At 40.5% G+C, this 144,179-nt stretch overlaps 1 protein-coding gene and 1 long non-coding RNA gene across 7 annotated transcripts; both read right to left on the bottom strand.

The window, feature by feature from the left end:
- Positions 1 to 24,115: 24,115 nt before the first annotated feature.
- On the bottom strand, positions 24,116 to 130,349 carry LOC109632128 (uncharacterized). Of its 6 annotated transcripts, XR_011245925.1 has the most exons (9): positions 130,223 to 130,349; positions 128,422 to 128,797; positions 127,314 to 127,446; positions 115,996 to 116,172; positions 76,029 to 76,165; positions 75,702 to 75,785; positions 53,978 to 54,190; positions 34,305 to 34,351; positions 24,116 to 28,128 (listed from the first exon to the last, which is right to left on the bottom strand). It is a non-coding gene; the product is annotated as an uncharacterized lncRNA (long non-coding RNA). The 6 variants fall into 6 exon arrangements; XR_011245926.1 differs by lacking the exon at positions 127,314 to 127,446 and having other exon boundaries at positions 27,755 to 28,128; positions 128,418 to 128,797; XR_011245928.1 differs by lacking the exon at positions 115,996 to 116,172 and having other exon boundaries at positions 27,755 to 28,128.
- Positions 130,350 to 135,368: 5,019 nt separating this feature from the next.
- On the bottom strand, positions 135,369 to 140,001 carry sox4b (SRY-box transcription factor 4b). Its single transcript, XM_020091346.2, has one exon. The coding sequence runs from the start codon at positions 139,298 to 139,300 to the stop codon at positions 138,044 to 138,046; it is 1,257 nt and encodes a 418-aa protein (XP_019946905.1). The 5' UTR covers positions 139,301 to 140,001; the 3' UTR covers positions 135,369 to 138,043.
- Positions 140,002 to 144,179: the final 4,178 nt, after the last annotated feature.

The following is a 144,179-nucleotide window of genomic DNA, read 5'->3' as shown; positions in this document are numbered from 1 at the left end:
ATGTATACCCAGCTCAAGTGAAACCTTGTTAAAGTAATTTGGCCCCTTAAATCATATTTTTGATTTGTGAGGATTTTAAGGGTTTAAGGATTAATATGTGTTGCTGTTCTTTCCATCTCAATGCTTCACTTGTGTTAATTTCAACCTTGAATTCCAAAACTTAATTTCACAGCTTTGCTTGTTGCAACACTACCAGCCCATGTCGTTAGTGATTTACAGTAAATCAACTCAACAAAGCACGCAGACCCAAATGATCATCTAATGCAAATTCTACATCACATGTATATGTTAATTTAGCTTTCATATATATTTTTGTGTTTTAAGGCGACACGTATGGACCTGAAAGGGTGTCTGCAGGTAACAGCAGGGATGTGCTCATGTGCTTGAGCCCCCATGCGAGACAAATACTTTAAACCTGAGTTTCAGGATGAGAGAACACATTTCTTGGCTGAGTCAGTGTAGAGTAAAGCGTTCAGAGTGAGGTGACCGGGCTTAGTGGGCCTGATTTAGAACTCAAATAAGTGCTGCACAGAGGTACTTCAGTGTGTGAACACACAGCCTTTTCCCATAACTACCACCTTTTACAGGGAACAAATACTGTCAGATGCTGAGCTGTATACAGACTCTCACTTTTCATTTCTAATACGTGTCACTGTTATTTGATTTGCTTTAAACTTGTTTTCTTATGTCTGCTTTGTATTGATTTATATGCATACAAACCTTTGCAGACTGATATATGGATAAATTGATCCTACAAAGAGGAGCATTTAAAACAACCCTTTGATTGACAGACAGGGCTTTAAGGAAAATGATGATGATTTTTTAAAACTTGTGTTTTATTTTCATGTTCATGGATCATAAATCAGTTTACCCACATCACTAAGTGCTAAGATCTTGCATGACAGAAACACTTCTTGGTATAGGCCCAATGGGGCAAGAAACACAGGCAGTCAAACCATCATACAGGCTGTAAACATGCTGACGGTTGAACCAGACCCACTACTTTTAAGGTCAAAGTTGAACCAGGTCTGTTGGTCTGTGAACAATGATGGATGTGCACAACTGACAGTTTGGGTTACTCTTGGGTAACCTTTTGGGTAAATTTACTATTTCCTTCCTGTGATCATTTGACTGCTCATTTTTCTTGGACTATTATTTATTTTTAGCCATTGCCAGGCTCCTGGATCCAATGGTATCTTTGGTAAGTACAGAGTTATAATTACTAAAAAATCTAAATACTGATAAAAATAAAGATACATAGAATATGAATCCATTTGTCGGTAAAATCAATCTTCTAACTATATTAGAAATGACTTGACATAATCATATTATTAAATACATATATATATATATATATATATATATATATATACTTATATATATGTACTTATACAGGTACAAGAAATCCATACTTGCCCGCTCCTCTTATTGTGGAAAAATAGAACATCCCATCTGAGACAGTACCTAGTCACTCAGTGTATAGGGGCTTAAAGTTAGCTGGAATATCAAACCACTTAATTACTAACCGCTGTTTGCAGGATGCATAGTGCATGTGGTAGTGGTAATGTATCGTAATTCTCATTCTGATCTCATCCATCTTGTTTAAGAGAGTTGGCGAGGAACAGACTGGTCTGTACGGGTTAGACTTTAGCCCTAGTACGTAGCCCGGCTAGCTGCCCCTCGCTTCTGTTTCCTCTCCCTCTGCCTAAAGATAGGTTTTTCCAGCTTGATCGTCATAAATCATTGCTCTGAAGTCGCGGGTAATCCATCCTGACCACAGAAATTGAGAATAGTTAATAAAAAAAGTCTCATTGTCTCATTTGCTGATATAGGTCATGAAGAGGTAGCAAAATTGTTTCATAACCAGTGTAAAAACTCAATGGCCAGAGCCACACAAATATAAACCAACTTATACATTTGTCCTTTTTCCTTCCTATACTGGACAAGCTAGCCCTCACTTTTGCAAGGTATGTAACAATTGTGCAATAACAAAGACAAAGAGCTGTTTTATGGTGTATTTATTATCTGAGGTAGTGAGCAATGGGAACCCCAAGCAGGGCCGAGCATGAGCAGGTGACTTTCATCATTCCGTGCACTGCTTTTGTGTTGTTGATGACAAGTGCATTGGTGTTACTACAGACAGACTAAAGACTCATTTATGCTGCCTTCACGTACGAGAAGAGATTTGTCAATGTCAAATGATACTTCCATGTGTTCTTTATGTTGGCATGGTTGTTAAGCAATTCCACAAGACGGCAGAGGAATGTTGAGTTTCTGACAACAAAAAACATGGCACGTGACGATGGTGGAGGAGGTTGTTATAATAAAGTTTGCCTCTTAAGACACGTTTTAAACTGGTGTTGTGACTAGCCGAAGCAGCATCCTATAGATGTACTTTCTTTGAAACTTCGCAAACTCTCTTCTCCAAAAGTTCTACCATTGTTGAATTTTATTCCCTGTGCCCTATGGTTGTCTTTCTGGACTATTGGCTATACTGCCTCCCACAATTTCTGGTGATACTGCTCTGTTTCATCTGTTTCCTCTGTATCCATAGTCTTTCAGGAGAAGTGCACAAAAATGGATGAAATGAATGCAGAGTACAAACAGATGGCTTCGTCCACTTCCATTGTAGGATGGGCAAGAATGGCATGAAGTCTGACTTAGTGATAGATGATTATGTTGCTGTTTGTGGCACAGCTGCAGTCTCTTAAAAGCAATCTCTCTTTTGTCGAATAGTCTTATCCTGATGCATAGTCCAAAGGCAGAGTTGATTTCTCTGTGTTAGTGTGGAGGGCAAAGTCTGTATAAAATCAAGTAAGTTAAAAATGTCTACTTTGTCAAAACTGTCAGTCCACATTGCCTCAAAATATGACACAACATTGGCTCAAAACAATTCACAGTGATATACTGTACATTGAGTGAGTTCCGTGCCTCCAGCGCTCAGACCGACACAGAGAAACTATCACTTGGCTGGTAACTCAATCACTGTCTGTCTTTCTGGTTTGTTTTCCCTCAAACTCATCCTCCGGAGATTCCAGCAGGAAGGAATAGAAAAGAAAAGATATCAGACAGAAAAGATAGATTCACCTGTACTTGCTATTTTCTTTCTCTTTTGCTTTCTCACTTCTCACCTTGGGCTAGTAGCCTGTAGCTACTTAAATGGTGAAGGTGTCGTCAAAAGAGATGTGTCTTTAGTCTGTGGCGGAAGATGTGAAGACTTTCTGCTGTCCTGGTGTCAATGGGGAGCTCGTTCCACCATTTAGGAGCCAGGACAGCAAACAGACGTAATTTTGTTTGGTGGTTTACTCGCAGTGAGGGAGCAGCAAGCTGATTGGCAGATGCAGAGCAGAGTTGATGGGGTGGAGTGTAAGGTTTGACCATTTCCTGGATGTAGACTGGACCCAATCCGTTCACAGCACGGTACAGAAGTACTAGTGTTTTGAAACGGATGCATTCTGGATGAGCTGCATGGATGTGACTTTGTGCAAACTGTGCCGGACTGAATCAAAGTGCAAACCAGGTTACTTGACCTGAGCAAAAAGGGCACCACCTCACTTTTCATAAATGGCTGGATATCCCTCTAAATGACAAATTGTGGCACTCCGCTGTATAATCCTCCAATAAAATGTGAAAAGACATTTAGATGAGGGAAAAGTCTGAAAGACTGTGACAGCTAGAAGAAAGTTAAACATTTTTTAATGAAGACACAAAGACAAACTGTTTTTGGTTTGACATTGATGAAGGCTGGGTAGCCGAGGAGGCTTTATCTTCTTGAAACACAGAGAATTGTGATTACCCTTAACAGCAAATAAGCCAATATTTGCTTTTTCAATCTCTTGCATGCTCAGTTTAGAAAAAAAACAGTTATCACCAAAATTTCGAATACTAAACAACCAATATCTAATATAATTTATGATTTCATTATGTTTTTTTTTTAATGCTTTTTAAGCCTTTCATCCCGTATTCGGTATAGTGCTCTTGAAAACAAAATCTGGATTTAAAGTGCCACTGAAGCAGCTTGATGTGGCAGGCTAATGACATCAAAATGCAGATTGGGAGCTTTGGCTTTGGCACAAAAACACCTCTCACTTCTCTGACAACTATATGCTGTACAATACACAAGCACACACATAAGTACACACACATGCATGAAAGCTCACTCATACAGTGACACAAGCACAACTGTGTTAGCAGCCACTCCTTCCAAATGCAACAGACACACACACACACACACCCACACACAGTCAGTCCTCCACTCACACAGTTTGCACAGTTAAATCAAACTGATTTGCTACCATTGTGAGAGGAAATTAGCATAACAAGGATGGGATCAAATGAGGTAGTTACAGCTTGAATCATAAATTGCAGACTGAGCAAACGTGCGGCTGCAAATGGATTCTAGTTCACATCAGTATTCATGAAAAGAAAAGTAAGCTTCAGAATGGGTTGTGGTATTTTTCTCTTATTTTTCCATGGCCAGTTTTAATCAGAAAACCTTATATCTCAGTTGTAATGTTTTTGTCCAATGTTTAGTTTGATTAAGTTCTATGAGTCAAGAACAAAACAAAATCTTTAGACAGCATTGTAAAATAGTAAGGGTGGTTGATGGATGAATGAATTAACCCTTTTGTCCATTCATTTTTTTATTGAATATCTGAGGTTTTACAGACCAGTACTTGTAAATCTATATACTTACTTCATCTTGACACATAAGTTCATGTAAAATGAAGGCTTAAAGGGTTCCAATACCCATAACCATTAAGGCTACGATCACCTAAACCTCTCCCCTCCCTCAGTCAAGTCAGTAATGGTGTATTATACCAATATTATACCAATAGTAAAAGTTTTACCTATACATGGAGTGCTTGTGCTTACAGTCATACATACATGAATATATATATGTATATATATTAGCACACAGGCTTATTGTCCTATGCATAACATGGAGATCGTTAACCAGGATGATGTTCATTTTTAATACACTTCTGTCTTTGACTTCTTGTCAATAAAATATTTACGATGAAGCAAAAGAAATTGTGGAACATGAACCACTTACACGTCACCTGTTTGGCATTCGAGTTGCATTAGTAAGATATAGATGACAGCCAGAGAACCAACATTACAACGAACCTCTGTAGACCAATTACTAATTGATTATAACTCTGATTTAATTATCCACAGTCAAAGTTTGAATTTTAAAGTCTCTCCCCCTGGGTCTACATCAAGTTCAACATTTCAACTGTCACACCTTCCGTTCTTTCTCATTTGGCAAATTTTCTTCTTCTTCCTCACTCTCTCTCCATTATACAGTGAATGTTTTCTTGCACTTAGCCAGCTGTTGACATAATGATAGCTAACAGAGTGTTAATATGGACCAGACATGTCTGTAGATGATCTGCATATGTGATACCCGCACTGTACCTGCAATATCAGTAATCTAAACCAGATTTTAACTAGATTTACCATGAACTAATTTATCCTTTATCTTTACATTAGGTGCTGTTATGTGAGTGTGTTTTTGCTTCAATTCATATGCTTCAATTACCTCACATCCTAAAGAAGTAGTTTCAAAGATATTAACTCAATTTAAGCACACATCTGAAACTCAAAGTGGAACGGCAAGAAAGCCTAGAATGAATTCTTAGTGAATGATGATAAATTCACAGCACATGGCCAAGTTACACTTTTCTTCTATTTCTAAAAATCTGCCTGTTGTTTGAAATGTGGTTGTAAAAGGTTTGTAGTTTGCTCCTTCACAATTGACAACAGTCTTGCTTGGAATCAGAGGAGGAGCCATAGTCCTGGCAAAGAAAAACATGTCTGTAGAAAGTAACATCTCAAAAGACTGCTGAATACTCAGTTGATCATATATAATCTTTCTTTATTCGATTTTCTTGGACTGGGATAAATCTGCATTAGCTAACATCAATGCAAGAAAACTTTATGAAAGCTATTAATTCTAAGTCAGTTGCCCATGTCTCTGCCTGATGCCCAACAAATAGACCCTCAGCAGCCTTGTGTCCACATCCCCACACCTGTACCAATGAACCAACCCCACACTCAACACTGAACAAGGAGGTGAGCAGCATTGTGTTGAATGACGTGTCCCTTGGCATAATTTCAGGGTGTCCATTGGCATTTCTTATGATAAAAATTGAATAAAATGACATAGAGAAGAATACAATAATTGTTTCCACATAATTATATATTGTTTCTCTTGTTCTATCAGTAATCCTTTTCATTTCTATTTTGTTTTTCCACTTTTACAGCTGTTTATAGTTGGTATGTATACCTATTTCAAAAATCAGCTTCTGACTTTGTTAATCACAAATAATGAACTCCTCTCTATGCAGAATGATGCACGTAGTCTCGTATTCTCAGTGTAGACGTGGCCTGTGGTGGTGAAGTGGTGCACGCCCAGTGTGACATCTTTTAATGTGGCCTGAAATCTGCAGGGCACCAAATGGCAGATAAATAAAGTAAGCAACTAGCTGGTGGATATAGCAGAGCACTTAACAGCTTAGGCACTATGAATTTTCCCTGATGATTTGGAGGAGACCAAAACAAAGCTAAAAATAGAGTAAATATTAGAATCTCACTGCTCGATGATGCTCTGTGTGAGCTGGATGTGTGAAAGGTTGTGGGCATAAAAATAAATAATGGAAGTTTAGGAGCCAAACCTAAAATAAGACGGGCAAAGGAAAGCTGGACCAAAGTACACCAAGAACTAGAACTCAATTTGGTGACATGGTGTGAAGCTTTTGAATTATGCATCTCCAAGTAAACAGCCTGCTGTGTTCTGAAACTGTGTCTAAAGTACCCTGACAGAAATGATAGATATTTGCATTCATTCTCTATAAGCATCTTTTAACTGTAGATGGGAGGTTGGCTGGTATTTATTACCTCTTATGTAGAACTGATGATTGCTTACCTGTCCCCTGTCACCATAAACCCGACTTAAAATGACTGCTCAAACCTCTACTTGCATCTCTATATTTGTATCTTGATTAATTAAACAGATGGCTCCTGTAACGACCACAGCTACATGACATATAATTGAGCAGGAAGGTGCATTCTTTATGTCTTTTATTTGGGAGTAGAGCTTCAATTTATCATGTCAGAGCTGATTTGTGTTGTTTCTATTGTTTTGTTGCTCACGTGTTGAGAAATGATGAAGGTGATGATTACACACACACACACACACACACACACATACATACATACAGAGTGGAGAGGAAAAAAAGTTGTGGTATGGAACTTGCATAATGAGTACTTCAATATCAATAGGTTAATGCCATATTCCTATGTGACATTTTGCTTGCCAAATATTCACCATCCTGGATTTGGAGAGCTTAACCTTCCATATGAATATGAGGTTATTAAGAAATAAATTTCAGCTTGCAGACATGAAGGATCTCACAGGGAATCCAGATATTAGCTAATAAAAAATGGAACCCAAAACAGAAACTTTGGTCTTAATCAAAAAAAGCCGTCTTTACTTATTCTGCTCCATGGCTGATGGTGACGTCGCCCTGAATGTAATTAAGCCTGAGCCTGTAAGGATAAAAAGTAAGCTTGTTAATACGTTCTGGGAGTAATGAAAAAAAATAAAGACAAAGAATAAAATACACACAAGTACTGTCTCCCGTTTATTACTTCAGAAATGATATTGGATCTAATAACCCAGAGCTGTGAGAGCATAGCAGGCTGTCGCTACACCAAGGAAACACCTGGCAACTGAGGGATAGCTCAAGGGAGAAGGCTGTGGCAGAAGGAGGCAGGAATAATCAAGGGTGGAGAGAAGAATCTCTAGCTACATAAAGAGGAAGCAGAAATAGTTGGAGATTAGCAGAGACACTAGAAAGAACAGACGGGACAATGAAATCAATAAAGATCTGCTGTCTTTGTTTTTCCCTGAGAAATCTCAATTAAACCAATGAGGGGAATAGAGACTGACCACCACAGGTTTATAACCCTTTAATTGAGTGTTTAGTTTAAAGTTCATTGGCTTATAAGTTAAGTTGTGTTTGACATGACTACTCAGTACTGGATATAGCTGAAACAGCATTAGAGCAAATGGGATGGAAATGGAATTTAGGTCTAAAACAGAGATTAATATAACTATCTTTCAAAGTACAGATTTTTAGAACCTATTTCTTCATATACATATGAAATGTTGTGTTTGGTAAATGGTGATGTCACAGCTTTTTTTGATGAGCATGCACCAGAAGCAACAACATTGGTGCTTATTTACCGGTTTCTCTGTGGTTGATTAGCACTGCTATGGCTAATTACAATTGTGCTGCTAAATTTAGCATCACTGCACAATATTACTGGTGTTCACAGGTGTTTGCCGCACCCAATATTACTTGGACCACAATATTCTTCTCTGGTATTTGATTGTTGATGTAGACTTTCATTACCACCTACTGTCGAAAACCAAAATTCTTAGCAATGCATGCTAATTTGACATGTTTTCCATACTTGCTTTCCCCCACTAATTATTATATTTCATTACACCTCATTTGAATGAAATATTTTAATAAAGAAATGTATAGTTTCTGTATGCAGAATTTGTCATCCCAATTTGAATGGATTTAGATAACCCACTTCATGTTTTACTTTGCAGTGAGCAGAGAAGAAAAACGACCAAGGCAATCTACTAGTTCATGACCTCCTTGTTTCTAAAACTGCTTCGTTTTAACTCTGGGTTCAGGCAGTTCATTCAGATGATAATCCTCACTTCAAACAAACAAGCCACGGCTGCTTGAAAACATTCCATCACCAGCCTCTTGCTTCTCGTCATAACCATCTTCTCTCTCATGTATTCATTCAGACACGCATATTTACAATATCCCTTCCACTCAGAAACTTAAATTAATGCACATAGATGCAAGTGCAAATCTCCATATGAGTGCCGCACAATAGCAGATCTCAGCACGCAGACTGACAAACACATTTATGCATCTTAACAAACAGCCACAGTGCCAAACACACACTGTGACACATACGCACACAGGCGCAGGCACTGCTTTTTTTCCTTTTTTTGAAACGCCATGCAACAAGAAAGGGAAAAGGCAAAAGTGTTTGGTGTGTGTCTGGTGGGGTGGGCATGGAAGCAATCTCTCCAGCAGCCCAGAGTCTTTACAGTGAGTCACAGTGAAGCCGACTGGTGAGAGATGGAATATCCTACCGAGCATGGATCGTGGTAATTGCCTCTATGGCTGTGTATGGGATAGAAAGAAAGAAAGAAAAAGAAAAAGAAAAACTATGTATCTGTGTGTGTGTGTGTGTGTGTGTGTGTGTGTGTGTGTGTGTGTGTATGTGTGTGTGAGTGAGTGTTGCCAACACCACCTCCAGTTTGAACTGATGAGCTCATTATTTTTGCTCGCAGAACCCCCTCTAGTCTCTAGAAAAAGTAACACACAGCGGAGCTCCCTGTAAGGATGTGTGATTCTGTGTGTGTGCGGGACTATGGCCTTTCCCTTGGAGCTCTGTCTCTGAACAAATACATGTAAAAGTGATAGGGATAAAGAGTATAAAGGAAGTGAAAAGAGACGAGTGGTAAGGGAAAGTCGATGAGAGCAGACCACCGCCAGTGAGGTGAAAGATATTAAGCAATAATGTGCAAGCAATGATTACAAATTATAATAGGCACAAACTAATCAACATGCCATATTCCAGACACATACATTTTGGCTTTTACCCAGATAGTGACAAAGAGGATCATAAGCTTTGAAGATTAAAATGTAGCTGAAGACAATAGGTCATATGAGGATGCATCTTCATCTCTAATTCCTGCTCTGTTTCTACTCCTTAAAGAATATATACAAGTTTGACATGATCAACACACCAATAGCAAAAAGCCAAGCTCACTGCAAAATAATTTGACTTTTATATTAACGAATATGTTGGTTTTCTTTGGGGTAGATCATACAACGTTGTAAGCAGTGGCGGCTGGTGAAAAATATTCTTGGTGGGGCTGTGTCGTGCCATACTCAATTTTCAGTAACCATCCCACTACGATTTAACACAAACTGCAGGACACCAGTTCTTTGTGAAATAGTAGGTAATCAATAAACAATGATAAACATGTCAGTCATTTTAAAATTTTTTAAATCAAAACACTATGTACAAAAATAATAATCAGCCGATTGATAAATAATGTGCATTTTTAATAGTTGTTGCTCTTGTGCTCAGATAGTAAGTAGAGTATGCATCATTAGACTACAGGCTGAGTCTGGTTACTAAGCACACATTCCTGAAACATATACAGTGCTATTCAGAAACACTATTTAGACAAAATAAAAGGAAGTGCCATATACTACTGGATATCTTATGACTCATACTTTATACATCCTGCTAGCCAAGCCTTTCTGCTGTCATGGGAAAATCCTCGGGTGTACTTTTTACCTTTTTTGCTGCCTTGGTATATATCAGGTTAATCTGGTCCAATTTCTTTAATTCGCAGTTTTTCAACCAAAGTTCTCCTCTCGAATGGAGGTTGGAGAAGAGATTGTACCAAATTTGGCAGCTGCAATTCTGTTTTGTGCGGACCTGTGGCCATCGTTTCCAGCGGCCCTGAACCATAGACTGTGTGCCCCGAACACTTGTTTCCCAAACATTTCCACTGAACACATTTATTTATATTTTATACAACACACTTTATTGAGAAATTTAAATACATAAATGCTTATACTTATATATTAATTATATAATATATAATAATTTATCACAGTTAATGTTATAATTTGCAAAGATTTTAACATATTTGTCATGACTATAATTTGCATATTTCCTCATTCATATGGAAACCAAAAACATGTAGACACATGCATAGATCCCCAAACTGTGAAAGCAAGAAGTTTCCTGCCAGAGGATCTTACTCGTCACCCAGGCTGATGTATGAAGCTAATCCCACGATAGCTGTAGAGTCACTGTATAATTAGCATTTCTAACTTCTTAGTAAGCAAGATTAGGGAGGCACACACACACACACACACACACAGATCCCTATCATTTTGATAATTAATGTCAATATAATAAAAGACAGGACGTCTAAATTTAAGACTTTGGGCAAGACAGACATCATGTGGCAAAATTAAGCCGCGCGATACAAAACAGACACACACACCCAACTACCCTTTCATGTGGTTTGGAAGAGGCAATGAGTGTGTATGTATGTAGCTGTGTGTGTGTGTGTTTAGCTGAAATGACACCCATGTAAGTTTTATTCCATCTTTTGGAATGTTGTAGATTGAATGGTATTTATTTTTCCCCACTTGCTGTTTATACATATATATTTTATATTTAACCTTAAAGGGATAGTTCACCAAAAAATTAAAAGTCACTCATGATCTCCTCACCACTTATGCAGTTCTGGAATCTCAGGGGTAAACTTTGTTGCGGCAGAATCCAATAAAATTGAAGTCAATTGTGACCTAGACTTCAGACGTAATAAAACAACAGAAAAAACATATCCTCCATACTGGTCTTCGGGTGTCATCCAAGTGTCTGCAAGCCCCAACATTCATATTCGACTTGAAACAAGGTCATTTACATCGTGTTTTATACCTAAAAGTCCACCTGAAGTGTGCTAAGCTAGTGGACGTAGCTACAGATGGTGTGTCCGAGGGCCCGTGAATGCACCTCATAGGAAGATATCAGAGGACATTTAGGCTTAAAACTTGGTGTAAATGTCCTTGTGCAGTGAGTAGACAATGAGTGAATTTTCATTTTTTGGTGAACTCTCCCTTTAACAAGTTCCGGTTAGGTCAGACCAGGTCAGCTGTCTTCTTTAGTTGTGCGTGTGTGTGTGTGACAAAACCCCAGACAGCATGTGAATAATTAACAGCATGATAAACCCTGCTGTGTTAAAATGCAATTAACACCACCAGTCATCTCTCATATCAGAAAATCACACAGAGGCATGAGCAGGGTGGACGTGTGCTTCATCTTATAAACCGAATATTCTCTGTAATCATATTAAGAAAGATCCTATTTGCATCAGAGCATCTGTCCTCTCATTCAAAATCTCATCTATCAATCTCCTTTGCCATGGCTTTCTTTTTCCCCCTCTCGTCCTCTCTATCTCCCTGTAAGAAGACAAATGTGCCTCTTCAGAGGTCAGCGGGGGAACAGAAGCTTTGGTACATTTACTGGCCATTAGCAACACTCACCATCCATTGTAACATCTACAGCGAGACGAGCAAACTACTTTCAATACCTGTTTAAGTTAAACAACTACAAATGTTGCATCTCGAAACCTTTCTGCACTGAGTCCTGTTTACAGGTATGTTATAAGTATTTTGAGGTGTTCTGTTACAGAGGTTGTTTATCGAAGAGAGGAAAGTGCTAACGTCAGATTATGAATGTTATCATTCATCGTCTAGAGGCAAAGACCTCTGTGGGTTTGAGATTGCATCAGATGTGGCCGTGAGAGGCTGTGGAGTTGCAGTGCAGTTCTATGTCGATGACGCATGCGGTTAGATGGGATAGAAAAGGAATTAGAAATATGTGAATATTCCTGATGGTCATTTGGCTGATCTACTCAAGTGGTTTATCATTTTGTCAGCGATATGGGCATCACTGTTCAATCATGAGTAGCAGCTTAACTATACTTAAGTCCACATGTGCTTCAGAGAATCATTTTAAAAGTTAAGAAAATCGTAAGCAAGACATTGTCCCAGAACCTCAGTAAAATACATCTCTCCATTTAAATAATTTGTCTTGTACAAACAACCAGCTAATCTTCAGTTTCAGGAAACAATCTTAAAAACCGATATAATGCACTCACCACACCATCCACGTTTTCATCAGCTGCTAACATCTAATAATCCGGAGGAATCATTTATCATTTAGGACGGGGTAATTCATTTCACAGAATATGTATCAGAATAAGTATCACAGTCTTAGATCTGTGCTTTAGTGATGTGGCGACAATGTCCAGTCCTTGTTTTCCTGGAGCTACAACCTCTCTCTACGTGTCTGGCCTCGTCAGCAGCTGGAGCTGCAAGCCTCATTTACCAGATTCAGATCAGTTATGTTGCGCCACAGTTTAACTGCTGAAAAGTACAGGAAAATAAAGAAAGATAGCATCTGACCTAAAAACAAACCCATAAAAGAGTCCTCCAGCAGACGCTATTACTGTTCTGTATAAGGCTTTGAAATTATGCCAGAGGTATTAAGAATTAAGTATTATTGCCAGGTCAAAAAGTTGCTTGCATAGCAGTTTCTGGTGAGATGAAAGCTGCCTTTTCATTAATGTCTCACGTAAAGTAAGAATAGATAATAAGGAGCTGATGTGCAGTGAGGATGAAGATGAGGACAGTCAGAGCAGAGGCTGCTATGTCAAAGAGTCTGTTATGTCAGAGCTACATTTGAAGACATCCAGAAGGATAATTTTGTTTTCATCTAGAATGGTGAAGTGGAAAATGGACACTTATAAAACTGATTAAACAGACCATTATGAATGAAAATGGATTGCAGTTAGGGTGTATTACTGTGTTACACAGCAGAAAACATAACAGCAACTGGACCAAGACCCTCCCACTGGAGGCCAGGACAGGGGCAGGATGAGAGAGAGGGGATGGAGCTGCCAGGTTTACTGCAGCTGTGGACATGACAGCATGGGAAAACAGCAGGAGGTGGAGGAGAAGAAGGTAGAGTGGAGAAAGAAAGAAAGAAAAATATATTTTCAGCACTGTGGGAAAGCAGAGCTGAGCTGGTTGTGTGGCAGTCATTGCTGAAATGTGTTGGAGCAGTGAGTACAGATCTGCTTCACATGAAACAGCGGGTTCGCACTCCTGTACTGCAATGTTTCCAGTCTTGATGCTAAACTAAGCTAGCTGGATGCTGGCAGTAGCGTTAACAATATATATTCCACAGACACACATATGTATATATATGAAGTATATAAAGATGAACAACATGTCTCCTCCCACTCCTCAGAGGTGAAGCTAAAATATCCCGGATATACTGATCTTGTGCGTTTGCAGCCAGTTTCTGCACATTAGCAGTCGGGGGATGGAGCTGCAGTAGCAAGGTCCAACAAATACAAACAATCAATCATAACATTTCACTTTGTTTTTACAACATAACATAATGAATTAAAACCACTTACTGTTAAAATCAACATCTGTGTGATAAGACCAACCTAAAATGACAGACCTCTGAGAATGATTTATTGAGTTAGATCCATGTCCCATTTGTTAACACGGAGGAGGTAGGAGTTATGACCAAAACTGCAGCCAGCCTGAAGGTGGCGATCAAGGCACTTTGGCTTACCTTCCGGGTATCTATCATTTATCATTATATAAAGTCGACGATCATACCATAAATCTAATAATCTTTATGTTTCATATCTTTTGGAAGCTACAGCAATTCTTCGAAGTAAGCTTTAGATGTTTTATTTTATATCCAGAAGAATTTGAAATTCAAATAATGAACAGATATACATTTAACAGATTATTTTATCATATTAGTTTTCCTTGCAGAAAATGTTTTGCATGGTGTGAGTCTACATTACCTTTATATTGATTACTGTGGGAATAAATGAGGTTGTCAAGAAATTATTGACAGTATTTCTTTTCCGTACTTCCCCTTTGACCTTAGTACTTTCTTTCCTCCTTTGTACCTCATTCGACTGCATCTTCTCTTTCCTCTCATTTTTTCCTCTCCTATTTTTGAATCTTCTTCTAGTTGTGCCCTTTCTATCTTCCACTGTTCCATGTTTGCTGTTATTTTAGTCAGCCAGCAGCAAGCATAACACACCTGTCACCTTACTGTCAGCGTTTGAGCTTTCAGGGATACACTAAAAAGAACCCAGTAACGTCTGGAGAGTAAGCAATTTTTTATTTTATTTATTATTTTAGAGGAATAAACGTGCACAGTAGTAATTTGAGATGTGCATTAACCAAGATCCCCTATTTATTTATTTATTTTTTCATTATTCTTAACATTTACAATATACTGTATGGGTAGTGGGGGAGAGACCAACAGCAGATGAATCAGAGAGATTCATGCAGAGGAAAGGGAGAAAAATCACATGGAGAGAGATCAAGAGTAAAATATAAAGAGAGCGGGAGATGCTGAGAAATACAAACAGGGGAAATAATAATAGGTTGAGGCAGCTCAGAGATAAGAATGAAATGTGAAACAGAGGCTTGATTGGGATAAAAATGAGATGACACAAATGAGACAGAGAGGAAGAGAATTGATATGCTGTTCACTGACAGCACAAAAGGATGCCACACACATTCCTTCATAAACAATTTAACTGTATCTCCCATATAACATGCTCTTCAGTTATTCCGCACCATATGCTTGTCCCATTTACTTACGGTGGCACATGCAAGCAGTGCTGTGACTATAATTTAAGAATAATTTGTTCTTGCCGTTTCATATGCCGGTGTCTTATTGGTACCCATATGGCCGAGCACTGTGGCATTCAGTTTACATCCAGCGCTTCTATTTCCAACATCTCCATCAGATAACATTCAGCACTCGATATTGGACTGGCTATTCTCTCTCTCATTGCGTGATGTTTTTCTGATTACCATCATAGGCGATATGGGGCACAGCAATTCACTTGCAAATGCAGCATGTATAAGGCCGCATTATGCTTTCATTGGCGACTGAAAACATTTCTAATATAAGGACAGACACAGGGGGAGGAATAAGGAGGCACTGTGCTGGGTGCAGCCTTCAGTAATACAATTTCAGCAATAGAAGACTCCCTCCTGTGTCACACATACACTGCACTGGCCTGTCAAGCAGGTTTTTATTATAGGAGACAGAGAAGGAGAGAGTATCTGAGACAGCAACAAAAAATTACAGTATTATTCGGGGTTCGGTTATATCCTGGCACCCTGTGTGTGTTTATGGGAACATGAAAGCAAGTGTGCGTGTGTGTGGTGGCGTTTGTCCTGTGTCTTTTTCCACATATTCTTCTTGGTTCCCTCAGAATAACAAACAGGAAATGCTTGTTTTTCCGAATGCTATGATACAGAGGCGACATCTGGAATATTAGATGGAAGCATTTCTTCATAATTGTTTTTTTTTTTTTTTAATCTATTGGATATTTGGCCTGTATTCTACCAAAGGTGATCTACACTAACTTTGACCCTATTTATCTCTGTATCACATTCATGTGATGTGAAGTCTGAGCCAATGGTGGTGACTATACTCTGTGCTTCAATAATCGAATCTTTGCTAATTGGGTTGGCCTTAATTTTATCTTCATAGGCCTCATTTTAAAAGGGCTTATACCCACTTAACATACTTTAACAACACTTTTTTGAGTATAATATATGCCAATATGGCATCAACACAAATATAAACTCTATTATTAATCTCCTCTTGTTTTGGCTTTCAAATAAGAAATATGACCCTCAGTCCCTCAAGAAGACCTTAGACATAGAAAAACTGACCTCTTATCTGTGCTTGATTTCAGATAATTGATTATAATGACAAATATTGAAGTGAAGCCCAGAATTTTACAACAGGAGCAAATGCACTGAAATAAATAAATACTGTATATATATATTTTTCCTATTCTGAATTGGCCTTTAAATTAAGGAGGAATCCCCTGGCTAAGTGCCTGTTGGCTGTGGATCAGGTCAAGCTAGGCTGCTCAGTGGATTCTTTTTTTAAATAGCTGCCATCAGGGACGTGATGGCAGCAACAATATTCCAAATGTGAGGGGGTTCAGAACATTATTCAAAAAAGCTATTCTGGATATCTCAGTACTGCTTGTAGGAATAAGGCCACAAGTTTTGGAACAACTGCTGAGCTCTGATTGTCATGATCAGTGAGTGATTCTACAGAAATGTTGAAAAACATTCTATCTTGCAATGTTAAAGAAAGTGAAAAAGAAAAAATCCTAGACCCCCCCCTGATATGTAACTGCACCCAAATTGAATGGGTTCTACCTTGGGTTATGGCCCACCACTCCACAAAATGCAATGGGAACTGGTTGAGTGGGATAGATTTTGCGCAAAAATGCTCATTTACAAACAAACAAACAAACATGGATGAAACTGTAACCTCCTTAGCAGAGGTAATAACAGCCTCAACATAGAGACCCCACTGTCAGAAAGATTTAAGACGTGACCACGGCCTAAGACCACCTCCAGGATCTAACTGTGCCCTGCAACCTTTAAAAAAAGACGTGTTAATAGCTACACGTGGAATGCAGTTGTACACAAAATTAGCTTCCTTAATTTGGAACGCTCCCTCAGTGTATCACCATGTTGACAAGGTATTAACAGGGCGGCCTATACTTTGACAGCGGTGTTAGATGTTATAAGCAGCACAGTTGTTGACACAGAGCTGTGGCTGCTGGTAGAAGACAGCAGCAAGGGACTGGAAAGGTGCATGGGGCTAATAAGAAATAATGAGCTGCTTCTGATGCCTGTGTGGGAGCTATAAGCTATTTATATCATTGGATCTTTTCAGGTTAAGATGACCCTTCTTCATATCAATGAAGTTTACCTGGACTTAAACGAATTGGATAATAAACAGCAAGGAAACATTGAAGCATGATTGACTGTCTGTGTTACTGTGTCACAATCTAACTTTATGCTGACAAAATGGTTTAAATGGCAAACATGCAACACTGCTGTCAAACATGCCAGAGTTGATATATTATCATTACTCCATATATAAAAATCTCACATACTGGATATCTCCATTTTTGAGCATTTCCATTCATCAAGGCTGTAATAAATAAATAAATGAGCCATTAATGTGGGTTGGTAATCCTGGAAAAGCAAGATGAGGCTACACTTTGAAAAAACTGCAACTGATACATACCACCCATTTCCATCGGCCCTCTCATCAGAGCTACGCCTCCAAAACACATAAACGTGCACTGAGTGACAACTGCTAGAAGCCGACTCATCTGCAACTCACTCTCTAACAACAAATAAGATAAAAAGTGTTTCAGACACCACTCACAGCCCTACCTTTAATGTCATCTTCATGTATCAGTGCTTAAAAGTGTTTACATGAAGGCTACATACATATTTTTTATCATTCCCTTCAGCAGTCGTTATATTCTGTCATTCTCTCATTTGACTTTTTTACAACTGCTTTCCTATTTCTAATACTCCCCCCCAAACAGCTCTCTAACCTTTATAACAATCCAATGATCACCCTGGGTAAAACTGTCAAGCTTATTAATGGCACTGAAGAGTTTACTATCACAGGTGTAAGTCAATGGGAAGTAATTTACAGAGCTCTAGACAGTTTTCAGGCCCTGACATGTTGTTGGATATTTTGACACCCTGCTGTTATTGCTTTACTGAATATGAAATGACTTGGTAATTATGAGGTAAGAGACCGGCAGCTTTAATTAAAGGTTATATTCAGTCATATGGAGTGCACAATTAAATAACTACTGTCATTTCATATCCAGGGTAATTAAAACATTGAACAATGTGTCACTGTTCAAATACTCAGAATTCAGCGAATACACCAAAGAATGAACTTCAATAGTAAATGGCTTATTTTCCCTGTGAAATTCAGAGTGCCATTAATATTCTGAAGTGGTGACATGTTGACTGAGGCTGTGATGCATTACGGCACAAAGTGTAAGTAGCGGTCAAGTCATTATTACATCATTTCAAAGGCCTTATAAGAAAACCCAGCACAGTCACCACTTCCAGTGATCTTGCATAACATGATATGATGTGACATGTATTATATGACACGTCATGTTGATCTGAAGGAAGGCAGCTTACCTTGACAAGAATCAGTGGAACATTGATAAGCTAGTTGGCACATCAAAGGATGAAATTAGGTGTGTGAATTGAAGACAATGAAAGAAAGAATGAAGTACAGCCCTGCAAAATCCTGACATATAGGGTGATCTTAAGAACGCCTAGATCCTTGTGAATTTGGCACAAATGTCCACATAGACTGATTAGATTTGGATGGTCGAATGTTAAGGTCACAGTGACCTCTTGAACATGATATCACTAGTCTTCCTTTTGGGAATACATTTGTTTTTCAAATTCTGTTGTTACTTGGACTCAAAAAACTTCTGGATCAAAAATGACTTTGTGCCTTGGTGGTGTCCACCTTTTATGGAAATATGAACAAAGGCAATGTTTCACTTGCTGTTAAACATTGTGTCTTTTACTTTTAGAAATGTAATAAAAATATTTAAATATCACATTTAGGTTTAACTATAATATTTGAATTCAACATTAAACTTAAACTTCCTTTATTGATCCCACAAGGGGAAATTCTTTTTACACTCATTTTTAATTTTATACATGCATTAACCCACAATCCCACACACACACAGAGGGCACAAAGACATGCAAATTTTGGAGAGAGATGGTAGAGTGATGGGCAGCCCCAGGAAAAGCGCCCTGTGAGCAATTGGGGGGTACAGTGCCTTGCTCAAGGGCACCTCAGCAGTGCCCAGGGGGTGAACTGACACCTCTCCAGCTACCAGTCCACCTTCCATGCTTATGGTCCATGCTGGACTTGAACTGGCCACCCTCCCGTTCCCAAGCAAAATCTTTATGGACTGAGCTGCTGCTGCCCCCTAAATGGAATATAAGTGATAATTAACGACAAAAATTGCTCTCTCTAACTTAACGGCAATACTGTCTCTAAGCAGCAGCTGGTTGTTCAACAGATTAAATACACAGTGCAATCTTCAATCTTGGCCTCCAGCTTCTTCTCCACTCTTTGCAAGAGCTGTCCTGTCATTACTCACTTCTCACTGGTATATTTATAACACCACGTTCTAGCAGATTGGAAGCACACGTATGAAGAGGGCCAAGCTGAGCTGGAGGCATCCCAGACGGGACTGGATCTGTGAGCTCTTCAATATGAAGAACTCTTATGAGATGACTGTAGGTCAATTAGAAGCATTGAAAGGGGAGTAGAAGAAGGGTACACCAAGCATGTTCTTCTTGAGGTTAACACACAACTGCAACATACTTGAATTCAATTCTTGCATCACACTCTAACTAAACTAACTCAATATAAGTGGTCAAATCAGCTACATTTATTCTCTGTTGGTTACTATGTAATATCAATATATCGAGAAATAATTCTCTAGTCATTCAGCAGTACGATTATGAATTACTATTGGGGGTTTGTCATGTTTTGGATAAAATGTTTGTATTAATTTGAGTCTGTCTGCTGTGAAATATTAATAAGATGTATGTGCTTTATTAAAGCATGACTGCATTAAAAATGTTATTTTACCCTCCACCAGTAACCCACAAATTATAGTTTCCTTTCTATTATTTGGATAGCAACCATGCATGACAGAAAGAGAATAAAAAAGCTACCCTTGAGAAATTAATTTTATAGTCTTGTCGTTCAATTCATGTGTTTTGAGCAAAACATTATGTCGGAGTATCATAACATCGGAACTTCCAGGAGGACTTGTGTCTTATGGGAGAAATGGGATTATAGTGGCTTTACCGTAACTTACTATTACAAAAATACATTTAATTAGTACAGTAATAATATCCTGTCTAACTTTATCTTTATTTTTTGTGAAATTAATAATAGCACATAGTGACATAGCTAAATTCAGTTTCAATCAAATGTCATTGATAATTTCAGAAATGCTAATGCACTGGACAACATACTTGTGCATTGATATAGAGCACAAAGCAAATGTGAACATATATCACTGTGTTTACACCAAACTAAAGGCCTGTGAGTTTCCTGTGTTTTCTTCTGAGGTAAAAACTCAGACTTGATTCAAGCAATTCTTAAAAACGCAGAGCCAAGCAATGAACTCCAGAAGGCTGAAAAGGCAAAGTGTACTGAGTTCCAAGAAGCCGAACCAGCCACCTCGGAGGTTGCCCTGCAATTTATAACCAAAAATAACTTTGTTTCTTTGTATTTAGAGAACGTATAAAAATGTCGAGAATAATAACATTTGAACTGCATGTAGGCTGTGATATCACCTCCCTAATGCATTTCATCCGATCAATTTATTGAATTGGTTAGTGATATTTAAAGTTCCTTGATCAGGAGCCACAAATCCTTGGTGTTGCGCTTATGCCGAGCATGGAGGTCAAGAGTGAGTCTGACAGGAAGTTGGCAGAGAACGATAAGGAGGATGGAGGATGGAACAAATCAAGAAGAATAGCCAAAGGGTGATTGACTCCATGCAGAGCATCCTGAACTCTGTGGAGAGGAGAGGGAATGATGCTGTTTGGATCAAGAAGAAGACAGCGGGAGAAATGAATGAGACGGAGCTTCAACATAAGCAGAGCCAATCGCCAGGCTGCGAAGGGCCAGAAACAGCTCAGAGATGTCCAGGAACAGCTCGGAGTGGTTCAAAAGAGCCAGAGCCAAAAAAGCAACAAGCATCAGTTCAAGATATAATACATATTAATGCACTTTCTAATAGAGAAAAGTGATTTATCTTATTTCTTTCTTTTCTGAAGCTAACTCTATTGAACCAAATGAATAGTCATTATTTAGTCTTATAAAGTCACTTTGACCTTAACCTCAGTTAGTCTTTTAGTCCAAGTAACAACTGGTCAAATTTGAAGGATTTCTTTAAAAGCAGACTTGCAATATCATGTACAACATGTTTTGTGAGACCACGTGACCTTGATCGTTAAGATAAATGGTTCACAAGGCAAAAAAAGAGTTTGGTGAGGTCAAGTGACCTTGACCGATGACTTTCAACAACCAAAATCCTAGCAGTTTTATTGCGAAATCAAGATTTGTACCAAATTAGAAGACATTCGCTTAAAGGCATTTTTGAGATGTTCACAAAGTGAAACATTTACTTTGAGAGGTCCCTGTAGCCTTGACCTTTTATAACCAAAGTTAATCCTTTAGTCCAACTGAGGATTTTCACCAAAGTTGTAGAAATTTCCTCAAGGGGTTCTTGAGATATTGTGTTCACAAGAATAAGATGCATAAACAACCTAAAAACGACTCTGGCCACTGACTTGGCAGCGCAGAGTGATATCAAATGACTGATTGTAATTGTGAATGTCATTAGCAATATTTCTCTGAATAATGAGCTTTGAATCTGACTGATCGGATTGGCTATTGACTGCCAAATGAACTCAGATGCCAGATGAACTCTAGGGATTTTAAAGCTACACAACAAACACAACTCCAGAACACCTTAGAGGTGTCATTATTTCAGGAGGAGCCAGCACACATTTATGTGTGCAGGTTCAGGGTGGTGCTGGAGGAGGTTCAGAAGTTAACAAAAATTACGGGGTCAAAGTTCAACAAGTGGACAAGTACCTTTTAAAATGTTGTGTTTTGTCTTCAGGCTCTAAATTTGCACCAAACAGAGACATGCTCATTTGATGTCATAATAACATTTACACCCTTTTTCAATCATTTGGCAGACGGTTTGTCCAAAGCAACTTGTTAGTACATCTAGACATATGGTTTAACCAGGTGTGGATTGTGTACCAGTGTTTTGCCTTGTACCTGCCTTACATAGACATCTCATTCTTCAGTTTTTAGTTATGTTACATTTAGAAGTGAGGCAGATGGTTACCGAGAGAACACCCAGATGGGCATTTCAACTGTGCTGATAAAATTGCCATTTTATACAGTGGTCTCGTTACTGTGCACTGTGGACAAAGTACTCCCCTGGAGGCAGAGAGGTGATTTTGATTTCAATCTTCTTGTCACACACTGGGTGACCAATGGGCCAAAATCCCCTAAAAAGCAGTGCAATCATCTAATGGCAGTAGAGCTTTTCATTGTTAACAGTGAAATCCGAGCCACAGCGGTGGCACTAAACTACATAGGCCCGATTTTAGGCTTGACTTTGAATTTCACAACTTCAGCTAAGTGGAGCGATTTACAGGATCTTGACTCTCCAAGCCAAAATTTCTGCATTATGGCAGGAACGAGGCACAATGGACATGTGCAACAACACAGTGGTAATGATGAAAATTGCCTTCGGGCTGCGCTGTTGGAGTGAACAACAGAGGAAGAATCTATTTTGTACGTACATCAGTGGCAGGTACACAGACACCCACACATGTACAGTGCACTAAAATACTGACATTGATTTATACACATGCGCAGAGACTCGTGCACACACAGCTCGATAGGTGGTCTGACAGAAGTGGTTTATTGTGCATGAATGCTCCTCAAATTTCACTGTGTTGCATCAGCCAGCCAACTGTGTTTTTGCTAAATTAGCTGCCCTTGTTTCCTAGAACAAATGCAATACCAGAGTGTGCAGTGTAAATGGAACTTAGATCACACATTTAAAAAGGAACATTCACACTCACTTTTTTTGTCTGTTATTTTTGACATAACGAGCACACCATATAAGACCTGCATATATAAAACATGAATAATACATTGTTAAGGTAGAATTAGAGCACATTTATCACAGTGTGCTTATAAGGACAAACAGTATCTTTTTTGAATAGTAGTTTAGTTGATATGTTGCTCACCACATTTACAGCTTTTTATAAAAACTGCTGCTATATGACCATAACGGAACATTTTGGACTAATTACTTCACGATTACATTTGAACTTTACGTTCAGGTTAATCAAGTCACTTGGGGATTTGCATTTTTTAAAATGATTTATCCAGTTACAGGTTCATTTATTACATTTGTTGTATTAGTATTTTTTTCAATTGCAATATTTACATCAAATCAAAATGTCAAAACCATCAGCGGACATTGTATCAAGAATACACATTAAGGCATACTTACATCTAGATACCTCAAAACGTATCTTCCATCTGAAAATATAAATTTTGTAATAATTCAGTAACGATTTGCGATTGTGTCATGAAGTATGGAAAACTTATTTCTGATGAAAATACACCCATGGATTGTTTTAAAGTGAGGTCTAACCTGTCATAAAAAACTATGTGAAAAAGTCTGATTATACAGATATGGAGATGAGGCTTCGGAGCACTGTCAGCTTCTGACATTCACTTTGTTTGACTAATTAAATGATTAATCATTTCATTACTTATTCATTTATTTGTTCATTTATTTACTCATTTCATCAGTCATTCACTGAATCACATAATGTGATACAAACACATTAACACCTTCATACATTAATTACATCATTCAGGCATAATAACTCAACAGTTTATGTTGTGACATTTTTTGTTGTTGTTGTATTTTCATTCTTCATATGTCACCACAGATTTGTTTGTCCACCAATAGCACAAGGGATATTGTCTGTCTGTCTCTTTTCCTCATGACAAAAGGTCAGATCTGCACACAGAGAGAAACATTAATACATTTGACAATTTTAATGGTGCTGAAGCAAAAGAAATGTGTTTACAGTTGGAAACATGAGTAAACACAAGGGAGGTCCGTGCATACTGGCCGTCGACATCTTTTATTCAGGTGTGTAAAGGCATCACAGAGCCTGCGACAGAGTAACAGATGTGTTATTGTTTCCCTAACGTGTCAAGCAGCCACATAATGAGTGAGCAGTTCAAGTGACCCAGCAGCAGAGTCAGGACAGCAGAGTAAATGAAAGTTGTGATTGACAACTGCAATATTCATGATATATTAACTCTCTGGAGCAGTGTCAGAGGACTGCAGCATTCTGTGTATATTTATCTGCATACATCCTGATGTGTAAAAAATATATAGTAACATTTATGCAACATAAAACAGTTAAAGCAAATAAAAGTCAAATATTTATTTTGTCTTCTGTTGTTTTAGTATCTGTTTATTTCATCGAAACGTTCTCATTCTTGGGCGTAGGTGACAATGTGAATGTTTCATCATTCTTCCTGCCTCTTTTTCAAATAATGAAAAAATATTGTTCTTTTTTAAAAATTCAGGAAGCAACAAATGCTTCTTTCATGCATGCTTTGACACGTGCAACATGCACACACATCCAGATGTGCACACACTGCTGTCAGGTCTGGTTTCTGCAGTGAACCTACTAACTTTGCCTTTAATCACAGTACAGAGAATGAGTGCAGGGCATAGTGACAGTTTCCCAAACACTGAATAAACTCACAGACTGATGATATTTTTAGCTATTGCATAAGATTTTTTTTTTACATAATTTGTCTGATAGTTTGGGTGGTGCTGTTTTTTCGTATTGTCTTCAATTTTGTGTCACATATTGTTCTGAGCGATTTGTCAAAGTCTGGTCTTGTTTGCAATGTTTTGATCTAGATTCTATTCTATTCTATTCTACAGTAGCACAAAGGAAAGTGTGTACCTCATTTCGTTATCGTTACATATCCAGTGCCAGAATTCAACCTCCAGCCCTTTGTGGATATTTTTAATTCTTTGACAGTTTTCCAACAGAAACTGTCTCAGACAGAGTGCTGGTAACAGTTGTGGCTGTACATTGTGTTGTGTTCTGTTGTTGTGTATTATATCTCTGCATTGTTTATTTTAAGATGGTCGTTTTTAGTTTGTATTCCATTCCACCCTGATTTCCTATGCCATGTTCTTCTTTTTTGTGCTCCCCGTTGCACCGCATTTGTCTGTTTCTATCTGACTCCATCCTGACCTTCATGCTATCTGCTGCATTTTTAGTATCAGGTGCAGTGAGTGACAGTTATTGGTCTGGTGTCAGTGGCTAAGGCTCAGGCGTTACCTCTCTTTAAGGCTGATCTCATTTCCTGCACACTTCCTCTGTGGGGTTAACGGCTGGCAGGCTCATGCACACTCTGGCTGAGGTGCACATAGCAGGGGAAACAAAAAAGCAACCATCGCTGTCATGGGAGTTAACAAGTAGAATATAATATATATTGTATTATATATATATATATATTTCCCTCAAAATATGTTACATCTATTTATTTTGCTGAGCAAAAGAACTGCAAATAACATTTTCCTTTGAAAGTTTGTATTTAATGTTGCATTCAAGCATTTTGCACATCTCATGAAGTAAACTTGTGGAGCAGAGTATTTGAAACTTTACCAAATATAATTTTGAGGTATGTAGAGTGCCAAAATTGATCTCATTAATTAAATGACTTCCACCACAAAGTTTAAATCTCGGAACCAAAAAGCCTTGTTTCGCTTGCACTGTTTAATGACTTGAGAGGCCTCATCCCATATCAAATTGGACTGTTATATGTTGTTTTGCACAGCAAAAAGCCTGTAGCTGAAGTTTAAAAGCAGGGGAAATAAGAGTGAAAAGCATAAAGATGATGTTTTCCTGCAAAAAAAGAAAGAATTATGTAAGAATCTTTTTTTTCTGTTACTCAAGAGAAAAAGTTATAGAAACATATTGTATTAATACACAATTCTGTAACAAGTTCGTCCTACTTTAAATGAAGTATCCCATCTAACATGTAATACTTGAAATCATTAATAAGTCAAGAACAGTGGAGCAAAGGGATCTGTTTTTTTCGGGTCTGCAGTCATATCTCAGCATGCATGTTATGTAAATATCTGCTCTTTATTCATTCACAAAAAAATGATGGTCCTACTTTTTTCTTAAACCTGATGCTATATTACATAAACTCTTTTTGGAGATGGATTAAGTAGCAGCTTGCGGAAATAAGGCCATTTGTTGGACAGAGCAGAAGGCAGAGCTGGTTGTGTTTAATTTGTTACATCATATGAAACCAATTTCTCAGTGTCAGATACAAAGTATGACAGACTGGCCAAGAAAGTCAACAAATAAAATCAAGTGGAACTTGATTAATCAAATGCTTTACATTAAATTCCAATTAAATAACATGCATATTCATTTAGGTCAATTCTATTCTGACTTGTGTGTAATGCCAACACTTGTGTTCTCTTATAGGAATACTCAGCTCCTGGTTTGTATTTATTTCTGAGACTTCTAGGTTATATATCATCAGCACATTGTACAGACATTCCCTTAAATGGTCTAACCCAATGTCTTTGATTTTCCTGTCTGGTAGACTGACTGGGGGCCCAGGGCCGAGGCAAAGGAAATGTGATAATTTGTCCATGGAAAACATAGGGGGGGCCCATATCTGACCACTTTAGCTGGGGTTAGGAACAAAGATGGAAGGAGGCAGATATAAAGAACTGATCCCAGTAGTGTGATCGGTCTAAACTAACTCTTGTCATTTTGATGTCTTACACTTGCTGAAATATGTTTTTATTACATAAAGAAAGTAGTTTTAATATATATATATATATATATATATATTTGCTATAAATATTTTTTCCAATTACAGATTATTTATGCCAAATCCAAACAGTTAAAGCCATTAATGAAACTTTTAAACAAAACCCACTTAACTATTAAATGACATAAGGGTAAATGTTATTAAAAAATTGTAAGTTTTGTCGTGAATATATAATTACTATATATTACTGCTGAAAGGTTAAAATTACATCATTACAGTAAAAAAACAGCAAGATGAAGGATTTAAGTAAATCACAAACATATCGCAATAAGGAAGCTTTATTTTATCTGTTATGCAATTCTTTGGAAGTGCAACATTACAACTCAACATTGCATTACCAAGTTTCTTTACAATATTCATGAATAATCTATGTTACAATGATAAATTTGAAACACCGTACATGTGCTTTCACATGAGAGCACCGCAGTCTGAGCATGTTCCTCCGCAGAGCTTTACATATTGTATGAGTACATGTCCTTAATGTTGTCTTTGCTCCCCTGTGACCAAACTGATCATTATTTCCTCACAGATACCGTGCACATTCAACTGTAGCACAAACTGGTTTGTCAAAGCTTTGTAACAGTACAACTCCTCAGACACATGCAATGTTCTGACCACATGTTTTCATGTATGAAAAGCATTAAGAAGACACTGAACAACAATGTCCTGTAAGGAAGAGTATTTATTGTAATGCAGAGTCAAATATGAACAAGCAGGAAAATCTATGGAACACTGTTAAGACAATCCTGAATATTCCATTAATAAAAAGGTCAGCAACACCAAATAACATAAAAACAAGTTGAAAAACATCATAAAACTTTATATAGCTGTTGTGATTTTATTGCTGTACGCTGAAAATAAAACATTTGAGCTGCAGAGGAATAAGTTGACAATGGAGATTAGATTCTATATGTGAGACATATTCATGATACGTACGTAGCAAAAGGCAAATGTTCTAACTTCCCTTTTCTTTTTTTCCACCAAGCCGTTGTCCTCTTCAGCTTTCTTCACCATTTCCATATAGGTCACTTTCCACATCTGCATTACACACACAAATAAAGAGAGCACATGGATGTGTATAAATATAGGCAGACCTTTTTTGAAAGAGAATACAGAAACATACGTATGTGAAGGTAATATATAACCTGTTCTAGCAGAAGTAGACCATGCACAAAGGCAATGTTCACAGTGAACACAAGCTTTCCTCTTTGCTAATTCCATTGCAATGTCTCACATGTTGGGTTTCTTGCATCCGCCAAGGTGATCAAGTCTTCACCCCTATTAGTTTGTTGGTTGGTTGGGTTATTTCTAAGACAGTTTACACAACACTTCTGGATGAATTTGCATGAAACTTGGTAGAAGGATGTGGTTTGGGTCAGATAAGAACCCATTTCATTTTGGTGCAGTTCCGAATCAGGAGGCAGATGCAAGATGTTTTTTTCACTTTCTGTAACATTGCAATATAGGGCATTGTTTGAGTTTTTCACAAATTTCTAAAGGAATAATTAATGGAACTTAAAGAAAATAATATGATATATTTAGAGAACTGATATCTTTGAGTGTCTGTACTTTTGATTGGTCCTTGGTAGAGGTATGAGACCCAATGAGTTGTATTGTTGTTTTTCACTTGCAGTCAGTGTTACAATATGTAAAAATTACCACATCATAGTCCATCAACTAACTATTACAGTTAAATTAGACCTAAAACCTTCACCAGAGGGTCTTGACCTTCAACAGGAGCACTTGGCCTCGGATTTTGATGCATGGTATCTGTTTCAGCTCCCACATGTCCCCTTGACTGTATGAACACAAATTTAAAGCCCATTTGCTTTGACCATTATCTATCGACTGTCAAATCAATTTTATTCATATATCAGCTAATCATAACAGAAGTTAAGAGACAGCTTTACCTGATAACATGAGGTTCACTCTTGTCAGAAACCCAACATAGGCTCTTCACTCAGAACTTTGGGTAGAATAAACGGAGGCCTTACTCTAAATCATCTCTAGTGTGTCTATGTGAAAAAAGGGCCTCACAAATCACCACTCTTTAAAATACTATATCATTAAACAAGAACTGACACATAAATCTCGAGCAGTATATATTATCCCTAGGGGGTATATATATGTTTAGCACTGTCTGGCTGTCTGTCTCCCACCATGTCAGTCTGGCAGACTTCACATCCGGATGACTATTATTATGGCAAACATAACATTTGACAGGGTATCATATTTTAAGCACCATTATATAATATCCTAAATTAAAAGTCACTGTGTTTTTTATGAGAGGCTTAATGTCTACATGTGCAGTGTATTCTTAGACCTGAGAACATGCAAGGCAAGTGTATGTGGACCTGAATACAGAAAATACATAATATATATATATATATGTATATTCACTTCGTAACATTTATTGTGCAAGTAAAACAAGGTGGTTATATAATCAACAAATAACAGAAGTTGACTTGATCTGAACACTATTATCCAAGTGAGGAAAACATAGTCATATTAAAAAATATGACTACAGCTTGAACTAAAACAACCCAGTGAACAAATAGACTTGTGAAAGAGGAAATTGTGGTTATTGTGTATTATGCTTACAACAGCAGTTCGATAAAATTACCCAGACAGTCTGAATCGCTCATCAACAAACATTCAGACAGTCCAACTATATCTGTGTGTCATCTGGGGACCATCTCAGTTGTGAATCATCGTGACAAATCTGAACGCATATCTGTCAAGACACTCATTGATATAATGCATTCCCTAGCCCCTTACCCAAACCTTAACCATCAAAACGAAAGGCCTAACCCTCAACCTTAACCTAATTGTAGCCCTTACCCTAAAAACTAGTCTTAACATTGAAACAGCCCATTAACAGTGGGCCTGAAAGTGAGAACCGGCCAAACTGTCCACACACACACTCATTATATATCATGCCATCATTTATACCTTACGATGCCACTCTAATCTTGTTGCTTGCAAAAGTTAATGTTATGCTACATGACATCATATCCTGACGTCATGGTGATGCCATTGTGATGTCATTCCCACCTATCATAAATCACAATTTTTTACCTTTATACCGTAAGCTTTAGGTGGTGTCTCTAATCCCTCACAATGCAGTGACATGCTTAAAATTCCATTGTTGAATTATTTATGATGTCATTCTTCTGTAGGAAGTCACTTATCATGTGACATCATATGACAGGTAATCATTTCCTGATAGATGTTCGCTTTAGATAGTCCTGTTATAAGTTGAGATATCTTGGGAAATGTGTATATTTTATTACCTTGGCCTTTACCTGATCAGCTCTGAAAGTTAAACATCTGCAGTGACTATTTCACCAAGTTTAGGAAAATCTGCCCATGCTTTGTTGAGCTATTTTGTCCACATACACACACAGATGGGCATAATACTATGCTTCCAGCTAAGAAGGATAAAAATGGACAATTGTCCACAGTTCATTGTCATAGCCTTATCCCACCAAATGTATAATCCTCTGCCTTCTCTGACATGCTAATGTGACACAACAACATGGCGGAGGAAAAGTTATTGGCCCGAGTATGTCCACACGGTCATCTCTGTACAGTCCTTGTCATCATCCCGATGGTCACGCAAGTTCCGAAAATAGTTTTTTCTTTTCTTTATATTGAAAACATGAACACATGGTTACTTAATCACGAGTTCAAACGAGCCAAAACAAAAGCAGTCACCGATCAACGCAACCAACAATTCAGCTCATACAAAGATGATGTTGAGGGAGGGGAGGACAGAAGAAGGGATGGAAAAAAAGAAGCACTGTAACAGGAGAAAAGAGAGAAAAAACCCCAAACAAATTAAATTACATCCCCTTCCTGCCTCCCCCTTCTCACCCTTGTCTTCTTCTGCCTCCTATTTTCCACTCCCTTGTTCTGCTCTTTCTTTTTCAACTCATTTTGCTGCCTCACTTTCTCGTCAGTCCCCCCCCCCCCCCCCCCTCCGTTCATTGTGTCAGTCTCTGTCTCTCTCTCTCCCTCTCTCCCTCACCACGAGCAGACAGGCAGAGACAGGGAGGCTGTTGTTGTGCTTGCAGTCTGACACTATCGGCTCATAAATTCGTGTCAACAGCTTGTATGTCTCCTCTCCTCTCCTCGTCTCTCCTCTCCTCGCCTCTTCTCTCCTTTCCTCACCTCTTCTCTCTTCTCTCCCTCCACTGGTGAAGGAGGGCAGGAACCCAATGACCTAGTGAGAGGTTGACTGACACAACCAAACTCAGACACACAGACACACACACAGACACACACACACATGTATATATAGACAGACAGACAGATAGATAGCCACTCAGCATTTTCAAGCTGCATTTCTATGACTCCCCCCTCATCTGTCTCCCTCCCTCCTTGTCTTTCTTTCCCTCTGGCGATTTTTGTCGGCAGACAGTCGTCACTGACAAGCGCTTCCTGTGGTTGGGGGTAAACACCTGGGTAATGAGGCCACAGTGCACAACAACCACGAAAAAAATTCACAGCCTCACTCCGTTTGGATATATACTGTCTTCACTCAACCAGGTCATACCATCACGTCCGAGCACATATAGTCACGTATTCACAAACATGCACACAATCCTGGAGAAAGAAAAGCTCCGACAGGAAATGCGCGTGCACACACACACACACACACACACACACACACACACACACACATGCATACTGGATGCTTGGCTCAGACTGCTAAACAAGCAGTGAGCCAGCTCAGCTACAGTATGTCAGCCAAAACTCAATACCCAGACTGAGTTGAGGTGAGGGGGAATGAACCGAAGTCAGGCTTCTTCTGTTCCTCCACCGTCACTAATAGTTTATTCTCCAAACTTGGAAACAAATCCCACTCCGACTGTTGTCAGTGAGAAACTCGGTTTGAACAATTTGCAACACGTCTAAAGATGCTGACTGACTGCAGTGCAAAGTTGTGCTGTGGTGAAGTGCAGGACTGACTGCAGTGAAGTGTAGAACTGTTAGTCTGACTGCAGTCTTGCTAACACTTCATGTCACTGGTGGAGTTCTTCCTCTGTCAAACTGATGAGCCATTAAAAGGGTGTTTCACTGATCAATCTTTCCGTCTGCACATGTCAGTCATGACATTGTTAATCACTGATTGATGGATCTGATGATTCTGTATAAAAAAAGAAAAAGAAAATTGCAATTTGTGCAAAGCTGCCTGCCTCTGCATGCAGTGGCAGGGTCAGTTAGGTCTCCAGACTTTGGAACCGTTCAAACTGAACTCAGTGTGTAAATAAGAGTTTTGGAACAAATAGAAAGTGTATTTAATCTTTTGATTGAGCTCCTCTTTGAGGTATATGAAAGTGTAAATACACCCTGGGTCTATCTGTGTAACGGAGATGATACCAATATAAATCATTTAACCTGCATGTGGATTGTGGAGAAACACAACAACTCATTTTATCAATCATGTTTTCTTGTTGTTTCTTTAATTTTTAAAGTTGCAGAGTCTTGGCCTGTAAGACGACTTAAGAGAATCACTTTGAGGCAAAAAAAGAAGATGGGCAATTTACCCAACAACTACAACCAATGGTACATTTTGATGCCACTCTCGTTCCATACAATACACTCTTATCCAAATAAAATTATCCAACAGAATTGCAAACTTCTGCTTCACTGCCTCATAATATTGAGTTCACATCAAAGTCTCAAGGATGTTTCGTGTCAAAAGCATAAGAATACAAGTGATTCACTCAAGAAACTTCTTATTGTGTTATCTCGGGACAGTACGGCGCTGCCTGCATCTCATGTGTCACTGGAACAACAGGGAAGCCTGTGGTGAATCATCAACTCTGCCAGACGAAAAAGCCTTTGAGCTGTTTTAGTTTCGCAGAGGTTTTGTTTCGCAAAGGACATCATGCAAAGCTTTTGTGTTAAGTGTTACTAGCTGGCATTCTGCACACTGTGTTGAGTATTTGTGCATACTGTATATACACATGTACATGTGGCAGTGACTGGCTCTGCGCAAGCGCGCGCGTGTGTGTGTGTGTGTGTGGGTGGGGGATATGTGTCTTTGTGTGCAAAGGGAATAGCTGACAGTGAAAAATGTGACCAATTCGAATTTTAATTGCCAATGAAGAAAGCCTCAATATTTATGGGTTCTGTCCAAATGAACAGAGGAGTAGGGTTTAAGCATGAAAGCATATTCCTTATCACAATTAAAAAGTGCTTTAACATGACTGCAACCACTTGAAGTTAGATTAGTAGCAGTATTGGAAAGATCGGTCCTGGCTTCCAACAATGGAAACTGAATGGACAAAAAGGAAATTATTTAACAGAGCCAAAGGTAATGCTTTGTTTCTTCTTTGAATTAGCCTCATGCTATTTTTTGATAGATTTCCTCGTGTGGAACCACTAATTTTTTCTTTCTTTTGAACAAAAAATGAGGTGCACATGAAAAAAATATGCTTGGAGCGTGACCCAGCAACTTGATTGAAGGGACCACAGAAGAGAAGAAAGAAGTAATTTGATGGCACAGTTTGAGATCCTTTTTAAATTGTAACAGCTTGGACTGACAGTACAAAAATATCTTCCCAGTTATACATAGGTCATAGCTGCAAAAGAAATGTAATTATAATGACATAACTCACTGGAATGTAAGGACCTAAAACTGTTTTGTAATTGGATTGGAGCCTTTTACATATACACACAGAGAGAGATATGTCCCCACACAAACACACAAAACAAGCAAGTGTGGACGTCGGAGTTGCAATTCCCATCATTACAGAAGAGAAATGTAATTCAGCCAGTTCTTACATAAAGAAAGACAAGCCCATGGGAAGACACAGGGCTGCAACTGAGATCTGTGTAATTAGAGAAATGAGAGAGAGAAAGAGCATAACCCCAGGCAGAGAAACAAAAAGAGAGAGAGCGAGAGAGGGGGGCAACCAGAGGGACAAGGTTGAGAAAATCATCCCATGTTAACCTGAAAGAGAAAAGAGCCAGCGGAGCAAGGAGGGCAACGCGGCAAACAGAGAGCAGCTGCTGAGGATTTACATGCTGTAAATTATTCATGTAATCAGCTGTAGGACGACAGAGGGAGATGGAGACACAGACAACAAGAGAGAACAAATCTGGGCCGCAGAAGAAAGACAGACTGACAGAGACAGAGAGAAGTGCGGAGACAGACAGGTATTGTGCACTGTAACAGAAAACAAAGAGAGAGTTACACTTACCCCAACAGTCCTGTCTAGACGGGACCCGATCTTTCCCTCTGCCACACCTGTGAGATAGAGTGACCCTGTTTACATACGTGCATTTTTATCCACTTGCATGCACAGCTTCAGATTTCTCCAGATAACGATTGACAGCTAAACATTACGATCTCTGCACATTGCAGAACAAAGCGAGCCAAAGAAAGAGCATTAATAAGATATTCACTGTGTGTACTGTAGCTTCACATGCTGATTGAAAACATCCCTGCGGGCAGTATTCTGAATCTTAACACCAGAGCTGAACTAATACAGAGTTCAAAACCCAACAGCCAACATATTTCATATATAACAGCAATTACACCCTGTTTGAGTGGAGTTTTATTCTAGCATTTATGTTGATTAAATGTGTAGTGAGAAACTCTAGAGTCCTGCGTGCGAGTGATAAAATGAAAATAAAAGCAAACAAAATAAATATGCATGATATGCATGTATAATGAATTCAGTGAGATGATGAGTGATTCATAAAATGCCATTCCACAGACATAATTTAATACATTCTGAAAAGATTTTTTTCCTCCAACATGATGATGGTTATTTAGTGTCGGACTGCCTCTTAAATTATGTCATCTCTTGTCTTCCCCTCTTTCCCCGTCACCCACTGCTATAAAATATGTTACGCAGAATACATCAGGAATACCACATAAAAAATAACGACCTCTCTGCACTCGCTGCACTCTCTCTGTGCTCAGTTACACACTCTCCGACGCCCAGGAGCTTTTTGAGAAGATGCTGATCCACAAATTCCCATGGGGTTTTGGCGGAGTGGACCGGAGCCAGTGGAAATTGCAAACAAACACTGGAGCTGCTGTGTCTGATGCGAGCACAAACAACCTCAAAGCCCTCATTCTCACACGTCACATCTGTGTCTGTGCGCGTGAGGGTAAGTGTGAAAAAGTGTGAGAGAGCACTGTGTGTGTGTGCGTGCGTGATTGCAAGTTCTAGAAGGAAATTTAAAGGCATTAGGGCATTAGATTTATGAGGACATTCTCAGTAACACAGGCAATAAAGCAAAGATCCCAGCTCCTGTCAAAAGTTCATATTAGGTCTTATTGTGGCGAGAGAGAACGAGTGTGTGAGAGCGGACAGACAGAGGGCAAAGAAAGAGGTGAGACTGGGGGGACAAGAGAGAAAGAGAGTGACTGAGAAAAAGAGCCGGAGAGCAGAGACAACAAAATGGAAAACAATTTCAAAAACAGGGAGAGAGAGAAACCTCTCATGACAGGCCAAAGGCGAGAAAAAGGCCACAACCAACAATTCAAAGAGCACCCGAGAGAAACAGTCCCCAGCACCCCCACCCCACCCCTCCTGTCTCTCCACCCCATGGCTCTGGTGGCCAAGCCCGCACCACATTATGGGTCCCTGGGTTTTTTATAATGGTTGGGTGTGTTCTGATCCCGCGCTAAAGTCATCTGCAGTTAAAACCCATTCCTAATTAGTGGTGGGAACCAGAATGAGAAAAAAAGGGAACAAACAGATTGGTAGAGGAACAATTAAGCTTCGCTGAGGGGAAACAATATTTTCAAACAATATTTCACATCGTGGGATGTTATGGTGCCACATGAGGCACATAGCATGTAATCATGATGCTATAGATTTCAACAAATGACTGACAACATGTCACACGCACACATGACACAGCATTGGGAGCAGCTAGGGGTTCCACAACTTGTTCCAAGACACTTTGGAGGAGGAACAGATCAAATCAGGAACATTTTAATCACTTGTTCGCTGTTTTACTTCTTCCTTCCAATGCCCCCATACACTATAGCAATATTGCATGTATGTCAATGAATGGCGACAACTGAAAAACAGCTTTGTTTTCTACACAGCTGTCTAGAGGAAGTTTATAGGACACAAATGTTAACAATAAAATAAGTAGGGATGTGTGAACAAAAAGCTCTATTTGACATTTGTTTTATTGAATTGCTTTGCCCCAAGAAGGGAATGCTGTTTACCACTTTAAACATAATGTCTCCTTCAAAACACATTGTTTACTGAGTAAATAAAGACACATATCTGAATTACTGTTACAACTGGAAGTAGATTGCTAACACATGTATGTGGTGAGCACTGCGATGTGGAGGTTAGAGTCTAAAACCACAATGTGCTGACAACATAATGTAGAATCAAATAATAATATTAATCCATGCAATTCGTTCACATCGCACCTTTGCTAAGAGGCATGGGGAACGTCACTGGTTATACGCCCAGCAGTCAGAGCACAGATGACATCATTGATAGAGCTGAATAGAGTTTACATGCAGCCTCACACTGATCAGTCTGATCAACAGTCACCCAGCAACATCAGCTCCACTGTCCATCTCCTATGACCAGATAAGGAGGGTGCTGAATAGACTCCACCTGACAAAGACTACTGGTCTTGACAGCATAGGCTCAAGAGAAGAGTACCGAAGGCCTGTGTCCCAAGTTGTGTGTCACACAGCGGCGCCTCTTTAACCTCAGGTACATCTGAAGAACACTGCGGTGTGGAAGGCATCCTGTCTGTTTCCTGTGCTGAAGAAGGCCCATCCAGGGACAGCAGCCTATAGACCCTGGACGGGCAGGGTAGGGTAAGGGTGAGGAACAGAGGAAAAGCCTCCAACCATTTATCTTCACCCTGTACTTCATACTACAGGTACAACATGGGGATTATTGGAAGGATCAGGGGGAGGTTGAGTACCAAAGATTTTGTGGTGGAAAGCAAAACAAAGGAGCTAGTGGTGGACTTCAGGAGATCAATTCTTCTGCGGTTCCTTTTGTCATTAAGGTTGTGAGATAGGAGATGTGGAGATTGTACAGGAGAAACAATTCATAGGTGTCCATTTGGACAGCACATTGAGCTGGACCAGGAACTGCGGCTCTCTACAGGAAGGGCTACAGTTGTCTCTTTTTCCTGTGGAGCCTCTTGTCCTTCAGTGTCCATTTTCTACTCTGTGGTCTGCTTTGGCAGAAGCTTGAGGATGGTGAAAACCACCAGACAATCTGATTCAGAGGGCTGAGTCAGTCCTGGGGAGCTGGACTTGTAGTCTTCTCCATTATGGAACATTTCTCCCGTCCTTGACAAAGTGTTATGGCTGGCCAGAGGAGCAAGTTCAGCCACAGACTCTGAATGACTAAGTGCTCTTCTGAACACCACAGGAGGTTCTTCCTTCCTCTGGCCCTCCAGATATACAGTTCCTCTTTCTGCTAAAGATGAACAATTTTCATAACTTCCACAATATATTTCCACTAATGCTTACTGCCAATTTACTTGTCTACATTTGACCACACTGCTTTGCATGTCTCAATTTTCACACTCTTGTTCATATTGTTATTTTACCTTAACATTGCTTTTACTCTACTTCACGTTCTGTACATGTGGTATAATTTTTTCTCTTCCCTCACTTCTTGCTAAGTAATTGTAGCAAAGGCCTTTTCCCTGTGGGGATCAATTAGCAGCTTAATACATTTACATTTGTTCTGGTAAAATGAAAGCCAAAATATAAACAATACATTCTTCTGGTTGCACTTTAAGAATTGCCCTCTGAGCCTCAAAGACTAACATCACTCGCAGGGAAACCCTTTTGACAGTGCGTCTGTGCTATGTCTATGATACCCCACTTTCTCTAAATGCAGAGAAGCTTCTCCGACTCTGAGATACAATCCAGACGTGCATATTTCTTTGCCAGTTATTTCTTCATTAGCTGCTCTCTATCACTGAACAACGTTGTGATTCTGTAAATCGGACTTTTAACTTGTGTGGGCTGCAACAACTATGACAAAAGAGACGTTAAAGCTCATGAAACTTGGTAAAACTGCTGCATGTGTCAACTATGGAGAATGTAGAACTGCTAAAGTAATGGAAATGTAATTACAGATCACATTACTGCTGTTGCAGGTCAAATGCTTTTTGGATTAGCACAGGATTGGTTTGAGCAAGATGCTAAAATATTATCTCACTATTCAGCCCTGTCCCTCACTCTATACCATGTGTTTCTCTGTAAATGTGTGCAAGAGTTCACTGCGAGGAACAGAAAGCTGAACACACTGTAAATCTCATATGACACAATCATAACATTAGATCCATTATCAGTCTAAAGAAAAGAGACCTTAACAGTGAGTTAAGGTTGTCTCTGTAGTAACTGATCAATGTAAGAGTTAGGCTACATCCAGTAGTTTGAGAGTTTTAGATCTGCTAAAACAAAGAAGTTTGGAAACACTTCTGGCCCTGTTCAAGTTTGAAAACTGCAGCACTTTAGTCCGAACGGGCAGAAACGAGATGTTTAGACATGAAGACACTCACGACCACATGCTATTTAGATCTGTTTTTGTCACTACGCTGCATTCGCTTACTCCTAAGGAAAACCACTGGAATTAGCCTCAGCAACCTGTGAAGAACGTAACGTGGATGATCAATTCCAAGCATTGTTGACTCTGTTGTCTTGACTAGCAGCTGTATTTTACAATGTTAATGTTAACATGTGAAGCACAAGATATGTGTTTTCAGGCATGTTAGTATGGATGGGGATAGTGTGGACAGAGATCGTTTTATGGATGTAGCCTCAGTTTTAACTGTGATTAACTGTTGTTAGCCCTTAACTTAATTGAATAACAAAATTTGAAAAACTTTTTTGTCCGATTGTTATATTTTCACTTTTACCTCTGCCCCAATGCTTCACTCTCTGTCTGTGTTGACATTTCCTCTCCATGAGACGATTTTCTAGTCAACAAGGTTGGAATATTTTCTGTCAGTGTTATGTTGGAAGCCAAATGTGCTGACTCGCAGCATGGACATGATGTCAACACACTGGAATGCACCTCCATCTCTCCGGGGGTGGAATGGCGAGTTTATATTTGATTGACAGACGGTGAGTCGGGTCACTGAGTGTGGAATGTGTGCTGAAAGCACCTAAAAAAAACACAGAGAAGGAGATTAAAACTGACTGACTGTACCTACTGAGCAATTAGGAGTGAAATGAATTGGTTGGTTGTCCCTTCATTGGACTGTTATTAGCCAAGGTGCTCCTCACTGGAAACCATTTAAATTTGAGCTAATTGACGTAATTGCTCTGAAGATGACAGAACTCCTGTGGCACGACAGAACGCAGAACGCTGTTCCTCTGTGGGTTAACAATGAACTGAATGGTAATTGACTAAATGTTGCAATTCAGAGAGAGGAGGCAGCTGTGAGAGAGAGAGATGAAAGACGGCAGGAAGGGAGGAAGACAGAAAGAACGGAGAGTGAAAGCGAGAGGAAGAAACATTGTGTGTGTGTGTGTGTGTTTGTGTGTGTGTGTGTGTGTGTGTGTGTGTGTGTGTGTGCGCACAAATGCATGTGTGTATCTGTAGATGTGAGTAAGCGTGTGCGTGTTTTGACAGCATGGAGTTGAGGTCATGGAAACTTAACTGCCTGTGTGCTTTGGCCTGTGAATTAGCCAGGACATGCCTCCACTCTGGCAGGAATTCTTCTTTATCACACAAACACATAGACACAGACTTACTGTACACGCACACACACACACACACACACACACACACACACACAGGTCAGGCTTGGAAAGTAGAGCAGTGTTTGACGTGACCTTGTTAGGGCACTTCTACAAACTGTTTAAAAAGTTTATAGGATGTATAAATGATGATCTAAAGCACTAACACATATCTCATAAGATATTCTTGACGCTCAAACACATTGTATATTTATGATCTTACTAACTCATACACTTTAAATGTTGATATATTTTTTTTATATTTGAACGTGTGGTAAATGTTTGATTATTTCTGTATAATTGATCCAACACTTACTGCATCATTGTTAAAAGAAAATCTTAGAGCATTTCTTTCGGAGCATATATTTTTAAACCTGTGTATTTTTAACTTGATGGATCATTTATGCTGTGTGTGCAACATGCGTATCACTGTAGAAGATCAGGAGGAGTCAGCTTGCAAAATAAGCTGTCATCAGCGGCATTCAGGATTCTGCCCGAGTTTGGAATATCGTTCATTAAAAAGACATCAAATTATGTGACAAAGTGACAAGGAGCTATAAGTTTTTCAGAGATATGATATAAACCAATTAGGAACAGTGTCTTCCCTCGCATGATCTCTGAGATGATCGGTCTGATAAACAAGTATTCACTTACATCAGCCACTGACGAACGTTTCATAGCTTCAAGCGAAGCAGCTTCTGTGCTGCGTTTGCAACCAAAAGCAGCCAGATTTCCAGATGATCTGAAGAAGTGGCTGAATGAGTGCAGATATATGAGGTGTTTTATCTGAGGGAAACCAGAAAAGTGCTAAAATAGAGCATTCTACTTGTTTGTGTTCAGCTCTCACTTTTTGTCATACAGGTCCGCAGAACAGGTGCATAGGAAATGAAAGGGCTCGAGTCAAGTTGACTTTACGCTGAGTGTCATATGTCTGTAATTACATGACCCTAAAGCTGCCATATTGCTTTAATAAACGGGATTTACCGAGTTGAATTATGTCCATGAGTGTTTTGCATGTAATCACTAAATCCTGTTTCATCTTGACCCAATTGGAAATATTTGAATCAGCATTCCAGGATGTTTCTTTTACACAATACATATGTTATTATGTTATAGTTAAAGATTGTATACACTTTTAAAGAAATTCAACCAATGAAAGCAAGCGCTTAACTCGAAATGGATGACCGTGCTTCCTGTTGAATACTGTACATTCTCCAGCAAGATAAAAATCCACCCTGCACCTGGAAAGTGTTACAGTAAGTCACAGTTGGGGCATATCGTTCCCTCTGCGAACAGGAAATGGCTTATTTCTCCTGAGTAGGCCCTGTCCCGGCGAGGGAAGTGGCTAACCACATGAAGCTGCAGCGATCCAGTCTGTTTACACACAGTAATTTGCACAGGTGAGAGGATGGGCTGCTGCATGGGACGAACACAGAGCAGCCTTGAGAAGCTCTCACCGCGAAGGAATGGAGGTCATTTGGAAAAGTCATGAATTCATTTCATTCATCAATCCCAGACTAAGATTTGCTCAGGCTTTAAAACACATGTGTAGAACAAATATTTTTTAAACGAGTTTTAGGAATGGTCAAATAGTGTGATTTCAAAGTGGGTGTGTCCCTGCAACATCAGCAATGGGACGGCGATTAAATAGTGTGAAATCTGTAATTCTACATAACTTGAATAAATAAGTTATAAACACATCGTACAGTGTACACACAGACACACACACACAGACACACACACACAGTAGTTGAATCTAACATGGTCTTGGAATCTAAGTGCTAAAAGTGACTTTACAATAACAGACTCGAGGAAAAACACCACACCTACACAGTTAACACCACTGCACCTTGTTCTAGTGAAATGCTTGAAGTGGCTCTGTTGCTCAGTGGTTGGCATCGTCATTTTTTTTTAATAAAGTGTTTGGTTTTTTTTCCCCATGTGTTTGTGTAGCTTTGAACCGGGTCACTTTCTTCCAGTTCAAAAAACATATCAGGTGAATTGGATTGGAAAGGAACTTCCGCATAGCAGGCAAGGCTCGGCTCTAGATTTATTTCAAGTGAATAAATAACACGCGCACTTTAAAAAAGACCCTCTTTTTGCTTTGGTTATTTATCATCTGAGTTATGGTTTTAAATGAGCCTATTTCAATCTAACATCTGCACTAGCCTGCCTCATTTTCCTGCTTCTCCTGTGGACAAGTGGTCAAGTGTTCGTCAGGTCTGTTGTGTCGAGTCTTGTGACGTTGTGGAGCTGTCTCTGGCAGGGCAGAGATACAGAAGAGTGTGACTACAGGGCCCATGTGACTCCTCATCACATGTAAACACTGAACTCCCTCCTGCAGCTCTCAATCATTCCTTTACTTATTCTTTTCCAGCTGACAAAACCCCCACAAACATCTGGCTTTTGTCTGCAATGAGAATTGAATACAATTGACATTCACTCCTGGGTCGAATGACTCTGCAGTAGGCACAAATTTGTATCTACTCCGGCTCTGACTGGCAGTGATGGAAACATGAATGCACTAATTTCTTTTTCTTTAGTTTGTCTGGATACTGATGCTGGAAATGTCCTGGCGTAATGTCATGTGGTGCATTGACTTTCTTTGTGTTGGCACTAAAAAAAGCCATGAACGTTGATGTACTTACTGTTTTATACATCTTAGGAACAAAATGCTAACGTTTTTTTTCTTTCTTCATATCGTGTAAGTTGCAAGCGATCTAAATTTGCTCAGCCGCCTTTGACTTTGAAAGAGGGACTGCAGTAGAAAATGTAATAGTCGAACTAACATGATATTGTCACTGGTCTCCATGGTGCTTTCTTCTGCTGTGTGTTTTGATTCCCCTTCTGATGCTTTTATGATGTTAAATATGACTCACGTGGGCTGAAAAAAACAGAAAGGCAAACTCCTTTATGGGCAAGGAGTCAATCGCCTTTTTAGTAGGTTCACCTTCATTTAAAAACTGCGTATACCTGCTAATTCTGCTGTAAAAGGTGTATGACCCAACAATGCCTGACAAAAAAAGACAGAAGTTTCATAATTAACATGGTCTCAACATACACAACACTCACTGAAAAGATTCTGTTTAATCTTAGTGCATTTCTTAAACATCACCTCTGTATTCTGCCTCTGTGACCTCCATCTTTCCTTCCACTCTCTTGATTCCATTTTATTAACTTGCTGAGGATCGCAGTCTTATTTTTCAGTCAGTCTTTCATTCATTTCCTTCTCTTCTCTCACCAAGGTCACTGAAGGAGGTTACTTTTTCCTTTGCTTTCCTCTATCTTTTGCATAACGACCATTCGTCCCTCCTCCAGTGGTTTGCCTCTGTTATGAGGTTATTCAGACTTGTTTACAGCTCTCCCGCCCTCTTTTCTCCTCCAATCACTCACTCATCCATCACCATCGCTCATCATCCATCACTTATACGGCTGTTCCTTCGTCTTTATCATCCGTCTTTAGCCGTGGCTGTTTACGTGAGTGCTTGACTCTTTGCCGTGCTGCTTACTGACCGTCCTTGCTTTTTCAGGCTACCCTCCTTCAACTTTTAGCCTTTCTTATTTAATATAACTTAATTCATCCTTTCCCTTCCTTCCATCCATCCATCCATCACAGTTTTTGAAGTAAGTCATATATAAAAATCACCACTTTCTCTGTCTTTCCATCCCTCCATCCAGCTCACTCACCTTTACTGAAAGTCAAGTCCTATTTGTCGCCACCTCTTTCATCACCACCACACCTCCTCTCTCTCCCTCTGAGAAATTATCTAAAGTTATTCGGAGTTTGTTTATCAAACGTTTACTGTCTTCTTATCCTCCCTCCTTCACTGGCCATCCACTTCTCCCACTTCTCCCCTCTCTAGCCCAGTGGTAAGAGAGTTGTTTCAATTGATGTTTCTAAGATCACATACAGACAAATGTTGCTGTCGATGCTCACTAGCATGAAAGGCAATGGAAGAAAAAAATAGAATCACAAATATCTGACCAAAACAAACCAGACCAGGCAGTCGACACCATCTCACATGATGATAATGCTTGTGTGTGTGTGTGAGTGAGAGAGAGAGAGGCGAGCATATGCGCACAAACACACACAAACCCTGTTGGATGTCCATCTCACACTTCAGAATTAATTTATTTTTTATTTATGCTTCAATCCCCTCTCAAATCCAACTCACACCCCTTCTTCTGACTGACCGGCTGCCCTCTGTTTCTTTTCAAAGAGTAGAATTTTACAGACCTTGAATGAAAGAATGGGAGAGAGGGAGAGAAGGAGAGAGAAAAAAACACAGCAAAGGTAATAACCTGATTTCGCCTCAGTTGGCTCTGATTTAAGAAAGGAAGAGTGTGTCAGAAAAAAAACAGCGGGCACTCTCCTGTCTCGATTTCATGCCAGATTCTTTTTTTTTTTTTTTTGAAGTAGAGCGAGAGAGGGATGGAGGCCGGGAATGAAAGGAGAGACAAACTGAACAAAGAGAGATAGAGACAGTGAATCACACCCCATGCCAATGAAATGAAGTGAACTGACACAAAGAGACAGAGATACCATTGAGAAAATGAGTGCGTGAGGTGAGGGAGCTGGAGAAGGACGAGTGGGAGGGTATTACCAATAAATTCATTTTTAATAGCTCTGAGATCAGCCATTGCACGTGCACAAGAAATAAATAAATACTTGCCTCTGTAATTTCAACCCTTTTTAAAATAAAAATGCAGCAAACAATGTTTTTTTTTTTTCTTCTACCTGCATAATTCTTAATAAGTCAGCACACATGACAGTGTACCTGACACCAGATAGCGAGGGAGACAACCAGACAGGCAGGGACAGAGGGGCTTATGGGTAAACACAGCCTCGCATGCCACTCACACCACACACACACAGCCAGTTGATTACCCCAGGTGTCTGTATTCACACATGAGGAGCATTTGAATTTTAAACTGCTCCGAAAACATGTGTCAGGCCTCGCCCGTGTGTCTGTCACCCTGTAACGCCCTGACAATAGCACGAGCACAATTCATGTAAAGCTGGGAGAATGTGCCAATTTACCCCAATTTCCTGCTCACAGCATCAGACTCCACTTCCAAATGTGTATTTTTTAGCATAATACATGAGGCGTGCCATTTTCCTCGCCAAAAGCATCTCCATATCAACGAGGATGTCCCAATTTGCCGATCTTGAAGCACATCCCAATTTACTGCTTAAAACATTACAGTGTTAGCAGCTATATTCAAATATATGTCTCCACATGAGGGAAGGCTATTCCGGTGCATTTTTCCACTTATGTATTTATGCAGCTTTGGTGTTTTTCACCTTGTATATTCAAAATAAGCTTTAAATAATTATCCCCCCAGCATAGATATTATGGTATGATAAAAATATCTGTAGACATAGTATTTGTGTCTGACAGACGTCAAGCTGTGAAATCCACTGGATCATCTAAAAATCTCACCACTTGCTTTCAATCAAAGTTGCAACTTAAGCTTTTTTTTTCTGTTGTAATTTGCTCAGGCGATGATTCAAGGAGCACGTGATCAACATTTCTGTTATAAACAGTGAGTTTACAAGTGGTTGTGTTCAGTTGTGTCTGCTTTTATGTATGAAAGCCGAAATATCAATGTACAATTTACATTTCAAAAAATGAATGCCACTCCATCTTAACCTGACTTGCTGATAATATACAATATTAATCAAATGACAATCCAGTCCTTATAATATATTAAGACATTTTTCCCTTATGCTCATTTGTAACTGTCATCCCTGCCCCATGAATCCATGTAGTAATAACTTGTTTGACAATTATATCAACAAGAATGATGCATGCAGCTTGAGCTTTAAATGGTTCTTTCAATGTGGTGTTGCTCATTGCTTTCTGTGAAGCTGAAGCTCCACCAGTGAGTGGTTCATAGCATTTATAATTCCACAAAGTAAATTTTACATCACTCCATTTACGTGATCGTTTGTGTCATGAGCAGGGTATCGTGTCGCCTGTGTGTGTTTGTTGTGTGTGTACACTTTTGGAGCCGATCTAACAGATGGAGGCAACATACAGTTCGCTCTTCCACACCAGGGCTGCTGTCTGCTGAGAACTGTTCACATGTTGTGTGATCATGTTGAGTGAAATTGTGAAATCTTCCAAGTAAATTTTTGAACCCTGCCTGCAGAGGACAGTGAAACCTTTATGGATGTGTCAACGTGTTCAACATGGAGCGAGTGACAGTGCGGCAAAGAGTGCTGCATATCTGCAAAGATATTTGATGTTGTGTAAAGAAAACTGTGTCATTACCAATCTGCAGCTGGACAAGTATATAGTTTATACAGTAATGTATATATAATATTAAGGCCACAGTGTATGCATTGCCCCCTCTTTTCATTCACATTCATTCATATTTGTTAAGCATCACAGAATAAACGAGAGCTTGTACGGATTCAGCAGTGATTGTCTATTTGAACAAAATGAGACTAAAGTGAAGCAGAATGACACAGGTGTTGTTATTTTATGTCACTTATGGAATTCAAATCATTTTCCAACCTCTGCATTGGATACCGACGGGGGAAGTGATCAACATTCAGATCCTCCTCTGCTGTTTGAGACATCTGCAGAGTTTTCAATTTTATTTTTTAATGCAGGGGATTGATTAAAATTCCAGCAGCACTTTCAGAAAGCTATTCCAGTTTTGAAGGGCAACGTTTAATAAGGTTTTATTGAGTCGAATGGATCAACGACCACTGAGATTTTAGTGTTTCTTTGTTCTATCCTCTTTCCTATTGAGATGAAATCATAATGCACCACACTGGCCTTGTGCAAAATGTGATTAATCCAACTTGATTAAATTAACACAAAACTTCTCATTTTATTTTTGTTCTGTGCTTATAAGGCTTCTGCTATACTTTCTCACACAAAGAGGCAGATGTGATGAAAACAGCTGTCAGGTTTCTGGTAGGATAAAGACAGAGACAGAAGACAAGAGAATGACTCAAGGAAAAATGCAGTGTTATTGTCTAAGCCTGCCCTTGTTTATACTTGTTTATGATTAAATCCATGGCTTTATTGTTGCCTTTAGGAATGGTAAGCAGCTCCCCTTTCCACTCCCTCCTTCTATCCAGTCATCCATCTATTCATCAAGCTTTCTTCACCCTGCTGAAAATGTTCTTTGGGCCAGACTGTGTTTTTTCTGCCTGTCTATTGGCTTCTTCTCCTCCTTTTTCTCTTTCTCTCTCTGCTTTCACCTTGTTTGTACAGCAGTCACTTGTATCCCCTTGTGTGTTTGCAGCGCACATGCACAATAATATAACTGCATACAGCAGATAACACTCCTTGCCTGCTGGTTTTAACTTCATTGCTTAAAGTCTTCATTCTGATGACTAGGAAGAAAATAAAACTATGATTATGGTTGTAAAAATTATAGCGGCAGTAATATAATCAGAACAGGGCATGAGAATGAACATCATGACGTAGAGGATGTTGGGTATTTGAGGAGCTCGTCTTGCCAAACTTGTTTAGTTGAACTAGCAATGTTCATGAGGGCTCATTTATAATATATTCAGATTAGTGCTTTTAATAACAAGTATGTGTTTACTACAAAGTAGAGCACAGTTAACCTGCAGCCAGCAAGTAGGCTGATGTTTTACATGACAACATTTTCCAAACATTACAGTAAAGTTAGTTCTAGTAATGATGCTGCTAGATAATGGGGTCGTACTGGTTTCACGGTTTTACAATGCTCAACGGTCATCCTCAGCTACACAGAAAATAAGACGGACATGCAGAGTGTTGCAGTGATTGCAGGGACTGAAATGTGCAGTTGTAGCACATTTAACAATATCATACTATTCTTTCCTGCACATATTCTTATTATCAAGGGCTCTTACAATGACTCAAATTAAAACTCCTATTAATCCAACAGTGTAATCCCTCCATTGCATGGAGCAGTCTTTTCAGCTTGAGTGTGGATTAGAGAACAGTGAGACCCTGTGTTGGTGGTCACTGGTGTATAACACCTCATAAAGATAATATGCCGTGTGTGTGCATGCGTGTGTTTCCTGCTGTGCTGGTGGTCAGCTTTGTATAGCACAGAAAGCGTGTGTGTGCGTGCATGCGCGTGTTCGAGGGTATGTTGTACATGTGGATAATGTGCTTCTTTTCTTCCTTTGTGGTTACCTGGTGAAGGGGAAAATCCCTATGAGGTGGTCTTCTTGCAATGTGGACTACAAAGAAGGGGGCCTTTAACAGAGGAAACAGTGAATTAATAAAATAAGCCCCCTGAGTCGAAGACTCTTGCTAGTCCGAGGCCTCAGAAATGGCATGGAAGGAAGAGTTTGGATGCAAAAAGCAGAAATGAGGACGAAACGGCAGAATTTAGTTTTAAGTGAAACCTCGACCATGCTGATTTCATACTTTATCCTTTACTGAATTGAGAAGAGCCAGCGTGTTCCCCATGCCCTCACTCAATCAGAGGCCTTATTTAGGGGGTCTGCACCTTAAATAAGCTTCTTTGCAAAATGATATTTTTCTAAGAAACAACTCTGACTTAAAATCAGCATTTTCCTTTCAAATTAATCCAGTTTACAGTACCTTTTTTGTTTATCTCATTCCCTCCCTCCCTCTCTCCCTCCCTCTCTCCCAGGCAACACATCTCATTGCTAACACACTGTGTCCGTCATTTGTATGTATATTATCTCTAAGTATCCATAAAACCCTAATTCTAACCCTTGTAGCGAAAGAGAGAGCCAAGACATCTCTTGTCCCTACTTGTGGACTAAACAAAAAACACAGATGGTGAAAGGGAAATTGAAACAGCAATAATAATAATAAAAAAAAACATTTTTATCCCTGTGCTGCTGCTGTATGGGAAAATCTATACTGTACAGGCTTCACACAATCATGAAAAGATATTGGTCAGAGAGATGCACGGCTGCATAGCTCTCACCGGAGCTTGGAATGAATGTATTCATCACACACTGTTGTTGCATCCCAAATGGGGACAATCTTAAAAGGTGGTCCTAAACATAAAAACAGTTTATCTTCATTCGAAGCAATGATGCATGGTGGTGTGTTACTGTGTGTGTGTGTGTGTGTGTGTATATATATATGTGTGTGTCCGTGTGTGTGTGGAGAGATATACAGCATGTATATATTCATGGATGACTTTTATAGCCATGAAAACAAGCCCCACTAGTCCACAGTGGCAACCAAGCAGATATTATTATGTTTTACCATCACCATGAGCTCATAGCATAGTAAAGTGACAAATAATGTGCAATGTATGTTCACAACTTAAGGCTGTGCACACGGTGGTGGCTGTTATCAATAGGTAATGTTCTCTAGCGCTTCGACAACTTGTTCTCTGAGAAACAGAGTTAAATGTAGAGTAGGTAATCCTGTCAAAGCTAGAAAGAGGAGACACTGAAAGAATACAACCCATACATCCCATCGGCCCTCATGCAAAGCTACGCCCCCCAAAAGCCCATGAACGTGCACGGACTGAAAACTGTCAGAAGCCGACTTTTCAACGACTGACTCAGTAACTTCTGACTGTCGCCTCTGCTTCAGCAGTGTGTGTCTCTCCGACTTGGTCATGTGCAGTGAGAGCTCAGACAGGGTCAGTTTTTGACGGACAGGTATCCCTGCCAATAATTTTTACTTTATTTATTGATGGACTTGAAATACGATAAAATAATGTTTCAGAATGACCAACCCTACCATTAAGATCATCAAAATAAAATAAATGCTGTGTTTGGATCCTTGGTGTACCTGCAGCTTCTTCTTCCCCTAACATTGTCCCATTATATCATCACTTGTGATACTGGTGTCGTTTTCTACTGCAGGCCTGATGGACTCCAGCCCACCAACCAATTACTCCATTTTTATAAAAAAAATTGCTGTATTAATGCAGGATAGATGTGCTCAGTTGTTCTTTGGGTTAGCACGCACAGAGTGTCAGGTACAGTGCAGAACAAAAATCTCCTAATCCCTTTCTTTGCTACTCATTATTATTTCACAGGGCAGCCGTCCCAAATACATAAGGCCCTTACCCTGCTCAGCCCATTCTGCCAAGCTCCGACTCTGGGTTTGATGTTCCTCCAACATCCAACAGACTATGATTATTTCATTCCTTTTTTTTAACATAACCCATCAATTATTCAACCTTTGCTGGAGCAGATTTGATTTTTTTTTATTTAACAAAAATAAGTGCGCGTGTGTGTCCACCCATCTAAGGGGGAGACTGAATATAAAACGTTCCGCAAAGATAATACATCATGCCTTAGATGAGTGATGGATGGTGAAGGGGTGGCGTAGAAGGGGAATAAAAAGGCATGTGTTCCAGAATAAATGATAACTGCATTAGCATAGGATTGCAAATGCTCCCTTCGCTCTACAATTGCCTCCCATCCTCACTGTGAGCTGTCCACACAACAAGTGTAACTGTGACAGTGTGTGTGTGTGTGTGTGTGTGTGTGTGTGTGTGTGTGTGTATGTGTGTGTGTGTGTGTGTGTGTGTATGTGCTGGAGACCTTTCTTGTAGTCATTCTACTGATGTGTTAGTACTGCTGTTGCAACAAGCATAAAAAGATTATAATAATATACACTGACACAAATCCATTACCTCCAGGTTTTGCATTGCAATTAAGTCATGTTAAATACCCACAGGGAGGAGATAGCAAACTTTTACTGTATCATTGTGATGAAGTCCTAAAAGTTAAAACTTTTCCCTAAAGCATTTCATTGTTAAATTAATTAGCTGCTGATGCACACGTCCCTCATTAATTCATACCTTTACAAAAACCCTCCCTTTATCCTTTAGCCTCATTTCAATCCTTTCACTCCCCCTTTCCCTCTCTATCTCTTTTTCCACTGCCATTCCTCTCCTCTCCTTACATCCTCATCTCGGCTAATGAGCCCACTTAAATGTATGCCAAAACACAAACAGCAAGAGAAGAAGAAGTAGGTGCAGTGCTGACTGGAAGATCCTGTTTGTTAAAGGATTCATCATGTGAACTGTTTTCAATAAATAATAAATGCAAACGCTGACTTTTGTCTGCAGACAAGACTCCGGGACATGAATTATGCATTGTTATTCCTGGATAGGGCAATGCAGGGACAGAGTGGCAGTATGTTGCATGTGTGCATGAGTGTGTGTTCCGACGGCAGATCCCTGGTACACACCGAGTACAGTTTGTGAGGCTTACAATCAAGGGCCCTATGTGGCCACAGCTCACTGCGATTACAACATTGCTTTGTGTGCAAATACATCTGTGGTCTGAACCTGAAGCACCTGGAAGTTCATTTTGACTTTGACTTTCAATCTCAACTCAAAGGGATGAAAAACAGAGCCGATTAATTATAGTTTATCAAGTCTCTTGATTGGCTGAATGATGAAAAGCAGGATGTGTGTGTTCTCGCTCTGCTCTCCTGTGTGTGGGGGGGGTGCCCTCCCAGCACATTTGTGTTTTACAGTATTTTTTCCATTTGATCTCTCACTCTCGTTCCCTTCACTCCTCTCTTTTCCTGCTTTCTCCTGCTCCGAAATCATTACGACAACAAAGGCAGCTGCATTCCCGCTAGACAGTGCAAAGGTTCCACTGGCAATGCTAAAATGGATGTGTGTTTTTCTTTTTCTCATCTCTTGTCACCGGGAGGAACATGAGTGGAAAAACTTGATTGAAAATCAGGAAAACAGGGAATAATTACAAAGAGGAGGAAAGGCACCCATCCACCCATGACAGCAATCCTCACTGATCTCCGCTGTCATTTCACTCTGCTGTAAATAATTCATCAAAAGAAACAAAGGGGAAACAAATATGCAAATAAACCCCAAAAAGGCCAGTAACACTGGCCTACTGCCACATGGGAAGAATAGTCGCGGATTATTATCATGGCAGGTTATGGCTGTGATGAATCTGAATTTCTCTTGTTTCATCTACCTTGACAGTACTGAAGTCACACATGCACGGAGAAAGGGGAAAAAAAAACGTGAAGGGATTTGAGGGTTTGATTGAGGAGGGAAGGGAAGGAGGGAGGGAGGGATTAAGGACAAGGGGAATGGAAGGATTGAGAAAGGGGGGGAGGAAAAGGCAGGGAAGAGGGGCAGTCGACATCGGAGGGGAGAAGAAAGAGATTTGGGAGGGGATGGGAGGAAAGGAGGGAGGGAAGCTTTTGAGGGTGTATTCGACAGTACTGTGAAAGGTAGCCATCAAGGGCTTTGATGAAAAGTGCAGGCCTTCTAAAGCTTAGAAGTGACAGCATATGATTTGGTCAAAGCATGAAGCTTTTCAAAGGTAGACATTCTCACTCCCATTCATGTCTCCCGGGTTTGAGTATAACTTTTTGGGGCTGAGCTTGAGCAAAATTCTGAATTGCTTTGACAGATTGACTGCATGTGGTATTGTCCCGGTGACTTACAGACAGGAGGCTGGCTGGAAATGTAGAACTCATGAAATGAAGGGGGATTACATGTAATGTTTCACAAAAACCATCCGAGATCAGCGGCTATGCAGAACGCCACATTTTTTTATTGAGGAAGTGACATTAAGATGCGTAAGTCTGTATGCCAAAGAGAAACCTCATTATCTTTGTCCTTGGTGCTTTAATGGCACCCATGTGGAAGTGCTTAATCGAAGTATAACTGCTAACCATGGAATCATTTGTGAGCAGGTTTGATTGACCAAAAACATGTCTCGTTAAAACATTCAGCTGTCCTGAAAACTCATCTTAAAAGCATAATCCATAATTTCTAGTGCATTCTATGCAGCTTTTTTTCCCTTTAATCCCACTGCAAACACACTTCTTATCGGTTCTGCATGTGTTTTCTACATATTGTAACACCTTAACACATGGACACTGCTATGCAATTGGCCACATAGTTTTCTTGGATTGGTGCTCAAGGCTTATTAGCAGTTTGGCTTGCGAACAGCAGTATGGACGGGCCTTCTGAGCCAACAGTCGTTAAAATTGAGGGTTGAGGTTTACAGTCCGAGGTCAGTGGTAACAGGCAACAAGCCTGTCAGATGACACTGGTGTGTCATTTTTTACACACACATACATGCAATCACACCCATGTACACGCACACACACGCACACATACATGCTGGAAATAGCATGCAATTTAACACCTACACACCCGCCATATTGCTCTGTACATGTAAAAGCAAGCATGTGCACAAAATTGAAAATGCATGCCTATGAGGCCCTTGTCTAATCACGGTGTCTATTTTTCTCTGTCTCTCTTTCTCTCGCTGAATGCACACACACACACACACACACACACACACATACACACACATGCTGACACACACACAGATAATAGTGTCTAATTTAGACCCTCATATCTGTAGAGTTCTCCAGAGGACTAGACCTCATCAGGAATATATTGGTGACCTACATACTAGGAACACACACATGAACACACACACACACACACACACACTCTTTGCGCACTATAACTGCACATGCTTTGGCACTGGCACACAGACATGTACAGTGCTTACAGGCATCTGCAGCCCATGCCTGCCATACACGACACGTGCACAGAAACATGCCTTTGCACCCTGGGTATAACCGTGCCCACACATTCAAAAGCAGAAACACAGTGATGCAGACATGTAATCCATGTCTGTATACATGTCTGCGTCCGCCCACTCCATGAACATACACAGACAAAGTGTGTGCGGAAACAGATAAACTCCCACTTCTTCTGCAAAAGGTCAGAAATGTCCTCGTAGCATAAAAACAAGAACAAGCATTCATAATTTATGTGAAAGTATGAAATGATGGATGGGAATCTTGTGATGCTGGTGAAGTATAGGGTCAGAGGTACACTATATAGCACCTTGATGCTTTCAATAGGCTGGATTAAAGGTTCAAATCAACTATGTATACAACCATTAAAGTTTGTGAGAGTTCAAAACTTTACAAGTCAACAGGATCAAGTTAGGAATCTTCATTTATCCAAATATATTGTTTGCATCATAAGATATAAAAGCTTAAGAAATACCCACGTTTGGCATGGCCTCCACATGGAGACATTATTTCATCTTTAAGAGAAAGTGACATAATCTGTTTTTTACAGTGTAATTGAAGTCTCACCAGCTCAGTCTTTTTAAAGCTGCCAAACTGAATTATTTGATCTACTGTTATAACTGGATGGTTTAGGATTCCAGGTAAAGAAACAACATACCTGAATGTAATGTCAAACATAGGCACTTTTCCGCTGAGGGGTAGATCTGCCGGTGATGCGGTAACCGTGCTATGTTTCTGCTGGGAAGGACTGGAATCGCTGTATCCATGCTGTATTATGCATTCTGTTGGCATCAGACAGACCTCCAGTCATCATTCATCATTCATGGGCATCGTCTGTCAGCTTCACAGTCTACTAAACGGCAGAGAGGACCTGACACGGAGCAGGAGAGAGAGAAAGGGAGAAAATCTCAACAAAGCATACCAGAAGGCCTGACTCATGTACAGTTATCACCACTGCAAACGGCTAGACAGAGTATGTCTGAGATTCTGACCGAATAAGTGATGAAAGAGACAAAGAGTGAGATATGAGATGGCATTAACAAGAGAGAATATAAAGGAGATTATTATCATCACTCTTCTCATACAGCTCCTAATATCCTTTAATGACCTGGTGTCATGGAAGGAGTCAAACTGCTTCCAGTGGTAGGTTAAAGAGAGGTTTGGAACCCCTGCTGTAGGATATCTGCCAATGTGTGGAGACGTAGGCAGACATTTGTGGGTGACTGTCTGCTCAGCACCGTGTTTATAGAAGAACCTGACTCATGCACTGTATTGAAGGCTGTGTTTGAAGAAGACGAGGTTAGGGCCACAACTGGTGCAGAAATAGCAGATGACCGACATGGAAACACATTAACTATTTTCACATTTATGGCTGGTTAGAGGGACTCTGACTCGTACAGTACATAGTCATGGCTTAGCTTAGCACTGCAGAAGCATTTTAACGGCAGACACACTGCCCCATCTACAGTCTACAGACGCTAAATGTCAGAGTGTATAGAAAGACAGACGACACGCTCCACCTCCTCCCACTAGCCAGAGCCATAATATTGCCGGACACGTACGCTGCCACCTTGCACATATGGAGTCTGCGCAGTGGTGATTATGACTTTTTAGTTTGGTCCAAAAAAGAGCATTAAAGGAGTTGTATGAATGTAACATTACACTCTTTTAATGTTCATGACCAGAAATTAACCTCTTCATTCAACCAGAGTACGTATCTCACATGCAGCGTCTTCCAGAAATGTCTCACACAGAACTTCTGTTTCTCAGTGTGAACTGTCGCTGGAGACGACACAGCAGAGAAGCTGATCCTCCTTCACCCAGAGAATGCGCCTAGAAGGCAGTCCCAGCCACTGATTGTCTAATTATCTGTTGCCTCAGTAAATCAGACCCTAATTACAGGCAGATTGTATGAGCAAATTGACTGGAATTTGAGCTGTGCCTTCTCTTATGTAAATTTAGCCTTTAGAGTCAAAAGGCTGAGGTAGTTTATTTCATTAATGGCAGGGCCTTGTTTGAGGCAGAAGAGTTGAAACTCTGAACCCAGTAAGTTGATCGGGATGTTAATTAAAAGTCAGACAGACTGACACGAGGGAGCGATAGCTGCCCTGAAGGAGGACAAAATGAATACCTGCTGCAGTAACTGTAGACAAAATCATAAAAGGGTGACATAAAAATCACGTCTCATCTCATATTACTGCAGAAACATATAACACAACAGCAGCATTAGGAAGGTTGACGCAGTCAGCAGTCTCTGAGTTCTACTTAGGACACAATATCACAGAGTGGAGAAATAAAACACTATCTCTGTGTGCATCCCAAAAACGATAGGAATAAAATATGACCAAAGTTTTGAAAAAGTTACTCCAAGCTTCACGACCTTGCCAGAAAATAAAAAGGCTTCCTCTTTCTGTTCAGGGGAAACAGAAGTATGGCAAGATAGTTTGTCTCCTGCTGCCTCTAGGCAAGACAGATAGAAGACAAATCATCTATGCACTTGCACTCACTGCCTCAATGTTCTGTATAGATTGATTCTTTAAGGTGAAATAAAAGAAGAATTTTTCTGGGATATACTGTAGCTCTTCTTCATTATGCGTTTGCTCTGATGCAGATTAATAATCTTTCATTGAATATCACAAATTTAATCTGTGATCTCCGAGCTCTTTCTCTTTGCTCTTTATTTATTTTTTGCCGACCATCATCGTTTTATTATGCCAAATGTCTGTCTTTTAATTTATCCATTATTTCATTCTGTGGATGCAATTATACCACAAACAAAAAGGGGACTCGGTACTCTATCCATTTAACTGGTTCTGCTCCAAAATCTCTCCCTTGAATCGTGCTCCAACCCTCCACAAAATTGCATGTAAATTTGTTCAGTAGTTTTTGAGAACTGGTGAAAACACAAGGGGACTCGCGCATACCTCAACCAAGGCCCAACCGTCCCCTTATGAAGCCACATTAAAACTTGCTTTTCCAGATTAATTTATTTAGATCTGCATGAAATTGCTCATAGATATAATCATCATTATCAACATCCAGTAATTATTTTCTGTGAAATCAATGAAAATGCTGAAAACAACCTACTTTGCAGTGGATCTGCCTCTGATCCAGATCTGCACCAAAATGTACTTGGCTCTTTTCTGACCCGTACTGCATCCTCTCCCAAGTTTTCTGGTAATCTGCCAAGTAGTTGTTGAATAATTCTGCTGACTGTGGCAATTAAAAGATTACCTCCTTGGCAGAGGTAATGAAACATGTCCTGTCCATAAAGCAAGTTGATTTGGGGAAAAAAAAGCAGAGGGTTCAGTGTGATGGCGGTTTGTCTCGATTGCATGATGTTATTTTCATGAAATGTGACAGAAAGCAAACCAGAGACAAATTTAAAGGGGCAGAGAATGAAAGAGAGACTGACAGACAGACAGAGTAAGAATAAGCTGAGTGGAACAGACAGCATTTTGTAATCATACATTCAGCGTGCGCTACCAAAGAGCTGAGCCACTGTTATGTAAACCAGAATGAAACATTCATGAGCGAACCATGGTCTCGCTCACAACCATCAGGATAGTGCATGAATGGCCCATATGGTGGTTTGGCTTCTATCTGAAACCCATCTATAGCGAATGGACGAGAGAAGATGAAGGGCAAAAACAGGGGTGTGCAGAGGGAGGAAAAGAGGAACGAGTGGAGAGACAGGGATTAGGCAATAAAAAGACAGATGAGATCAAGAGACAGCTCTGACACGCTCAGGCAGCGTATGCCTTCTGTGAGCCTGGGAGCTAACCACACACGCACACGCACGCACAGACTCTGTGATGTGGTTAGCTGTGACTTTGTCCCTGACTGGGTGTATGGATGGGATGTTTAGAAAAGGGCTGCACTCTACAAAGTTGTGCCAGGTCTCCCACCACACCACACCATCATCAGGAGAAGGGGACTTAGTGGGCTTATGGCTTCTGTTGTGGTTTCTTTAATTCTCCCCCTCTCTATTCCTTCCCTCGATGACTCTCGCTCTATCTCTGCCCTCGGTGTCTGTCTGTTTCTCGGTCCAACGCTCCGGTTCCCTTCGGCTGTTTCTCCGCATTTCTCCCTCTCCTACATCCATCGATCTTTCTCTCATCCTGAACCCAGTCATTTCTCACTTTCTAATACAACAACATATCTGAATGGAACCCTTCAAATGAGCAATGTAAACTCTGACAAAAAGAAGAGTATGAGAGGACCTTTGTGGGAGAATCAAAACGCTGAACCACTGGGACACTATGGAAGTATTGGTGTCAGGTTAAAAGACGCAGATTGGTTCCACAAGTGACTGAAGAACCTGATCTTTGGTCCATGTGTAGACCTAAGTGCTGTAACATGAACACAGGAGGAGTTTGGATTATGACTGTAATAACTATAGGAGCCTCCTGTCAGATGAACCGCACCGTTCTGTGATCATAACAGGGTGGACTTTGTTGAAGTTTAGGGCTTCTGTTGTGGTTGCTTTGTACTTCAGTGCCTTTTTTTTTTTGTTATTTCTGTGGGATTATCATGACATTCATTCACCATTTCTCCATCACTCAGCCTCAGTCTTTCTCTCTCATCCCTGATTATTATTTTTTTCATTCTCCTACAAAGTTTAACTTCAATATCCTTTAATGACTCAGATATTATATGCACAATAACCCACGCTACAGTTTATCCTTTGATTCACTTATACTATGCTTTTGTAGTCTCTTCTCCCTCCTCTCTCCTTTTTTCTCTCTGTTCTTATATAACCCCTTGCTTTGTCTGGGAGAAAAAAAGAGCTATACCCAATTCTAAAAGAAATAACTTGCCTTCTGTGTCGCCAGGCACGAAGGCTGGAGCAAGACTCCAGAGGTCTGAGTAATCCCAAACTCAAATGTATATTACACCCACGCGTTTCTACTCAAATGTGTGCACCACCACACGCTGACGAATACAGATGAAGCCACGGGTGCACTTACACACACACACACACACACACATACTCACACATAGCCTGACTATCAGATTTTCAGTCTATATAAACGCACACACATGCACACACAAACCCGCTCTTCCATCATCCACCCATGGATCCTTTCTTCCCCTGTTTCCTAAACCTCAAACACCCACACACTGTGTCTTGATTCAATTAAGGCACAGTCAGGTCTGGATTGGGACATATACCCCATGAAGTGGGATGTGTGTGTGTGTGTGTGTGTGTGTGTGTGTGTGTGTGTGTGTCTTTTTTCTGTGAATCAGAAAACGTCATGACCTCCTTCGCCATGGCTCTTCCTGCTCATTGTAGTAATGGATGTGTGACCTTTGACCCCTTACTACATTCTGTGCCTGCCTTCCTCTGCTGCTCTCTGTCTTTCTCTCCATCAACTGTTTTTTTGTTCTTTCTCTCCCTTCCTGTCTGTCCATCTCACTCTCAATCTTTCTTACCTAATGAGACAGGGACTGTCCTCCCTGTGGGGAAAGAGGTCAGTGCCCCTCACACACATGCACACACACACATATACACATGTGGAGATAAACATACAGACATATTCTACACACATGCATACACATGCAGACATGCACACATCCATGCAGATAAAAGGACAAACCCCCACCACCACAGCCACACACACACACACACACACACACTGACCCAGAAATCCCATCTCTATTATGCAGAACATCAGTTAGCTGATGGTAGAGCTGATTATGCAGCTACCCTCAGCAAGCCCACAACTCCCTGGTGGATATCTGCCTTTAAAACCTCGATCCCAAATGTCTTCTTAGCATATCAATAGAGAATTATATATTCCTAAACAGTAGGACTACCATACAGCGTTTCACAACTTCCTCATCCCATCATGTCACAGGGATGACCCTGTTAGGAAGAAGACAAGTTTAAGTAAATATTTCACACGTAAAACATCCAAAAGTAACATTTAACCGTCACGCTGATGAAAATATCACAGAGGTTCACCACCATGAGTTGTTTGTCTGTTCATTAGTATATATTTTGTAATTCAGTTTGCCAAAAAAAAGGATTACATGTTAAACTTTATTATTCCTTTGTGACATTTGGACTATGTTTGTCAACTCTACTAACAAATGATGGACACACAATTAATTGTTCCAGTTCTCTACTCCCAGACTTTTGCATAAACCATATTCAATGATTTTCAATGGGAATAAAGGTTGCAGCAGTTTGAGATAGAAAATATTACTGGAGTGAGCATTGCATCTTTCCAACACTTGAATAGACACATGAAACAATCTGTAACTGGCTTTCAATTTCTGTTGGACATGGCGGCGCCTGAGGCTCAGATGGTAGCACTGGTCGCTAATCAAAGGGTCGAAGGTTCAATTCTTGTCCATGTGTCTCAGTGTCCCTGGGCCATTGAAACTGGATACACTGATCTGATGGTCACTCCAGCACTTAAAAAGTAGCTTGTTTGTGTGTTTGCAGTGTGTATGAATGGCCCAACGAACAATACACGCATAAAGCTGTTTGAATGAAAGCACCGTGTAAACTTGCAGTATAATACATACATAACGACATAATGATGTGCAGAAAATAGTTCAGGATTCCGGAAACATTTTTTGATCAGTTCAGCAGTTACGATAGTTTAGTTTGTTGTTGTTCCTCATTGCAGTGACAAAGTATCAGGCTTTGTGCCTCTATCTTCTCCTGCATATTTCTGTGCTACTAAAAGAAAAAACATCTATGATCAGTAATTATATTTTAGCGTGATAGAGTTGTGAAAATATCCTTAAAACAACCATGTTTTTCTATTCAGGAACACTATAGTGTGCTTTGAAAGCAAACTTTTAAATGTGTTTATACAGTGACAAAAACAATACTTCTAGATTTTAAGTCTTCACCTTTTTTCATTTTTCACTCTCCGTTGGCAAATCATTATTATTAAATGTCAGTTTCTTAGTTTGAATGTTCCTAGTCTCATCTTTTAGCTAATATAGTAAGAAAAGTAATCAAGGCCAAAATCAGATAATAAATGGCCTGATGTTGTGTTGATAGTTTCACCATCAATAACCTGACAGTCGTTTTTCACTGCACTCTGCATTCATCTTTTTATTTTTTTGTGGGTACAATGTGTCCAAGTCAGCAGCCACACAGAACCAAACTTCAGATCACTCTACAAATACCTTGGCTTGAGTGGGTCCCGCAGGACTGGCTTTATAGATTGGTGCAGTGTAGGGGTGAGTCGTGGTGACCCCGGCAAAGATTGCTTGCTAAGCAAATAAGCAAAGTAATCTGGCCCTGTGTGTGCGCGCACATGTGTGCTCATACGTGCGTGTGAGTGTGTGCATATACGCCATATGCTTGTGTGTTTGTCTGCATATGTGCCTGAATATGTCTGCAAGTGTGTGTGTGTGTGTGTGTGTGTGTGTGTGTGTGTGTGTGCGCGCTGGTGGCCTGCTTACTCATGAGGAGTTGAGAAGGTGGTGGTCCCACTAGCATGTTCATTGATAATGCCATGCATTGCCATTCTGCATGTTTTAGCTTGGTAATTGAAAGGCCATCTGTGGTCTACTGGGGAGCTTTAGTAAAGGGTAAACTACGAGGCTCATTATTTTAGGAGGATGAAGCCCTCTGAGGCCTAAACCAATTAGTTTGTGTCCAGTTTAACCTTCAGAAAACTCAATTACTGTATATAAGGTGTTTGCATGCACACTATTAATGCATGTTGTTCAGGGGTCTTGTGCATACGCAGTAATAAAACAAAGTCAAGTTGACCTGAAGTTCTGGGCTGATAAAACCAGGCACAACTTTGTCTAACAGAGCATATAGAAAAAAAAAAGGGTTACACATATTGAGTGTGTGTCTGCTCTCCTGCCTTTGTAAGTCTGCCGGGTCCATAAACATGGAAACAGACATGAACTGCATGTCTCAGCAGTTTCCTGTGTAAGCTGAGCTCTCAACGTGTGTGTGTGTGTGTGTGTGTGTGTGTGTGTGTGTGTGTGTGTGTTTTCACGGTTCTCCTGTCACTCCTCAGGCCTGCAGACCAACACTTTCCACTCTATTAGTGGGTCCCAGTGTCTGCGCACCAGCACACGTGTGTGTCAGCCTTTACATGTATGTGTGTTTTCATCTGTCTCCCGTCACCACCAGTCTCTCTCTGCGCCATTAGGACCTGTTAAGATCAAGGGTCATTCCTCCAAGGGTCAAAGTTCACCCTCCCAAAGGGGAAAAGTCACGCGGGTCAGGTTTGCTGTGAGGTGACATTGAACAAGTACACATCTGCAGCCTCGACAACGAACACCTCTGGGAACTTGGAGAACATCCCACGTGGGCGGCATTCAGAGTAATCAATACTAATCCATACCACATTATACGCTGATGGGTAAACTGACATGGGAACATATTGTGTCGCAGATGTGGTTACTCAACAAAAAAGTAATAAAAAAAACTAAAGAATAAATAAATCATGAAAGTATGCTGCCAAGTTGAAGTGAATGCCCCTTATGGTTAGTATTTCAACATTTCTGACAGAAAGCAATTTATACTATATGTCCAAACCCCTCCGCTCAAACATCAAACCCAGGGTCACTGATAAAACCAACACACAGCAACTTTTACCAAGATGTTCAGAATGTCTACAAACAAAAAGTCACACCCTCAGAATCATTTGAAAGATGGGTTGAATCTGTAGTTTGGTGTTTTATTCCAGTTCTTCATACTTATACATACATACATATATATATATAGACAGAAATGTACTCAAGTAAAAGTAAAAGTGCTGCATTACCTTTTCTACTTGAGTAAAGGTAAGTACTCTCTTTCAAATATACTTTAAGTATTAAAGTACTTGCAGAGTGTAACCTATTCCCTAATGCACCAGTATACTACATTATTATGACTGAGTCTTGGCAGTGGCCCCGAATCCATTTCACGTGTTTCTTCACCAGTGATGTTGCTGCTGCAGGGCCTAACGTTGCCTGCCCACTCTGATTGGATCAATGGACCAATTCCTCTGTTGTAATTAACATTACATAGTAAAAATGTAGTGGAGTACAGATATTTGCTGATATATGAACCTACTACAACCTACTATAGTTAAGTACAACTACAAAAAAAAATATACAGTAACAAAGTAAATGTACTCTGTGAAATCTCACCACCATGTTCAAACCATCTGTGAAATATATTAAACTGCAGTTGCTGCATTGGCTTCTTAATATAGAGTCATGTTACAAGAACAATAAACTTCACAGGAGAGCCGAGCTGGCTTAGAGGTGACTAATTTAACAATGTCTTGGGTCAGTCTGGGCTGCGCAGATGACTTGAAAAGGGAGGAAGTCCAAGTTCATCCTGGAATCAAGGATAGGGGCTCAGACATCCGCACACAAACACACCCGCACCCTCACAGCGACATACACGGCCCAAACAAACATCTCGCCCAGGCACCAAGTCAACCCATTCACCCAGCCCCAGCAGTTAAAAACAAAGTTTTCCCCCTGCAGCTAAACCCAGGCCTGACCATAATTGAGTCTGCCCTTTCAAGTGATTTTATTGAATTCCACTTCAATGCTGTACTGTTTTTTTATTTTGTTTGTTTTCTATGCTGCTGCATTCTGTTTTATTGTGTGAAGTGTGATAACTCAGGAGGACTAAGGGAAATAAATGTCATCATGGGCCAATATATTCCTTTTCCTTATGTTTTATGTTGAAGCATCTTGTGATGATGGATATTTTGCAATTATATGATATGGATACAACAATGGAGTCACAAGGCTTACAGAGACATCAAAATCCAACCAGAACTAAACCATGACATTAACCTGGTTAACCAACGATTCATGTACCACAACTAAACTATCATCAGTGGCTGTAACTGCACAGTCAGGGGTCAAGGAGTTAGTCATCCCACTGGAAAGAATGTCACTGAGAGATGAGATAAGAGCTAATTGACAGTCATTAATGTGTAATAGACAAAGAAACTAACAATTATATATCTTCTTACACACACACATATATATATATATTTGACATATTTCAAACTGTATATGTTTATGTTATATGTTTGAACCCAAATACCCAATAAACCTGGTCATATGTGAATGCACAGAGCCAAGACGGACATTATGAAGGCTAATGTGAGGTTCTTAGTAGATGTTATCACAAGAACAAAGTAATGTAATCCAGCAGGGAAAGAGCCCCGAGCGACTTCTGCAGTTTTTCCTTCTCCTTTAATTTACTAGCGGGAAAGGAACTTCAGGTTCCAGCAGGGTGATACTTTGTACTATTTGGGATCACTTTATTGCATGAAATAAAAAATGTCCGGTTTTCGCAGGGTAAATAAATAGCAATGACAATGTTAATCATCAGAAAGCTTTCAATAATAAATTTACTGCATTCTTGATTTGTCAGATTCTCTGTTTCTCCTCCTTTTGTCTGGCTATTTAGGCTCAATCCGTTTCCTCTATTGTTAAAAGTTATAAAATAGATGCAAACAAATGCTGAAATATGGGCTATTGTATTAAAGCCGAACTTCAGCTCTATCTCCTTAATGTGTGTGTGATCATCCCTGCAACACATTTAATCAATTCCTCGCACATTCCTTGATAGTCCACTCATATTTTTCTGCCCTAAACTACTCACGTTACTGAAAAATCACTAAACCTCGAATTTACTTCCAGCCCACACAAACATAAATCCCCTAAACCCAGAGTGTGTGTGACTGAGTGCATTTGTGAATGTGTCTGTGTGTGAGGGTGGATGGGTGTGCATATGCATGAATGTGTGTCCATCTTCTCCCAGGTTGAACAGGATGTGGGAGGTCAGGGGAGAGGGTCAAAGGTCAAAGCCTGACTAAATAATTACCAGATACTCTTTCCGATGACACGCACACACTCGCACACACACACACAGACACACATAAAATCAAGCATACAGCTTCACGACTATATGGGTTGTTATTTTTGAGATGTCTGGACTCTGTCTTCCTCTGTGACCCCCTAAGCTTGTGCACACACCTTCACAAACACACACACACACGCACACACACACACACACACTTGAACGTACTCCCATTCCCCGCCTGTCTCGGTCGTGCTCACACACTCCCCCACCCATCGTCACACACACACACATATATTGTGCTCGCCTGAAAACTTGTCCCACTGACAGGCTATCAGTCAGGAAACAGAGGGGAGAAAAGGAGACAAGAGCGGGAGAGAGCGAGAGGCAGGGTGGCTAGATTTAGCCTGTCAGTCACAAAAGGTCAAGGGTCATGCTGAAAGCCCATTGACATGTATGCACACACATGCATGTGTGCACTCACACACACACATACAACGGTGTTCATCAAAACAAGGTCAAAAGTGGAGGGCAGACAGCTGGCTAAGTTTACAGAGAGAAAGAAGGAGAGCAGACAGCTGGGTAGTTTTACTAGCGTCTGCCCTTTAAATAGAGCCTGGAAGAAAGTTTAAAGAGGGCACAAGTGAATGTTTACTGCAGGGCAAAGAGGTGCAAGCACTTATTTCAATTGTTCTGAATTAACTTAATCAGTAAATTGTTCCGAGTGCACGTAATCAGTAACATGCAACCAATAATTCATTGGCTCATTTTAAAGATATAACAATAATTCAGTCTTCCATTAAAGATGTTGCAATGTAAGTGCATCACACGAACTACAAACCTTTTCTTTAGATATCTTGCCATTTAACCTTGGCGCTCATTTGCTGGAATCAATTGTAAACTGTTAAAACAGAGGAAGGAAGCAGGTAAAACAAAAACACCCCTTGTGCCAAATGCTCTGTTTTTCGCTCCATGCCACTGTGGCACACCTTCTAATCATCCACATCAGTCTAGACCTGGACACATGCCGATTCCCCTCCTGTCTCTACACTGGAAGAAAAAAGCCCCTGTCCTTTTAAGTCCACACACAGGTAATTAAAGATTTGATGAGAGGACATGGTCAAAGAGACCTGGACAAAAATACACGCACATACTCAGAAGACAAATGGGTACAGCCGCACGTTCAATCACACAAACTGCACAAGTTCACAAACACAAACAATGTCATACATTCAGACAGGTAAGGTTATACACACAGACTTCCTCCAGACTCTCACACACCGTATGGCCAGCAGGTCGGGTATTTGCAGCCACAAGCTCCAGCCAAATCAAATCAGTTGTTTATTGTCTCTGACTACTGGGGAATGTGACCATGAAAGGAGAGGGAACAAAGTTGAGATCAGACACAGAGAGATGGGGCAACAGGGTGGTGCAGTGGTTAGCAGTGGTGCCTCATAGCAAGGTTTGAATCCCAATTCGACCAGGGTCTTTCTGTGTGAAGTTGAATATCTGTGGTTATGCGATGGTTCCCAGATCAACATCTGAAATTCCAGAGAAAAAACTACTTGACACACAAAAATGTTGTTTTGTAGGCCACTTTACATTTGTTTATTTTTCTCAGTAGGATTTCATTTCACGGAGTACCACTTTTAGCTGCAGGGACCCCACATGAGGCCTTCAACCCCCAAATAATGTGAGCATTCAGTGAAATACAAAAGCCAGACAGAACAACATGGGTGGTCAAGGTAGAGCAGCCAGGTGGGGTTAAAAGGAGGAGCGGAGGACAAAAAGAATAGAGTGGAGCATGTGGTCAACACAGCGGGAAACCCAGTGGTCATTTCACCCATGGACACACACACACACGAAACATCAATTGATAGTCAAAGATGCATGGTTAGCCAAACATGAAGACAAATGGCGAGACAGTTCAGAGAGCCAGATGAACACATAAGGATGCTTGCAAAGCAAAAGTGGCACACAGATGCAAAACACACAGAGACAAACTGGTAAACCTGATGAAACGGGCCGAGTTTGCTTTGCCTGTGGGGAAGACAACGGATAAGCTGGGACACAGTGATCTGTCTCATTAATGTTGTGCTGCCTGGGTCATAAAAATCAGCCCAACTCATGTAAGAGTAATGCTCTCCTTGTAGTTTTATATTATCATCTCATCTCCCAGGCCACCATTGATCATGTGTGTGTCCAGGACGGGTGAATAATAAGTGAAGGTTTGTGTGTTTAAAAATTCAGCGATACATACACTATATAAAAGTCAATGCGTTTGATGCAATATAGGGAAAGCACAGTGAGGCAATGCTAGGGTTAATATTTCATTTGCAAGATCATTTATATTTTTTATAAGGCTGTGTCAACTACACTACTAGAACCATCCATCTTTACAAGAAATTTCATCTCACATCCAGCCTTTGTGAGAGGTCTGTGTGGGACTGTTTCCAGTGTTGTGCCTGCCTGCCTGCAACTCAGTATCTAATAAAACTCAGCCCCATCCCATAGGACAAATAAGACACATATTGCCCTTATGGATCTTTTTAATCCAAAAAAATGCAATTACAGCTTCTCAGCTGTTTACTGACCAATGTTTTGAAGATCTATCAGAAGCCCTTAAAATCATTATGCATCCTGCCCTTGTTTATTCCATAGTGTGTATGTGCTTTGCATTAGTGATAGAGTCAACCCAGATGTTAGAATATAAGATAGATATAATATAAGTATATAAGAAGAATATAATATAGAATATAAGAAGATACTTTTTTTTTTTTTTTTTTTAATTAAACCAGCAGTGAGCGAATCAGATTTGGGAGCATAACATTTGTGGAAAACAATGCATGATTAGTTCAATTAATTATTGTAATGAGTAGTGCAGTGCCCCATCTAACCATGAATGTCTGGAATGGGCTGCTTGCTTGGCCTGTGTTGATGCTGGTTGCAGTTTTCTTCTGAAACTCTAAAAGTGATCTGCAGTAATTGAGCCGTGGCGAGTAAAGACCGGCTGCTTCATCACCCCTGCTGCACAAAGAGCTGTTCAGCTGTTTAATCAAAGTTCAGTGAAACTTGAGTCAAAAGACAGAACCCCGCACTGGAGAATCAGTTGTCGTGAACATGCCCGTTGTCATGAACATGCCTGCTGTTGTGATCAACAACGTCACTCGGGTTGATGAGTCCCAGGCGAAGCTGTTAGAGAACGCTAGATGCCTTTTCATTCAAAGTTGATTAATATAGAACGTCTTGCTTGTCCAAATCACATCAAATTGGACACTGCACAGTCCTTTACATGCCAAGTGTGAGATGAATGGTTCTCAAGAGTACAGACAGATAGAGGTTTCAGGATTGATAAGATTGATAGATGTTAGTAGGATCATTAAATGTTATACAAAACCTTCAAAGATGATAGGGATGCTGACTGAGTACTGCTAGAGCAAACCTGCACACAGGGTTACTAACATTAAGCTAAAAAGAAAAAAAAAACTCTCAAACTACAGCACCAGTGTGAAATGGCCACAAGAAAAGAAAAACTTTATCATAGCCACTGGCTAGAACTCTGCTATCTGTGTATTGATGTTCATCTGAGACAGACTACAATAGTGCATTGCTACAACGTGGTGTTACAATCCAATCTGATGGCAGTGAAAACTTCACCCAACCACACTGGGAGGGGAGAGATTGCATGCATGTCTTGCTAAATAAGGCGACGGGAAACGCCACATTGCACAATGGCTGTGTTGTATTATTAGGCCCTCAGAGGAAGCTACAATTGTCGGATCAGACCTCCCCCCCTCCAAAAAAAGTTAAGTAAGTCTGGGAAAATATCAGCTTCCTGCCCATGTCTTCAGGGTTTAGACCGAGTATTTGCCTCTGCCTTTCTCACTGGTTCATACACTTTCTGACCCCCCCCCTCCCCATCCCTCTCACTTCACAGTTATTTGGCTGACTCCTTGTTTACCCAGATCAAGCTTGTCAGGGAAAACCAAGTGAATCTAAAAAACACACACGCACAAACAGACACACAGTGATCAAAATTAGCCGGCATCAAGGCACCGCAGCACATAGCTGCTAAAACTGAATCAGTATCTGATTTTCACTGCAGATTACTGCTGTAATTTATGCTGACATAAATAAATCATTCAAACCTGGGTGTGTGAGTGTGTGTGTGTGTGTATGTGTGTATGTGTGTGTGGGAGATGAGATGAGATGCAGAGAAGATGAAGATGAGGAGGGCTGGAAAGAAATGAGAGAGAGTATTTCATGTATTGTTATTATTACTTTTATTATTATTTGCTCTAATGGTCGGATCTGGTTTCCCGTGAGCTCTTCTAAGCCTCCGGAGCTCGGTGGAGGCAGCAGGCTCTCAAAAAAACTAAGAGCAAGACGGGACATGTCCTTCCAGCTTATCTGGTCGGCAGCCAGTGTGTATCTCCCCGGGGCAGCACACACTGTCTGTCTGACCTCAACTGAACTCAGCTCAGCTGCAACAGTAGGCTCTCTGCTGGTGATGTGGAGCTGGGAGAGAGGGGGTTTGAAGCTGAAGAGAGCGGTGGAGGGAGGAGACCAGAGGGAGGAAGAGAAACGAGAGAACGTTACATGTTCCTGGCAAAGAAGCAAAGCCCAAGTCATCCCCTGCATTAAATTGCTGCTCCATTAAATTACTAGGCTGATTTAATATTCAAAACCCAGTAAAAACCATATGTTTTTCATCTGCCTCATATTAAACACGATGTAAAAATGAATTTCCAGAAATTACTTGATTGAAAATGCATATTGGCGAAATGTATTAACTAGATTATAGGTGAAACAGACACATTGTAACTTAGTAACGCTTTAACTGCAATAATATGCTTATTGAAACACGATACAATATAAAACTCATTTAAATACACTAACTAGGTTAACTAAATTCTGCCAAGGCCAAACAGTCCCAGTAAATTCAATCAAGCTGCACAAAAGTTCATATACTCACACATATCAGTTCCTCAAACATGCCCGATCTTTTTTTTTTTCACCAAGCACCATGCATTACTTTTGAAAATGTTGTCTTTTTTTCTTCTCGTACTCCGTCAATCACCATGAGCTGTGTTCCTTTGGCCAGAGGTGTCCTATTAAACTTTTACTGTTGTCCAGCAGCTAGTCTTGCTCAGTTTCATGGATGTTTTACTCAGTTCTACCACTCATCTGCTCATCTTCAGGGGCTTAACAACATCCTCATGTGAGTGTGTCTGACACAAACCAAGACACAGACGATGTTGTTGAGTTTGAAAAGTACTTGTAAAGTAAGAAAACAAGGCATTTACTGTCATTTTATTCGATTAACAAAATACATACATTTTTAATCACACTTAGAAATGTCTGAAGTAGAACCGGCAGCTCTGAAGTGATTCATTCATACTAGTCAAGTCTTTCAAGTGACGCTGGCGGCCGCAGCAGCTCCAGCCTCTTGACTCCAGCAGTGCAGGTACTAAAAATACCATGTGTACATCCACAAGCAGACATGGAAAAACACATCTCTCCATATCGCCAACAGCTGGACAAAAGACAAACACCATAACTTCTCCCCATCTGGATGCAGTATCTGTTGTTAGATGTAGTCATGAGTCTTGATTTTTTTTAGATTTAAAACGTATTTAGTTTTAGTCACATTGAGTCAACCTCATACTTTTTTCTTTTTTTTGTCAACTCATCTCTCTGTCAAAGAGGAACAAACATATTAGTCTAGTTACAACCAAGTCCAAAAAAGAGCATTTTAGTCAAACTTCATCCAACTGAGCTCATCAAATAAGTCGAGAAAGATGGCCCGACGCAGTCTAACTCTTGTAATATGAGTCAGTCAGAACAAACAGAATAAAACCTCTCTCACAACTTTTAATACAGTAAATCCTAACCCATGTTTACCATGTTCAGTTTTGTCAGCACTGTGGCAGAGAGGTGATGATTTTGTTCTGTCATTTTTTAGGCCTTTATGTTAACAGAGGGTGTCCTCTTCCATGGAGTCTGCCCTGCTGAACCACCATGTTCCTACAGTAGCTCAGACTTAACTAAAATCCTTAAACCTCTCAGCTAATGGTTGACTGATTACTCTAATTAACTGATGTACTGACTTTCTGTGAAACTAAAGCTGCTGTCAGATGCTCCTTGATGTCAGATGCTAATACATAATATTACACCCTTGACTTTAATTGTTTGCTCCATATGCAATTAATTGTAAAATAAAATCATTGAACATCTTAATGTAAGGTTCACTCTGTTTAGTGGTGTTTATTTTTCCCAGGGACATGTGGCCACATGGCTTCTCTTCCTCCTCACATTTTCAGCTCAGCAGCATGCCTGTATAGTATTTAAAATGGGTCAAAAATATTAACCTGCTGACTTATTTAACTTGCTTGGTAGCAGTTGGAATTCATCAGTAATCTTTTTTATAGTCAGGTTTTTGTTGGGGGGACCCACCAGGAAAAAGTTAAATAAAACAATTTTTTAACTGTGAATATATATTACGATAAAAGAGACACAGAAAAGGCAATAAAAGAGAAATGCATGCTGAAAAGAAAATGGAAACAGTTGAGACCCATAGTTGCTTATGGAAGTTGGGTGTAGGGAATGAAAAGAGGGAGGACAGAGCAATGGGAGGGCAACAAGAGAGTAGGGGACGGACAGGAGGAAAGAAATGAAAGAGAGGGGAGAAGATAAGGAAAGAAAGGAGAGTGGGTGTTCTGAAGTCAAATATGTAGTGAGGGAAATGATGGAGCAGGCATCAGGGAGCAAAGGTAGAGGAGGGGAGTGATGAGGTTGGAGGAACAGTTCAGCAGAGGCCTTGGATCCAATCAAAATACTGTTTTTGATTATGTTTTTCATTTCACCTAAAATAATGTTTCAATAGTCACTTCCTCATAGCCGAGCACTAACCTTGGTCTTTGAATGGGGACCTGTTTTGAGCAACACACTTCTCCGTGGCCTCGGAAGAACTGCTGAAGATCAGTGCAGCTGCAGTTTGGGCAGCCGAGCATTGTGGGATTAGCTAACCTTGGTTTGCTCTGGCAACCGCATGACGAATTATTCAGTCTTTTAAAGACTTTTAAAGTAGAAAACCTGATTGTTTAAGATTGCCTGAGATATTTTAACCCCAAAGGTGACTGAGCAGAACTGGGTCCGATAGCATGGATGGAAAAAAGTACAATTTATGAATTGACTGATATGATCTTTAAACTGGAAAAGCAATGGGTATTTGTATTGTTGTAGAGACAATACTTTTTATCCATTACTACAGTTGTCATGACCTGTCACATGACATTACGCATGTTATGCTGTGTGTGGGTGTGTACTTGTACAGATTTCTTTGTGAGAACCAGACCATCATTTTGAGCCTAGACGTTACAGAATGAGGACATGGTTTGGGTTAGAGTTAAGGCAATGATTAAGATCAGGCATTCAGTGGTGATGGTTAAGGTTAGCGTTAGTGGGGAATCAATTCTGCCAGTAACTGACGTCCCTAAGGTGCAAAATAACAGTTTACACAGTAATGTTATGGGAACTTGTCTCCCATGTGGGGACAAAAAGCAAACATTACATTTTAAGTGGAAGAGATGCTTTAAAGGTCCAGTGTGTAGATTTAGGTGAAAGGGATCTACTGGCAGAAATTTAATGTAGAATAATCCTCATGATGTTTCAGTAGTTTGTTTCATCTAAATTGTGTGAATTGTAGTTTTCTTTACCCCAGAAAACACCCTTTATATTTAAATACTTTATATTTACATCGAGGGGACCCTCTCTACGGAGGCCGCCATGTGTTTTTACATTAGTGCAGACTGGACAAACTAAACACCTTTTGAGTTTTATAACAATTAAAGGCTACCACAGGTTCTTTTTCATGTTTGGGAGGAGAGGGTGAGGTGAGGGGGTGTTCAGCTGCAACATGCAACTTCAACACTAGATATCACTAAATTCTACACACTGTACCTTTAAGGTTAGGTGGGGTTAGTTTTGGCTATGTTTAGTTTAAGGTTAGGGTAAGCGTTAGAGTTAGGGTGTGTGTCGTGTGTGTACAGTTAGTACCAGTACTGTAGTGTGGAGGGATGTTATTTTCTTTACATCACTTGTATCCTCATGAGATACATATTCAAACCCTGAAAATGCTCATAAAACTAATTTTATAGAAAAAATAACAACATACTTTGAGACCTCATTGTTGGTTTTGGAGAAGAATTTTTCTTCAAAGCTTAAAATAATGCTATGGGACACTGCTGGAAAAAGCCAGGTTCATAAATATATGATACATTACCACAACAAATTATAGAATTTTATCTTGGTACACACAAATTCTCAGAAGGAATAAAATATTGACTACGATCGATACAGAGGAGTTGTGAGTGGTACAAAAAAACTGAAAAAAGTTTACAAACTGCATAAGGTCTCAGTGGTAGTGGTGTTTATGAGAAGCGAGCGAGAAGCACTCTCCAAAAACAAACCGTACACACATACAGTACTGTACGGTCTCACTTCATCACAAGCACATACAGAAGTGTCTCATAAGCACAGGTCACATCAAATACACAAAGTGGAACAACAAGTAAATGTGTAAAATCCCTCAGAGAAAATACTCAACCATAACTTAGTGTACACATTTTCTGTGAAGACACAAAAAAACATGCATAACTTTCTCTCACAAAAACAAACAATGTGAAGTGTCACAAAAACACAAACTCGTAAATACAAATGAAGCGTCTAACAAGTGCATAACAAAACCTGCATGTGTGGAGCCCTTCACTGGCTCATACATACATGTATAAAGGTTCTCACATGCACACATGTGCAGCGCTGCTGTCTGCCTCCCGCGTGTGTGGTGTTCGTGACGCATAGGAAAAGTCATTAGACCCGCACTTCCTCTCCTAACACAAGAGAAAGAAGAAAAGCATGTCTTACATGAAACACACAGGAAATGTGTGGGTGACTGTCTGTATATAATGTGCGTGTGTGTGAGCTTGTGTATTTGTCAGTGCATGTGTGCGCGTTTGTTTCCCAGTCTGAAGTTGTGCCCCTGGGGCTGGTGACCAAGATCTTGTAATTGCTTGCCTTTGATTGCTTTCATTGAGCAGACTACAGAAACAATTAAAGCTAATTAAAACACACAGCCAAGGCCTGACTTGCTCAGCAGACAAAGTTGAATACCATGTTCATAAGGGTTCAGCATTAGTCCAAAACCTCAGCCCCTAGTTCCAAGATTTTGACTTAGATGAATTGATTAAACTGGAGAGCATCCACTATGTTTATTTCACTAATCAAATACTTATTTTTGAAATAATCACTCTTATTATATAATCATCATTATAGATGGTTGACAGACATTATAACGTTCATTCAATGTGTCACAAATGTACAGTTAGTTGATATTAAGCATTCCTGATTCAAATCATATTCAAAAAAACCATAGCTGCATTTTTGGCTGATCATCCAAAATGTGTTTTTCAAATAGCAAGTGCAAACTTTAAACTAAGATGTTGTTTTTAACAATAGATTTAACAAGTTTCATTTCTCCCTGTGCATAAGTGTGAACAGTTAGAGCTTCTGCTTTTCAATGGTTATAATTGTGTAAGTAAGCAGCTGACATGTAACGGTGTGATACTGTGTGTGGGTGTGTGTTTCTCATCTATCACAGTACACACAAGGTTCGATTTTGCACATCGTGCTCACCAACACTTCCTTGCATTTCTGATTGTACAAGGGAACATGCATGTTTATCTGCACGGTACTTAGTAAACATCAACAGTCTGTGGTGTGTGTGTGTGTGTGTGTGTGTGCAGGCATGCCTGTGGTTTTGTAGCCTCTTTGGGACCTTTTTTTTAATAATTTCTGGTTCTGGTTCAGGTTAGTGATATGGTTTTGGTTAGGCTTTCCATAATGAGTGGAAGTCAATGGAAACATAGTGGCACAAAGGTGTGTTCACCTAATTGTCTCAAAGTCGGTTAGAAAGAATAAAGCGCTGCTCCAGTTGGAAAATGAGTGCGACGAGGAGAAAAGGAAGAATATAGCGGTGCGACTGGAGCTCGTTGTTACGTGAGACAACAAATAAAAAAAGAGAAGACACAGGGATCCAAAGGGTGAATTCTAGGGTTTGGACATCTGCTGAAACCTTGGGAAACTCAAATCACTTCATGGATGAAGGTGGAATTCTTTCCTGCCAGCACTAAATCATGGCAGCACACGGACACACACACACACACACACAATGCCATGAAGACAGCACAGACAGTTGAAGGGCAGCTTGTCTGACTTCCGTGGAGAATAGTACTCCTCCTCACATACAAGTGGATTAATTTCGACATTGCGTCTCATCCCTGCCTACCTCTGCCATGAACATCTGTCACCTCAGCAGGGTCCAAACTGCTAATAAACATGCAAACGCATGCTCGTGCACACACATACACACACACACACACACACACACACACACTCACTCACACGAGAACATCTTCTTCAAAACACATGGCTAAATTTGGTCTCGGCTCCATGTGTTACTGTTGCAGAAACGTATCCCTGTCAGTCTGCATACACATCTGCACCTGCATCCAACCAGCATTGCTAAGACTTGCACATTTGGTTTGTGTCATATAATAACATTTAAGTCCCATTGATCCTTAAGCAGTCAGAAGCTGAATTATGTTGAAAGAACGAAGGCCTGCAAGGTAAAACTTTCTTCTGTGATGAGAGCAAACAGTCTTTCAGTTGCTGGTTATTGGCAAATGAAAAGAGAGGAAAGTCTGTGCATGTAAGATTCACCTCTGAATATTCACATGCAGAGATGGAAATCCCCCCCTGACAGCAGACTCACTGAAACATGCAGGTGCTACAAACTGTAATCTAGCGTTTGAGCTTTAGGGTGAACACTGTACTGTTCAAAGGGAAGGGTGATGCATGTGTCTGTGTGTGTGTGTGTGTGTGTGTGTGTGTGTTTGTGTGTGTGTGTTTGTGTGTTTGCCTTTGATTCTTGCATATATTGCCATCTACTATTTGCTGTATTGCAGTTTCTTTCTGTTCAACAACCTTAAATTCAACTTTTCTCGGTAAATATTTGTCAAAAAAATGTACATGTGATCTACAAACCTGTGAGATGTATTTTTAATCTTTGTAACATCCTCACACTGCACCAACACACTTTTGGTTTCTGTTGAAGGCAGTGACACACTTTTAAAGTTCATTTTTAAAGTGTTAACCAATGAGGCAGATAGATTGTGTGTTCTGGGCTTAAACCTTTAGAAATGTCAAAGACTTTCAACACTATAATGTTGCATGTGAAAAATCATTGAGCTCGTGAATGATTATTTGTCAAACATACTGAAAACGTTTGCTGGTTAGCCGCTTCAGGGTGCTCTCAAACTGTGCTCAGTATGTCATCCAGTTTAATTACACATTCAGATCATGAAATTAATGTCAACATTTTTCTTTTCTACCTGCAAACAATGTACACAAATGATGTGATAGAACCATTTTGAACTTTCAGACACTTGTATAATATGAGTGTCAGAAAACCGCACAGGGTCATATGTATAATAAAGGGTCTACAGAGGTTACTCACTGTCAACTTTGAACAGTTTCGTATCTTCCTGTTCAGTATATTTAGTAGCTCTTCACCTTTGCTCCTTATTTCCTATGGTGGAGTCTGATAAAAAAAGAAAAAGCAGAAAAAGATGCACTAATATTAAATTAAACCAGTATTTTTCATTATCAGCCACTTCTGTAAAACACGGCTAAATTACATGTATATTCCTAACTTTTGTATGTTTTAAGCATTGAATATTACCATCTAATTACATCATAAATACAGCAGCACCCAGTAGCTGTAATTTAACAGGTTATTAGTGTATACTGCCAGTAAAAAAAACACATTAGCTTAGTGCCTTACCTTGGCAATCCAATTCCCCTGAACATTCCCATCGCAGAGGTCTGGAGCCGGTGAGGATTCCTCCAGTGTTAATTAAACTGTCTGTCTTAGAGAGAATTAAGGTCGTGATCTCCCAGACCTCACTGCTCCCGCACTCCCTGAGAAGAAAGGAGAGAAGAAAAGAGACTTAATGAAGGAATAAAAGGATGCAAGGACTTAATGAACTGCCTAACGAGGCCTGTGGCCGTTTAATAAGGGCTTATTAAAGCTTAATTAGAGCAATAATCCGGCTTGTTTGGAGTCAGTCAGTGTTGACTTGTGGCTGATTGTGTTTTTATGGTAACTGGATAAACAAGGAAGCGTTTTCATGGTACAGGAAGGAAGACGGGTGACAGCATGTGTGTGCGCACATTTGTTTGTGTATGTTGCCAAAAAGAATGACAGGTGAGTCAAACAATAGCCATGATTGTCTGTGGATGTTCACCCAACTCACTGACTCACCGGATTTTCAGCATCTTAGATGCAGTCAGCTAAAGATTTGTCATGTAATACCTTCACATCCCTATGGAAGTGCTGCAGCTCAAAGCACCAGACATGCTCCTTCTAGAAACTGCACACACTCAGATATTCACTTACTGTTCGGGGATGAACTCATTGACTGAGTATTTACATAACTCTCTCATCTATAAGATCTGACTGTCGGATTGTTCTTCAGAATCAGATACACAGAACTCGCTTCATGGCAAATGAATCACGTGGTTTTGTATAATGATTCAGCTGGCAAACTCCTTCCCTCACTTGTTTACACACAATACCCAGTGTTTCCTCTATAGACATCGGCGTGACTCACGTGAGTCAGAAACCAGGCCGCATTGTGCTGGAGGGACACATCTAAAGAGAGTGTAAGGTATACACAGCACTCCAGGCTGCACATTTTTATTATTCAGACATGATGTCATCACCCCTCAGAGGGCTGAGTCAACCTCGTGCTTTATCCTGCTGGTGTGTGAATGCCAAGCTCCGCTCTCATTATTACAGTTTCTGATTCATTTTATATCGGTGATTCAGATTGTTAATGCCCACAGGCCTTTATATGGAGTTACCAAAGTCCTAACAATGAAAGGAGTTACTCATCCTTCTTTTCCCGATTGTGTGAGAACCCAAGATGAAACCGCTTAACTACGATACTAAATCCTGAGCCACGTCGAGAGTTTATGGCATGTTGTATGAAATTAATTTGATTTTTTGTGTGATGTTTGAGTTGTGTGTGCTTTATGCAAAAATACAAAGGATCTAAAAAGCAATTATTGTAATAATTGTATAATTGAGTTTTACTTTGAAATGGTGTATTGGAAAGAAAGCCAGTGACACCCCAAAGTTAGTAATTAGTTGTTAGTAGCATAAATAACATCATAAAAAAGTGCTGAAAAAGGGGAGGGAGCTGACTGGAACAGCACAGCCGCGAGTAATAAGCTGAGACTCCTCGTTAATCAAGCTTACAACCAAACCACTCTTTAAACCTAATATCTTTTTTTAATATTACTATATATTTCTTTCAAACATCCACCGACATTAAAGGAAATAAAATTAGCCAGCGAGACGATGTGATGTGACTTTGCATATCGAGACAGAAGCAGAGATCCTTCAGGAGACTGATGATTTTCTTCCACTCGGTGTCTAATGGTCATTAGAGGAAGCGCGGAAGAGAGTGAAATGAACAATTAGCCTGATACAGTGTGTGAGAGTGGGTGAAAATGACTTTGATACACTGATGCACAAACGAGACAAACTCACACACTGATACTGACACGTTCGGTATGCTGAATTTTTTATATGTGATTTAAATGGCAGTTAGTTTTGTATTTTTTTAGAATAAATGAAAATCATTGGAAGGGCGATACATAACCTGCGTATACGTTTTTATATTGTAATAATACCATGACATTACTTTTCTTTCAATCACTCGCTCTCTTCTATCTCCTATCCTTCCATCTGACCATCCCTCCCTTAAATACTCCTCTCCACAATAGATCCAAACTGATGCACCCCCTACTGTTTATGTAAATGTCTTCTTTCTTTCACATACTGTCTTTTGTCTTGCAATAAAAAAAACAATAATAATACCAGGACATCATGACGTCATCATGATGTCACCATATGATGATGAATGATTGGCTAATCTATCGTGTCTCCAATCGTATTGGTTGCAATGCATTACTACACCATAGGATGTCATTTTCGGACTTCATGATGATTTTTCATTTTGTAACCTCTTCATGATGTCACTTGTCAATAATGTAATATTATGGGGAACAATTTTCTGATCATTATAAATTTCAAATTATATCTATATACCTGTTATTGGGGAGATTTCTTGGATATTTTTCTTACCATATTTTGTTGACCTTGACCTTTAATCAATCAATAATCAATTTGAATAATCTGGTCAAACCCTCCCAAGTAGACATTCCCACCACAGTCATCTTGCCTGTGTGCAGGGTCATTAATTTAAGACTTCTAAACATACAGTCACTGTGGCAGCAATATGTGTGTGTACACAGTCCTCATACACACACACCACATGCTGACACATTAACTAATGCATATGGCTGGAGCTTGATGACATCACCTCGCTGTCAGCTCCGCATGAACACACACCCCATTGCTGTGCAGTAGTCATGTGTGTGTCAGTGCACGCAGGAGTGTGTCCATGGCATTTGTGGTATTTGGCATTTTTCCTGCAGTGCATCATCTACCACAAATACACACACACACACACACACTTTCTCCTTAGGAAATCGCTGACAGTGAGCGAGCACACACACGTTTCTAGCGCTGCGGTCATCATTTGCCACCATGCTGTCACTTCAGGGTGCTTATTCACCAGAGCAGGGCTACACACGGATATTTAAGTCAGGTAGCAGTTACCCAGTCAGAACTGAATTCATTCTGCTGGTTTGGTTTTAGTTAAAATCAGCTGAATCATTCCCTCACGCATTTACCACAGATGAACCCCTGCGTCTTACTTAACTTCTAATTTATTCAAAACCTTTCGGAGAGTGGATGAGGCTTAAGACTCTCGATACAAACATGTTGGGTTTTACGTTTTTAACCTTGAGTTCTCCAACATGACTTTTCAAATGCTTTCCACCTTCTTGTTCCCCCACTTTTATATCAGTTTCAAGTTTTCACTGTGCTGCCAATGTCTGGAAATTATGTCATTTAGCCTGAGGGGCAGACTGAAGTCACACTCAAGAGGGTTATTAAATGATTTTAGACATTACAGTGTAGATATAGACTTGGAACATTGCACAGAGGGAAGGTCTGAACCCTTACAGTTACAGTTCATGGACCGTGTCTCTGGCAAGTCATGCTGCTCTGCTGCTAAAACACTTCTGTCCCCCTCCATTTATTTCCAGAACGCCAAACAGCTGACGATTCCCACAGAAAGGCCAGTGAGTTCCATTGTTGTCATATACGCCCCCGCCCCCTCCTTCCACACATATGTCAATTTTATGTCAGAGGATTAGGGATGCCAATTATTGTTCTGCAGCATGGGAATGATGTCAACTTTCCTACGGGGCCCTTCTTCTGAGAGATGTAGACGACGCAGCTGACAATTCCGACAAAGATGCCAACACATCACATCATTTACAAAACTGCTTCCCTGCTCTCCGGCTCTGTCAGTCGAACGCTGGAGAGTTAGAGAGAGGAAGGTGGAGGGAAAAATGATGTCATGTTTCCAACAGAGAATTCATGCTGTTGCGCTGCTGAGCTCTAGGAGATGATGATGATGATCATGGTGCTGGTCAGTGCAGCGGTCACAGTGGTGATGACAGTGATGTACTAATCTTCCCTCAAGTCTTTTCACTTTTAGTTTAACATAGCAATGGTTTACCACTTCTCTTTTGTTTGAGCTGCGGAGGAAGAACTGATGTTGACATGACTGCAGCCTCCTCATTAATGTGCCTATTAATATTAATATCATTCATGTACTGTAAATTGAAGGGGAAATTAAGTTTGCTTTGAGTTATTACTTGATATCTCGCTCTTTCAGTGTTCACCAGAATATCCTACCCCACTATTAAGTTTCTAATCATTTTAAACGCACTGATATTATATAAAATTGTCATAGAATCTGAATGGGTGAAATAATTTGGAAGTTGATCACATAATAAGGTCTCAAATTGTAAACTGTGACAGTTTTTACTTTTTTTCTTCACATCTTTTCCTCTGTGACTTTAAATATAGTAATGTTGTTATAACACAAGTTACCTGTAGGTATCAGATTACACATTATCGAACCATTTTAAGGACACTAAGCTACATTTTGGAATTTTTTGGCATCCTATAGCCATTTTACTCCATTACAGGGTTTCTGTGGGTATCAACAAGTTGAACAGGACTTTTTTTTTACCCTATTTGATTCAATTTAAATCCTATATGTGGCAAAGATAATAAGGAATATCGTGGTACTGGGATTATTTACCCATAAAACCTCATTATCTTGCAGAGACAGATGATATGTTTGTGCTTGTAGTTTTATTGCAGTGTGCTGATATCTAATATCATTGAGAAAGAAGAACAAAAATATACATGCCACCAAAAAATAATTTCAAGTGTGATGAAATTATTTTAAATGAACGTCATAAAATCAAGACTTACTTTAACATATTTAAGAAGAAGTAATATTTTTCCTTTTTAATTACCCTGCATTAACTAAAGCTTCCCTCTTGTGACAAGTAGTTGCTATTATTCTGTTATCAGTATGGAGGCCATCCTCTAGTAAAGTCTAAACTGTGTAGACTCCACTTCTGGAGCAGCCCATTCTCTATTGCCTGACTCAGTGATGATGACACACTGCACTCGCTGTTTGTTTTCTCATCAAAAGCAATTACTTCAACATGCTCAAATTCCTAATGTGAGTCAATTACAGTATATCATCATCCCCTGCTCCGGAAAAAATGTGGCCATCATTATTTCCATTGTTGTCAATCTTTTTAAATGTTCGCTTATTCTAAAGATTCCTCTGCTATTTTCCAGTTCCACCCCTGTGTGCTCGTTCAAAACCATAAATTATGTCACTCTGCCACTGGGCTTCTTGCTCATTATGCTTAAACTGATAACACATGCAGAAGAGTTCAAGTCAAAAGATCTCGATGCTGAACTGAAATGCTGAAGAGCTTTTAAAGGACTAGCACATGCAAAAATCAATCTGAAGCTAAAACTCTATTTCTTTAGCCATGTCCTAGGAAAACACATCAATATAGGCCAGAATGTCAACGTTACTTTCATACTGGGAAGGTTGCTACTGTTGCTAGTGTGAGAAGTTCAAAGCTCTTGCTGGAATTTAAATCCAAGCCCACAGTAAAGTCCAGATATTGGAGTTATCAGTCCAGGTTTGGTCTCTAACCGATCAAACTAACAAATGTAGTGTAGTTTTGACCTGTGCCAAATGGTGCACTGAAAAATCCAGAGCTAAGATTCACACTCTAACAGTTAGTGGGCATCTTTTATCTTTTTTTCTTTCCACTGGTTTCAGTTGTTTTCAGCAGTCTCCCCCGTTTCCTATATTTTTCCCCAGTTACACCCCTGTGTGTTAAAACCATATCTAGTTTTACACAGGGAGTGATGTCATTCATGCCTGCGGGGCTTTCCCACATTCATGGCTCAGCTGATAACACATGTGGTGGAGAGCTATTAAAACACATGGGCGTGTGTGAGTTTTAAACTCCTAACCCATATCAGCCCTCGCTGAGAAACAGAGCGAGGAAGGGGTTTGGCAAAAGAAAACAGGGCCCCCTTTTCCCCCAGCATGCAGCAGCTTTATTGCTCATCGAGATTGTGATTACCTTGGCTGAACACGGTGACCCAGCCTGTGTTGACGCAGGCAGGTTACACCTGTGCCTCGCTTCATTATAAAAATAATCTCATAGTGTAGTCATTCCCTTCACCTCTCTGTTTTGCTGGAATAAAAACTTGACTTGAATAAATCTACAACAGTTCAAGTTCTTTTAAAATTGTCAGACAAAGTGAAGAGGTGAATTACACATCTAGTGGAGTTTTTTGTTTGTTTTCTTCAGCCTGCATTGTATTTGCAAACTTGATCCGAATTACTGTAAAAACAAAAGCCTACTTTAAATCCCATAGTGAAGAGTGAAATGTTTTCACCGAGTGTATCTGTGGTGTGAGTCAGAGAAACTAAAGTTGACTAAAGCAACATCTGACTCACCAACCAGGGCATACTGGTGCTGCAGAGCACCAGTAACGTTTTCTTATTAAAGCTGGGGTTGGTAATCATGGAATGGCGAGCGATGGCTGCACTTTGAAAAAGTGAAACCAATGCATCCGACCCCCTCCCATCAGCCCTCTCTACAAAGCTACGCCCCCCAAAACCCATGAACACGCACTGTCTGAAAACTGAATAACTCTTTCGTTAACTTCCTACTTGTAAATACAAGTGCAGTGACAGCACGGGCAGGTGCGCATAGGCAGGTAGGTTGGGTCGGCTCAGTGACAGGTCATGATATGTCATACAAAATTAAATGATTAGTCATGTTTAAAATGCTCAGGCCACGCTGGGTGCCTGAACTGGGTGCTTTTACTTTGAAACTGCAACAGGAAGTGTTGCAAATATTTTTGTTGTGACATATTCAACAGATGGACTGAAACAATGTTGAAAAGTCATTGTCTCTGTTTATTTTGTTGTGAAGAGCAGAGAAAATCGGTGCAGCATGATTTTCTAGAAGAGCAGCATTAAAAGTCAGCATTATTTGGTTGAAAGTGTTTCAGAAAAACCTTAACCAACACTTGCTGTCAACCTGATTATGGTCTGATGCAGAGTTAAAAAGTTTTGCTGCATAAGGGGGTGGGTCTAATGAACTTAAATCCCAATGGGGCATTCACAGGATGAGCTCAGCTGATATGGACCCTCTAGAGGAAGCTCAACTTGTTTATGAAGGAAATGACATCACCGGGCTGGGATCAGACGATGAGCTCATGCTGACAAGATAATGGCTGAGGGCGAAGGAGAGAGGGAGACAAAGAGAGCAGTGTTTGATTTGGCTGCAGGAGTCAGGGCCTCAGATAAAAAGGTGAACAATCACACGTGGTTATTTTAAACTTCAAAGTCCAGAGCTTAATAGGTTTGCTAAATTACTGCAGAGCAACACTGGCTGATTGTAATTTGACAGTGTTGGGTTAATGTTTTTTTTCTCATGATTTACTGGTCAGGTCAGACAAATATTCAGTGGGATAATAATGTCGGCCACACAGGAAGAATGTAAGGAATTCTGGTCCACCAATTTGCTGCGCCTTCAGTGCTGTTCATGCTGTGTAGTTTGAAGCGCACACTTACATAACGTTGGATGATGGATTATAAAACAGGAAAATAGATTTAGCTGACATGCATAGATGCAACAGGTGGTAAAGATTTATTAGCACAGCGTGATACTGCGCAACCTACATGTGTTAGAGCCTCAGATCTCTGATGTTACTCGCGGATCGAATCGACATAATGAGCTGAGGCAATGAAAAGATGAACATGCTGTATATTCCATTCACATTTCAGTTTTTTTGAATAAGATCTGATGAGGAATTTCAATGAATGTCTGTGCAGAACATGTAATTTCCTTGGTCCACCTCAACTCCTGCGGGTTTTGGATGAACAACATTTTATGCTGAGTAAAAATTATTAAAAGATAAGCAACCTATTTCTGCTTCTGCATTATACAAAGCATTTTTTTTTTGTCCGAGCAGATTCATTCACACAAGGGACTAGCAGAACTTTTCCAAAACAACATTCTGTTGGTGTGCACTTTCTATAAACTGCTCTGTGACGACCTCTAATTGTCCGGGGGATTGGGACAGCATGATTGAAAATAAAAACCCTTCACAGCAAAAAACAAAAAAAATATGACTAGAGGGGGTTTGGAGGAGCTGTTGGACCTCCCAAGTGCAGAGCTGGACTAAAGCCCAAAAACAAAGCTTGTTTCTGGGTTAAAGATCTCAGAATATGCCCTGGATTCTAGAACCAGAGAGCCAGAACATGCCCGGGGACAGTGGTGGAAAACTAATACTGATTTTGGCTGAAGAGGGATACTGTTTTTTTTTAAAGGGACAGCTTGTTTGGTGTTGTTGGGATAATGACAGCAGTCAGGGGATAAAAATAATAGATTTTCACAGTATGGGGCTTTGCTGTTAGTTAGATTATGGTGCGGACAGCTGTTTCCTTAGTTTATATCTGTTTTATTGCCATTATTTATATTTGAAACTGCCTTAATAAGGAGGTGCTCGTAAGCTTTTACACATACTTTTGGCTATAGCGTAGCATGTTTTACAGGAGACGTTAGGAAATAGTGTAAGCAAGTACCTTTTGGGCATTAGGTCTATAAGATTTCATTACAGTAATGGCCACTGTGGGGACCGGCAGTAAACAGTACATTCCTTAGGCCAAGCACAAGCAAGGAAGGTTCAGGGAAGTGGATCAGCTGAAAAATTAATTACTACACTTAATCATGTAATAAACCCTGGAATGTGCTGCACATCTCAGACTAATGTTCATACTACGAGGGTATATCTAAGGGTGGGTTTTCCTTTTTAAGTTGTGTCGTTCTGTATTAATGTTTGAGCCAATATCTTTCACACAAATACTGTTTATTTGAAATGAAAACCTTTTCAAAGGCCTGTCAGGGATTATCTCTCCAGGTCTCCACGACAAAGAGGTAGAGGGAGTTGATTTACGCAAACAGAATGGTCCCATCTGGCCTGATTAACATACTACATCGCTAATGCTAACTTTTAATGGTGTGATCATCTCACACACTCATTTTCACTGAATCTTTAATGCAACATTAGCATATTAGAACAACATATTGTCTCTCACTAGCTCAGGGGCCTCATGCAAGGTGATGTCGGATTCCATTTTTGTCTTTTGCTTCACTTCATCTGCACCAAAATGGAATAATATATATATATAATGTAAACACATGTGTCCTTGAACATGAATATAATTTGATTTATTACCTGTTTTTACAAGATGTTGAACAGAATTGTCATTCAAGTCAGTGATACAATGCAGAGGTTATATTCCCATTCAGGATACACTTATAAACACAGCTGCTGTCATTAATGTGCATCCAGGTCAGTTCATTTCAGTGCCACAAGCACCAAAATTAAGTTTAAATTAATTATAGTAGGATTTGCCATTTAATAAAAGAATCATGGGTCATATTTTCTCTCCCAAGCACAAACCATTTTCATTTTTTTCTCAAAGCAGAGAACTTTCCAGGAAAAGTACGATGTTAGATTTCAAATCTAATCATTGAAATGCATGTTGCTGATCCACTCCATACACACCCACCTGCCCCTCTGCACACATCAAAACACTGTCCTCTGCAGAATCTGTCGCACTAATAAGTCACGGAGTCTCTTCATGCATGGAAGAGGAAACATAAAATAAAAATGCAAACGCCGGCAACAGCCTTTTAATGTTGCTATAAATCAAGGAGGACCATCAAAGGTAGCTGGTAGCTGCGGTGGAATAACTCCCTCTGTTAGTGCACACACAAACACATCGACATAGATAGATAGATAGATAGATAGGTAGATAGATAGATAGAACTGTGATAAACTAAATTGATCAGATGTCTGTATTGTCGATGCGCACTTATTTTGAAATGTTTGTGTGACCTGAACCATTACCTCCTCCCTTACGATTAAGTTGCAAGCAGTACCGCCAGAAAAAGGCAAACAAAAACAAAGACAGAACAACACAAGCAGTGGCGCGTCTCTTCCAGGAATACCGCTATGTGCTTGTCCGCACTTCTTTGCCCGGACAGGTTTCCAACAGAATGTCTCGTCTCCGTAATCTCCATCCAGGAGCCATCTGAGGATCTCTATGCTCCTTAATTAATAGCATTAATGATGGGTCATACATGTGTTTGTACAGACAGTCACAGTCTCTCGCCTCCACCTGATCCATGTATGTGCGAGCTGATAATGGCACACACCAAGTTAAAAAATTTGGGCCCTCACTACAGACATGCTCGAAATAACCGTCATGTTTTTTTATTTAAATTCAGTTTTTTTAGTTGATTTAACTTTTTCATTTCGATCGCAGGCCCCTGAATCGATTTAAATGGTATTGTGGCAAATTTTATGAGATCTGCAAACAATGATGTGCAAAGAATTGATACTATTTCGTATCTTGATGAAGCTGCCGACTTACACCCTTAGTTGGTAGATAGATATGATTAGGGTTAGGGTTAGTGTGGGGTTAAGGTCTCCAGACCACCAGCGAAGCCAGTAATAACTGTGACTACCACAGCAGAGACAGGCTTTCTTTTCAGAGGAGAAAGAGAGAGGGTAGCAGAAGACAGGTGGAGAGATGGAGAGAGGAGGAGGGAGGGAGGGATCCTACATATTTCACCTCCATTCACCTGCTGACACGGCCTCTCAAAGAAACCTTTCATAAGACCTTCAGGAGAGTCGGCTCAGTCGGCCCGATGCCGTCAATTTAGTTGTCATATTACACTGGGCTCACTCTCTGCTCTTTCATCTGGGGGATTTTTTTTTCACCTCATGATTTTCATACGGCAGGATTGGCATAAAAGGTGCACGTGGGGGAGAAAACCTCAGAAGTCGAAGCATCTAATTCATCGGTTAAGTGATATAAGGTTCGAATGGTTAACCTGCACACACCTGAACCCACCCTCGCTGGGAAATGAGAGCGCCTAAGTAGGTAACACCTTAAAAGATTCTTTCAGCTATTCATTACTCGTAAAAGGTGTGTTTGTATTACTCAAGCTCTTATGATTCTTTAATATTTGATCGAATATAATCTGTTGCTCTTGACAAAACAGCTTAAGATGCTTGGGTTTCCTCAGCCAAAGTTCATTCCAGTTTTGGATGGTTTTTTTGGGGGGGGTTGGGGCGGGGCTCGGCTTTGGCTTCTGTGGCAGATATGTGCGGTTCACATATGGGATTTCAATGGGTCCTTTCAGAAGGTGATAATTTAGTCTGCCAGCACCTCTTCTAAATCATTAACTTTGGGGGCGAGTTAGCCAAGCCAGCTCATTTTTTCACATAGTTGTGCAGTGAGACAAGCGCTCAAAGCATAAACACACACAGAGAGAGTGTAAGTGAGGAATAGATACAGAGTGAGAGTGTGTCTCTCTCAAAGCTCTCACCTTTAAAAAATACAGCACATCAATAACATTCTGACGTTGATTTAGGACTTGAGAGGATTGGCTGATTTAACTTTCCGCAGATCAAGCCCAAACTACCCTCCTGTCTCTCGCAAAAAAATGTTTTAGGCCACCCACCGATCATATAGAGACCCCTCTATATACTAAAGAGTGGTGTCAGCAGCTTCTCATACCATCCCGCTGCCTCACTCTCCTTCTTTTTCTCCCCCTTTCACCCTGTCTGCACCCTGACCTTAAGAGTTTTCATTACTTTAGCTCCTGTTCTCATTACATAGTTATTAATGAAACACAACGAAACCGCCTACGCATAAACCAACTCACGGGGTGTGCAATGCAGCTATTAAAAATATTTATATCCAAGCTCTCTTTTTTATTTCCTCTATTCCCTAACCTAAATGGCAGACTTCAGTTTTATAAAGAGCCTCCCACCTGTGACCAATTTCAACCAAGAATTCCTGGACAAAGTGGGCATAGCATATAAAGAAAGGGAGGGGGAAAGAGAGAGGGGACAAGGCACACCCACTATTGGCATGAACCAAACCACACACACACACACACACACACACACACACACACAGACTCACTGAACTGTTTTGATTCAAACTGAATGGAGTTGACAACCCAGAGACGCCATAAAACTTCACCGCCCCACTGTTTTTGCTGAGCTCTGGTTTGCACAAGTATCAAAGCCTCTGACTGCCACTACTGAACAACTTTGCTCACGGCGGCCCAGCTCAAACTGTTAAGGCAACTAACTGCGGTTCAATAGTGAAAGCGTTCTTCAACAGAGGTGTTTGTTTCACAAATGTTATCAAAGACACCATAGCTGTGTCTCAATTTAGGGGCAGCATCCTTCAGAGACTGGTTGCGTCACAGCAGCACGACCAAGCATTTTGAAGGTTCCTTCAAATGCTTCTTTTCATCCACGGGAAATTAAGGCACCAACTGGTGGATTAATCCCAGTCTGACGTATCCCAGGGTCAATTTGGCTCAGGTGACAAACCGTTTTTTAGAGAGGTAATCGACGAAACGTTTGATGCTTTAGTATCACACTTCAACTCAACCAAACAGCTTACTGAAAAATCTCTGTAGATCACAGAAAAATATCTGTAGACTAGATTGTTTCATTTTGATTCGGCCTTCATGGTCTATGCAGCCTGCGAAGACTGCCCCCTTCGGCCAACACGGTCTAAACAACCCACAGAGGAGTTGGTCTTCATGGGCCGCGGAGACCGAACCAAAATGATATGGAGAATCGGGCCCTTGAATTGAGACACAGCTACTATCACATCACCTTGGTGGTCTAAACAACAGGGTGCAACCTAAACGATCTGGAAAAGATTTTTGTTTCAACTCTGTAACTTTGCCCAAATCCCTTGTCTGTGGCCTTGTTATTCCTGGAAATGGGGCAAGGTTACGACATCTCAATTATGGCGAGTGGATTTAATCATAGGCTTGAATAAATAACACCATACTTGTGGTCACAGCAGGAGAGCAAAATCAAAACTCAATCCCAATTGTTTATTAGCCGTGCAGAGATAATGTCGAACAGCAGAAGGCAATGAAGGGTTATATGGTGCCATCCTCTTCCTGCCCCTGCTGCTGTGGTGTTATTCTGTAGCTAAGATTGACCTCTGACCTCAATAAAAATCTACACATGTCCACACAGGGATCAAATCAAAGTCATATTTTGACTTCTACAATGTGTAGTGTTTAAACATGAGACTTGAAAAAGTAAACTTGTAAAGTTGATGATCAATGTAGTTCTGAGAATTTTAGGGTTTGACCAACGTTCTCTTTTTTTCAAAGACTTTGATAAAGATGTGACATAAAGATCACTGATCCATCACTGATCCATCACCGATCCATCACCGATCCATCACCCGCTTATCTCTTTTCCTTTGCATCCTTTCCTTGTATGCGATTCCATTGGACTTATAGATTTTATTCTCCCTGCAATTACCACTAACGTGTCTGTCTTCTATCAAAGCTGCTGAGCTAAAACTGCTGAGTCAGCACTGCATCTGCCAAAGACACCTAAACTACTTGGCACAGCAGAGGGACAAGCCAGAGAGGGCAGTCTTGACATTTCTCCAAGTATCATGCAGTGATGTCACTGGTTTCTGTTTAGTTCAAAACGTGTGGCCACTGCGAGCTAAAAACAAACACAATCTTGGTCGTGAGGGGTCCCAGCATAGCCGCGAAACTACACACTCTCACAGACAGTCATCCACAGAAACAGACAAACAAAAACCAACTCACACACACACGCAGACATAAGTTTGGCCACCCAGGATGAGAGAGAGAGAGAGAGAGAGAGAGAGAGAGAGAGAGAGAGAGAGAGAGATGGAAACTTTAACTGTGTTTATAACCTAACTCTGGATTATAGGGTAGACTGAGAGAGGGGGGGTGTTCAGCTGTAAATAATTAAACTGCAGCCCTCCCCTACTCTCTCTCTCTCTCTCTCTCTCTCTCTCTCTCTCTGCGCTAACACACCCACATACATACTGACCTCGATTATCTTTATTATACATTTCCTTCCTGATATATATTAGTAATTGATTTTACAGAGAACAAGTGCAGCAGGCCAATCTTGTTAAAACTCAAGGCGTGTACATGTGCTTGTATGTGTGTGCATGTGCATGCGTGCATGCTTGGTTACTGAGCTATGTCAGGTAGAAAGGAATGTCTCCTATAGCAGGTTCTACAACTACCGGTAAACACACATTCAGGCAGTTACACACTAATCATTCGCTCTAACAATAATTTGAAATGTATGCAAGTATTTATTTTTATTTATCTCTCACTAAAGCAGTTACAGCTCAATTTTTGAAAGTAAAAGACATCCATATGAATATTTGATTATTTTTGACCTCTCATCCACACCAAATTCTCTTGCTTTTGCCTTTTAAAAGTCGACTCCTGCTAAAACTTTAAAAGACTGTATCAGTTTTCAAAGGTGGCATATGAGGCTAAAAATGACTACATTAATTACTTTGGAAAAAACATCCACCCACAGTAACATGCAGGGTGATTCCAGCAGAGCTTGCCCAACCTCTGAAGTCATGTACAGAGCAGGGTGACTGACACACACTGTAGGATTACAGGTCAGTGACCTTTCACCACTAAATCACTTTTGGCTGCAACAAAATCATTTTTTTCAGTTTGAAAGCCACTGTGCATTAAAAAAAAGTCAGCTGCAAACCATTTAGTGTGGAGGCTGCAGACGAGCTGCCAAGTCTTAAACAGCATGTCTTATTGGCAGAGTAACACAGCTGAAAGCCTTATAGATGAAAGACATATACTGTACAATCCCTGAGGCTCTATAAAAGCATTTAGTGTGAACGAGCATGGGGGATTACTTTTTAGAATGTAATCTATTACAGATAACAGATTACCTGCTTAAAAGCCTGTAATCAGTGAGGCATTTCTTTGGAGCTACTCAGCAACTTTGAAGATAAACAGATACAAGCGATTGGAGTGGAACACAAAATGATCCCACTCATAGAATGAAATCATTCTCCACATGAAGAACCTGGATAAGGGGAACAGAAGTGATGCACATGTAGAGCAGGGATTGCATCAGTTTCTATTAGGATCAAAAAACGATAGTCCACAGAAGCATCAAGTCTCTGAAGCCGTCTGTTCCCTTAAAGTGAAAGAAAACACGTTACTGAATAGTTTCATGTTGATCTTTTAGTATTTTCTATATCAATATTTTATCATGGTCTTGCTCTGCTGCAAGAGTTTTCAATTTTTAAATGGCAGAAAACATCAACTCAACCAACCCCAAACACACACACACACACACGCACACACGCACACGCACACCTCTCCCACACACCTAGCAATTACACACACACACAGGAAGACACACACAGGCAGAGACACATACACAAACACTTGCTGTTTCCTGAGTCTCCTGCCAAGCAACGCAGATCTTCAGCCAAGGATTTGCACTGTGAGGGGTTAAGGGTTCAGTGCATGTCAGATATGCAATGTTAACACACTCACACAAACACACACACAGTCGTCTCTCCATGACTCAAAGGGCATTATGTTGATTTACATATATTTCCTGGAGACTTACACTGTCATAACCTTAATCATAACTTCTACTTGCCTAACCATAAACCTTGCACTAACCTTAACCTAAACTATGTCTTTACCTTAAAAAGCAATGATTGTTTTTGTGGGAACTTGAACTTGTAAGTGTACAAAGTTTAAGGGCCCTAAAACAGGAATAATAGACCACATACACACACAACACACAAAAACCATTACTGGAAATTGCAGCAAACAAATGAGAAGGAAAGTTTGCACAGTTATCCTTAAAACCGTTGCTTTGACTTGCATTCATTGTGTATAGCAAACCAAAACCTTATCCCTAACCTTAACCAATACCAATTGATGCCAAACCTTAACCTACCCATAATTCACATCTCATCACTAACTCACTAACCTCAACCAGGACTCAGAAATTACATGTTGGTCACCATGAGGTCAACTGGTCCTGACAAAGTCAGTCTTTATGCTGGAAAAGGTCGTAAAGAGGTAAGAAACACACACACATATTCAAATAGTGTCATGAAACCTCAAAGTTCAACAGACTTGATGTCTCGTGTACTCTACTCTACCATAGGATTATTATATCCATCTGTTGTATCTAACATTCATTTCCTGCCCACTGTATTTTTAGTCTTCTTCCTCTTCTCCGCAATAAATCTCCCATCAAGTACATGGAAACACTTTCTTGTGACTCTAAGACAATTCTGCAGTCCTCTATTTTTCACCACGGTCTTCTTTCTCTTTTTGCTTGCTATTTTCTTCACCTGTTGTTCTGATAACCTTCTGCTTCTTTTCCCTTCCCTGTCCACTGTCCCTCAATTCCTGACCCTTCTATTCTTCTACTTTCTGTTCTTCTCATTCCTTGCCGTTCCTCCAAGTACACCCTGTTCCTTCTCCAACACCCCTCTTGTAATTAGAAACACTTGTAATCAATGACATGACCAGAGAAATCCAGCCAGCAAACTTCTAACAAACATAAACATAAATTATCGGAACTTGCTAGATTTCCCCAACACACAACCGAAGCGGAAAGCTAAATATCCTAAAGGATGAAAAAAATAAACTTGCACACAAGGCAGCACTTTCAATAAAACTCTTGTGCCCATTACGAAAAACCTCAGTCAGCTATTTTGAAATGTATTTTGGAATAAAAAGAACCATCTCAAACAAAACACGCCAAACACAATCCTGTCAGATGTCACTGCAGCATTTCATCCATCATCTGTTATTACCACATAAAAACCAGTAACCCAACTCCCAACATTACAAGACTGTTTGGTGACAGGGTAAAAACACTGGGAGTCACCCTAAACTGAAGACAGACAACACAGAGGGAGGACACACTGTGTCCACAGAACGAAATTGTGTGGTGGACTAATAACAAAAACAACAGAAGCCCCAATTTTTCATATTATAATCACAAACATTAAAAAGGTAGAATTACTGCCCTGTGGTTGTATGCGTTTGCCAGCCGTTGCAGTTTCAGTCTAAATATATTTCTTTTTTCAGACTATATGAGGTTAACATGACCTTTAACCTTTTGACCACCTGAATCTAATCAGTTAATCTGTGTGAATATTTGAAAGGATTCTCTCAAGGTATTCTTAAGATTAGATTAAGTTCATGAGGCTAAAAAGGGTTTAGGAGGTAACCGTGACCTTGAAAACTGGTAGCAAATTTTAAGAAATTCCCTCGAAGAGTTCTTGAGATGTTGCGTTCACATGTATTGTAAGGGTCACATAGACGTTGACGTTTGACCATCAAATTCTAATCAATTCATTTGGAAAAACAAGTGAAGGTTTGTACCAAATTTGAAGAAATTCCCTCAAGGTATTATTGACATATCCTGTTCACAAGGCATAAAATGTGCTTCGTGAAGTCACGAAGATCTTTACATTTGAAAACCAAAATCTTATCCAATCATCCTTGACTACAACCGAATGTTTGAACAGAATGTGAAGAAATTCCCTCAAGGCGTTCAGAAAACCCAAAAACATCATGGAAAACATTCCTCTGTATATTCTTTGCAACGTGTAGTTTGCTCAGTGCAACAGTGAATAGACGATCCGTGGGAGGGATTCAGTAAGAGGTTAGGAAGGGGTGAGGGAAAGATGACAGGAGAGAGCAGGAGAGGACAGGGTGGGAGGAGAATTTTAGGGGAGGTAAAGGAGTGAGGCATCTTGCCAGAGCTTCATCTTGAGAGCCTGCTTTGCTTAGAGAGACAGAGAGAGACCCTGTGGACAGGTCAGTTCACTGTATCAAATGACTGACCTTCCTGAGACCTCTCAGAGAAACCTGGCCAGGCTCTTTCTCACTGTCAGCTCCCTCTCTAAACCTCCAGCTCTCCCCTTTTCTCCCCTCCCTCTATTTCCCCCCTTATTTCCTTCTCTATTTCTCCATCATCTCCTCCCCCTCCACCTTCGTTCCTCCCATCCATCTATCTCTATCCACACCCCTCCTTTCTTTCCTTGCTTCACTCTTACCATAACTCTAACCTTTGCAATGTCAAGTCCTTACTTTTTCATTTAGGCTAGACAATAGACCCCCATGCCCATTTTACTCTTTGTCAGCCACAACCTTAATGATTACAATCTCAATCTCCTAAATGTCCTCATGCAGGAAATACTCAATTTCATTTATAACCTTTATTTTCCCTTTCCATCGCCATAACCTTTCATTTTGTCCACAACAAAAGGACCGTTATGTTCATACTGGCCTGAGAAGGATTTATAATGGAACTCACCATTACAAATAATGGAAATGCTTCACTACTCCCCTCTACTGCATTTCACAACGATAATAATTATGATTAAAACCTCTTTGGTAAAACCAGGTAATTCATGGCTATGTATAAAGAAAGTACTTAAGGTGGACCACTGGTAGAAGTGTGGTTTCAGGCCCATTGTAGATTCATTTAATTTAATTTAGCATCTCCTTAATCCACCATGAAACAACTACTCCCGGAGCATATTTCAAAAGTGCATTTGTAAATATAGGAACCATTCATAATAAGAAATCATTGATCCCATAAAGTAAATAAAATACATTTTACCAAAGTAAACTTAACTCAACTCTACTTCTCAATCGCAAGACATATTGACACATAAATTCCTTTATTGTACAAAATTAGTTAGAGTCAACAAGTGCACTCACACATAACAATAATAATAAAGAATACAAACTGTACCAATTAAGGGGCAAGAGTTTAATCAACGTAATTAAATACATAAAACACAATCATATATCTATAAATAAGGAGCAGTAGAATATAAGCAGTGTTTGTGTGTGCAAGTGAAAGTTGTAGGTGTGTGTCAGTGTTTGACAGTGCTAAGTTCTCATATAGCTCTGAGGTATAGCTGCTATAGTGGCCCAAACGAGTACTGCTCCAATACCATTGCATTTAAAAAAACACTTGTATAACATTGTTGTATGGCCTGGTTCAGGTTAAACCAATACATACAACAAATACATACAGAGAATGAATACCATTTACAATTTAGTTTGACGGTCTTAAAGTCGAAAAATAGGAATACACAACAATTAACTCCTTTAAATAGCTGCTAAAGTGCTGCTACAGTTTATATAAATAAAAGACGAAAATGAGTGTTGAAATCTTGCATTGGGTTCACGTTGCCATTTTACATTGACTTTTTAGATGGCTCTAGCTCACACTACTCTTCTCTAAAGACAGTTTTTGCCAGTGTCAGTACAGTGCAACTGCTATTTTTGAGCAGCGAAGAAGAAATGATTTGCGGGAAAAGAAGATTGCAATAATATTTCGTTTGGTATCAGAACATTTCTGAATGTCATTACATAAAAAGTGATGAACAGTGCAAACAGGGTCCTACAACCAAATGGTCTTGGGGTAAAACTGCCGTATCGGTGTTTATTAGGTTTTGTCAGGAAACAAAATTCAAACAAAACTATCATTTCTTTACATCAGATTTCAGAAAAAAACAACTTGTACATTATTAATTCAATGAAGATAAAGTTGCTTGAGGCACCTTTCTTCTATGCTCATATTCCCCTTGGTCCTCCCCTTGGTGTTGAAATACATACACTCGCAGGGATCTCATGGGCTGTTTCAGGGTGCACTTTCACAGTAAGAGGTGTTTAAAGTGTGAACAAATGAATCAGTATAACTGTCTGTGACACCTCTCTCCACGTCTGACCAAAACAAAGCCTCTCTCTGCGCACCCCCTTATCTCCGCCGTAGCTGCTCTTATCTCATAAATGGGCCTGATGCAGACACACACAATCATCATATACATCAATGGGGGACCGAGGTGGACAAACACACACAAAGCTCACATATCACACGCGTTAATGGTGCTGGACTTGATCTTTTTACTGCCGTCCATTTGCGGTGAAAGACACGACACATAAAAAAAAAAGAAGCAAGGGTAGGGAGAGAGAGACCCTTTTTTCGCAGATGAAATGAAAGGCTTGTGTTGCAGCAATCTGTCAAAGCGGGCAAAAGTTCAACGGTGGGTCACACTACCGGGGGATTTTTTTTCACTGTTCCCTCTCGAATTACATGCTAGAGGAGAGGGAGGCGGTCATACTAGACAGCTGAGGGACAGAGAGGAGGAATGTTTACAGAGACCCACAGAAACAAAGAGTGAGGATTCAAAAAGTTATATATTTGCCAAACTCAGCGTGCATTATTTTGCTGCAAAATATGTGGACTTAAGGGGTCGTTAGGCAACAGAGCTAAATGGAGCATGGCACTGTAAAAAGACTAATTGGATCTGGTTGTTCTAATACAGAGTTCAAAAGAAAAGAGACAGGAAAGAAAATAAGTAAAGACCAGGTGGGTGGAAGGTCAGTGGGGGAGAATCAACCTCAAGTCAACATCTAGTTGCACAATTCTCCATTGCTTCTTTCTCTCATTCAACTCTCATCCTGTTTCTCTATAGTGCCTCGTCCTCCTCACAGGATCATAGCTGTCTTTGCTGTCTCTGCTCAAAACACACACATGACGTATGCACACACACGCGCTGCAGAGCGAGCGCAATCACAAACTGAATATTACCACGGGCAACTGAGGAAGAAAGGGAATGATGTTGTGCCAGAGGTAGGGAGAGGTAATGAGAAAGAGAGGTGGGGAGGGGAGGGCTCCACCGTGTGTGACAGACGTAGGAGATAGCGAATGAGAAAGAGGAGACAGATGCGGGGGGGGGACCCCTCGTCCAATGAAAACTGGGGTTAAAAAGTCGCAGGCATCATAAGCGTCAAAGCAGAATACAGAGGCCATTCTTTCAGCTGTCTGTTCTGTATTCTCTTTTCAAATACAAAGCTATAGTGTTAGACTGAAATATGGTTTGTTTCTACACAGTGAAGATGTTTCTCTTGTATGAGCTGAGCAATGGGTGACAGCCGCCGTGCAGAGCTTCTGAAGGAAAACCACATTTGAAAAATCCCTTTAATATTCGCAAATATGGGGCTTCAAATGCATTGTTTCAATGTGTTGTAATGCTTTACCCCTTCATTCATTTTAGCAAAACTAAGCTGCTACCTCGAGGAAACGTGTATGGAAATAATCACTGCTATGAATCAGCTTGTTGCCTGTAGTTCTGACTGAGTAGTGCAGGTTTAAAATCTACAGATACACAGATATAAAAACATTAGCATCAACACTCCAACCCAAACGTTACCACAAAACAGTTTTGCCTTTTTGTTATTGCATCAATATATTACCACAGTTTTATCCAAGCAATGACCTGTGGTTGTGCTTCATTTGTTTTGAGCATGAGAGCTGTTGTTATGACACAAGGAGCTTACATCCAATAATATACGTATTCAATATACTAAATCACAAAAAAGTGGTTTCTTTTCCTTGAATGTGAAATCTAGGAACATTTTCACAATGGCAGCACAAATCAAAGGATGAGAAAAAGAAGTAAAGGATATGTAACCACAGCTTAAAACCATTACCATGGGAAAAATACAGAGAAAAGCTTTTTCCGTCTTACCTATCACTTCTCGCTATATAACATCTGACAAAGCTGAACTGCCATAAAAATAATCTAGGGTGAAATAAAAGAGTGTGCCAGAGAACCATGAAAACGAGTGTGCTTCGCTCTGCGCTGTTACTCTGGGAAAATGAGTCATGATAGGGAAGTGGCACATTTAGGAGTTATAAACAACTCACATAGAGATCACAGAGATTTCACAGACAAACCCAGAACAGCTGAGGGAAGAAATCACAGAGAGCGACCAGGAAGAAAAGAAAAAAGATGAGAAGCTGAGAAAAAACAAAGTGAGGGGGGAAGAAATAACAAGATCCAGCTTAGAAAAAGAGGAGAGGATCGAAGCAGAAAAAACAGGAGCTGGGATGAGAGGATATAACTGACACGGAGAGAAGGAGATGCAAACGGCACACTGAGAGAGGGAGAGCCCAAATAAATGAGGGAAACAGTGCACGAGCAGGAAACAGAAGCGAAGTGTGATGAAGTAAGAATGAGGACTGCTTGTTTATGTGCGCTTCCCACTGCAATGAAATTACAGATGTTTATCTCTCCAATCGTCCCTGAACTTTTAGGATAACAAACAAAAAAATCTGTGGTTTTAAAATGCTCAAGTTCTGTTTATTACTGTATTGTGTTATTTTAACTGGATTATTAATCGTAACCTTTTTCAATCAGACAATTTCATTGAGCAGAGTTTGTGCCACATCATCTGTTAAGGCCTTGTCTACACTACTGCAAAAAAAACCCACTTTCCCTCCATTTTAATAGGAAAATCTCCTTCAACTCCTTTGTTTGACAAAATGTCTAAGTAGTATTGTTCTGGGCAGACAGCTGGGAGTTCTGCTAATGCTAATGCGGTGCAGTAATGCAAGATTCAGCTGCAAACTTGTAATTAATCCTAGCCTTGCGAACCAACCATAGAGAAATCGCTACATTGCCTCATCACACAAAGCAAAAGTGGGCATGTGCAGGGTAAGCTGTGATGTCACTGTTTCTCAAATGCTAATCTGTCCACACGGAAACACAGAACCTATCGGTTTTGAAAATATGCACTTGGAAGGCGTTTGTAAGACTCTGTGCTTTAGTGATTTATGATCAGTGTGCCGCGTGCAATGAGCCAAGTCAGCTCCAAATGTTGTTTGATGTCTGTGTGGCACTTGAAAGACATTTGCCGGAGAACAGGATCGCCTGTGCAGCAGAGACAGACATCAAATATCAGCTGCGTCCTTATTTGAAAGCGGCACAGGGCAGATTATGACTTGCATGTGGTCACACTCTGGAGTTAAGTTGAAGACATGTGAGAGATGTAAAGGGAGTAGGACGAGAATTGTCATGTCAACGGGTGTGTGATTCAGTGGGGAGCTGGGTCTGTATAATTAGTGTCCATGTGTTTGTCGATACAGTTTAACTTCACTGAAGGCTCGTTTTTTGCTGCCAAATTTCAAACCATCAGCGGCCACAGACTTCCGTGCGTCCTCATGTTGGCATTGTTGTTAAGCAATACATCCACTAGAGAGCAGAGCAGAGTAAAAAGTTACTGAAAACAACAAACATGTCGACAGAGGTTGTGATGATTTACCTTTAAAAAATAGGCAAGAGCAGCCGTTTGTCCCTGTGCCTGGGTGAAGTAGCATTATATACACCTGTAGTTTCTTAACTCGTAAAGTCTCAGCTTACAAAGTTCCGCATTTATTGGAGTAAATGTAAAAAGATAACTAGTCAGTTCATTACTGTGAAATAATTATGGTCTTGCTACCAGCTTCAAAGTGCCCCAAATGTACATCCTCGTCTTTCAAACATTAATCGTCAAAGGCAGACACTTCAAGTAATACTGCGAGGCTGGGCACCACTGTTTCTGCAGAGACCTGTAAGGCCTACACTTCTTTTTCTTCTTCTATTGTTTAATGCTCTCTCATCTTCTTGCAGTTGGTCCAAAAGTCAGAATTATCAAACAACAAAAGGTTGTCACACTGCGAACAAACTGAACCCTGGTTCTATTGTAACTGGACTGGTTGGGCAAAATCTTGGCCGTTGGTCCGGACTTTGGTTCTGGACACCTTTCACACCTGCTATTTTGGTTTGGACAAAACTGAAAAGTCAGAAGGTCCAGATCAAACAATGTAGGTATGAAATTTCACAAGGAAACCATCAGCTTCACCAGCAGATACAGAAGTCTTCATGATCTGCAGAATAACACTACCACAGAATATATGTCTTTTACTCCAGAGCTGATTATAGGGCTGTATTCATTCTCAGCTCTTGATTATTCAGTCTTTCATCACTCCACTAAAAGACTGAACTGAACTAAAACCTCATGCTTTGGACACTCGTTTCTTCACGTCTTCTTTCCATGTAAGAATTTCTAGCTAGACCTCTAACACATCAACCTGTATCGTATGCTACTGTAACCCATCAACACATGTAGAACCTTTCTTTTAATTAAAAGAAACACTTCCATTGTCACCCACAACCAACAGGACAGAAAAAAAAGTAAAAGAGAAATGAAGAGAGGTGAGACAGAATATCCCGCGTGAAATTTGCAGTTATTTTCAGCGAGATTTGTTCTGTTGTGTTTCTCCAATAGGCTGTTGAGTGCTGTAGCAGGGGGATAGTCACGCTAGAGCTGCTTTGTATGAATAACATTTCATGTGCAATAATCTGTGGCTTTCTTGTCACAAAATTACACACACACACACACACACACACACACATACACACACACGGAATGGACCCAACCATGGACACAAGTGCACATTCTGTCTTTGTGTATTTCCCCATTTCTCCCTCTCACACTCAAACACGCACACACACACACATCCCTGACGTCGCACAGAGACCAGCAGACAGAGAGGCAAAGAGAGACAGATGTAAATTAAAGAACATGGGTTCACCAGAGGAACTGGTTGACCAAACCAAAACACATGCTCCGAGTAATAATCTGTGGCAATTCCTATAAATACCTGTCTGTTATGATAGTCTGTCTTTGCTTAGTTTTTTCTCCGTCATGCACATGAGTTTTGTTCTGTCAGAAAATGTACTCAAATGAGATTCTCTGACACTCTTAATGAAACAAAATTGAGTTTCATGACTTTTGTCAGTTGATGTTCCTCGTTCTGTCTCCCCACTCTCCTCCGTCCCTCTGCTCCTGTCACTCTGTCTCTTATGTGAAATGAGTGGATGAGCATTCGTCTTTGAGTCTGTCAAAAATCTATATTAAAGTAAGAGCTTGTGACATTTTGATATAAATAAATCTCAGTTTAGAGACTTTGTGTTGCTCATGGATCACAGGTATGATCACTCCACACGTGTGTAATATTCACTTCTTGAATGTGTTTCAAATTTAATAACTGTAAGCTGAGGCACACGTGTCGTGAGAAGAGAACAGTCACAGAGGGAGAAGTGTAGTCTGAGAAGAAGAAAGCTCGACAGACAGAGGGAGGAGAGGCTCACAGTGAGCTGCAGAGGTGACTCGGGGCAGACACAGAGAATTTGTGGATGCGTTACAAAGAGAAAGACAGTTTTATTTAACTCAACTCTATTTGCCAAACTGTCTCCTTCTCCTGTTTCATTTACACTTGGATATATAACTAACCCATGAAACAAACGCTAGGCTGTGATTGTACAAGTTCTGCGTGTGTGTGTGTTCTGAAAGCCATTACACAGAGTAAACCAAGTAATAGTTTTTACGTACTGGTTTGTTCATGAATCTGAAATGCAGGCTGCATTCAAACTATTACATTTTAGTTTGAAAACTCATCCCTTTTTTCTCTGTTTACATCTGGTATCCATACAACTGAGTTTTCAAGCCCCTGTTTGCCCCCAGTTTGAAACTCTGAGGTTGCATTTAAATCTGGGTGGACAGAAACGGAGGCTTTTTAAAACAAGGATGTAAACATTTGATTCCTGATTGAGTTTTTCAGTCACAATGAATCTCTCTCTCTCTCTCTCTCTCTCTCTCTCTCTCTCTCTCTTCCTCTCTTCCTCTCTCTCTCTCTCTAGCCAAAGGTACACACATAAACTTCAATACTCAGGCTCTAAGTTGTGTCAACAAGCTACTGGATAATAAAGATTCAACAATCGTATGTATTTAAATATTCATTCATCATCTCCTTGCATTTTTCAGTTTTACTGCATTAAAGTGCTTTGCTGTTGAAAAGGCTTCATAGACATTCTCATGCTCACATGAGAGAGATGAGTCATTTCCAAGCCGTAAAAAAGTTATTACATCAAATCTTTGTCTCCTTAAAATTATTTTCCACAATTTTCTACATTCAATTAGAGATTTCCGCACAGTCATTTAGCTTCAACCCCTGTGCAGCTGAATGAACAATGACATTTCTCAGTAGCTCTATAATGCATTTGCACATCCCTTCAACAACAGAACAAACATGCTGTCAAGGCCGCACCTCCTTTCTTCTATAGTTTACAATGTGCAAGATGGATGAGTTCCAGCAATTAATAAATGACAAATCATAACAGATAAATACAAATACATCTCACTGTGGAGCTTTAACTTAATTAAAAACGTGACAGAGCCCCGACAGTTCAATTGTGGATGTGTAGTTTGTGTGTCTGCATGTGTTAGAGAGTGAGTTAGCGTACTGCAGTGATTAACCCATACTCCAAGTAATAGTCATAGCTGGAAAAAGGTAATTACAAAGCTAAGTGGGAGACTTGATGTCATGCTGAGACACACACATTCTGCCACTAACTCAAAATGATACGTGAGCGCAGAGGCTTTGTCGACCCATCAACCCACATGACAGCTCAAAATATAGACCCGCTGTGACAATTAAATGTCATATAAGCTTTTATTGAATGATGCAAACTATTTCTAGATTGAAAAATATTGTTGGGTAGTCAGAGTGATAGAAAGAGCTTCAATGCATGATTAAGAGAAAATGAAGGATTACTTTTAGTAATTTAATATATTTCAAATTAACTGATATCAAATAAGACTGGGGATTTATTAAAGGGTAAAAGAGACAGAAAAATAATCAGATTTAGAGAAAGTACAAGCACAAGTAAAATGACAGACTGACAAACAATGGAAAAGACTAATAAAGCAATAAAAAGAGTCAGAGAGTGCAGAGGTAAAAGAATATGTGTGTCCCTTATAATCTGCAATTTCATCTATGATTAAAGGTGTTGTGTAACTGGAACATTAAATGGATTGTGAAATGCAGTCAAGTGATTTTTACTTCCTAACCAGGAAGAGGCACGCACATCCTGTTGGTTTGACAATACAGATCAGCATAACATCAGCTGAGACATGCCCAGATCAGACACAACACACACACACACACACTAACTCAACATTTTCTCATGTCCAGTGACGCTCTGAAAGTGCTTCCTTGTCAAAATCTACATGATTAGCAGGATGCAAAACTTTGCTATCTCATCAGATCATACAGATGAGCTGTGATTTTTTTAACGTCAATCCTGGTCTACTAGTGTGTGTGTGTGTGTGTGTGTGTGTGTGTGTGTGTGTGTGTGTGTGTGTGTGTGTGTGTGTGTGTGTGTGTGTGTGTGTTACTTGTGTGTATGAGCAGATTTCTGGAACAAGATACAAGATAAAGGAACGACAAAAGTTCACAACATCAGATAAGGTTTTCATGCCCTAACTTGATGGTTAAAAAAAAAAGTCAAATTGTTCATCAAAATCTTTCAAATCAACTTATTTTAGTGTAGTTTAAACCTTCTTTCCTTCCTTTCTACCTTCCTTCCTTCCATCCTTCTCTCCTTCATCAACCAATCAATCAAGGTGCGACATCCTGTGCCTGAAATCATCGACTAGAGTGAGAACAGAGGAAGAAAAACTTAAGTCATAAGTGAGGGATTCCTCTCCCAGGAACCCCTAACCCTAACATACAAGGTATGGGGAGAGATTTATACAAAAGAAAATGCCCTTTCCCTACTTCCTTCCCTCTCTCTTTCCTTCCTCCCTTCCCTCTTTCCTCCCTTCGAGTGTTAGAAGTGATGTCAGCAATTGTAACTGGGGTGATGATGATGAGGGGACATGCGTGTCCACAATGTTACCCATGAGCCACATAAAGCTTTTCATCCACACATATGGCTCTATTTACACAGAGCAGGTGGCAGGTCAGTGAAGACTGACACACACACACACACACACACACACACACACACACACACACACTGTCTCATTATCTCTGCCTCAGTTAATTCATGGTCTCAGATCAAACATTACAAAATGATATACTCTACCACATATCACAGAACTAAAGAACAGAGATGGATGAGGACTGACGAACAGCTGTCTTCTAATTTACAGTTCTGTCATCACTGCAGATTATAAAAAAAACACATGGAAAACGGTGTGACGGCCACATACAGCGTGATGTTAGCATGCGGCACAGATGCAGCCGTGAAAAAAAAAAACAACTGAAGACACAGTTCCTCACAGCTGTCCCTTTATGACTTATAATTATTGTCATAACCATAACTGTCATTCAGCACCACACAGTCTCATTGTTGTGCGTGTGCTCACCACACCGTCACACATCGTCTCCGTGCTGCACTTTGTTTTCTTGCTTTTCTTTGTTTATTTCACATGTGGTGAGTCACGCTCCTCCCCTGTGCTGTCACCCCTGAAAAGAAAAAGAATGATGCATTTTGCATTTCTTCTTGCGTGCATGAAACAGTGAACGCACGGATCGTCCGTTTTATCGCATTCAATGTTCTTTTTTTGCTTCCCTAATTACCATTCCTTCCTTCCTCCCTGTCTCCATCTCCTTCCTCTTTTCATTCCAACACCTTTAAAATCAATACAAATCTAACCAAAATGTAAAAACAAGCGTGCGGCGAATGCATATTTCAACAATGTCATTTCCCTCTTATTTACGCCACTGCGAAGCCGCCGCAGGACTGACAACCCTTGTTGGGATTCTGTCGCATCAAGCCAGCAGATTTGAATGCTAAACCCATTAGCCAAGCATCACTCACAGTCAGAGCCGGCGATGATAAATAACCCAACCAGAGAAATCTGATTAGGAGAGATGGAGGCAGGGGATCTGAGGGAATGAGCAGCAGCGACGTCGGCTTTATCGGGCCCCAGTCAGATTGGAAATCACACACCGAGAAAACGTGAAATGTTCATCTGCTTTGGGTTGTGTTGGCTGTTTTCCTAAAACATGGGTTGGGAGCTGAAATTGGGTTCTCTGGTGGCACGCAATTAAAGGAAGGCTGAACTTTGCGTGAGCGTTGCTAAGCTCTGACACGCAAGGAGACAGCGATCTGCACAACACACACAGGCTGGTTAACAACAGGTAAATCTCAACCTGCGAGTGTCAGAGAGAGAGAGAGAGAGAGAGACAGAGGGAGTTTCTGGGTGGAACTGCTGCCTGGAGGGTGAGGCAGAGGATGAGTGAATCATTCATGTTTACCTGGCAGACGAGCATGTACACGCTGACACAAATACACTGTCTGTGCACCGTCTTCAACACCGGCTCCATTGACTGTCTTTAACCACAGCACAGATCTTACACAAACACAGAAAGGTGTTCACTCCACTTTTGACCTTTTGCTTGTTTACTTATTTCGGTGCACCGGGGGCGAGTGTGAATATTTCAAACTACAAGCTGACATGGACATGATGCTATTTGTTATCGCGTAAGCAACTGTGCTCTGTTGTCGTTCGCCCTCTGGGTTTTTTCACGGCAGACGGTCACGCTTCAGTGGTTTTACAAGGACTGGCATCAGGTGTGTTTTGTCTCTCAGCGCTGCCAATCTCTCACCAGAGATGACGGGTTACCAAAAAACAGGCCACTTGTGAGTTCATGTCATGTTTGTTCATCCAGATATTAGTCCTTGACACAAATAGTTTTGAGAAATTACCCTGTTGTTCTAAAGGATGGGCTCGTTTTTTAAACTGCATCCTAATGTCTTAGGAAAATATTTCGCCAGTGTGTGAGATACAGGATACTTGTTTACTTTCCTGCCAAGACGTAGATGAGAAGATAAATACCACCATCATGTCGAGACTGTCTCCGGTACAAATTGAGCCAGTGGGTCGTCTGCTTATTACAACCCATAGTTAAGTTTTATTGTTGAAACCTCTAAAACTCACTGTGGTGTTTATTCTTTACGCAAACAGAAATGTAAAATGGATAATTCGGGCTAGTCAGTGGGTTTATGTGCTGTAACTGTTTTATGTTTAATTCTTCAAATGTTAAGCCTGGCAAACTCACAGTAACAAAAGAAGTGCAGGAGGTTGCTGCGCCTGGGCACTGCTGCCCAGGATATAGACACATGCATGTAAGGCCCCATGAAACCACCACTTGACACTTTTATTTTAAGATAGATTAAAAGGGAATGCGTCCTATGATATATAAGGGCGATGATGAAGCAACAATGCTGCACCCAGTGTTAAAAGGGAAAAACAATATTAAAAAAACAACATAATGTTGAATGCATTTTATGCAGGATGTTTTCCAAAAAAGGTACCATCAGTTCACTCTGTTCTTTCAGAGCCGCATTTCTGAGCACTAACGCACTAAAAAGGTCAGTGTGGACTCAGCATGCGACATCTCATCGAGACAATCGATTCACCCCCCCCCCAACCTGGTCACTCAGGTCAGGTATATACATTTACAATCATTATAATAACCCTTTAAGGTCAAACTGAATTGAATTACATAATTTATCTCTGTACAGCAATTAAAGCCATGACCAAGCGGATTCTGTGCAGAGGTGTTTTTTTTTTTATCATAACAAAATTTAAGAGTAAAAATCTATAATATATGTGGCCACTAGCTCCACATTAACTCAACCGTCTGAGCAGGGGGGTTACGTTAATCCAGCAGGGACTGCGCAGCAAAGGACACACATCAAGATATGCAATGCATTTGATTGCATATTATCATTAGCCTGCAGCCCACAACAAACAAATGCACTGTAACATCAAACCATTAGTCCTGCTTAATTATTAAGAGCAAATTCAATTTGCCCTCACCAGTTCACTGACAAGCCCATATACCTCCTTTACAGAACCACTTATAGGCTGCATAAGCATTCCCATGGCAAACAATTACACAAACACACACACACATGCACACACATACATCGATTGACCTTTCCTGCTGAGCATTATTAATACATGCAGGCCGTATTAGGAAAGGTTAACGAGCAGGAAGGCCAGCATCGCTCACATGGAATGCAAACAGGAGCAGTAGAAGCCTATGCCTACACAGGTGAGAGTGATGGTCACGTGACTCTGTTACCTTTTAATTGTTCATTTAATTACAATCGCCACACAATACACGACATAAATAAGCATAACAGCAGGAGGAGTTAATGGTTTAGAGAAGCTCTAGTTTTCCTTCTCTCTCTAGACTATCTACTTCTTGTTTTTCATGTCCCCCCTTGTGGCCATGTATATAATGACGCCCAGAAGCGGACATAGTGACACGTGACGTAATATATGAAGAGGTTTTAAAAACCCTTTTTTTGTTGTTGAAGGTTTCGAGCCAGTTTCTCCACCGACCACACCCTGCATCTCTGATGTCTGCGGTTGGACATGGTCAGACTTGTGCTTTGTTGCTCCCGTAACCACACCCAATAGTGACGTCACAGGGTTCCTGGAGTGTAACTGGAGGTCAGCAAAAACAGGATTTTCAGAGAGTATTAACTTATTCTTTGAAATACCACAAAAGCCGTCAGGGTGGATATCTTTGCATAAAAGACTGTCTTAACTTTGGCACAAAAGACAAAATTACTAATGCTGCTTTCCTACAAACAGTCATCTGTGATTTCTTTCCCTAATCTGGACGAGGCAGTTTTAGCTGCCAAAATGTGGCAGATCAGTTATAAGGGTTGTTTTGGAGGGCAATGACAGACTGGTTTTTCTGAGAGGAAAAATAAGATAAGATCACAATCACAACAGTTGCTTTGATGTAAAAAAGGAAGGCCGGCACAGAATGTCCATGCCAAGCTAAGATCTACAGTGTCATAGGAAAGTACAGCACACGGGAAAACTATGTGTGGTTGCAGTATACCTCAATGATCTGAAGCTTCTTTCTTTCTTTCTTGCATATCCAGAAAAATGTCCAATCATTGACTACGTATATCCTGAATGACCTGAAATATATGCTACATCCTACTTTCCACATCATAGAGTTGCCTTGCATGGTTAAAAGCTTTAATGGTCTTGGAAACTACTTAAAAACATGCAGAGTCACAAAAATAAATGTAAGTCGCGAATGACTTATGTCTCTCTCTCTCTGTCTCTCTCTCTCTGCGTCTCTCTCTCTCTCCCTCTCTCTATCTCTCTCTCTAAGTGGGTCAGTGAGATGATGGTGTCAGTGTCTGGACTCAGCAGCAGCATATTTGCATCAGTCATCCCAACTAGACCGTGAAGAGAAGGATTTCCCTGCTCAGCTGTGCCAGTGAGTCAGTGAAATATACCCTCATAAAACCCTGAAAGGAGGCCTGAGGATAACTTGGATCCGTTTAATGGCCTGAACTTCACTTCGAACTTTGCTTTTGGCAATGTAGATACGTTGTAAGCGCAAAGCAATATCGCATGAGACCAATATTTCACACGATGAAGGTTAAAAGACGCATAGAAATGACAGTTATGGTGTTTTATTGGTTTGTTTTTTGACAAATGGATTTTGATATTGGAGATCACTGTGCGCCATCGTTCCGGAAAGTAAAAATTCTATTCATTTGCTGAACAGATAATTTGAATATATCCACGTTCCAAGAGTGTGAAGCAATGTTGTGCTCCTGTAGAAGTCACAAGTCTGTAAGACATCAACTGCATTTTAAGAAAAACATGTTTTATTTGCAAGGTCAAGGAGAAATACATCACTACCCACAATCCTCATGTGTTATAGCGACATCTGTGATTGGTGGAGCTGGTGGAGATTTGATTGAAGCACTCTACCTTGTCCCTGACGATGTTTTTTCCATAATACGCTTTATGAAACAATATATACGTATATATGCAAGACACAAACTAAAACATATTCCAACACTATATTAACAACAAGGTTAAATTCAAGGAGAGGTATGCGGGAATTCGAAAGGGTTCATTGGCAATGGTTTCTGGGATACATAGATCCTTCATACTCTTACGTACCTTTGGACTTTTTTCCATTTTCAAATGTTAAAAAATTTAATTGATCTCTTTTATTTAATTATCATGGTCTAGTCTCTGTATTTATAGTTAAATAAAGCAATTATTAAGTCATTAAAGCACATTTTACTCAAACAACATACTGGTCTTTAACATCTGCCTCTGAATCAAATGAGGAAGGTTGCTCTCTTTAAATGCATCGAAATATTTTTGTAGCATGAAATGAAGAGTAGCAGGGGAAAAAACATTCAGGGCTGTGAGCGGCATCAACACTTATGATGGAATGCACTTAATTCTTCTGAGACACAGAGACAGCCCTCTGGTGCGCTTTAAGGTTGGATAAAAACTCAGTGGTGCAGCCAAAAAGCTTTGCAACCAAATGCAACTTCTAATTAGGCCTGCCCTTCTAGATTTAGAAGGCTGTGGTGAAAAATTTCCATGATATAAGCAGCCTCGGGACGTCCCTTCACTTGAAATTTTGGCTGTGATGGCAACTTTCGGGATTAATTAATTGAACAGTCAGGCTTGTTGGGTCATATCAAAATAGCGTGGGACAGATAATGTTACAAAATTGTGATGTGGCTGAGATGTGGTTAATTAAAGCCACTGTAAGAGCTGAGCATAACTCGCATGATGCATATTAAGATACAGACAGCAATCTTGGTTGCTTGTCTCACCTCGCAGTGACTATGTCTACAGTGACACCAATGTTTTGATAATTAAGCCAATAATCTGAATGAGACACTGTCATGCAAACAGCATTTTCTGATCACTTTCACTCGAAAAAGGTTTTATTTGGAATATTTAAATAAAGATGAGTAGTGTTCCAACCTTAGTTGCATTATACAGACATGTACAAATCATCTTTACAACGTCCTACTTGAGTTTTCACAGCATTTTGCGACATACATACAGCAGCTACCAACTGCTTGATGACTCATGCCCTGAGTGTCAACAAGATGGAAATCATGTAAGTCAAAATCAGACTGTGGTCTGTACCATGTAAAAGGGAATATGATGGGAAAACTCTACTAGCAACACATGTAAACACTGTAATCGGTCGATATTCTGAATATTGGTGTCGAGTAAATTTAGTCAGTGAAGTCAAGTATTGAGTGAAACCCAAGTTTGCTCATTATCTCTGTTTGACTGATGGAAAAGTTTGAGATGACTCAAATTCTGAATTGCAAAAGTATTTTTTCATTTGTAGTTACTGTTTTGTTAATGCTGCTTTTCTGGAAAGTATACAGTATGACAAAGGATGACAGGAAAACACAGGAGATGAGGGATGGGTACAAACATTAAGTCAGAGATAAAGTTGCTCCGACTCTTCACTTCAGAGCTTCAACCTCTCTCTGAACCCCCATGTCTGATATCGATGTGTTTTAGTTCTTTAAAATTTTAGGTCAGCTGAGTGCCAGCTGGCTGGGCCGTGATCTGAAGATTTAACTCAGGTAAACTTTCAACAAGAAAACACTCGAATGCCACTTTCAACTTTTTGTCTCTCTGCTCTCCTTTGTTGCAAAAGAGTGTTGTTGATAAACCCCCTTTTGGGTTCACCGGTCCATCAGAAGTTCTCGCTCACTTCCTCGTTCTATTTGAGAAATGCAGATTCACGATGTTGGTGCGAGTTTAAATGACACGCTGATATCAGATCTCTGACGCAGTCACACAAACACGTTTGATCAGTGGTACCACTAGCTGTGCGAAAAAAGGACAGTTCTTGTGCCAAGGCAGCATGCTGTTTGGCGAGCACTGCAGAGGGACAGAGAGAGGCTGTCGCTGAGTCTCCTGCTCACTTAGCACTTCACACACAGTCTGTCGTGCTCGGTGTTACTCACTCAGCAAAAGCATGGAGTGTGTGTGTGTGTGTTTGTGTGCGAGTGTCCAGAAAAAACACAGAAAAACTGATTCTGAAGTTTTGAGGATTAGTTGGTGGAAGCGGGGAGTTTTTGAATGAGCTCAGCCTGAAGCCACAGGGAGAGAAAGTCACGTTAAGAGGACGCTTGATAACTGATAAATAAACCCAGCAGGTAACACAACACTTCAGCTGCACATATTCACTCCATAAGTGGAGAAAGTGTTGTGTAGACTTAGCCACAAGGGGGCCGCTAATACAATGTGAACACCTTTTTATGGCCTTATCTGTAGCACACTGCTACAGTGTTTGGATTTTTCCCTGTTTTTTTGTTTTTTTTACAAAACTGTCCATGTGCGAAAAGACACACACACACACACACACAAACACAAAGCAAACACACTCACATATGCTCAGACATCCTTCACTTCCTCTCTCCTCATCCTCCATGGTGATTGTGCTGACACAAACACACCCCTTACCCACTGTCACCCTCACATATGCACACATACATCAAACATCACTTCCTTTGGCATGCACACAAAGAGACACAAATACTTCCTCCCTCTGTCACCTCACACACACACACACACACACACATTCACCTTTCCATATGAGAGAAACACCTGATGTTGGCTATCTACTGTCGACTACAGAGAGGTGTTAGTTTGTGGTGCCTGCAGTACATCATGCAGCGTGTGTGTGTCTCTGTACTTATTTCTTTGTGAGGACCATTGTAAGAGCAGACCCTACAGAGTGAGGACACATTTGGAAACTGAGGTGGGGTTAGAATTAGGTTGGGGTTAGGCATTAGGTTGTGATGGTTAGGGTTAGGGTGAGCGGCTAGGGAATGCATTATGTCAATGTGTGTCCCTCACAAGTATAGAGAGACGTGTGTGTGTGTGTGTGTGAGAAAGTCAGAGAAAGCGTGAGAAAGTGAGAAAGAGTGACTGTATAATTGAGCAAAATGCTAAACCGATGATCCGGACTCTCCCTCTCACACTCTCTCATTTCATTGAGCATGTAGGAGTGCCAGCAGTCAAGGGCAAAACACACACATACACAAACACACTTGCACAATACTCAGTGTGACACCAGTTGTACTGCAGGCACTGTGATAGCACCTCACACTGCTCGGCACTGCCTCTTTCTCTCAGGCTTCAGGTGGGTGATGACAGTGTGTGTGTGTGTGTGTGTTTGTGAGTGCAGTCACTATTGACGTGCTGCCAATACAACATTAATTTATTTAATCGAATCACAATTAGAATTCTGCTTGTGAATGAATGTTCTCTGATTTGGGGTAATTTAGATAGCTATCCCACTGTGTGACATGTGTATTAATATCTATAAACAGATTGTACATGTGAATATGCAGAATTTGGAGGCTGCTGACAAGATTTTAAGGCCCGAAGCTTTCTGGTTTCCATTTGTAGCTTGACCAATCATGTTTGAGCAGGCCTGCAGGAAAACTGTTTGTGTGGAGAGCAATCAGCTATCGTCTTTTACATTTTTCTCCATTCATATGCAAAAAGATGTGAATAGGGAGTAGCCAAAGTGTCGCTAGATGTGAAAAAACTGGTCGTAGATATCATCACTCGGACTGTAAACACTTGTGGCCTGGATGTCCTCTTTCTACACTGAATACCCCCAAATATTGGCTGTTGCCCCCCCAAGGCAAATCGAATGGGCTCTGATTTTTTTTTCTTGTTTAGGCCTTTCACATTAAACATGTTGAGATAATTTGAAAGATGATGATCGGAACCCTGATAAAAAATTTAAATCAGGGTCATTATCTGTGAAAACAAAACAAAATAAGTCAACTTTAAGCTGTCAATTGTTGTTGTTTATATATATTTAATATACACAGTGAAAACTGGCTGAAAACACAAATCCCCATGTGGGCAGCTTAGACCGAAGATTAAGTGCTTATGGGCTTTCATGGAAATTTGCAGTGAAAAGTCAAAATATTTCACCAAAATGAGTCGCTGTAAGAATTAGACATTGTTCTATCTGCTGATTTGTTTTTTTAATCTTTTTAATAACCAATGAGCGCGACACACACACACACAGATGCAAAGATAAACTGACTGACTCTCGTCACTTTCTTCCTCCAACGCAGACACATATAGTGCAACAAAAACATCCAGTTGCTCTTTGTCATGATTATTACATCAACAACCGGGTGCAATGTTTGCAATTTGTCACTTTTAACTACTCTGGTGGCGGAGCTCCCGTCATTCCTTGTGTCATGTGAGTTTATGTGTTAGTGCCTGTGTTTGCTTACACTTATAGTGCATGCTTGTTTTTTTATGCCGCTACATGTGATTGATCTTGGTGACGCCCATATATTGACAGTGAACTGCAGTCGTAAGGGGATACTAAAGCCTGAATGATGAAGCTGAATTGCGTGCAAGGTAGACAAAACAAATAACCCTCCTATACAGAACACTGACTCTAAGAGAAATATAAATGCAACACTGACTATCACTAAACACAGTCACACATTAGATACCAAATGTTCAGATGCATGTCAATTACATTACCTCCTGGATCACATAAAAAAATAAAGAATAAAAGGCAGCTTGGCTCAATACGATACTCTCAAGTCAAAGTTGACTAAAGGGTAAATACATATGGAAAAATGTATATAAAAAGCTGCTAGATTCCCAGCTGTGATTAATGAAGCGAGAGTCTCAGTCGACCTCTCTGACCTGCACCAAGGCTGTATAGGACTGAAGATATGGAGCCCCGAGGCGGCGTGCATGTTTGTGTGTGATAATTGCGAACGAGTGGAGGTGTGTGTGTGTTGCCGAGTCGGTTTTTCGAGTGTGTTTATACATATGCATACTTTCATACATCTGCACATCTGTGTGTGTGCATGTGTGTCTTGTTTATGTGTTTGCGCCTGTGTGGGCACTCGGAGCAACATACCCCGAGGCTGTGACAGACGGACTCTAAACTATGTTACCCACACAACTCACTGCTTCACTTAATAGTGCATGAGATAAGAACATTTGGACTTCAACATGCCACCTCAACTCCTACCCCCACCAACCAGCCCCCACCCTCCTCCTTCTTCTCCTCCTTCTTTTTCTCCTCCATGGGAAATTGGGTTTTACAGCCCCTCAGTTTGAGACAATGGCTCCAATATGATCGTAGAAAAAGAAATTCCATGTCAACGATGTCCTGTGCGGGTTGACTGGGTTGACGGGTTGACTACTATAAAGAGACGCACTCAGAAGGACAGTATAAGGGGGAAATTGTGCATGCTGTGTAAACACAGGGACGAGCAAATAATTTGTACATACACAAACACACAACGATAAAAGAAAAATAACACAGACATGTAAATAAACAGACATACACAAGCAGATACATTGAACACCCAGGGACACAAGCTGGTATAGATCAAGGCAAAGTAATATCAAACTACGGCCGTGTTCAGACATCCTGAATGTGTCTCCATGTGAATTTGTGTGTTGGGACTTAGAGATGGAATGTGCGCAGCTATGAATTAAAAATGTTCTCATTTAAGGAAAGCATCAATCATTATGTGGAGGTCAGTGTTGATAGTGTGGTGGTGGCAACAATCAAATCAACATATGGACCCTGAGAAGTGTAAAAATGTGGTTTAACTATAGTGGTTCAGTTGATGTCAGCTGAATACGGGGTTCTTCATATCTGGCCCAAGATGCATTTGCATTAACAGTGACAAGAATGTGGCCTTAGACCACCTTGCATCTCATTTGGGTGCATACGTACCTGTACATAGCACTGACCACTTGTGATCGCATCATGCAGCACGGGTGTCAATACCAGGTCTGAACATCACTGATCTTTCCTCAACATTTAGTACGAACAAAATATCAAGTCCGGTCAGCAAAAACTTGACCTGATCAGCTGTGGTCTGTCTAAGAGACTGAAAAGACCAGTAAAGATTTCTACATGTTGAACACAATAAGTATATTGTATTACCAACAGTGTTGAAATTACAGCAGGACTATTTCTTGTGCAGCTGAAGGCCAAAGTCAGCAAACTGTACCTTTGCAAATGATGTGTTTAAACTTACAACGTGCAATGGACTACATGGCAATTAAAGAACCCTTCCCAACTCTGGAATCCCGGTTTAATCGTCCTCTGGCATAAGTGGTGAAGTTAAACAAGCACAGCAACCTGAGGAATGAGCACAGTAATCCAAAACCCACTGAAAAAGTAATAATTCATCATCCTCCCAATGCACGGCAAAGGTAATCTGAGGAGTGAAACCTTCTAAAGCTGCAAACTCTCACAGAGATCAGATGAACGCGTCACTCAGAGAGACAGTGACTTAGTCAGTGAGAGAGACAGAGGCAGCACAGAGCAGCAAAAAGAATAAGAAGGCCTGATCGACAAACTATTATAGACGTGGAAAACTGTAGTGAATCACAGCAGGAAGTTAAAACAAGGGAGTGTTGGAGGCACTTGAGAAAAATACATCTCTTGGTAGGAAGATATTTGAGCACATTAATGCTCAGATGCTGTAATGCAGACAGAGAGAGGTGGAGAGTGGGTGGAAGAGGCAGACAAAGAGATGCTGGCAGAAACATGCAAAGGGAGAGAAATAGAAATAGACAGGCAGGCAGCCAGAGAGGCAGCCAGAGATCAAGAGAAACAGTGAGGAAGAGAGGAAAAGACAGACAGGCTTCCCAACTGTGACAGGCGGACCGCATTGGCAAAAGGAAACTTAAAGTGCAAATACTGAAAGACAGCGATGCATATCAGCATGAAACAGAGAGAGAGGCAGGGGGGAAGGAAGAGAAAAAAAGTCAAAGTGTAACTGGAGGGGAGAGGAAAAAGTGACAGAGAAGGTAGCACCAGTGGGGTGTTTGAGTGGGAGCCTGAGATGATGAGATGGACAAACACAAAGACTGACAGAGTGAGGAACTCAGCAGGGAAGCGAACATGCTCGTCTAAGGGCACAGTCCAAAAAAAAATTCCACACATGACAAGGACAACTCGTCTCGTCCAAATCACCCACTCATCCAGTAACCCTGACTCAGAGGGACTTCTACTAAGAGGTCCTCTTCTTCTAAGAGGACTTGATAATCAGATCATCTGCAGAAGAAAAATACGCTTTCGGACACATTTTCTTCTGCGCAAGTAATTTCATACAACAACGTCGTAATTCTAAATATTTATTTTACCCTTTATATTAATAATTTTAGGTTAAAAGCACATTGAATTAACATATTTAGAAATAACTCTGTTTGCTGCAGTTTGTGCTGTGATACACTGCTCTGCTGCCCTCTCTCCTCTTGTTTCTCCACCTGGAGCGCAATGCATGATGGTATATATTGCTCGGTCAGTGGCCATCTGTGCACACTACTTTTTGTACAATGCATTGTGGGAAGCAATGAGTCCACTGTTAAGGGTATTAAAAGAATCACTAAACATTCAGACAGCACTACAAAATGGCAAACTCTACAGTGGACTATATAGTGACAAGTGTGATTTTGGACACAGCCTATATCTTCTGCTGAGGATGTTGGTCCCAGAATGCACTTTCTTCTGTAACTAAAGTAATGATGCCAGTAAGTTTGGTATTGTCATCAAATCAAATGTGGCGTTTTGCGCTCTCACAAGGTCTGACAGGATACTTTTAGATTATTCAGAAACTCCTGAGGCAGATGAATCAGCAGAAAGCATATTAGCAGTCTAACACCGAACTCCTCCGAGACAAGAATAACACAGACCCTTGTCTAAAAGTCTGGAGCTACACTTTCAAGTAAATCTAAATTGGTACCTGAAGTTTTGAGGCGTAATGTTAACATTTGTGGCTGGCACCGCTGCTGTCATTGTGAAAAATTTGCATTTCTGTCAGCATCATTTCTGTCAGTGTGGAGCGGCGTGAACTGGCGGTGAACTGAAGAGGGGGCTGGCTCCGTGCTCTCACTGTCTACTGAGGCCCAGCAGCATCTCACTGTGAGATAGAGAGAGAGAGAGAAAAATCAGACAGAAAATTTAAGTCAGAGGGAGAGATAAAGAGGCAGGGAGGAAGGGAAGGCAGGGGGGCGAGGAGAAATGGAATAAATTAGAGGGAGGAGCAAAAAAGATAATGAGAGGGAGATGGAGAGAGAGAGAGAGAGCGCAGGGAGAGGGTGCACACACTGGATATCTGCATGTCTGAGCGGCCACAGTTCACTGTGTCAGTAGCTCTCATTACCACACACAGCTGAGGACATCAGAGAGCTTACTAAGTAGCTGGTGAAGCGGCCTCTGCCTGTCTGCATGCAAACATCAGCAGCACAAACACAAACAACAGGGGAAGAAAAAAAGAGGCTCACAATTGAACAGAGAATCACGTTAAACACTCGAACACTCACACATATCTGTTCTGTCCAGGATGGAAGTGGATTATCCGCCCAGCCCGACTGAAATGTAGCCTGATCGGTGCGCAGGGATTAACTTTGTGTGTGCAAGAATAATTTAAATGAATCTGAATTTAATTTTAGCCAGAATTGGGCCAGTCAGGTTCCTGGAGGCTGCCTGAGGTGGTTATATGAAGGCAGGTAATTTGGAATAAAAGTATGTATGAGTTATTAATGGACAATTAGGTTGCATGTGAACATCTTTAATTCCCTCAAGGCCAATAAAGGTGTTTACATGGGGCCACTTTAATTTGAAAGGAGAGCAAATTAGTCCTCCAAGATATTAGCCCAAAAGTAACATATTCTGGTGAGAGTGGTTACACCAGAGGGATAGAGACAGGAACATGAAAGCCAAATTCATGCACTGAAAAAAGAAAATAGTTTACGAATGTAGAAAATATATTTAATTGGTGACACACAAATTAATTAATTGGTTCAAATGAATGTTAACATGTTATTTTACACTTGATCATTTTGATTTGAAACTTATTTTATTTAATTGGATTATCAATAATAGTAGTTTTTAAGTTGGTAAACAAATCTCTTTTCAGCGTGATGTTTCTCGTGACATTAATGTTGTCATTCACCCATATCGGCTATGGTACGCACATCCATGTGCATCCCAATACGCTTGGTTGTAATGAGTACTTCCTTGAATTAAACAGCAGCTGGCAAATATTATTGCGCATTAACCCCACCGAATGGAAATGAATGTGTGATCATGTACGCATGCGAGCAATGCCAGATCGACGCAGACCGTCATTTTTGTACGAATGGAGCTGTCGGCATACACTTGTGACCGGAACAAGCACTTACATCCCAGCAGACACTGATGCGGAAAAGTAAGGTCAACCCACTCCATATGAATCAGATTAATTAGTTATACATTTATATTACTTATAGATGCTTCTTTATTCGAGAGTGTTTCTTTCTATGGTTTTCTCACCATTTCCGTTTTTTTCCAAGTAAAGCAAGCATGGCGACAGATTACAGGGTCACCTGTAAGTCTAGCCTCTCTGACAGCTATCTGAAAGCAAACACTGGCTGTCCGTCAGGCTGATGCATTATTGAAAGCATGACTCATTCTCACTCAGCTTTTTTCTCGGCCAAAGATGAAGCCTTGACCTTGTCTGGCAACAAATTTGCGTCCAACATGATTCAGTGCTGGTTTGTTAGCAGCTTAATGACGAGGTGTTGTGAAAATTGCTACAGGCTGTACACCAAACACCGTGTGTGAGCAGGGTATGCATGCATGCATGCATGTGTGTGTGTGTGCATGTGTGATAATTCCTGTGCCCATGACTGTCAGCAGTTCACACACACATACAGTACACACAGTTTGAGTCACAGTCTAATTTTATTCAGCAAGGACATTTACAAGTACCATGAATTTGACCTTGTGAACTTGCTCTGGCAACACAGCACAGCACAGAATAGCTAACAGCTGACACATAATAATTAGATGCATAATAATAAGAGCAGGGCATGACTTGGCCTTATTCAGCCACATTTCCTCCAGAGATTACACATTGACCTCATGTGAAAAGACCTGAAAAGAAATATGTTAGCCTTTATTCTTCACTGGATCTTTTATATTGTCTATTACAGCCTCATCTTTGAGTTGCAATCTTGGATTTTTTTTTTTCACATTAGAGGGGATTACAGCAGGTGAAGGTACTGATTTAGTTAGCCCGCTACATGCTAAAATATGCATATTTATTTGTGTGCCAATTATTTTAAAATGCTTTCATATTAAATGTAAATTCCTTCTTAACTGCTGTGTGCAATTCCATGTTTTAAAAGAAATTGGGCTCGTATCCAAATGTATCCCGGGCGGACACTGTTTTTTGCATGGAGCTGCTACATTATTTAGAGCAGGGTATTTGCTTGGGTTTATTCATCCCATTTCCAGGCACTCAGATTATGCCTCGCACTGGACTGGAAAATCGTGTCAGTGCAGATACTCTTACAGGAAGGCTTTCATGCTCGGAGGCATAATCTGCCTCCAGGAAACCCAAACTTTTTACATTAACCATCACATGGCTATAAATGGCACTTCCCGCATAGACACACACACACACACAAAGATTCTCGGACATGAGTGATCTCTCATGCAGATCATGAAAAATCAAGTATCAATCACTGACAGAATCTGAGTCATCGCACAGATTTTTATTTAACAAGGTCTCTGAAATGTGAATATGGATAGGAGGATAAAGGGGGGTTGGATAGATATGGCCAACAATTACTCTAGCACAAATAGACAATGTGATTTAGTAGTTTTTTTTTCCATGTTTTAAATATTACTTCAATAATTTTGAAGCTCATTATGATAAACCTTCCATAACAAAATCAAAGGTCTACTGTGTATACACCAGTATGTAAAATATAAAAAGCTATTACTGGACTAGAAGAGGCATTGAGACTACAATACAATGAATATCCAAATAAATCGTGGTCCAGAGGCCATGTTGTTGTGTAAGGCTGTGAGCACTAGCTGTCTACATGTGATCTGTTATCTCTCCATGAGACTGATACAGCACAGAGCTGCAGGAGGCAGAGATCAGTAATCTGAGAATAAAAAAGTTGTTTGCATGCATTAACAGAGGAAGAACGGGTGTGTTACATCCACAAAAGGCAAAGACTGGGGCCGTTTAAAGTCTGATACTATATCTCAGCCAGTGCTACAGGATATAATCTGATTTATCAGAGCACATCCAGCTAAGATCAGAGATATCTCCATCAAAACAGATCTGATTCAGCACTAATACACAGTTCTGACAAGGTGTTACGCAGCAAAGAGAAGATACAGCACAAGATAATATTTTGGATTAGCCTGCTCAGCTATCACTGACCCATCTGAAGAAACCCCATACACAACATTACATAAACACACACACACACACACACACACACACACAGGAGATATTATTCTAGATATTCAACTCAAAATTCTTTCTGTTTAATATGTCACCCATGTCTAATCTGACAGCTACTGTATCTGAACAAGATTACAACTATTCCCAGTATCACCGAGGAAATAGCTCTAAGCTCTTACATAGCAACATGACTGTGGATTAGCATCATTGTAGAAGAACAATATCAAATTTAACCACCTGTTGTATATTTCATTTTACATTTTAAGTCTCCAAATAGAGCACAATCTGTTGAAAGGTAAAGGCATTCATTATTTGTTCAGAGTTGGCTAATATATATATAATCAGGATAACATAAACTGAGGACAAAATTAAAGCACTATTATAAACCCAGGTTATATTTAGAAAAACATGTCATTTGTTATATTGTCATGGATTACATGATTACATTTAAAGTTTTATTTTTTTTTATTTTTTATAATTTTAAAAATGCAAAACTATATCACGAAAGCTGGATTTGAAGTACAAGCACTTTGCGACAGGGGGAAAAGAACAGTGTTGAATCAAGGCTCCAGCTTCCCATTTTAAGTCACCAATATAAATTTGCTGTCATTTACAAACCTTCAACTTCAGATCTAGAAACGCTTTAGATCAAACACTCTGTTCACACCTGGCACAGAACACGTCTCCATTAACCATGTGGTCATATGTGGCCCAGCCCGCATCAGATGTGGTCTGGCCAGTCAGATCTCAATATATCATGTGTGTCTTGTGTGAATTCACATCTGTTCTTCCAAATCTGATCCATAGACGTGTGAGCGGCTCATGCAAGATGCAGTTATCTCGCTAAGTGCAGAGAAAAATGTGGCATAGGTCTAACCTGGGATTTCCCTTTGTTTGCTTTAGCTTGAACTGGCTTGGCTTATTGGAATTAATTGCATTTCCAATGTTTGGAGAAGTTTCATGGGAGTAATATAATATTTGGGGAACTCATGGCTGCATCCATTTATGTAGCATAGGGTGCAATAAGTATTCAGATTACATGGAATGAAAAGGAAAATGCAAGTTTTTACAAAAGATGCTTTGTAATATGTATTCAGTAAGTGACTACATTTAGGAAATCCAACCCAGCCTTGTTTGTATGATATGATTAAATAAGTCAAGAGAAAAAAAGTGTGTTGTATCATCTAAAAAAATAGGGAAAGGAAAGTGACGCTTCCAGGGCAGCAGGACTGGAGTTTGTGCTCATTTATTGCATTCCCTTATGGCATCAGATATTCTGTTGTGCTTTCATTGTGCTTTTTTGTTTTGCAAAGTAAATATGTTGATATAATCGCTGTCAAAATGTTGCAAGTTCTCTGGAAATCAGAGGATAGCAAACTGCAGGGTGGAATTCTCCTTTGAGTTTACACACTAGGTTTTTCTAATGTAGAGAAATATTACTTTCTGGCTGACAGAATGATTGTACCAAGCAAAATATGAAAAAAATTACTACTTTTTTACCTGATGAAAGTGGAGCCTGCTTCTGGAAAATTAAACATCAATACTTTGTGTTAGGATGGAAACGTTGAATACGTATAAAGTCTACAATTCTCCCACACTGAGAGGCTTGCCGAACAGAAATGTTTGCTCAATTATGTTTTTTCTTGGTACAAATGGATAAATGTGTATGGAGAGGAGCAGTGGCATAGCTGGGTTGTGTTCTCCCATGTAAGACTGAGCACCGAGCACAGAGGAAAGTCTACCCGTTCACTTATTGTGGGCCTTAATCTTCTCCAAGGTATCCATCATCCACAACTGTGCTGTCTGTAACCTCGTGCAGAGCTCTGGCTTTTCCCCACTCGCTGTGGTCTGGCAGCTCTACGGCTCAATTAGCTCGTGACAGATGTCATCGCAATTGGCTGCATAATACAATACATGACTATGAGTTCTCTTCTTCACTCAGGCACAACATCAACTCAACTGGATCAGTGCTCCTCTCACTGGGTCATCCCTCGCTTTTGATTATCAAACTGATACATATGGCAGACACTCAGGTAAAACCACTGCATGTTTGCAGAGAACTGTGTATTGCAGAAAGAACCAGAGACAGACCGTGCAGCTGCAATGGTACTGTATCTGAGGTGGGTCAATCGATTCTGGGATGATACTCTTAGACGTTCCGTAAATCTCATGAAAGCTGAGGTTGCATGGTTCTACAAGGTCAGCAAAAGGCTGCTGGGGGGGATGCATGATAATTTTCTAAATTGCTGTTATGGACTATTTGCCAGACATAAACCAAATTGCTATTTTGGCAGAATCATTTATGCAAAGGACAATCTTGTTGCTTCTCGCATTGTAAACTGGAGCAATTGGGTTAAACCTAACCTATGATAAAATTCCATAACTACCTTGGCTGATCTTGTAAACCTCTTTCTCAGAGATAGGCTGCTGGGGACTGGAGTGTTCAAAGTGACCAATCTAAGGAGGGGAGCCTCAGCCACTGTTCCCACCTCCAAAGTCTCAAAATTCAACTCGCGAGCGACCGTCGGGCAGGGTTTAGTAGGGAAGGGTGAGTTTACATTCATCGGAGCCATATGCTTGCAGAACTTCAGTTGTGGGCGTGGAGCAGAAATGCATGGTTTTTACCAAAGCATATTTTGAGACTCAATAAATGCCATCAAGACTGCACTACTGCTACTGTGAGTGAAAAGGACATGTATTAGAAGTGTAATGAAAAACAGAAATAAGTCCATACAATAAAAGCTGTCACCAAAGTGATTTTCTGAGTCTTTATCATCATATTAAAACAACAGTCAGTCACAGTATTAAAGCTCCCCGGTCCTGATATCACTTCACTGCACTGTGGCTTCAGCCAGTGAGCATCATCCTCTAATGATACATGGGTGTGTGTGTTTGTGTGTATAAAATCACTGCTTCATAATCTCCTAACTACCAGACAATAACAGATTTGTCTGTGATAAAATCCCAGTCTTTACACCCATGTCTGTCTGTCTAGCAGGCAAGCCTGTCTTCATATGTGTCTGCACATATAGTCTGTGTGACTGTGTGTGTGTTCCCATGTGGGTATTCCTGATGCGTGTGTGTGTGTGTGTTTGTGCGTGTGTGTGTTTGTGAGTGTGAGAGGAGCAGATTTAGCTTTGATAAAACCCCAGTCTTTAGAGGGATTATCAGTCCATCCCCAGACAGCAACATGCTGTGCATTTATGGTGGTAATAAGTTTGACCTGTAATAGACAGACAACTGGCTAAAGCTGTTATTGGAAATTTCATCCCTATATCTGTATACCTGGGCCACGACAGAGAAGGAGCAGAAAGCAATATCTACGGGGCAGTTTAGACCTGCTGCACCACACGAGCTCTCATCCGTTGAATTTTGATTTGACGCTTACAGTTATTATGTTTTCCGATTGATTTGTCATGCTATTGTCTGCGGTTTGGTTCTGAATTCACTAAAATCCCAGAGGGCAAATGTGCAGCAGGCAGAAAATAATATAAATATAAAAACACAGTGTAGCACAAAACAAGGCATTAACATTTAAACCCAAACATAAAATAACTAAATAGTAATCTGCATCACAAAGTTCTGTCTTGGTTTTCCCTCGGAGGAAAGCGGCTATTAAAAATTGTCTCTGTATCGTTGCATTTCCACACTAAAAATCATAGCGTGAATGTGCTTCAGATTGATTTCAATTTCTCACTGCAGGATTTGGATATTTCTTATTATTCCACAATCCTGCAAAAGGTCATGATGGTGGAATGGGATAAGGACTAGTTTTCAGGTCAAAGCAGGAAAAACAACTTGTGTTGTTGCCGAGCTTGTAGGAACAAATGCCTCTCAGTTATCCATCTTACTGGCTGTAAAGAATAATGAAGCTCTGGAAGTCCATGTTTTTTCATAAACTCAGCCTCAGTTGGAAATAAAACTCAACTCCACACTGTCAGGGTCAGAGATTTACTAAACACTTAAGACAGGTGCAATAACACTATAATGCTCTCTGTCTGTCTTATTCCTCTCCTTTTCATCTCTCTTTCTTGCTCTTTCTTTTTAGCTTCCATCTCATCTCTCCTTCCCTCCTTTCCTCCCTGCCCATCACTCCTCTCCCTGTGCTCCCTCTCTCGGTCTCACCCCTCCCCTCCTTCAAACACTTTGCCTCATGCGCAGTCATAAAGAAATAATTTATTCCTGTCCCCCCAGCGCGGGTATGGTATTAGCATGCCAGCAGAGCACGTTATCTTATCTCGCGGCTACAGGCACCGAGTGGTAAAACTAAGCTCTGATAGTGTGCAACAGGATGACCACAGAATGCCTGTAGCTCGGAGAATTAGGACTGTCGTCACGATTAGTAATGGTGGGCCTAATGTTTTACTGCACTGTATTGTACTGTACTACACCCTCCTGACTCACTGTAATTCAGCTGGTAGAGAAAATGAAACATTATTATTAGTATAACTGTGCTTCCTCATTTTCACCAATTTAGTCTCTCCCTTTTTTTAGGCACACAGTACATGACGTGCAAAATCTATCAGAGCGGCTGTTCCTCTTTTAAGATCCAGCTCAAAATGTATTAGTCCATCTGTCAGCATTTGTATCAGTGGATCAGAAATTACACTTCAGATTGAAAATAGTATGAATTCAGTAAAAGCATAGTGTGTGTGACTCAGTAGAGGAGCAAGAGTCTCATCAATCTACTAATTCCAGAAATGTGTCTGTCTGTCTGTATGTGGAGCACATATCTCAAGAACCATTCATTTTATCAGCTTCACATTTGGCATGTGTATTGTTAATAGCCCAAAGAAGTGCTGTGTTGAATTTGGTGCGTTTTGAACATGCGACACCTTCAACAATAGCAAAATCTGAACAAACGATAGCAATAATATCTGGCATGTCATTTTTTGTTTCACCATATCGGACTGACACCGACATTCTGGGATGTGATCTCTATCATGGCAGTGACACTCATAGAATCACTTCCCCTTTAGCAATTTGTGAGCAACAAAGTAAAAAAACACTGTTCACAGCTATTATTTTGAAAAGTAGAAAACATTGGTCTGAAGATTGTGTCGCTGGCTTAACAGACCTCTGAAATAGCCAACGTTTTAACTCATGTATAAGCTACACATGTGAACAGTAAAGCCAAGTCAGTTTAATTGTATTCACATTACAGAATACAGTTGATCATGGAGGCACAACTGCTTCATTGCAGATAAACCAGGTAGGATGAACGCCAACAGCCCATTCCAACCGCTTGTGTTAAGAGCCGTCTCTGCACTAGTGTATCAAATAAATATTAAAAGCTATAAAAACAAAGTGGACCATAACTGGTACAAGTCCTCAGGTACATGTATTATAGTGATTTCTATCAAGCTGCAGTGGTAAAACTAAACCTGATAACATCCCTGAGGCTCACCACAGCATGTCTTTGAGAATTAAGCTTATGCCAGTGATTAGCTATTCTAGGCCTAATGTTGTATTCTGGTCTAATGCACTTTGCATAGCATCAGTCCAGCTCAAGGACGTGTTGTACATAACAGTATTAAAACTGGATGAGAATGATGCACATTTAAACGTGGTTCAATCGGTAGAGTTGGTGTCACTGAGCCTAAGGTGCAAGCTGCTGAGCTCCAGAAGTGCAAAATGCCTCCTCATTCATCTTCATCAGAAACAGAATAAAGTACTTTATATTAGTGTAATAGCAAATACAGATGGATAGAAGATTACAGTGACACAGATTTAGTTGCACATATGCTGCAGAGAAAGAGATGGTGTGAAGCCATTGCCCATTTTAATGAGCATGCCAGCTTAGAGGGATATTGAGACTTGAGAGCTGGAAGATGCCACAGATTGCTGTGCTAATGTTGTCCCCTGTAACTCAGTGGATTAGGTTTAGAAGCTCCACTCCCACTGGGACATTTATACACACAAAAAAGTGTGCTCGCATAAAGCGTCCACCAAATGTCCAATGTTATGAAAACTGCACTATACTTGATAATAGCATTATAGATAAGCGATGTAATTAGGCGGCACACAGTGGGGGCGTTCTGTATTGTAGCGGAGAACATGCCTGTGCCATGCCTATTAAGACCTCAGTGCTGGGCATGTCAAAATGATAGTTTTGCTAAACCTGATGTTTCTGTTTTACTCACAAATTCACTAAACGAGTTCTGGGATTGAGTTTACACACTTATAATCCACAGTTTCACAGATGGAAGAAGGGAAGCAAAGGAGGAGCACTCCAAATGTTATAACAAGATTTAGTTCTGCAGAGCATTAGATCTTCTCATAAATCTTAGATACAAAATAAGGAATCTCTATCCGTCCATCTGTCCATAAGTCAATTTTCTCAACAACTTCTCAAACACAACTTCTCACCCAATCGACTTCAAACGGTCAGTATATCTCCGACAACCCAAGGGCAGCTGTCTGCAGTGAACTTTTTTGGCCGAGCAGTTGCAGATACTCTAACTCTCCATTTAAATTTCACTGAATATAACCATTCTGACTATGTTTAAATGGATAGTTCACCGAAAAATTTAAATTCACTCATTTTCTACTCAGCACTACGCCGCCCCCCCACAGGTGAAGTGAAGCTCTCGCCCAAGGGTATGCGCAGGTTGTGTGGTAGCATCACTGCTGGTAACAGACATTTAGGCAAAAAACATGGTGTAAATTACACAGTTTCGAGTGGAATTTTAATGCCGGGGCTCACGGACTTGGATGACATCACAGGAGCAGCATAGAGGAATTTTATGTTTTTATTTTAAGAATCAGTCCTTAGTTACTTCAAATGCAAAAGTATTTAGTGGACTCCAACATAATGAGTGAATTTACATTTTTCTGTGAACTATCCCTTTAAGACACAATAATTTAATGACATCAATGATGAAATCAACAAAAAAAAAAAAGGTTTGTTCTTTCTTTTTGAGTGGGTTATTTGTTTCTGAAACACCTTTTATAAATAAATGAACATAATTGGGTTTTTGGGAAAAAAAGAAGGGAAGCCTGTGTCCGTGGTCTTTGCAGGACTGTAACAAACACAACCAAATGATGAAACAAACGATCGGCCGGTGTACTTCTGTGTCACTAACAGACCTGCCTGCCTGTGTGCACCCTGCCTGTGCTCTCCCTGTGCCACAGGGACAAACACAGCTGAAGTGGAGACGATAGAAGTTAGCGAGTGAGTCACAGAAAAGTCTTGCAGTTGCAAGAATTGTTAGACTGTGAGCGTAGATTTGACAAGAGGACTGATGGGTGGGGGGGAAGACAGGTGAATTTAAGGTTACAATCCCTATGGGTCTGGTTGTGCTGCATACACTGAACTGCCGTTTTTCCTCCTCTCTTGCAGCCTCTGTGCCAGCTTATCGAAGATGCATGACTCATCAGGACCCACACTCTGCCACTGACCTATATCTGCCCCACCTGTGTGTCACAGTGCTGACTGACCCATATTCCCACTGATCCAGTGATTTCCAGGCTGTGGCCTGAGCATGTGCCACAAGAACAGGGAGAGGCAGGGTAATGTTTTTTTCTCAAAGTCTTTAAAGCTGTGGTGTTTAAAAATGATGGCAAATTGTTGTTAAATTAACATTAAAACTCTCTTTTTTCTTTCTTTATGTTAAAATAAACAAATCCAGGTAATCGCTATAATTTATTTTGTATAATTTGAAACACCTCATGGCAAATTTATATCAACAAAAATGTACTCCTCATTCCTCAAATTGATTCCACAATGATAAGCAAATATGGTGGCTCAACATCACAGCACAAAGCAGAAAGCAACATCTCTGTATCCCTGCCTCTCCTCTGCAGCAGAGTACCTCATGGTGAAAATGTGATGCTACAGGACCATGTGGGCTGCCATGCACAAAGAGGCTGGAGGTGGAGCCTGGATGCTGACAAGTACCACTGCACGCTCTCATTGGCTCTCAATGACATCACTGAAAGAGGGGGCTGCAAAGAGAGTGAAAGGGGTGAGTCTACCTTTCCTTCTCTCCCTCACACACATACAGTATGAAGTGCAGGTTAGAAGGAGGCTGACTTTTTCCAAGCTCTATCAGGTTTGCCTTATTGAACTGCTGCAGAAATAAGCAGAATAAAAAAGCACCATCTTAACTCTGAGACGCCCTCCGTCCTGCTCCGTCTCCTTAGTGAACAAAAGGGTTTTCGAAGGAATATTTTTTGTAATGGCAGATCAGAAAGGAAACAGAAACTGCACCACAGATCAGATGGCAATTCATACAACTGCAGTACAGTCAATCATGGAGTGCTGACATCACAAAACATCTCAAAGCAAATTTGAGAAAAAACTGATGATTGACAAATTAATTTGACCCAACTGCAAATTAAGGTGAAATCTGCAGAAACACAAACATTGCGTGCAACACAATGAATTTGCGTCTGTCTTGCCAATAGCTAGAATAAAAGTTTCTGAAGCAGAAGCATACACCAGTGTGATTTATGAACAAATATGTGTGTGATCCGTAATCGTCAACATTCACCTATTTAATCATTATAATACATGTGCAGTGAATGGGCCAGTGGTGGGAAATGGAAAATCAAACTTGTTCATGAGGAGCTTCAGGCACTTTAATTGGCCATGTGTGATCAAATAAACTGTGTAATCAAGTACACAGCAAGTGTGATGAGTAAACCCTGCACGTGTGTTTGTTTATCAAGAACAGTTTAAGGGAGAAAACATTTAGTTAGTTTCATAAAGTTTTTCTTGAGTTCTGCTTTTACTGAATCCAACTTTGATCCTGCATAAGTTCCGAACAAGCTGCATTTTGTAGGCATGTTTAAATGCAAAAATATGTGTGTGTGTGTGTGTGTGTGTGTGTGTGTATTGTGTTAGTTGGGGATTGGGCAGCCCTTACAAACAAGTGGCTGAACAAGTGGCACATACCAGCACAAAGTAATCTTACCTACCCAGGCTGAGGGCCGACGATAGGGATCAGACATGATATATCCTGCTATCCCAGTGACTCCGGCCCGCAACGTGTCTTGTGCAGAGACACATGGCACATTTTTTTTATAATCCTCAAAGTGTCTCCATGACTTTTCGATTTCCAAGTGTGCCGAGAACACATCCCGCCTGGCACTGATGCTGCTAGAGTTTAAATCCCTGAATCTTCACCTTCTCCAGAAGAAAACAGCTCAGCCTCTTAATCCTCCTCCTCCTCCTCGTATTAAAAGCTGCTTGATAGGTGACTCTACATCTTCCATTTGATTTCCACATATTTGTATTTCCTTCACCTCCCATGGCAGAAAGCGCTCTGCTGATTAATCTGGAGTTTGAATCCACCTACGGACAGATCCCAGAAAAAATCAAGAAAAAAAAAAAGGTTAAAAGCAGTGTAGTTAAAACTTCATGCAACAAAAGACAATTATATGTTAACTTAGACTTGAGGTAGAAATATAAGTAAAAGTATATACATAAAAGTTGGTATGAACAGTATATATGAGTTGGGGGAAAAAACAAATGTGTCCAAAACCAAATGTTTTACCGGATACAAACCTATTTTCTTTTATATAATAAATCAATCCTGTAAAGTAAATCTCATGTTGAGGGTAGGGCCACTGCACAATGGAATGCAGCAAATTCAAACAAGTTGTTTGGCCACACCTTCACATGACAAAGAAAGTTTGAAAATTATGAAAAATTTAACTTCATTAGTTATATTTTAGACATAAAAATTTAAAAAAAACCTCTAAGAAAACGTCAGTTAGCAGCTATTAATCTGGAGATGGTCCCGCACTTTTTAAATATTTAAAAGAAGAAAAAAGGAAACAAAAGCTCATCCAGCACTTTGCAGATTAAATGAATATATTCCAAACATTTTTTATCCCGTGAAAATCATTTTAAGTTTTTAGAAAAAGTTGTTTCCTTGTGGATTTGCGCTCCTTCTGCTTTTCTTTGTATGGACAGAGAACAAAGGAGCCTTTACTGTAACAAAGAAGCTGCAACGACTTATACCTGTTGCTCTCTTTCAAATAAACTATGACAAGTTTCTTAGTGGTTTTCATAACTTATCAAATTTATATTCCCCTCATGGCATCTTTTCACCTTCACACTTTCATGCGTATCCGTGCAACAAGTTGAATTCTGTGCCACTGTTTTGTTTCTTGGAGACTTTACACCTGATTGCATTGTTCTGAATTCCCACTGTGCGCTGGCAACTTCGTTAAGACCACGAAAGCCACTGATATAAAACTACTCCACACAAAAAACAATTTTCCAACTATTGGTGAACTATTACTCGTCACTTTGTCTTTTTCTGCAGCGTGCGTAAAAGCTCCTTTTCTCCGCAAACTTCTGACAGGCGGCTGCTTTGTCTTGCGCGTCGCAACATCCCCAAGAGACAAAAACACGGCAGCAGCACAAACTCCATCTCACCTACATTAGAGCTCTTAGTCAGGTCAATTCTGTTGTATCATATGTTGCGTATTAGTGCGTGTTATAGAAGATGCGTGTCTGAGCATCCCCTCAAGTTCTCTCCTCAAAGCGCCCCGCATCAGACAAAGGAAAAGGGGACCGCTCCTCTCTCTCTCTCTCCCCGCTGCCTGTGTTTCTCTAGGTCTCTCTCCCTTTCTCTCCTGCTTTGTGCTCAAGTTTGAGCGCTGACGCACCAACTGCAGCAGCAACTTTTAACTGGAAAAATAAGACTCCAAAGATTCGGCTCCATGGGGCGCGAAGCGAAAGGCAGTATCCCGCTCGGAGGCAACTCACCTGGGGGGCGGCTTGCTCTGCGCGCGTCGCCGTGCGTCGTGGAGGAGAAAAAAAGTTTTGAGAGGGCACATCCAGCTTTGTGTTGTGGAGTCCCCCTTTGTCTACACGTGTGATAGATGGATGGGGCTCCTTTTGGCCGCGCCTAGTTCATTTCGCTCTCCAAAGAGTCCCGCCCTCTCAAAGTCAAACAACTATGCACACAACAATATAGACGGGCCGAGTGTGTCTGAATTCTGACTGTGATTCATTGTGAAGTGTAAGAATGTATTTTTATATTTAAACTCACCAAATTCACTCAATCAATTCATTTCTGTGCCAACCTGTCATGAAAATAATATTTATCTTAGCATAGTACTTTTATTTAATTAATTACTTTAACATTTATTAGTCTTTTTGTTTACAGTCGTGTCTTTGTTTGCCACCTGCCAGCATCTTGTACTTATCCATCAGTTCATCCATCTATCGATCCTTTGCTTAAACTTGTGGCTACCAGAAGTAACACATAAAAACACTCCTCGCTTTATCATTTCTTACATTTTTCAGATTTTATTTTATTTATTTGCACATATCCGACAGAAACTTTCGTGGCTGCACCAGCGCCTGGAGACCACCTTTGTGTCTGGACAGCAGCAGCAGCAGCAGGGGAACAAAGGAGGAGACAAAAGAAAAAGGTCTCATTGTTTTCTAATGCACAGAGAAGCGCGTAAAAATATATAATGACTTAGATCAGCGCTGGTGAAACCTTGTGAAGTGAAAAGCATCATTTGGAGTCGTATAAGCCTGTGATAATGAGAAAAACTCATTTATCTTATTGATTGATAGCTTATATCAGTTCTATGTTTTGCGACTGAAGTATTGAGCAACAAACACTATCAGCTTTCAATCTATTTCAGATTGATTATATGACAACAATGAATAAATCCAAATACATGTGCAAGGTTTCATGTAGTCACTGAACATTACTCATATTTTCATGATCACTTCAGTGTATCAATGACTCATGCTGATAACTGCAAACATATTACACCCTGAAACTGGTCAAATTGAGGGAATTGTTGTTAAGGTTTTTGTTCAAGTAAGATAAAAACTTGTCCATTCTGAATGTCCATCATATCTGCCAGTGATTTTTGAAACACTGCACATGACCTTTCTTCTTCATCTTATTTGTTTGTAAGCGAGTGGCAACCAACATCAAGGTGCATTACCGCCATCTACACGATCCATTTATGTAGCAAAGGCAAGATGCGACACCAAACACCAAAATGGCAAAGTAACACAAAATGTTTTTGGTGTTGGAGCAAGCGGTGGCAGCAGTGATGGAATTTCATCTGTGCGTGCATGTGCATTGGGAAGGGATGTGGGGGAGGGGGTAGTAGAGTATAAGAAAGACAAGTGGAGACAGAGGAAGTCTTACTGTAACTGTGTCTCCTCCTCACCTGGCTTACGTCTACCTCTGCAGTGTTCCCAGGTCCTACAGAGAAATCCAATAACCAGACACACAACACATGCACATATGCTAACAGGTGCAATCACAGTTATTAAGCACAAAAACTTAGGCTTTGTGCTTCCACTTGACGAACACTCTTCCACCCCTTCATGGAAAAGAAGTACCACTGTCACCCAGAAGTTACCTGTCTTTTCAGGAGAACATCTCAGGGACATAGACTAGAGAAAACTAAAGATAACAGGTACCACCACCACCACCACTGTGTCCTCCATGTATTGCCAGACAGATAGAGATAAGTAATGAAAATGAATTGCTTCTGCATATTGGAGTACGTGAGTGAAATGAAAACGACCAAAGCACATGATGTTTATGCAGAAAAAGAAGAAGAAATAAGATATAATAAGAGAGAGAGAGAGACATTCATACCTCTCTCGCCCCCCACCAGCAGAGCTCTTATCCCCCCTGCTGTGGTTTTACTGTGCCACTGACTCCAGCAGTCAGTCTGCGCCGCTCCACCCTGGCCACTGCCTGCACGCCTCCCACTGAGGAGTCAGCTGAGCCACGCATGAGACTGCACACTGAACAGGCTGCATGCAGCTTAGTGGAGCTTAACACACACGCAGAAGTGCTAGAACCATTGGGAAATTTGCAAGATTATACCACAAGATATGATCTCCTCGCATGATACATATTTATCATTGTGATGGTTTGAGAAATCTGGTTATATAGACTTGCTATTACAAACAAAGCACATGCTGTGCTGACATTAAATGTCAGGAGTTACACACGGACAATGAGAAAGTGTGTGAATGTGCATATTATATGTGATGCTGCAAGCACATGGCACTGTGTAGCAGCTTCATGAAATCAGTTATGAATTAATGCATTAATGCACATTCAAGGTACTGGTATATATGCAAGGTTTGTCATTGACACCAGTTTAATTTCCTCTACTTTGCAAAAAAACTCAGAACTTCAAGACTTATTTATGTACACAACATTGTATGTGGTGAATATAGTGCACCTGACTTCGGTATGAAGTTCAACACAAAACGCCTTGCTACCTACCTACTCATTACATAGAAACAATTAAACTCATTTGACATTTGCAGGAGTCCTCATTAGCATAACACCAAAGAGGCATTTCGCTCCATACTGTGTGTGATAGATATGCATAATGAAATGCTTTAAATGGCTTGCTTCATTCTGTACATTATACTGTATAACACAATAGAAACAATTAGAATTGTATAAAAGCACATACTTAAGTAAGTCTTGCTATCTTAAAGTAATTTTGTATCCAATTACTACATTAAAAATGCATAGATCTATGAACTGAAATTAACACTGGTGCTTGTACCATACATAATGGCTCCATATAGTTCATTACATTAACAGTTGCAGCACCTTTGTTGTAATTTCACACAATTAAAAAAAGAAGCTGTAGAATAAATTAGTGTAAAGCTACTGTTTCAAGGAATTTATAATCAAACAATACACACTGCATACTGGAGATTCATTTAAAGTATTAAAACTAGAGGATGTGACTCTGGTTTTCATTTCACTCAGTGACATTGTTTGTGCTTTCATAATATTGAGCCTGACAGAAGACAAGGAACAACAAGATTAAAAAAATAAATACATTTGTTCATGTATGAGACACAAATAGTGTCTGATCTTACTGCAGGCATACCCATGTCATGTGCTTTAATTTTATGCATAGAATTTCAACCACATGCACCAACACACACACACACACACACACACACACACAAACACACACACAGATGCACGTACTATAGACAGACAGGCATGCTTGTCAGCTATGCTGGAGGGCCCTTGGCTGACTGCTGCTAAACCAGCCCTTCCCCCACAATAAGAGTCTGTCTGGGAGAGGGGGAGGGGAAATCATGACTGTCTGAACACCAGACAGCCGGCACACAGCACAACGGTCTAGAATAGAATAGAAATAGAATAGAGCATCACTTTGAATATAGCATCAGTGGTCCTTCTATATGCACAGCTTGTGCTAATGATGTAAACGTGCAGCTTTCTGCAGCAGGAATTCATTTTAGGCAGTTCAGAAAAAATAAGTAGACAACATTAACAAGTCATTAGTAATGAAATGTGGCTGCAAGTCAAGTAAGGTTTATTAATATTTCCCAAAATGAGGAATATTTGCAGCAACAAGCATAAAGACATGTAGCAAATGTGTCAAGCATGGGATTAGTCTTGTGAAAGTGGTAACTACTCACCTGTAATACTTCAAAGTACATATAATATGGCTTCTATGGTTGAATTAATATGCTACCAGGGTATAAACGTGAATAGACAACTTCTGCTATAAACCTTATATCAACATTGGTTAGCTTCTTGTGCTAAACGCTTGGATTCAGATAAGGCTTTGAGGAGTCCATGAGTAAAATGAGGACTGATCCAGGGTGTAACAAGGGATGCATGAGGTACACACCTTCCTTAAAAGTGGTAATTATGAAGAGCATTAATATTTGTATCCCCCTGCGTGGTTGATTATTACGTTTCATACCTGTAATGATTTTTGTGCTATCGAAGAATTCATCATTTGTGTGGATTTCTGATTATACATAAAAAGATAATCTGAAGGATAGGTTAATTACTGTGCTTCTGTATTGGTGGGATTACAACCTGTGTATTCTGTTTACTGCAAGTGACTGAACTATTTGCTGTATTCACCCAGTATCTAAATGAAATGAATTAGGCATAATCCATTTGATTATGGCTGTTTATACAGACGAACTGGTGAAGAAACTTGTGCACGACAGTTCAAATTATCTGTCCACTGTTGCTCTGTACAGAGCCATTTTTTTCTGAGCTTGGTCATATGGCCATTTAATCATCAGGTCAATATCAACACTCTCCCGCTAAGGTGCATTTTAAATGCATGAGACTTAATCCTTTTGGGGGGGGTTACCATAAAACCCATCAATTATGTGTCAGTATAGGGTTAAAATAATCTTATTGATCCACTCTTTTGTTATTAAGTGCACTGTATATAAATGCATCTATTGCCAGCTCCACACTGGTGTTGTGAGCTTCTTCTCAAAGGATTAACAGTATCAGGACCCTCCAAGTATATAGAGGAGGGGACCTGCTATAAAACTCTCTCACAGTCAGCTCTGCCTATTGTACTGTAACTGGGGGAAACCAGTGGGATTTTACAGTGTGAGGCCTGGTGGGTCATTTACACTCAGACATTGAGAAAACTCACTTAATGTGAAATTTTGAAAAACATATCCCATTTCTGTCAATGGGAAGGTTTGTTAAATGACCTTTTAATAACTTAACATAAAACCATTTAATGTCCTAAACAGATGTACGCGATTATTGGTTTTGTGAAACAGTCCATATTTGTTGGTTGTTTCCATGTTACCCACTTTAATGAACCAATCCATACAGAGAGGTTTGCTATTAGGTGACATTTTTATGATCCATCGGTCATAAAAAGCAGTTATTGACTGAGCTGGTGCAGTGGTGAGCAGAGTCAGTAGGTCTGTGTGATCTTACTTTTTACTCTCATTGTGTATATTTTATCAGAGCAATAGCAAAAGATCAGAGGAGCTGGTAAAAAACTTTCCCTACTTAGTTATCAGATACTAACACATAAAAATGTCACTTTGTGCTCCTGGCAGTCACAGAGAAAATCAAGAAAGAGTTGTAGAGTTTCAGTTCCAGCTGATATTTATTATCCTTCCTTGAAAAAGTTCTGTACACAAGTTTATATCAACAATCTGACAGGCAGTGAATGGACACAATTTAGCTGGCATGAGTCGGCCCCCACTTTCTCTGAAAAGAAAGGGAGGGTCCTTTGTTTATGGCATGATTAGAGACAATAAATGATAATTCTACACAGCATATTGCACAGGATGGATGAAAAATAAAGTTAATATATTTAAAAATGCTTTTATATATATATAAAAAAAGAGTCCTGAACTGACCACCTTAAATGTAAGTAAGGATGTGTAAAAGATAGCAGTTCGAGACAGTGCCTGTCCTCAATAGCAACAACATACATAAACACACAATCTTTTTGCTTTATGATACAGTCAAATATACAAAGATCGAGTTTCACGTTTCATTGTTTTTTCCTCATTTTTTTTCATTTTTTTCTGAAAAAACACAACAGCTAATAACCTGAATCTGAAATACAAATGCTATTCACCATGCCATAAAGATACTAAAACAATTAGCTAATGTTAGCCGACAAGTAGAAAAGATTATATATTCAAATACAATGAGAAACGCAGTACAAGTAGGTGTTGCGGAACTCAAGTCAGAAATTTGAATATGCTTGATGTTGTCATCCTTGTTTTCTTGCTATATATTGATAGCCGGTTCAATCCAGTGGTTGATTGGCAAATTTGACATCAGTAAATGAAAACATCAAGAAACAAGTCAAATTTAAAGCTACAATCTCCTCATTTGTTGTCGTAGGCAAGATATCTGACAGGAAATGAAGGAAAACAAAAGCAAAACAAGTGGCTGCTGGAGAGAGTGAAGCTGTTTAAACCCACAGGGTCCACAGGAGTAGCCTCGAGAAATAATGCGTTCCTGTGTCTTTAAGGAGCCTGCAGACTAGCACTGTAAACGTAGAAGGTAGGCTGATACAAAGACTGGTGCTGCCTTCAAGTGCTGTCGGAAATGTTGCAACTGCATTCTTAGAAGTGGGTCTCATGCCCCGTGCTGACAGTGTGTTGTTCATGGATTGGACATCACAGAGGTCTTGTCAGCACTTGCTGGTAAAAAAAATAGTGAAAACTTTGCCGAATTAGTGAGTTAAAACAACATGCATACCTGATTTCCATCATCTCCTCTGCTCTGTCACTTAAGTTAAAAAGTAGCATGGTGCCTTAACTTTTTATAAATCAAACAATAGGCAACATAGTGATTTAAGGTGTTTTGCTGGCTGTCCTTTGAAAGAAAAAAAAAGAGCATTTGAACAGGCAACAAAAGTCATGCATGAGATTGTGTGCCATGAGAACTTGAAGGCAGCATGAAAACCAGCCTGTTGGGGTCTTAAACATGAGGAAATCCAATACAGCTGTATTAGTAGGCTACACACACCGATTGTTGACTCCCCCATTTGTCTATATAGATTTGTACAAAAATACACTGAGAAAATAATCAAACTGTTTTCCTCTCTTTTAAGTGTCCAAAAAGTGTGTGTACATTTAAATATAAAAAAAGAAATGAAAAAAGTTGTGTTTTTTTAAAACTTTAGCCCTTCGCCTGAGAAGGAAATGTGACAGACATACGAACGACTGTGTAAGAAACAAAAACAACAACACAAGATTAGATCATGTATACAAGAAATTAAAAAAATGATCAAGTCAAAAACGCTTGGCCCAGTATATAAATACAACATCCCATATAAAATGGCATCTGGATACATGTACAAAACAAAGCTCAGAGGATGACAGACAAAATAAAAAAATGGGTGAGGATTTGTCTAGAACTACCATCTGAAATCAAAACATGACAGAATTTTGGTCCTGAATCGTGGTATATAAAGTTCAGCACAGATTTGAAGTTGCGTTTGAGTCCTGAAGTTTGAAACGTTACAACAGCTGGTGATTATTTCAATGTCCATTTTTTTTTTGTCCTTAAAAAGAGAAGAACCGAAGCGAGCGCCACCTATCCACTTAAATAATCCTAATACTAGTTTTTTTAACTGCTCGACAGTCTTACAGAAAATCTCAGCACAAGATAGGAACAAAGTAGGCCGTCATGCTTTACATGTTTTTTGCTTTTTGAGAAAATATCCAACTTTTCCAAAAGAAAAACAACCCACCTGGTTTCATAGGAAAAAGAGAATTCCTTGACACCACAATAAAAAAAAACCTCAGTCCCGTTTCTGTACCTTTTTAGTGGTGAAGTTCACTTGGCGATTGGTGGAGGTGTAAGAATTGTTTTTTTTTTTTTTAAATGTCCCTTTTCTTTTCAAATTGAGCAACAACATTGATTAAGTGAACGGCGGAGCGCGTTTTGACGTGCAAATCAATCACAGTTTAAGTTCAGAAACAGCCCAGGACGAAGCGGCTCACAACCAGGAAACTGTCTCCTCGTGTTCTCGCACTTCCTCCACGGTTTAAAGTCCCAAACAGTCCAACTCATCCGGAGAAAAAGTCGCCTACAGACAAAAAAAAGCAAGTTGTCTGCTTTTCAAAGTTGAGCTTCCCAGGGACGAGGAGGGACAGGGGGCTGCTCTCAGTGGGTCTTTTCTAGTAACACTGGAACTATTAGTGCACCCACTGCTCCCCTGCTTGTTTGTGGTGATATTTTTTGCTCGCAGGACATAAGCCTACCTGTGTCGGGTTTGTGTTTCGTGGCTCACTCGCTCAGTACGTGAACACCAGGTTGGAGATGGTGGACTCCAGCCAGTCCCCGGAGATCATCTCGCTGACTTCGGGCGTGCAGTAGTCGGGGAACTCGAAGTGAGAGCCCCCGGAGCCGGACTCAAAGTTCAAATCCAAGTCCCTGTCCAGCACCGAGGAGCCGAAGCTCCCCAGCGACATGCTGTCGAAGCTGGGGCTCGGGTTGATGTCGAGCAGGTCGTCCTCGAACTCCTCGTCCTCCGAGGAAGAGGAAGAGGAGGAAGAATGGGACGAGGCGGAGGAGTGGGATCCGGAGGGGGTCGGCGAGGAAGCCCGCCGGCTGCTGTATGTGTGCCCGCCGTGGCGCTCCGAAGAGCCGCCCAGGCTGCTGCTGCTGCCGGGGGAGTCCGCTCCGTCCTCCCTGCCGCTGGCCGCGTCCTCGTACAGGCTGAGCGGGTCGCTAGAGTCCGCCGAGCTGCTGAGTGTGGGGCTGGCCGGGACCGCGACGGAGGACGTGGGGCTCACGCTCAGGTTGGCCGCGCCGCTGCCGAACACGTACACCCGCTTGGGCTTCTTGCCGTCCGGTATCTGCTTGGCTGCGGAGGAGACCGACTTGGACTTGTAGAGGGAGTTGTGGTGGTGCTCTGACGGGTGCTCAGAGGCAAACGGTGAGGCTTTGGTGCTACTGCTGCTGCTGCTGCTCCCGAAAAGTGATTTGTGGGGTTTGCTGCTGCTGGGTGATTTGGATCCGCTCTTCCTTGAAGATGAGGATGACTTAGTGCTGGTGTTGTGTGAGCTACTGCTGAGTTTCTCCGCCTTGTCTCCGCCGCTGCCAGGCTTGGAGGTGCTCGACTTGACCTTCTTCCTCGGCCGGTACTTGTAGTCGGGGTAGTCCGCCATGTGCTTCAGCCGGAGCCGCTCCGCCTCCCTGATGAACGGGATCTTGTCGCTGTCTCTGAGCAGCTTCCACCGCTTCCCCAGCCTCTTGGAGATCTCAGCGTTGTGCATGTCCGGCGACTGCTCCATGATCTTTCTCCTCTCGATCTGCGACCACACCATGAACGCGTTCATGGGTCTCTTGATGTGGCCGCTCGGAGTTTTGCACCACGCCGGGTTGTCCCCTAGCTTGTCCCCGGCAGTCGAAGACGCCGTGGAGCCCGGGGAGAGAGGCGAGGCGGCCGGGTCCAGATCCATGCACGCCCCGGAGTCGGAGCTTGAGTCCCCAGCGAAGAAGGAGAGCGCCTCGGCGGTGCTCTCTGTGTGGCTCATCTTCTGCACCATGCTGCCCGGTTAGACGGAGGGAGAGCGGCGTACTTGTTCCTTCTCTCCCTCTCCACTTGGTCCTCCGATGCACTTTAAAGCAAACTCAGCTATTTTGCCCCCTCTTCACAGTTGAAGCAGAGTTGGGGGAGAAAAAAGCGCAAGAAATAATTCACTCCTGATGTGTGCAGTGAACTCGGTGACAGTTCAGTCCAGAGTAGCCGTAAAAAGTTTAATTTCCAGGGTCTGTAGGTGTTGAACCGCTCGGACAGTGCAGCCCTCTCTCCTCTGTGTGTACCCTGTTATCAGTCTCTTCCTTCTGTGTTATAAAATCAGTTCAGCCGTGTGCTGGCTGAACACAGTCTGTGGAGCAGCAGAGCGCAGACTGAGTGGCACACTGCGCGCCCGGGCACTTACAAATGTCTCCCTCGTACAGTGTGTAAAGTAAGTGCTTTTTCTCTGCATCAACTCTGTCCCCTCTGCTAGAAACAAAAGCCATGCATGCTGGGGAAGAAGGGAGAGAAAAAATAGAAAACCTAGAGCGAGTCACACTGTCCGCCTTCCATCTGCAGACCGTGAGTTTCAAGCAGCCCTCCAGACCCGGCCCCCCTTGCTTGCATTTATCCCTTCCCGAGATACAACGGCGATAAAAATCCACCAATGGCGCGCTGTCGCTAGCCTGCCTTTGCGCGAAAACCACGCCCCGTTTGGCTGCGATTGGCCAAAAATGGAATCTAATAATAATCAGCGCGTGCAATGAGGAGCCTCGTGTCTGACCTCATTCCAGAATACAACAAGAAACTTCAATTTTTTTAAAGAGACACTGGCTTATGTTATGGACCCCCCCCCCCCCCTTTCTGCTCTGGTACCAGCAGCCCATGTGTAGACCATTAACATGCAGCTATATGGGAACATAAGTATATGATACCTTATGGAAACTTGAACACTGAGTTTGTACCACTGTGTTTCCAAGGTAATACTGATTAGAAGAACTATACACTGTGATATTGACCCTTTGTTGACATTATGAATCCTACAGTTCTGACAATTAAGAACATAAAACCACCAGTAGTCGTTATATAATACCTAATATTTACAATGAATCAAAGCCATACGCATCTGGAGTAAAATCACTTGACAGCAAAGGGATATATATTATCATCTTATTATGGTTATGTCTTTTATTGAATAGCAAAAATGAGACTTTGAAAAATTGATACAGTTGATAACTGTTTTAACCGGCGCTTGTTTGGATAACAGGTGGTCACTGGCTGACCGAGGTCATGTATCGTTGACACGAAGAAAAAATTAGACCACGTTCAACAGTTGATGCTCTCTTACTGAGAGCGTCACAAACAGGGAAACGTCTCCTGGACACTTTACGATCGTTAGGCTGGTGTGAGATAAGGCTCCAAGCCAAGCTGCATACGCTCCGCGCTTTCACCCCTCTCTCTGTCTCTCCCTCCCTCTTTCTCCCCCCCCCCCCCCTCTCTCTCTCTCTCTCTGTGAGGCGGGGTTGGGCGGTCTTTTGTCACATAACACACATCGAACCAACCCCTTCTCCCGCACACCAGACAGAGGCAAGAGATGGAAGGCTGCAGAGAATCAGTTGGTTGTGTGTGCGAACACCAGCATGTATGAGCGCACACACTCACGCATACACATCCGCACACCTCCGAGTATACATCAGGTGCAGTTTTCCGTCTAAAGTGACATAAACAAGACAGCGAAAAAACGCACGGCACAGCGTTTTTACGCACAAGGTATTGCTTTTACGCACGGACGAAACTGTGCCAAAATTTACCATAAGACAAGATGCAAGTTGTGTAGAAAAACAGATGACGAGTTGAAATAATATCACAACTATTTTCTCTAATATCTTTGATTTTTCTTTTCATTTTCACTTTCATCATCTACACGTGTAGAAGTGCAAAATGTTAAGCTAAAGTTATAATAATTACCATTACACATTCTTATGTTGAATTTCTTACTTTAAAAAAAGAACACATCTTTAAATAAGACCTTCAGACTTTCTCTATAAGGTAATAAATCGTTTATATCGCTCGTAAATCAGCCACGAGTTACAACAATTAAGGTGGGGAGGAGAATAGAAGCAGACCCTGTAAGTGAAGGCAACAGTGGGGTGTGGGAGTGCCGCTAGATGGCGTCGCTGAGCCAGTGAGGACTCTGCTCGTCTGTGTTGCATAGAATTTAGGGAGGGTAACAGAGATCAGACCGAGCATCCAGAATAGTTACCAGGGGTGAATTACATAATGTCTCTGTGAGATAGGGAGGCATTCAAGCGATTCATGTGTGTGGCAGGTAGTGTGTGGATGTGGGTGTTAGAGTTAAATATGAATGCTATATTTGACTGAGGTAAGGTAGAGCAGGCAGTGAAATAAATGAAGAATAAATAAATGTCAAAGTGGGTAAGAATGAGCTCAGTCTGAAATCAGTCACCTCTGAAATAATTTCAGCTTCCAAGAGAACACGTTTCTGCACATGAGAATGTCATCAAAATATGAAACGAATCGTTGATGAAAATGAAAGTGTGTGTGTATGTGTGTGTGTGTGTGTGTGTGACAGAGTGAGTGTGTGTATGTGAGAGAGATAGATGGTCAGATGCTGTGTATCTAAATGAAAGGAGAGTCAGAGGTGACTTGGATCACCACTGGGAAATTAGTATGAAAGTAGAGTCACCAACATTACTGGATGCAATTCACTGAGTACAATTATATTCAATATGGCCTCATATCTGCAGTGCATCCAAGTAAAGCAATGGGTAATTGGGCTCCAATTTGTGTGTTCATGGAGCAGAACTGCAATGGAAATAGGAACGTTAACTCATAAACTCACAGAGCTCCTCGATGCAATTTTAATAAGGGACTACAGGAAAGTGTTAAAGCGCATATGTCTCTACTCTAGAAGTGTTGACACCTTGAAGGAGGGATGAGGAAATAAAGTTCTCTGAATCATATAGTAAGGTTTAAAGTGATACTGAACCAATGTAAAGCAAAGCACCCCAATGGTGTGACAGTAATAATGACCACCAGTGTCATACATCTTCCTCCTCAGACCTTTTTCTCCTCCAATAAACTCTCGGAATCTCAGCGCACCTGGAGTGACAGCTGGTCAGCTCTTTAAGCAAACACCTTATTCAGTACGGTGAGCAGGTGTCTGCTATTCTATTCTATTCTATTCTATGACCAAAAGATAAATAAGACCTTTCACCTAGTTTTGGCCTCCTAGTTCACTTGAATACACATCTTTTTCTTCTTGGCTGCCCACACGTCTCTGTCTCTTTCTTTCTTTCTCTCCATCTCCCCCTCCCTCTCCTTCTGTCTGTGTACACATTAGTATGCCGCACACACACGCGCACACACGCACACATGACCTGAAAGGATAAGTAGTGCATTCAAACTTTCCTCTCGCTTTCGCCGTCTCTCTCTTTTTTTTTTACTGCCATTGTTCCAGTGAGGTGCAGCTGCCACGCGAGTTGGAGTGGGTCGCGTGCCAGCCTTAATCTCAACAGGTGTTCTTTTGGGTGCCCCCCACCACCCACCCCTCTACCCAACCCTATCCCACCCTGTCTTTGTCCTCTCTCCCCTCTCTCTCTCTCTTGCACTGCTCATTCTCCTCCCCCATGTACTTAAGTTTACAAACTTATTCTCTTGCACTCTCTCTCTCTCTCACCCACATTCAGTTTAACTTTATTAGAATGACAGAGAAGGACGAGTAAGGTCACTTTTAACAAAGCGTCCCACAGATAAGGTTTACCATTAAACTCAATCCAAATTTAAGAAAATTAGTCAAAAAATGTTTTGTGCCTTACCAAAGGAGATACAATACAAAATTATTATTATATTACATATCATAATGAAATTGGTATAAACCATATAAAAAAAATTACACAGATAAGGAGAAGATGTGGTCTCATGTTGTTCTATGTTGTAGAATGTGAGTTATGAAAATATGGATTTTTTTCAGTTTTGGTCCATGAGTGTGTCAAACTCTTGGTATGCAAGTTTTATTTTGGTAAAGAACTTGATCTCAGCTTTATATAGGCGGTGTAGCAGGAAGTCTTGCTCCCTCTCTGTTCTCTCTCACCACCTTACCTCTCCTCGTTTGTCTCTCAGTCCTTCTGTCTCAACTCTCTCTTGCTCTCTCTCTCTCTCTCTCTCTCTCTCTCAGTTTAGCTCAGTTCATTTTATTGGCATGAAAATGAGATGAACAGTGTTGCCAAAGCACCCCCCCATCTCTGTTTCTTTTCCCCTCCCCATCTCGCTCTCAAGATAAATCTGATCTGAGGTCATCTGTTATTCAGAACACTGACACCATATGGTCAGCCACCCACTCAGAGTACATCCAGTCGGTTTCATGAAAACTTAAAATCTTCCCATATTAAATATTTATGGAGCTGTGTATTGACCGGCTGTCACAAACCCTGCTTAGAGTTTAGCCTGCTAGAACTTTGAATCATAACTAGTTGATCATTACAAAAGATGTTGATGAAAAGATAATACATGAAGGCTATTGGCTCTCTAGACATTAATAATAGAAATAAAGATGCAGGAAAGATTAAGTGTAAAATACACAGTTTGCTGTGGTTAAGATGTTAAGAGTCAAAACAATTTAGCAATTGAATGGGAAATCTCTGCCATTGTAATTTACAACTTTAAAAAATCAACACAGTATAGCAACCAATAAAAAAAAATCATATCCAGCCCTAATCTCTATTGCAATTAAAAGTGTGATGAACGATCCCTTGGGCAGACCCTGTAAAGAATTGCGAAATACAGCTGTTGCCCCTTGACCCCATTCTGACCTAACATCCATCCTGAGGGATCCGATCACAAGCGGTCAGCACTAAGTTCAGATCTGAACACAAATGCATCCTGAG

The sequence above is a fragment of the Paralichthys olivaceus genome, chromosome 13 (genome assembly GCF_024713975.1).
Source record: "Paralichthys olivaceus isolate ysfri-2021 chromosome 13, ASM2471397v2, whole genome shotgun sequence".
Classification (NCBI taxonomy): domain Eukaryota; kingdom Metazoa; phylum Chordata; class Actinopteri; order Pleuronectiformes; family Paralichthyidae; genus Paralichthys; species Paralichthys olivaceus.
Note: the sequence above shows the minus strand (reverse complement) of the source record. Positions and strands in the feature narration are given on the sequence as shown.

Bases quoted from the DNA above. Each gene is read 5' to 3' on its own strand.
- sox4b (XM_020091346.2), bottom strand. From the start codon at position 139,300: ATGGTGCAGAAGATGAGCCACACAGAGAGCACCGCCGAGGCGCTCTCC.